Consider the following 144,179-nt stretch of genomic DNA (forward strand, 5'->3'; position numbering starts at 1 on the left):
GCTTCAAGCTGAGTGACACACTGCTCCCCTGGGAGGGAGGGAGGGAGGAGTCATGCGCACACACACCGAGGCCAGCGGCCAGAAGAAGACTAAAGAGGGGAGGTGGAAGAGGAAGTTGGAGGAGGAAGGATGAAAAGGAGGAGAGAATGAAGCTTCATTGCTCAGCTCTGAATGGAGCTCCTTGTTCACTGCTTGTTGAACATTCAGAAAAACCTGTGTGATTATTTTACTTCCCCCTCTTCCTCACCCCTCTGTAGGGCACGCTGGTGTTCGAGGTGCCGTGCCAAACCCACTTCAAGCGGCCCGACCTTCAGAAAAAGAGGTGATGAGTGTTTCTCAGTGTGTCTCCCCTCAGCACTCAATGCCAGGGCCGAACTCTGCGTTCCCGTGCCAACATCTCTTAAATTGCACCTTCATGTTTGATTTGTCTCAACCCTTTCCCCCTCTCCCTCTTACTAAACAGCCACCCAAGTGTCTGTGGAAGTGCAAGGCAGGCACTTCTGCTGCAGTAATAGCCGTGCGTGTATGTGTGTTGGGGGGGATATGGGCGAAAAGGTGGTGATCGGTGTGAGCCATAAGATCTCCTCCTCGCAGCTCTACAGGGATTTATTAGACTGGGGAGTACATTAGCATCATAAAGACCCGGGAGAATGGGCCTGTGGATGGGCTGCAGACACCACCACTACACTTAAACATGCTCTGCGGCATCAGTGAGTGTGTGTGTGTGTACATGTGCGGATGAGGAATAAGATTACCCCGATTTAACTTAAGAAAGGCTGTTAAATGCTTTATGGATCATTCTGAGGCAGCCCCGGACTAATACATCAGGAGATGATGGAGAGAGGCGCGAAAGAAAGGAGACCAAAAAAAAAATTGAGGAAGGCAGGTGAAATGTGAAGGCCGCCAGCTGTGAGAAAATTTACCAAATGGCAGCGATAGATTTAATTAGTCAAAAGCTTGATATTTTCTTGTTAAAGGTGTGTACTGGGAATGCTGTCCTGCTATGCTGGGATTTTAAGGAAAGGTTTTAATTCACCAGGGCAAAAAAAACAAAAAAGTGGCAATGAATAGTCCAACAGTTGCTGCTGTTTTCTGCACAAAAAGCAGACTGAGCATCACTCAACTCTGCTTGGCATTTGTGAACAAGCAAAAATGAGATTTGGTTCTTAAGTGGTATTTCAGAGAGGTTAATTGCACAGTGCACAGTTCTGTCTGTGACTGCTGTGACCGTGACAGAAGAGAGCTGACACAGGGGGACCCTCTTCTGCAATATGGATCTCTGGTGCTCTCTGGTGGACATATGATGTATAAACATTTTCTAACAGAAAGTAAACCTGTGCTCATATTCGCTGTCTTACGTTTGACGAGTGGACAGTATCCTGTTCTTCAACTACGCTCAAAGCTTTTAACTGTAGTTTAAAAAAGCCTATCTTCCAGAAGACACATTTCTCAATGAGGATTATTAAATGTATTTATTACCTCCACCAAGGAGGTTATGTTTTAGCTGTGTCCGTCTGTCTGCGTGTTGGTTGGTTGGTTGGTTTGTCAGCAGGATTACACAAAAACTGCAGAACAGATTTCCATGAAACTTGGATGGAGGGTGGGTCTTGGCCCAGAATAGACCCTGTTAACTTTTGGTACTGATCTGGATAAAAGGGACGTATCCAGGATTTTTTTTTCTCACCTTCTTTACCATTGCGAGTCAGGGCGTTTTTTGTTGTTGTTGTTTTGTTTGTTTGTTTGTTTTTACATTTCCATTAATATCTCAGGGAATAATGCATGGATGTTGATGAAAAAAATCTGGTGTATCTAGGTGGCTGGTACAATTTGAAGAGGTTCCTAAAACAAATCTGAATATGGCAGATTTAAACAACTATCACCAATGTGCAGCTGAGATACTGGGGATTCAGAAATGTTTACAATTGTCTCCACACAAATATGATACGATATGGTCTGGATCCAGACATGTGGCGAGCGTTTCAATGAGAACTGCATTCACAACATTTCTTGAACAAAAAATTCAAAAAGGAGCTGAACGCAGCCCTGTTGAGTTTATTATTGGATTAGGCTTGATTAAATTAAAGGGGAATGTTGGGCCTTGGCAGATATGCACCGTACTGAGTGGCACTCTAAATTATATTTGTTTTTACACGGACATAATTTATTGAGATGCATGTGCTTTTTTAAAAAAAATCAAATTTCATCATAAAACCTTTTTTACCCTTCTCTTAGGATAGCATTGCTTTGACTAAGCTTTATTGACAGGAGACTTGCTCTGAACTTAAACAAGTTGTAAACCTAACGTCGATTGGTTAAAGATGAGGCCAATGTGTTTTAACAATGTATTCGAAATTAGATTCAATGTATTAATATGCAAATATCGTTCATTTAAAAGGTTTAACTGCTGGACACAAGATGTCTCCTATTTTACGGAAAAGTCTTTTCTCAAGTCTTATACTAGTTTTAAAACTAGTAGTAATGTCACACACTCAGCTCATACGTACACGTTTAACTGATATTTAAGGTGATCGCGGAAGAACTTTCCACCTACCCTTACTTTCTGTTGAGATGATTGTGAAAACAGCCTTCCAGTGTCAAACTCTGCACATCCATCTCTCTGTTGAGCTCAAACTCCAGTTTAAAGGAACAAAAAGCAAAACACATATTTGAGTGGAGGGAGATTTTAACCTTATTATGGGACTGTATTTTTGACCCCAAACGAAAGCAGACTCCCCACAATGTGACTGTTTGAAACAATATTTTCAAAACACATACATCACACACAGACACAGACACAGACACACACACACACACACACACACACACACAGATCTCTGAAGTCATATGAATAAAGAAAACACTTAAAGCCAGTGAATGGATTCTGGTAAAACATTTTATATTCTCAGTAAAATCAGAACCACTTTTCCCTGTGTAGTTTGCTCTGCAGAGCGCCCTCTAGTGGAAGAGTAGAGGAGGCCTGAGCAGCTCTTTGGAGTGTTGGCTGGGTGACAGTACAACAACAGTGAAACTGTGGCTGATGGGGGAAAAGGCACAACACCGGCAGACAGACAGAGACAAACGCAGAGTCAGTGCTACGATGCCTTGGCAAACACAACTCCTTGGCTCAGAGTTTATGTGAGGGGAAGTCGTCTTCCAGTCTCCATTGAAACCAAAGTCAGGGAGGGAGGAGGCGTGGCGAAAAACATCGGCCTGCTTCAGTCTGACCAGAACCACTGGTAAAGCTTACATTCATAAAATGAGCAATTTGAATTCAATCAAATCAAAGTTTCACCTTTCATCTATATCTGGCTCCAAATTTTTAAACAAAGAGAAAAATAAAATCCCAATCATATAAAAATGGCATCAAAAATGTACATAATCTCTTCATCTCTCTAAAAATAGTTGGAATATGGAAACAGCTCCACACTCCAACACTGGTGGCTTAAAAGCCTTTATAGTGTGCTGACTAAAAATGGCTCTGAGGAGAAAAAGGGTCGTTTTGGAATAAAATTGAAACAAAACTAAAACAACAAATACAAATAAAATACATTTAAGTGGCTTAGTGGCATAAAACATCTGCAATAAATCTTATTCCATAATTCTTCCATGTACAAAGTCAAAACAATAATATAGTTTCCAGTGCTTTGGGAGATAAAATAAACAACAAACTATATAGTAAAGAAAACAACCACTTCTTTAAATCAAAAAAAAAAAATAAAAATCATCACGTTTTTTTTTCTACCTTTATCAGTACTGATCATAAGCTACATCAAATCACAGCCAAGCCTCCAGGTTTGCCACAGCAGAGGTGCAACTCAGGTCCACCTCGGCGTGCCCCGACCGTCACTGTGACAACTGTAGCCAGTGGGATGACAGATTCCCTTTACTGCAGACCTGAGTTCTACCTCTGCAGCTGGCAGCTTCACTCGACTCGTCTGGGGAGACGCTGAAGCACAGGAGACTTGTTAACATGCTGATTTGAAAACAGCCCCGAGGCTGCGCTGCACGTATCGTGCGCATGTGGGCACTATTACGTGTGTTCTAGGTGAGCGTCTTTAATGCATGCCTGTTTGTGAACCGAGTGAGAGCGTGAATGCATGCGAGTGTGTGCTAATGCTGTGCTTTTACAGTGAGGATTACACTACGTCTGCTGTCAGCCGAGGCAAATCTCTTTCTCTCTCCTGTATGCTAGAAATGTTTCCTTCACCTGCGCCTCTCAAACACACCGGGTCCTACAAAGTCCATCAAAAATGAAACATACATCTCCTGCAACAACAAAGGTGTAGTTGGCACAGGAGCTAAAGCATTTACAGGCACAATTGAAGCTGATACTAAGGCTAAACCCTGCTCGTGACCTCTGACCTATAAAAACATGCCTTTGAAGAGCAGCAGCTGCAAAAATCAAAAGGCACATTGATAGGGGTCACGAGCCTGACACATCTGCTTCCACTTAAAAATGATCCTGCTTGTGTATTCTGTTACAGTACCTGAGTATTTTGACACCTCGCAGATTTGGATGACACACTGATTTTTGAAGACTATGAAACGGTTTTCTCTAGTCTTTCACTGGAGCTTCACGGTGTCTTCTTCGGGGGAAAGGTCATTACAGTGTCAAGAGTTAAAAAATGGGAGGACAGCAGTGTGTGTGAACGCGTTCGTGAGGCCATCCATCCAGTGTGTTTTAAAATGTTTCCTACATTGTGGACACTTTACACACAGGCTAACACAGATCTTTGTCAAACTGCTAGTGCTAGAGGCCAAAGCAAACTGTGGAATAACAGATTGAGGGAACAATATGACCGGACTGCGTCCCCGTTTTACACAAATTATGCATGCAGGACCATCCAGCTCTTTCCATTTTATTCACTATCGTCCATTCAATCATTTATGGTTGCTAAAATAACTTGTCCTCCATCAAGTGAGACAATGCACTCGGTTGTCCTTGTATCTGATAACTTCAATCTAATTAACTGCTGGTTTTTGTCCCTTGTTCGTTTATGATTCAGAGTCGTCTCTATGGAAACAAGGCCAAGTGTGCTATATAACTCCTGGCCTGGCAGTGTTGGTTCATCCCCTTGTAAATGCTCAGTCTGTTGGGCAAAGTTTCAAGCTGCTCAGTTTATCTCACATGCACTTGTGTGTGTGTGTGTGTGTGTGTGTGTGTGTGTGTGTGTGTGTGTGTGTGTGTGTGTGTGTGTGTGTGTGTGTGTGTGTGTCAGCACTATACAGAATATTTTCAGCTGTGCGAGTGCTGTGTACCGTCTTTTGCGCATGCTGTTAAGATCAGAAAATTGTAGCACAAATGAATGTCGTCGGTGTGTGTTCAAAGTGTGTGATGTGTGGCTGATTTCCTTCTGTTGTATGTGATGTAAATGTGCCGCGTTGTGCCGATGAACCGTCACTTTTTACGCCGTTTTTTACTGAAACCTCTGCACATGCTTGCGTGAGCGAATGTGAGTGTACACATGTGTCTACAGAATGTCTCCATCCTCTATGCTGAAGCTGGATCTGCGGCTGGAGTCAACCGAGGCTTCGGGGGACATCGCAGAGAGCAGGGGGTCTCCGCCCATAGGGGACAAGGGCTCGTCCATCATCAGGAAGCCCAGCTCACCTCTTCTCCCCTGGACGTCCAGTCCGCCCAGGTCTCCGAGCCCCGACATGCTATCTGAGAAGCCGGGTATCCCATCGCACAAGTCCAGCGGCTGGGTAAAGTCAAAGGGCTGAGAGCTGCCTACAGATGGGTACTGGATGGGTGGCTGGGGCTGCAGGTGGTGGGGGAGCGGCGGCAGCTGCCTATGCTGCTGCTGCTGCTGCTGCTGAGCCTGGCCCTGGTGGTGGAGGTGGGTCTGCTGGAGGAAGTGGTGCTGCTGGGCCTGGGGATGGGCCTGGTTCTGGGGTAAGTGCTGGGGCTGGTGATGGGCTTGTGCTTGGCTGTGGGAGAGGTTCTCCTCTGGGCTGGTCTCTTGTTTTACGTACGGAGCCATCAGGTCACCCGTGTTCAGACCAGAGGGAGAGTTGCTGGGCAGGCCATGCATATGAGCCTGCATCTCCAACTCCTGCAGACAGTGGGAGGAGGGAAACATTGTCAGTCTCAATTTGGGTTGCAGCAGAATACCGTTTTGAAGGTATACTGTGGTATAAAAATTGCCGATTATCATAAAGTATACATTTACTTATCCAAGGTATTGGATTCTACCATATTATTGAATACAAATTCGAGTTTATATCAAGTTTCATGTCTGTAAGGACAGAATATTTCATAAAATTAGAGTAAAGCGTTTGTTCTCTTCTGTTTTTATTTCCTTAAGGGTGACTGTAACTAACAATAATAATAAATGTATTTGCTGTGATTGTGTTTCTCTGCATGAGAGTGTGTGTGTGTGTTACCTGGATGCGTAGCAACAGCTGTTTGTTGGCCATCTCCATCCTTTTGAAGTTGTTCTCCACCTCCCTGGTCCTCTGAACATCCTTCTGCATGCGTTTGATGTACTCCACAGACGCCCGCAGTATAGTGCCTTTGTTCCAGCGCACATCACTATACACACAGTAAATTACAGACAGGCAATTTCCAGAGGTAAGTAACAGCAGTAACTGATTTTATTCAAATACTTTACTGTCACTGAAAAACACAGTGTAGCAAAAGCAACTCACAGGTCGTTGGTTTTGGGGATCATGGTGCCGAGCTCTTTGATACGATCATTGATGTTGAATCGCCTCCTCCTTTCAACTAAGAAGAGGCAAAGGAAAAACAAGATGAAGACAATAGTACAAAGAACTCAAAAGCATGAAAGAAGGAAAATAAGAAGAACTTGTTCAAGGCAAATTGTGGTCTTTGGAACTACAGAAATCAATGAAACGCTGGTTCACAGTTAAACTTAGGCAAGTGAGATTGCAAAAGGAACTGACTGACTGCAGCTGTCCCCCCTTGGCACTACATGTTACATGAACATAAGCTCTTAGTTAGGTTAAATTAATCCATCTTTCTTTGATAACTATCTTGCAAATGTCTTCAACTTCTAATACTGCATAGTGCATTCTGTGAACTTCAGCACACTTTGCCATTCCCTGCACAAAACTGTACTGTACATCTCATAAAAAACATATTGTATGTATGCTCATTACATATTCTTTAAACATTTTTTTTTGTACATATTTTGTTGCCGATTCTTTATCTATTTATGCTTCTTACTTACAGTGCTTGCCTTTTATATATTTTCTTCTTACTGTTTTTTATGTATCAAAACGACAAGGTACATTCCTCATATGTGAAAACCTACATGGCAATAAACCTGGTTCTGATTCTGATATATACACAAATTTACTGGATATATATAGTAAAGGACAAAAAGGGACAAACGCACTTATGCACACGCAGACAGACACACACACACATACACACACACACACACACACACACACACACACACACACACACACAGTCACAGGCAATTACACTCAGGTGCCAGAACAGCAGAAATGACCAGGTTAACCATCCACCCACTAGTTGCACTATGTCAGCTAAATCAGAGCCAGGCTATATAAAACTGTTTTTGCAAGAGACAGATTAGTGTGTGTGTGTGTGTGTGTGTGTGTGTGTGTGTGTGTGTGTGTGTGTGTGTGTGTGTGTGTGTGTGTGTGTGTGTGTGTGTGTGTGTGTGTGTGTGCGCGTGCCTGTTTCCTAGGGCATGTATGGTACTGGGATGAGAGAGTAGAAAAGAGCATGAAAGGAAAAACTTACTCAGATTGTGGTTGTCTTTCTTCTGTCTCTCCTTGGCCAGCGCACGGGCTTCTGCATCTTTGCAATAACAAAAAGTGATTAACTAATGACTGAGACTTAGCCGTGTCTCAACACAGATGGTTCTTCAGCGGTGTCAACACATTACACAGCATAAATTAAAGGGACAGGTATGAAATGCTTCACATTCACTCAGTCACAAACAGATTTTCATCTTAATAGTTTGACTGAGGATAGATGAAGCGAATAGAATTGAGTTTCGCACCTGAAAGTTCTCGTTTGATGGTTAGGTTGGCTGGACAGGAGTTACTGGTCATAGCGATGGCTGGCCCCTTCATCCCAGGACCTGTGTACACATCCAGGTGACTGCTAGACAGGGGGAGCTGGGGAAGACGCACACAGACACACATGCACACAACAAATATAAACATTAGAAAACAGTCTATACATTACATTTATTTTCAACAATGTTAGCTGCGAATAACTGCAGTTCATAGATCCCTGTGATACCAATGAAGGAGTGTGAAAAAGTATTTGTTCTGGTTGTGAATGACATTTCATTCTCTAGTCCGACTCTAAAACTTAGAAAATAATCAGTGCAACGGCATCAATACCTCATCCAAAGTCCACAGTTTAAAGCTGCTACAAGGAGCATTCACTTTTTATTGATTCTGGCAGCCCCTGAGAACAGAAGCCACTGCCTCCTGTGGTAGAGATCTTGATCTAGCTAGCTCATTCACTGGTTTTAGAAGTGACAGAAAGAGCCAACACATTTTTAATATATTAAGGATACATATAATATCAGTTAAATCAGTATTAAAGAAGACCTATTATGCTTTTTCATTTTTTTATATTGATTCTTGTGCATGTAAAAGATCTTGAAAGCTTAAAAACCCAAAGTCTGCACCTATGGAAGCTCCTCTTTCCCACAGACAACACTGCTCCTGATACACCTGCTCCTGACTTCTTGACAGCATACTGTCACCATGTCACACATTTGCATATTTTTTTTGCCTATATTCACAGTAGAAGTGAAGCTAACTGGTGGCGAGTGGTGCTGACTCAGGAGTGTTCGCGCTGACCAATCAGATCAGACTGGGTATCTGGGAGGGGGACCTTAAACAGAGCGTTTCAGACAGAGGGAGAATACAGAGCTGCAGCACTGGACAGTCTGAGAACACTGATGTGTTTTTTGAGCACTAAAGCATGTAAACCTATTCTTGTAGTAACCCAAAATATAATCATGAACCTGAAAATGAGCATAATATCCTCTGGATGTAATTAAAACTCAGGTCACACTGGGGTTAAACTTTGATTATTTCTGTGTCCTACGATACTCATTTACAGCTTCATACACCTTAATAAAGTCAGTGTCCGTGTTAAGTGTGCTGTAAAAAACAGATAGCAGGAGATAATGCAATAATATCACACATAAGAGCAGCCTGCCAAACACACAGCAATGATTGACCATCATCCTATCTGTCTTATCTCTCTTTATGGCCTCTCTCTTCTGCCTCCTCCAGCTCCTGAACTCACAATTATGGAGGGGTCTCCTAACTCTTGCACTTTAGACATTACACAACAGCTGCGATATAGTTTTGTACACGCTCCTAAAAAGACGTGATTTCCTTTTAATTGTACTGTATAGTTTGAGTCCGATGGACTTTTTATTCCTCGTTACGGATCGCGTCGTACTCCCTGAAGTGAGGGCAAATGTGACACTGCTAATGAGGCCTGAAAGATAAAGAACTTGAAAGGAAGAGATACCTTATCTGCTGGCTACTGTGTGAGCTGTGAGATCAAACACATTCACACATAAATACACACACGCAGGCCTCTGCAGGCTCAGTTCTGTATGTAAATGATAAGCTCTGTTAAAAATCTGAATGTCGAGATTGAAGAAAGAGGAAATTATATTGTTGTGGTTGGCAGCTCTGCCTTTCAGAATATATCAAATATCAAAATGGAAGCAATTCTTCAAATACTTCTGCACTATATGGTACGAGCTGCATGTTAACTGTATCTTTAGCCGTTTAAATATGGAAAATCACGTCTCAAATTGTCTAGTAGATCTTCATTACATTAAACAAGGAAATACAACTGGTAATAGGAGCTGGGACTTTCAGCTGATATCTATATTTCAAAAGTTAATTGAAGAAAAAAGTGGCATATTAAATGCTTTCTACTATGATTTAAAAAACAAAACTGTGTATTATTATAGGAGACAATATCTCCCAAAAATAATGCCACCCTGCTGTGGTTGTTTCATGTTTTCTGACGACACAAATAAACTCTATTTTCCAGCCTCGACTATTTTTCTGCACTGACCTCTCACGTCCTGGCCAGGCAGCCCACTCCAGTAAGAACTCAACTGAACAAGCAAGCGTGACTGGGACTCGGTGTAACCATCCATACACACTCACACACACACTTAAAGAGAGTCGAACTGCTCGCTTGTGCCTGGTATTCAGTGGTGCTTTTACTAAACTATGAGATTCCAAGAATTCCATGGAATTTGCTGCTTTAATCCCAATCAGGATTAGCAGGTGAGTTTTACTCACTGGTCTGTCAGTCGGGAATAAGGCTCAGAGTTTTCTTGCCAGTGTGTTTTAACACAAGGCACTTCGTCTGAAAATGCAGCACTATTAACAGATTGATCTGTTTTACTCTCAGTTCATTCATTGTGCTGGCTTTACACACACTGATCATCCTCAGGGTTGATCAATCACCTAATCTAATCAATCAGTGTGATGTTACAAGTACACACACAGACACATACATGCAGACACACTCACACTGATTAAACCAATCAACCACAGAGGACATAATATGGGGTAAAGCTAAAGGATGCTTTGCTTTTCTCTCTCTCACACACACAGCAGTGAATCAGATGGATGAGTCGAGCCTGCACTAGTCGAGACCTGCTAATATTCATACTCCAGTTGCACGGTGAACCCCAACAATAAAGCTCAACTTCAACTCAAATGTGAACAAAAATTCTGATTCCATTTCCGCAGAACAACAAATCACGTGCACACAAAAAAAGAATACTTCAAAAATTGAAAACCTCACCCACCCCACTGCCCCTCCTGCGGCTGATTTTATAATCGGTGACCCGTGGCTGGGAGTTAGAGCTGTCGCTGCATCTGTCAAAACTGTGCTTCACTCAGAGAAAAGGCTAAACTTCCACAACGCTGACCAAAGTCAAGAAACAAGCACCTTAGTGTCTTACCAGCTGAATCTGGTCTCCTTCAATAACTTCCACAATTGCATACGTCTTATTCATCTCCTTCATCCTCTACTCTTTCTCTCGCTCGGCTGGTGTTCGTTCTTCCCCTCTCTCAGGAACCAGCAGCACGCGGAGATCTCTCCGACACTTCCGTCGCTGTCCTGTGAGACTGACCTCGGCAGCACCGGTCCCGTCTTTCTTCTACCTCCGCTCCTCACCAAACAAGAGTGAACTTTCCCCTAACTGGACTTTCAGCCTGTTTTCCCCTTGCACAAATTGCCCTCATCCCCCTTTCCCTCCTCCCTCCACCCTTCTTTTCCTCCCCCTCTCCTTGTCCACCTCCCTCTCTCTCTCTCCCAATGTCTTGTAAACAAGTTGAACTCTAACTGCTGGCAGTTTAATTGTTAATTTCTAAGTTTGTTCCCTCAAACACAAAGCACGGCACAGTCCTCGGCTGACATGTCCTCCCTTCAGTCTCTAACCAAGTCCAGCAAGATTTAATGATGGAATGTTGAGTGTTTAAGTCAATTATACACTTAAAAGTGTGTATGTGAGTTTGTGTATATTTGTGTATATGGCTGCATTAACACATAACCTACTGCCTCCTATGGGGACATGCAAGAACTGAGTGACGACCAAGAAAGCAGGCTTAGAACAAAATTACATGGCTGGCTTGCAACAAGAAGAAATTGATACACTCATTGTAGATTTACTGCACTGACAACCGTCACCATAGCTAATAACAGCAATGAAAAGTCACATTAGCAATAAACGAGAGAGGGAAAGACAAGAAAAGCAGAACAGCGATTACAGGAAGTACTGAAATGCCAACGTCTGAGTACTGATGACTCGGCATGTCCAAGCCTATGACTAATTTTGTGCAGACTGTGCCCAAAATATAACCTGAAGTGGATTAGAGTTTCAGGCAACTACATGAATAAGTGGATACAAGGTGAGAGAATTGTCGTGTTGTGTATTAAAAGGTGTGTGACCATCACAAAACAAATTACCATACAAACAATGCAAAGAAAAAAGTCTATGTTAAAGGTGCAATATGTAAGAACTGGCTACCTCTTGAATTCATACTCCAAATACGTGGCAGCATATCGTCAGTGTAACCACTAACTGCTGCTAAGTGTCGCTGCCATTAGCTAGTTAGCTCAGTTAGCTGTGCAGACTGGGAGCTTGTGTGTGCTTGTGTGGCATTACAAGAAAGGACAGGCCCGGGCTAGCTGGTCAGCATGCTAACATCAGTAGATATCTCTGCAACACAGTGCATAGATGTCTCTGACGTAACGTAAAACTCTTATTTATTCACGTTCTGTTAATATTGTTAGTTCATTTTTTTAAACTAAAATTCTTACATATTGCACCTTTAATTAGTCATTTTTACATTTGTGAATCTTCAAAATATAATTTCCCTTAAAACAATTAAAGTTAACTGTGTATTGGTTATTGTATTCAAATAATAAAATATAATATCAAACATTAATGATCTACAATGAGATCAATGGTCCAATAGCTAAATTGCACTGGACACTGAAACTATCTTATGCTATGTTAAGATTTTTACTTGATATAAAAATTCACGTCAAGTCTGGCCCATTTTCTTGTTAAATGACCCAGAATCACAAATCATACATTTGCCTCAAAGGGCTTTAAAATCTGTACAGCATATAATACACGTCATCCCTTCAATCCTTAGTTCAATTAAGAAAAAACTCCCCCCCCCAAAAATACCTTTAACCTTTCTGAAATTTGTAGGAAATATTTGGCAATAATCCAACCTAAAATATTAAACTGAGAGGAGGGCTCCACTTACTGTGTTTGGCATCTGGACAGGGTCAATGTATCCCTGGATGTCATCGTAGTTGGACGTCATGCTGATGATGTCATCAATGACCTCATCCATCTGGAAGAAAACGGGGAGAGTTACTTTATTATAACAAATTTAAACACTTTTCACGTCTAACTTTATGAAAAAAGCCTCCGTTTCTATGTTTAAAAAGCACCACACAGACGACTGTCACCAGCCGTATGTTAATGAAAGCACCTGAAACCCGATGACATGCAGGCCTCCTGGTGAACTCGTCTGCAAGTGCATGTCTCACTCAAGAGAAGACGTTAAAAATGACTTCTATGTCATGGAGGCTAACTGGAAAGAGTATTTTCTCTCAGACAGCGTAAAGAGGTGAGGTTGAGAATTAGAGAAAGAGGAGGAGGAGGAGGAGGAGGAGGAGGAGGAGGAGGAGGGTTGGTCAAAGTCTACATGGTTCAAAGGGCCCTACATTCTGCTGTCACTTGTTAAGCTGTAATTACTCTGGCAAGGCCATAATGGATCATTTAAATTCCAATGATAGCCACTCTCAGTTATTGCAAGTTAGTCAACGCCTTCATCCACTCACCTACTGTACGCAGGACACATTAACACCAACGTGTTTACAACAGATGCTGCCCAAGCTTACCCAAGACCAATTAAATCATTATGATGCTTTCATAAAATGTGGAGATGTCACTATGGGGGCAATATTCAATCCTCATAATTTTATATGGGAACGTCATTAAGTCATATTTTATGGTTATTTGTTCAATCTGCCTCTTGTAAACTGTACTTTATAACACATCAAGGACTAATGTAATGGGTTCATGTGCCTGTCTGAACATGCCTGCAGGCGCCTACCTCTTTCTCGTGGCTGGAGCCGATGTTGAGCATGGCCATGGGGCTGTTAGGTGCGCTGTTTCCAGACATGAGCTGCTCAGGGCGCATGTGTGGGGAGTGGAGGGGTGGGGGGGCAGATGCTGAACCCCCAGTAGGTCCCATGTTTGTGGGAGGAGAGGGCGGCACGAGCCCTGCTGCTGCATGGACCGTCTAGGAACAGAGAAAGAGAAACTGAGTAGTAAATGTACTGTCATAAAAACAGAAACACAGGCCATGTATTGATGAGAGACAGACAGCTATAACAGATATACGGTGAAGAGTAAAGCATAAAGGCATCCAGAAAGGTACCTGTTTGGTTGCATAGGTGGTGGACAGGTATTCTTTCACCTGTTGCTTCATAGACTGACGGATGTGGTAGTCTGTAGGATTCTCCAGGTGGGTCTGTACCTGGATCAGGGGTGGTAAAAGGATGTCATCAATTTGGTTCCATCATTAATTTTGCACATTGGTTACCTTTCAACAAATTTTTGGTGTAAACACATTATATACAGGCTCTACAGTTGTAATTCACTGTTGTTTAAACCACACTCTGCGATTTAAAAGTAAACAAAAGGAGTAAAAGCTGCTGTTATTCCCAAAGGGTAACTTTCTATGAAGCCAATGTCTATCATGCATTATAATCCATTATGATCATACTTGTAGTGTCTTATAATGCACCTATAGCGCTGTAGTTATAAGCACTCATGAATATTCATGATTAACAACAATAATGACAACTCATAATTACACTTATGTCTATAATGCATTATAAACACTAGTATGATGGATTACTAATACATTATACTGGATTACAATGGATTAGCTGTAATCCATTTATTGTATGTTAGTATCTGTCAAATAAAATACATTTTTCAGAGTTTTGTGTGTTCTCGTATCCACTGGATCTTGTTTTTTTTCACTTAAAGCAAACAATGACCATTTATGTTGATTTAAAACCATCTTGTAATGTATTACATCTGCCTACAACACAGGGATTTCATTACTTTACTTAAAGCACCCAAAGGGCACTTACAACTTACACACATCATATTATAACACATTATAATAGTGATTATAATGTGTTATAAAATGATTATAATGTTTTACAACTATGACAATTCTACAGTAATATGCTATGATCCTTGCAAAAATAGTGGGTGACTAGCAATAATGAAGTATTGATACTTGACATTATGAGTCATCTCAAAATGCTTTAAAGTGTGATATGATTATTATATAAGTATTCTTAAATCATAATTGCTTATAACTTTAGGTATACTATAACACTTATAAAGTGTGCTTATAAAAATGGTTACAAAGCGCATTACAAGTGTGATCATAATCCATTATAATATAATATAGAAGTGGGCTGTATAGAAAGTGTCGGCAATATTACAACTTAATGAGTCATAAAGATTAAAATTACATCAGAGCCAGAAACAAACAAGAATATGACCATAAATAATTGTGTTTTGTGTAATGTTTTTGCCAAAAAAAGAGAAAAGTTTTTCTTCTTATGTCCTCGCAATTAAAGGGGAAAGGGTGCCATGTGTGGCTCTAAAAAAAACTTTATGCTTGATATTACCTCAGGTAAAAGATGCACTTGCATTAGCTTTAAGGGGTGCAGCTGTAATTGTAAGCCGGCAAAGACACCAGAGTTTTCTGTGATCTAGTCACTGCAAATATTTCCATTGTAGTACATTCATTAAATAAAACAGAAAAAAAAAATCAGTAATAATTCAATAGCCATGCCCTAACACACAGGGTTATCATCAAAATTAAATTTTAATCAATACATAACTATGTAGTGTTATATGAGCTTTCAGCTTATTAGCTCAGCCTCCGCCATTAAAAACACAGAACATGCAGTTTGTGCTTCAGACGTACACCCCATTATCCCTGTCCCACAACACTGTGATGGCGTTAGGACACAGGAGCATTAATTCAGTAGTTATGCCTGCAGGAGTAAAGCCACACTAAATCCTCTGGTGTGGCCACATAGAGCAACGGGCTGGCCTCATTCCTTCACATCAAAGAGGAAAGCTCAGTAGAGAGCAGGCCTGCTCCCCATTACTCCAGAGAGAGACTCAACTCCTCAGCCCTCCAACCCCCCTCTCTGTTTTATATCCAACAGCAGGATTATATGAAACCAACCAGAAACTCTTCAATAAATACATGTTTTTACAACATCATGCTACTTTGTGTTCACATGTCTTTTATAGCAAATCCTGACACTCTGGATTAATACACATGGTGGTCTGTCAACTTCCAATGTGCCTGGGTCTCATGAGCAAGGGGTACAACTAACTCAGTCACAACTGTGTGAGCTATTGGGTTCTGTCAGCACAGATGAAGTCCAAACAAACACAGTGCAGGAGGTATGACAGCTCTAAACACCCACACACACACATGCATGCACCCAGAGTAAACTGATACAGCAAACTGCCTCACAGTGCATACAACCTGTACAGATTCACAGGTCGAAATACCATAAAGCAACACAAACACGCACACGACGTGTTGCACAAACCACACACAAACACACAGCATCAAAGATAAGGACACACGCAGGCATTTTAGGAATCAGGCAAAATGTCACTCAGGCATTATCTGTCCCTGTCCGACTCAGACTATCTACATCGCTCCTGTCTGTCCTATCGCAATACATGTCAAACCTCTCTTATCTGCCTGTCCTCCTCCTCCTCTTCTGTCTCCCCACCTGCTTGCTGCTCCACTGCATTTTTCTCTCTCTGAGTTTTTTAAGATCTGATCCCTGATTTCCCGCGTTGTGGCAGTGCTGCTGAGAGAGGCCTGGTGTAGAACTGACGATCCTGCTGCTCCTTCTCAGCCCCCTGTCCTCTTCAAACCACATCTCTCTTTCGCCAAGTCTATTCTTTGAGATCTGCTTAGCACTTCTGTCTTTTTGACCGGAAGTGAGTCACAGATTTATTACTTAAGGCTTTATTTTATTCCCACAGGCTGCATGATCCAAGTCTAAAAAAAGAGAACTTGCAGAAGGATGGAGAGATTCTGGTTCATTGAACAAAGGATCAAACCACATCTTCTCCAAGTTATTTTTCCTTTCATGCCAAAATACTCCTAAATAGGCCGTCTCCAATCTTCAGATTATCTGTCACTCATAATCAAAAGCTCAGATTGTTTTGGCACACTGACCTGGACATTATCTGACGTTTTACTGGATAAACGAGCAATTGATTTGATAAGAAAACGACATTAATTGATCATGAACACGGTAATCTGTTGCAGCCCTACTGACCTTGAGAACCTCCACAGGGACCTGCATGCTTTGGTAATGCTGTGGGGTGCTGATGGCCGGGGTGGGTGCAGGTGGCACAGCCATGCGCTGCTGCATGTACTGCAGGGCCGCATTCTGCTGCTGCTGTAGCTGCTGCTGCCTCTCACGCTGCTCCTCTTGCTGCAGCTGGTCTCGCATCAGCTGGACGCACAAACAAAGACACATCACTGGAATGTTCATTCAAGCATTCTGACCTATAAACTAGCTGTGATGGGCGATGCTGCTTTTGGCTTTCTGCTTTTTCGAGAGTGGAAATGAACAGCTGGCAGCTCGTTAACAGATCACAAATGGTGACGCACATCTATAAAATCACCCTGTAAGAAAAGTATGTACAGTAAACACAAGTGCCAAATAGCAAGGCCAGGTTTATCAGTGGAAAAATGGTTGCTACATGTAGATGCCATTAAATAAGAGCCACACCCAAACTGCTCTGACACTGACCTTCAGTATCCACTTCAACATCAACAACAATACAGACACGCTTTGATATCTATCACTAATGAATGTCTCGGCATGAACTGCATATTGAGTAAAGGAGGGTAGTTGTACCTGCATCCGCAGCCCGATGCGTGAGGCCATTGCTGGGGGGCGAGGGGGCAGGGGAGGGCGAGCCGACGTCAGTGCAGCGCAGTCCAGCCCGAGAGGTAGAGGAAGCTGTGGAGGAGACAGGAAGGGAGACAAACGAGGTGAGTTATCCCCTCGTTTTGAATCCTAGCGTACATAATTCTCTCTTACTTTATTTAGGAGAAAGGGAGAAGAAAATTCATTATGAGATGTCAGGGAAGCAAGTAGGTATAAACAGATATGGCAACCGTTCACACACACGACACCTCATTGACTTGAATTTACAGTTTGTATATATTTTCAACTGCATTTCTGTTTTTCAAAGCACAAAGCAACTGCATTAATGGATGACCACAGAAACCCACGAAGAAGAGTGCAGGAAATGGGCATTATTCTTGTTTACTACCCGCTTCAATGTTCTGTTTCTATTTTTCTCTGTAAAAGTCAGAAATAAAATATTTTAAAAAAAGAAAAAAGAACAACAGAGAAATTAAATGGTGGAAATTAAAAGAATTGCAAGTCAAGTTTCACAAGATCGCTGCAAAAAGTAATCCTCTCTATCACAGGTCTGCAGGGATTCCTAAACAGTAAGAGAGGCTTTCAAGAGTTGCTGCAGTGTGAACACTTCTACCTCAGCTGATGGAGCCTTTCTGTACAGAAGCCTGATTCAAGGGGTAATTGTTAATGGGTTTACTGTATAAGTGATAGGAAGAGACATGTGAGAGGAGAAGGGGAAGTGTGCTATGTTGTGATGCACTTTTTTTACATGTGAACTGAGCTGTATCGTCTTTGCGGTTAGGTGCTCTTTACGCTATACTCATGTGTTAGTTTTGTTTAGTGTTTCTTTGAAGTGACATGGTTTCTCAACTGCAGTTTGGGCATTCTCATTTCAAGATAACAATCACAAAAGAAAACCTCTGTTCGTGCTAATTATGACACTACGATGTCCATTTAAGCTTTGCTAAATACATGATGGACCTATCATGATCAGCACAGAGATGAAACAGATTCTCATCTTACGAGTAAGACGGCAAACAAGCACGTTTTCAACATCCACTTACTGTACAGGTATGCCTCAAATCTTTATCTTGATGCACTGCTGGGCCAGCTGTGTCCTTCACTGTCATGCACTCTACGTTCCTCCTGAATCAAAAGGCACACAGTCTTTTTACAACTTGTTCAAAGACAGGTTGTAAGACTCCTAATCTTGTTTACCAAGTGTATTTGCCTTTGAGCACCCGCTGCTACAGTATCTCTTTCTGTCTGGACAGTATGAGGCTACCAGAGTGAATCAGGCTGTTTGAATGGTGCAGTGGTGCTCATGTGACGTCTTTATTGTACATAAATGTATGAAAAACAGACCAGATGGCTTTTCATGTCCCTATACCCTGATGGGTAACACTATAATAACCATCAATAATAAATGGTATGTTTATAGTTAAATAAACTTTAGTTGCCAATTATTAAGCGTTTATAACATCATTTTATAAAGGTCATACAAATAATGTTTATAGATTAACTACACAGTGTTTATTAACCACTGACGTAGTGTTAATAAACATCAGTTCCATCAGTTTATGAAGCATTTAATCGTTTATTAAAAGTGAAATAACTATTAACTTAAGTTTGATTAACTATACATTTACCATTTATTAATGATGGTTACCCTTGAATGTATTGTATTACCAAGGGTAAGCAGGACTTTTCTGCCCTATGGTATTGCAACCTCCCCAAAGTGATCCGACTGGCGGGTTCCTCATCCTCTTCTAAATCCCTCTTAAAAACATATTCTTATAAGTGAATATTGACAGGGTTTGCAGTATGATTGCATTTTATCTGTTAGGTGAAGTCTTTTAAACAATTTTTATACAAAGGCATTCTCTTTACTCTTATTTTATTTGATGACTGACTGTTTTTTGTTTGACTTTATTTTGCTCTCATATTCAGCTCTGACATGTTATTTTTTCTTGAAACGGCCTTTGTACCTTTGATTGAAAAGTGCAGTATAAATGAAGGTTTTTGTTATAACTATAACAATAAACAATTAAGAACATTGCCTGTGAAAAATAAAGTGGACATTTTTTGTTATTATATCGGATAATACCTTAAAAAAGATAAACTAATAAACCATTCTGTCAATTAGTTAATCTAAATACTAACGCTATCCATGAATTGTCTCTTTGTCTTTGTGAATTGATCCAAGATCCATTCCTGAAATCACACACACATAACTCTGTTTCAACATTTGACTGATCATAACAACAAAACTCCTGCACACTGTTCACCTCACTTGAGGAACACATTTTAATGACAACATTGCGGTAGTAAGACCTTCATCAGGCTTTTTTACAGGACAATAGGAGAGACAATCTTAAATAAGTTGGTTGACCCACGTGGACCAATCAGGTCACACTACAGGCTGACGTCACTTAAAATACTATCAATCACACCTGGACCAATAAAGTCACTGTGTGCCTACAATTGTTCTGATTCTGCCGGCCTTTGGTCTTCTGCTACGCACCTTTTGATCCACTGGAGTGCAAAAGTTTTGCTCTGTTACATTTCAAGGTTAAATTCACCTTCGAGCTATAAAATATAGAAGTAACACATCCCACAACTGCATAAACCTGCAGTTTTTCAAGGATTTCACTTCTTAAGTCATGTAAGGTGAGGACTAAAAGGACATAATTAAGTTGGTCACAGAAGCTGAGATAAACAATGTAATTTAGTTCTAAATGAGAACACCAATGAGATATGATTGTGTTGCCCAAACCACAGCAAAACAAACTGCATCTCCAGGCTCCAACATCTATATACACTCTCTGTTAAGGTCTGACTTTATCCATTAAGTGGTGTTATATCTGTTCTCATGGTTGAAAGAGGACACTGAATGAAGGAAGTTAGCAGTAATGCTCTCAGCCCAACTCTGAATAATGAGGTACTTCCTTGATAATGCTGGAGAGATCTTGTGGGAGTCATGTGGTCTTGTTGTTCTTGGGTGATCATGTGAGCAGAAGAACCATGGGGAACACCCATAAACCCTTCACAACACCTCCTCCTCTTTTTTGCACGCATATACACAGTCACAAACATACATGCACGCACTCAGTGGGGAGTCCCAAGACTGGTAGTTCCCCTCCTGCAATGACTTGTGATCAAGATGACTGAGCTCGTTTGGACCCACAAAGGTGTGTTGAAACCTACCATGGCCCAGGTGTCTACTCTATTCTGATGTGTCTGCTGATGTGATACAACTAGATACAGAGAAACAGTGACCGGCTCTAAACGACCAATCAGAATCCAATTCTTCCAGTCTCTCATCAGAAACACTGTCTGTATATGGTCATAAAGAGAGAAAGACACAGAGAGAAAGACAGAGAGCGAGAGAAAAGCTCATTGTGCATGAGGTACAATAAGAAGGGCAGCTCCTATTGAGGACTGAAGCCGCCTGTTGTCCGAAGTGTACATTTCAGCACCCGAGGGGGCACACACTGCCCGCTTTGTGCCCATTGGATGGCCCACATGAAAAACACACACCCATGCAGAGAAGTGCAATGAAACAGACACATTACAATACAAACATGTAGAACTTGGACTCAAGGACCAGCTGACTCCAAGGAACCCAAAACGCACCTATATCATAAACATCAAGCACTAATCACAGCAGGGTCACAACCACAGATGCTGTCGGAGCAACTTTCAGAACTACTGTTGGTTGTCTCTTTCAAGGTGCTCATTCACAGTGACAAACAAACAAGTGTGTTCACACACACACACACACACACACACGGCACTGTTATGCTGCACAGTTTATATATAGAGTCTGACAAATGCAGTTATTACATCTCCAAACTCAATCGGCAAAGTAGAAATTCCTGCCAGAGGAGGACGTGGGCTATGTGCTTAGAGGGGTCGACAGATAGGCCCGTCTGTGTTGTGCTGGCAGCCGGTTGAACATTTATGTTAGCAGATTCCATTTCTAAATTAACCTCAGCGACTGTCACTCAGCACTGAAGAACGTGCATGAAGTCACATCCTTTGGACTGTCACGGAAAATCCAACACGAGTCATTCACAAAGAAATCCACAGTCCAGCAGCATTAAACAACTTAAACAAATCACCTGCAGGCTGGTATAGACAGGAAAGAGAGACAGAGAAAGTCTCATATTTAACGTGCCATTACAATCCGCTCACATACGGCCAAACGAAAAGTGATTAATACAATTGGCCACAAAATGCTACATAGAGCCTCTTTAATGAAGAAAATTATTTTTGTATTAAATACATAAATAAAACTACTAGTCCATAACACAACATCAGCACTGGGTATCAGTACTTGATACCTTTAGGGTATCCAGCATCAAGTAGTACTGAAAACTTTTCCAGTCAAACAACACCTGTATTCGATTTTTTTTGTACCATGATCTCGAAGAAAATTACTATTTGTATGGTATTGCTCACAGCCAAGAAAGCTAAGAATTAGCCCCCTGTCAAATTCATACTCAGAACAAAAACACCTGGGGAGTGTTGGTGCTTATACAGCTAGCATGTGAGCTTTGTACCTGGACAGAGCTAGCTGGTTAGCCAGCTAACTTCAGTCCATATCTCTGCAATATGACACATGGACTTCATAATGTCAAAACTGTTATTGCTTAAGATTCTGTTCATATTTTTTAAAATTCTTACATATAGCGCCTTTAAGGTTACTGGTATCGGTGCTGGTATTGTAACTTTTTAAACAATACCGGGTCTTAATCAGCACTGAGACATAAACAACACATAAAACCTATCTGATACAGGTTTGAATCTACTATTTATAGATATGTATAAGTATAAAGAGGTTTCAAATTCATCAGTTTTGGTTAAGAATATATGAAAGCTACGATCACAGTCCAACAGTTTTGCAAAAGTGAACTGCTTATGATGTAGCGGCTGCAATGTTTACATAACATTACCTAACTTTACAACTCATGCTAACTATGTATCATATAGCTTCCAACAGTGACTAACCCATGGTACATAATATATACATCCTGTAACACACACACTGTCAGGATATCACTTCCTGATATCATATGGTGACACACTGCTACCAGGCAGCATGATCTCCCACATGGCTCTTCCCATTGCCTGGCATCCACTGGGGTAGGCAGGCATCTGTGACGCAGTATGAGCACACAGTGGCCATTGTGTGTCCAGCGCTGTGATGTCACAGCGCCTTCACTTCAAACACTGACAGCCAGTGGGAGGATGCAGAGCGGAGGAAGCTGGGGTCAGAGGTCAACTATGGATTGTGCCACAGATTAGTCACAATCATACATGCGACCTCTAAGCACACCATACAGAGAGGTGTGCAAAAAACAGATAGCATTAAACATTCTGGGCACATTGTGATGACAGCCTTAGATATAAATGTGCAAAGTGTAACATACACATCTAACAAACACACACAAACACACACACACACACACACATGGGGGCAGTGTGGGGCAATGGCACCTGTGCTCAGAGACATGGTGTTAATTTGTGGAGCGTTTATTTTTGGAATTGACTGTGCGATGCCAAGAAAGTGTGCACACGAACACACACACACATCTCGATGCTCGCTCACAACAAAGCACGTGTGCATCCACGCGTTTGCAGCCACAGCTGCTTAACAAAACTCGAAGACAATTTACAGACACATGAGAAACAAAAATACATTTTATTCCTGTTTTAGAAGTACAACAGTTCTGCACAGTGAGTTAGAGGAGAAAGAAATCCTTCAAGGTCACACAAACGAGTTTAACCAGGAAACCAGGACACATTAGAAACAGTGTTCAAGAAACACTCACATATGAAAGGGATAACTCCGTTTAAGTCATTCTTGGTTCAGTAAAATCCTTTTGTAGTCTTTGTGCAACCACTGCTAACTTTTGGTGAAAGGTTTGAGGTCTTAACTGCTTTGTCCAACTTCCTGACAATATCATGATGAAGGTTCCAAATGTGACACTCTACTGTGCACTTCACCAGCCTTTCCATCACTGCAACAACACATGCGCACTCACACAAACACACACACACGCCCTTTCCGCATTAAGCTATCTGTCTGCCTGCTCTAATGACTAAAATAACCCCCCCTGCTCTCTGTTCTCCTTTTCAGGAACACCCTGTTCCCCTGAGCTGTGCTGTGTTTCTTTCTTTTTTTGTTTTATGTACGTGTATGTGTATTTACAGGCGAGTGAGAGGGGTCAACATGCACATAAACAATGTACATACATTATAAAGTGTGCACATGCATTACTGCATCTATGGCTTTTGAACACGCTCTTTCATAACATGTAAACAGACCTACAGTATCAATATTCCTAAACCATTGCCAACACACACTCGATGAGTAAGGCTGATGGGATTATGTGACTGTGGCTTGCATGGCAGGTATGGGGCCCAGACCCCTTCCTGTTTGCTGCAACACACACACAAACAGCTGTATCTCTTAGGGACAGAACACACTGAACTATTCTGGACAGACAGTCAGATCATTTTCAAACAGTCAGGACTGGTATTAAAAACCTTCCTGTTACCAGCTCACATCTGCACCAATCACAACAGATACTACAGTTTTTGTTACAGGATACAGGGTCACACCAGAGTAGATCTCATTTTTATTTAAGTCATTTCATTGGATGCTGTGTTAATGCAGGAAAAGCTCCACAGTCACTGAATAAGTGGATTTTTTACCAACAACACACATAGATGGACTTTTAAGAAAGAGACAGACATATATAACAGATTTTCAGTTACCTGATTTAGAGGAAAACACAAGGAGTTCACAAGGAGGAATACGCTCTGCTTATGCTGCTGACTACATGTCTGGATGCTGGAGAAAGTGGATGGCAATCTGCAAGGTGGAGGTCATGGGGCAGAGAGAAATAAAGAAAGGCGATGGAGAAACAGACAAAAACAAAGAAAGACAAAGAAAAATATGATTGGTTATAAAATGTAACACAGCACAGATGAACAAATGGAATGAATGGCAGCAACATTAAATATGTGACTGTGACTGACGTGTGGAGAGGCAACAGAGCAGGCAGTGGAGTGTTCAAGAGGGCGAAGCAGCAGGTGTGCAACACACACTGAAGAACTCAGAAAAGAGAATTTCCACGGCGGAAGTAAAGGAGGCAGCAGACCATGTTAGACCTGGGTGTAAATACGCAGTCAGTGGCGTGAAGAGACAAAATTGTCAATGGTTTCAGGCATTATTCTGTGATTCTGTTGCAGAGGGCACCTTTGATTCAGTTGTTCAGTTCAGTTGTTTTTTTTTCATACAGTAAATCACTGTAGCTGGTTCTTCGCCATCAAGTTAGCAAGTTTCTAGATGTTTTAACACAGTTTTCAAATGACAAGAGTTTGGAGTGTAAAGAAGTAAAGTTACTTTAGTTCAAGAGTACTTTTGTTGAGGGTTTTTTGTAATACAAATACCAACCAACTAATTCAATTACAGAGATCATAACACAGCGCCCTTTTCCTTTTGTTATGAATTTTAGCATGGTCGAGGTGAAGGGTAGGATGCATGAGAACTAGGACTGCACAATATGACATTGCAGCACTGACACTGCGATGTCCACATGCATGACAGTCACATCGCAGGACGTACAATGTCAAGTAAGGCAAATTAAATTAGCTCTTTCACTTTTTAGATTTGTTATTTGTTATTTTGCTGCATTCAAGCCAAACGATAAATATTAACAATGTTATCAATCGTTAGTCTTCCTGCCACTAAGTGGTTGTAACCACGGTGACTTCTGCCTACTGTGACATCACGTGCATAGCCTCTATTGAGCATTTTAAGTTATCTTGTGAAGATTTCTGTATTTTCCAATATCACACAGCCCTTACGACATCTGCTCTGAAGCTATCTGTGTTTTCAGATTATCAGTAAATTTAAGGTGAAGAGAAACTGCAGTGTCATTCTCAGGCATGAATTACAGGCACACTGTATCTATAAAAACCCTCTGACATGAATTACCATCAACATGAGAAAAGTTTCTGCTCAGCAACCAACTTTCTGAAGGTCATCTGAATGAATCACCACAACTCATCAACATTGTGTGTGAATCACAATGCCTGACACCTTCCAAACACAATCTATATATAGCTGACCAAGAGAGACCCTTGTCCAGACAGAGTGAATCTGTCAACTCAGGTCACTGTGCTGGATGTGTCCTTTAACTCTTAAAACTAATTTCAAGGACTGCCTTCTTTCACCTGTGTAACACATCCTGTCTCCAAAAGATGCAGAAAAATCAGTCCAAACTTTTGTTACTTCCAGGTTGGATTAATGCAATTCCCTTCTATCAGGCTGCCCAATAAGACTCTCCAGCTTGACCAGAATGCTGCTGCGCCTGTACTGACGAGAGTGGTAGCCGCCCACCTAAAGCCCGGGTCTGCTCCAAGATTTCTGTCTGATAAAAGGCAGTTTTCACTCGCCACTCCAGCCAAACTCTTGAATGTTGGGTTTTTGTAAATTAGACAAGAGTATGGTCTCTCAGTGAAAAGTGCAACAAGATAATTTTGTTGTAACTGATTGCTAAATAAATACAATTGAGTAAACTTCACTTGCTCCACAGATCATAGAGAAGTGAGTGATGTGAAACTAGGGACAACAATAGGCTATCAGCAACTTTCAGTGATATCTAATCAAAGTACAACACAATGAGATTCAGGAGAGACATTCAACCAGCCATCATCAATTATAACCACTATGCACCACTTCCCCTTTCCTTCCATCAGTTTTCACAACTCCTAGTTTTGTCAGCGGTGAAGCAACTTCCTCTGCAGGAAACCCAGGGAAAGAACAAAAGCTGTTTGTCATACCACCGTTTCTTGGACTGACCGAGGCGTAAATCTTTGCCTTGTAATGTTTTGATTTCGACAGCCACATCTCAGACAATACTTGAATGTTTTAAAATATAGGGCAGTCATAACAACTTATGTTAAGTTGTTGACTCGCCTAAAAGTAAGAAAACATTGAAAACTTGTCAGAATTTAATCCATAACCAGTGTTGTTAACATTAGTGAACAAAGACATGACATTTATGTAAATAGGTCATTTATTTGTGGGTATTTACAAATAGCACTTAAGTATCTGATATAAGTAATTGTCTGGCAAAAATGGAAATACTCAAGTACAAGTAACTCAAAATGTTGTAGCAAAGTGTAGTACTTGAGTAAATGAACTTAGTTACATTCTATCACTGAAAATAATAATAATAACCAACAAGTATTTCTGGTGCCGACTAGTGAGGGTGGCAACGTTTTATCGACTAGTCACCTAATCATGCACACACATCCTAAAATAAAGTAAATGTGGCCCAATCAGGAGTCAGTAGGTCCATTCCATGTCTAACCAGACTGGTTAGACACATAGAAGGCCATGTGGTGCACATACAAGTCACTTACAGGACATGTACTAACAGTAACATTTGCACGTGCAGATATGCACACTCGGATCAATACAGTAAACTTGTTGTGACAGGTGTAGTGCTAGCAGCTGATAGAAGCACTACTAAGTTACAAAAGATCTCCAAAAACAGCTCAGTTTTCCATAATTACTTCTTAAATTGATGCATTTTGGCACACAAGCAAACATTAGAGAACTGTTGTATTTCATGTAGACACTTTCATTGTCTCACACACAATAAGTACCATCAATCACCGGACATTTTGCCTCCACACGTAAAAAAACAAACATTACATTGCTAAACAATGCAGTGATGAGTCTAGACTAGATCCTGTTTCTGTTTTTGAAAAGGTCAAAAAGTAGTATTTAACAAAAAGGTCACTGTTGCCTGTATTTAACCAATGCTGCCTCTGTTGCTACAATGGCATCTACTTGAAGAGCCGCAAGTGAGCTCAGATTGACAGCGTCATATCCAACAGCCAGGCAGTGAGTAACACTGATACGATGCATGTAGTGTAGCATGTCTGAATTCAAGATTCTTACCAGTAACTCTCCAACTATCCCAGAGACAACATAGTGTATCCAAGAGAAATCTGCTTCTCCACGTGTTTACAACACGCTCACTGACAGAGACAGTTTACTGGCCAGACCCGACCAACGACTGCCTTCATGTGCCGGTTCACCGGCTGTGACGCCACTCCTCCTTCCACTGTTACAGTAAGCTGAGTGACACTCACTATTAGTCACCTACCTCCCTTGCTCTAGCCACCAGTTCAGCTTCCTATTCCTCCTCCTCCCGCCGCTCCTCCTCCCACTCTCCTCCTCTTCCCCCAAATTAGCCTGAATGCCCCAGTCTGGGGTAACAACAACGAGAGCCCTGTGTCCAGTAGACCCGTCTCCCTCTCGCTCTCTTTTGCTCTAATGTGGAACTCCTCCTTCAGTCCTAAAGCAGTGTGGAGCATTTACATACAGCAACACCTACACGTGTGCGTGCTTAAACACCGATAAGCCCTGGAAGCAATTCCTTTTTTCCCCTGCAATGTCACTGTGTTTTTAGTTATGTGGCGGTGAATCAGCACATTTACTTCTTTAAATGCACTCCCACACACTGTCACCCTGTTGCACGCAAACCTGTATGCTTAGATTTCAACACAACAGATAACTAGATTATAGTATACACTAAAGCTATAACTAACTATTATTTTCACTGTCAATTAATCTGTCAGTTATTTTCAGGATTGATCATTTAGTCCGTAACATGTCAAAACATTGCCCCAAACCCAAAGACTCTTCATTTACTGTCCTAAATGGAGAAGAAAAGCAGCAAATCCTTAGATGTGAGAAGCAGGAGCCACCAAAGATTTGACATTTTTGCTTGAAAAATGACTGAATGGTTCATTATTATTAAAATAGTTGACTGAATGAGTCATTGCAGTTCTACTATACACAATCATAAGGACAGGAAACAACATCATATTTATTGTCATAGATAACGTGTCCATTTATTACACATACATACATCATCATTCCATAACACTACAGTGGTAACATTTACTGAAAGTTATAACCTCTTAAGTCACCGCATTCTTAAGAGGTTATTTAATGGGTGTAGGAATTAGGCAAACAAAAATCCCAAACTGGATGCATTTTGAAAAACATGCACAGGTGAAGCGACCACAGAGCGCTGAATCATAGCAGACAGCTCATGACTGACTCAAATGGATCTTAACACATTTTGGAGAAGCCGCTGAGACACTACTGATTAGTTATTATAGGCGCTTTTAGAACATTTGCACACATTTTTGTAACTTAAATGAATAAAATAATACAGAATATCCCGGATGGATACATCACTGGATGAAATGTCATGAATCACTGAGATGAACAAGCTTGGGGAGTACATGTAACAGATTACGTAATCATCGTCATTTTTTTTTTCACAGAAAACAAAACAAAAACAGGAACTGTATTTCGGCAAAGTAACAGAAAAAATGATGTAATTAGATTACAGATACATTCGGTAAAAAGGGGGTAATTAACAGGGTTACACTTTTAAATAAAGAATGATTTTATTATTCGTTATTAAGATTAAGCCATCCGATTAAGCCATCCGATTGATATTTATTTTCTCTGGTCATTATTTGTTTACGTTCGGTGCTGAAGTTACCCAGAAGTAACTGAAAGTAAATCAAGTTACATTACTTTGATAGTGATACTTAGATTACATCACTAACTAATTTTTTTTAATACATAATTAGTAGCTGAATCGGAATACATTTTTAAAAGTAACATTCCCAACCTTACTCATTAACTAGGTTTGTCGCTGTATATTAGAACAAGAACAAAAGCATATTGCGATGATCCTTTTGACAACTAATGATGAGAAGTACTTTTCAAAAACTATACTTTGTATCTAAAGCCGGGCTGCAGGACTCTAGTGAGCAGACAGGCTAGTGAGTTCAATTTAAAATTAAACTTCCTATGACAGTTGTTGTTCACAAGAAACAGTAGTCACTTTGTGAATCACTCCACCCTCTCCTCTTCGTCAGCCTTATACACTCATTTTTATGTGTGCACAAGCAAAAACAGACAAACAAACACAGATTAGTGTCTCGACAATCTCTATCAAAGAGATACACACAGAGACATTTCTCCAACAGCAGACAGACAACAGACTTAAGAGACATGAAGACAACTACTTGCTGACAGACCCATTAAAGGAGCCTCCTTGTGGTGATATCATGCATAATAGAAGAATATTTTCACTCCCAAACATTTGGAAATGTTGTGCATGTACAGTATGGGTCCAAAATAAGGAGAAATAATTAAGATAAAATAATTTAAAAAGGTTGCTTGTTAGCTGTTAACCTCTTTAAGAAGTGGCTTCTACTGTTTTTGACCATGAAAAGTGGATTTATCACTGATGTAATCTGTCCTTATTTAAACGTACTGTGAGCTTAACTCATTAAACACAATACAGAGTGACCAGCTTTAAAATCAATCAGCAAATCAATCTGCATCCGCCTCAATTTGTCACACATACAGTATGTCCACGCAAACATACTGTCAAGGCCAAATGCTCATGTCCATTACGTGCAGTTGTTTGCTCGATGCATCCTCTGTGTGTGATATGAGTTGTGGTTTTGGTGAGGAGTATTGCCATGTTAATTTTACTCCGTCTCAGGCATTTCTTCCATCCCAATATGTATTATATGCCTGCCATCCTGTATCCCTGAATACAGAGACACAAACACTGGTATCAAAGTGCCACTCAGCTAGTTGTGCCTATCACAACAGAGGAGAACACAGACCACCGTGGTTCAGCAGTGCCTGGCTGACAAGCATCCCTTGTTTGTACACAAAGCAGTCAACAGTGGGCCAGCTCCAGTTCTCATAGTGAACGCAGTGTATTTACTGTGCTATTTTGGTCCTGGGGCAGGACCCCTCTGGGCCCAAAGCTCATTGGTTGGGAAAGCTGTGTTCCTGTCGCGTCAGGCAAATCATAAGGCGTATGTGTAGGAGGAGAAATCATTGACCAAGACAGCTTTGTACTCTTTTGACAATGGCCAATGGAGAAGGCAGGACCCAAAAACACACATGCGCACGAACACATAGGTCCACTTAACAAGCACACAAACAAACACCCAAGACCCTCTTCTGCTTGTCCGCCGGGCAAGCTTCCCTTCGTTTACTCCCTCGGTCACCATGGTTGCAAAGAGGTTGAAAACAAATACAACATTCAAGACCATCGTTTTAGCTCTATTCGAAGTGTTGGGATGACTGTGTTGGTATGTTTGAGTGAAGTTTGACCCAGCCGTGGGTTATCTCTCTGTTAAGTAGGACAAACAGTGCTGTCAATATATCGCACACAAGTTTTAAGCAGGATCACATGCGATGGGGTCTACAATTCAACCATTTAACCATGGGTTTGCACATAAAACTTCTTAACATTGCAACATTTTGTTAGTATGATATATATCAAATATATACTGTTGGACTGCAAATGGCGATTATTTTCACTGCTGATTAATTTGCTGATTATTTTCATGATTATCTGATTAATCTTTTGGTCTATAAAATGTCAAAAAAATAAAAAGATTTAGAAAATGCTTGTCACCTTGGGCCCAGAGCCCAAGGTGACATCCCCAAATAGGTTTTTCCATCAACTGATAGATTAAAAGATTCATATAAAAACACATCAGTTTTCTCAAACTGTCCAGCGCTGCAGCACTGTTTTCCCCCTCTGTCTGAAAAGCTCTGTTTAAGCTCCTGTCTCTTTAAGGCCCCCTTCCTGAATACCCAGTGTCCTCTGATTGGTCAGCTCACACATACCTGAGCCAGCACTGGTAACAACAAGACAACAAGAGAGCAGCTGTGCTAATTCAATTCTTACATGCCAAACTAGCCGCTAGGAATAAATTATGCAAATGTCTGACTCTGACGAGGCATTTCAGGAGCTTCTGTTGGACCTTTTTAACTTTCAAGTTCTTTTACATTCACAAGAACCTACTTTTTAATCAAACAATGAAGTAAAGTGAAAATAAATGAAAAAATATAATAGATCTCCTTTCATCAACTAATTATTGCAGCTCTAATACACTGAATCTGAAGCTATATGATGCTGCCTGAAATAATAAGATTTAACAAAGCGTCACATCAGATGGACTTATTATGGACACACTGCGCATCATTTCACAGACATGATCTTCTACCTCAGCCTTAAACATGTGGTATCTTCTTATATAAAAGATAAAAATCCTTGGCCACACAAGGGTGAGTTTGCAACTTTGTGGTGGTGGTTCAATGTCTATTTGTCAGGACCTGTTTTCTACAGCAATAATATAAATACTTCCTCATTCTGTAAGCGTTACATCATACGACCTGAGGTGACCTCATGAGAATTTAGCCTGCTGTCAGTGGTTTAATGACACACATCACCTGCCATCCCTGATGACATTAACCACATAAAGGGAACACTTATTTTCATTCCATGGATGTTTGTTTTGTACCTGGATTTCTATTTCCAGGAAATACACTAGGATCTAGAGTTGCTGTATCATATGAGCTGCTATGGCTGGATGTCCCAATCACAACGCCACCAGATGTTTATTTATAGAGTACCCTTTTTCTATTAGGAGCACATAAATTAACCGTTACTAATACTGTGTAAACAATACATGGAGTTCTGTCTGCTTGTGTGTGTTTTTGTGTGTGATAGAGAAGGAGCAGTGCAATAACCAGCCAACCAGCCGCACAGCATTTCTTTTTGCATGGATGACGAACAACGTGTACAGTTAGATGGAATGGAAAGCATTTGTGAAATGAGTTGTGAGATAAAGTTCACGCACACACACAAAATAAATTCCCAACAGGAGTCAAAGAACCAAAACCTGATCTTAACTTTCTGCTACCCGTCCCTCCAGCTCTTACTGACTCTCTAACTTCACTCGTTAAGGTGAAAAAGTTGAAGAATTTTAAAGCTAATCACCGTGAGTAAGAAGAATGGGGCTGCCATTGAGCCATCCGGAGAGGAAAGAGAGAAGGAATGACAGAGAGAGAGCGAGCGCAGCATTACTAAGGAAGAATTGAAAACACAGGAAGAGTTCAAGGAGGTCAAAAGGATAATCAATATGTTTACAGGAGAACTTCCTCCTGTGTGTATTATGTGTGTGTGTGCACCAGATCAACTTCCATTTTCACCAAATCCAGATCCAAATGCTATGTCTTACATACATACATAGATGCACACACACAACTTTATACAGTATATCACTGAATTTCCATTACTGATCATTCTGCCACGGACTACACTAACAGAGAGGAAGGAGAGATTATCCAATAACAAATGTCAATAACCTCGGGAAGAGTACAGCATGCTGCTACTAAAACTACCAAAACTGCTGCTGTGGTTGTCAGATTTAGCCATCCCAGCAAATAACAACACGAAAATGAGAGGAGAGCCTGCTATTGATTGAAGAGAGAGCATCCATTCAGATCTGCAGCTCAGATATCACGAATAATCTACAAAGCTTTCACTGCCAATATGATGTTCAACATTGATCAAGGACGGTTTCCTACTGTCATATCTGTGGGAAAAAATCATCTGTGCAAGTAAACACAGTAGTCATGCAACACAACAGAAAATGTTGAGCTGATTTTGAAAGTGCAAAAGGTTACATTTCTCTTTTTTCTTCCTCTTTCAGTTCAATAACAGTTGACAAACACGTATATGGCAAAGGTGTTTTCCAACAACAATTAAATATATTTTTCTGTTTTTTTGCATTTGTTTCGGAAGCAAGTGAAAGAGAGACCACAGGATGGATCTCGATGAGTTCATGTATTTAAATGTGATTTTATATGTGATATATGTGATCAGACCCGAGCACAGGCATTAATAATGACTATATAAAAATAGCAGTCTTTTCGCTGGTGGTCTCGTTTGCTGTTACAGGTCAGTTATTATCATCAGAGGAATGACGAGACTGTTTCATAAACACTTAAAAGTTGCTCGTAATCACTTTAACTGGAACTGCCATTTTCCATGGTAACACTTGTGTGAGCCTGACCAAAGCGAAAGAGGACAGAAAAACTGTCCACCTTAACTGAAAAAGGTAAACACAATAAGAGTTGAAAAATGAGGTTTGGCAAAACAAAAGCAGATGTTAGATTCAAGATGAGTATATTAGCACGTGTGATGTCATGAGTCATCGGTGGTTCATGAAAGCTGATTTTGTTCCGTGTGACACCTTCAAACTAGACCGAAACTGATCAAAATTGTTGCCGAGTATTAACAGCCTTTCTGTTTTTATTGCCGGTCGTCTTAAAGCCACCAGAAAGAACACTAGGAATTATATGGAGCAGAACCAGTTAGAGGAGCCCTGAGGCCAAAACATGAAGAGAGCAGGCTGCAGAGTTCATATGAGCATTCTGGGCAGGGGTTAAATATCAGCAAACACAACATCTATCTTAACATCTTCAATGCTGTTTTGAGCCCTGAAATCCTATATCCAATTTTACAATACACAGCAACAGACAATTTCTTACAAGAAGTGAAACTGCAGGGGAAACAAGTTATTGCTTCATATCATTCATATATTTCACTTGTTTCAAGGAACAAGGAACAAGCTTTTGAGACAATTGCACTGAGATTTGACAACAGTCTTGGTGAGGGAACAGTAAATCTTATCTGAGAATACAGACCAACAACTTTAAAAGGAGAAAAAATATAACTCTTTGAAATCTGTTGTGGTTTTCTGAGAGCTAAAGTCACACAGAGCTACGACTGCCGACCCCTGCAGTTCACACTAACAAGCACATTGTCCAAACACACAGGGCAGCTGCAGTGTGTGTGCTCACGGATTCAGCTGAGACGCCGCTCTTACAGAGCAAAGAGAAACTGTGCAAGACCATCACTACTGTCTTTCAGACAAAAGAGGACATGAAACAGTGGAGTGGAGATAAGATGAGGAAGTGGAGTCACACATTCAGCACATGCCCCGAAACGTCCCACCCACACTCACCTCTGATGGATCATGGGTCATGTTGTCATAGAGCACATGCCAAGCCGTCATTCCTGTGGTTTAAAAAGTCCGACCGTAAATGACAAACCGATGCGGTAATTTGTTTGGTCTTTTTCTTATTTTTAAGGGAAATCCAGCCCTGCATACAGACAGTTCCTCATTCAGCTTTTCCTGGTCTAGTCGTGAAGAAAACTGTCCAGGTCACGGGTGATCTGTCCATATGGCAAACGGACGAAGCTGTGTTTACACACACCTGATGCTCTTTCACACTAGAGTACATCCACTGAGCCTAGAGAGTGTGCATGTGTGTGTCCACCGCTGCCTCTTTTGTTTACCTGAAGAAAATTAACCCCATCCCCAACACTTACAAGCGGACATGAGTCCAATGAGGCTGAAAATATGACACACACACACACTTTTCCCAGACCCACAGCACACAGGATGCAATGCTTCTTTGCAATGCTAATTTGTGCACTTTTGTGACAAAGTGATCAGATATTCACACAAGCCAGAAAAGAGAAATGCTCCAATACCAGCAGTTTGGTAGATATTAAGATAGTATTTTGAACAGATAAAGTCAAAGTGGTCAACTCTCCTCTGACGTTTCAGTGCTTGTAACTTGAGCCTGTTTGCCTTTGCTGGCCATCTGAGTAGGTTGCCACTGTGCTATTGGAGAGAGTGTGACAGTCTGTCCAGCATCACTGTTGCTCTACATACTGGCCGCTCACCTCTGACCTTGCTGACAGTGACCTCACGGCTCAGTATGTTAACTAACCCCTGACCTTTCATACTGGGTGCACTCCATAACCCCACGGTCTCCTCTACATGTCCCATTCTTAACTTCTACGCTGCACACACACACTTGTTTTGTACGTATGTGTGCACTGATTGTGAAAATCTGGGCAGATGTTTAAATTAACAATTTGGCCTGTAGCTTATATCAATGTTTTTTTGTTGTTGTGTTTATTTGGTCTCGAACTGCAGAATTAATTCTCATGTGCCAAACTAGTTGCTAAGAATAAGAATTTATGAATGTATGACACGGTGACGTAGTGTGATGTCAAGTGACAGAATTAAAGGTGGGAAAAAGCTGAAAAAACATGATTGGTCTCCTTTAATATGACCTTCTTTCTCTTGAAAAAGGTTGTTTTTTTTTTTTTTTAAAGTAACTGCTTCAAAAGCCGTTTTAGCCTGCTATACAACTTCCTCATGAATGCGGCACACAAAATTGATGTAATACATTAAATAAACATTGTTGGTGAGTGTCATCATATTTGCTGACAGGCCGATTGCACTTCACAAGGCGAATGTCGGCAAATACCAACGTTTGACCAGTAAATCGCTGCATCCTCATTGTTGGCAAAAGCCTAAACTGCTACACTGACACCTTGCATTTATTTTCCTCCTATAGAACTACTTCTATCTAACCCTAAACATATCATACCATGCTCATTTTCAGGTTCACACAAAATGTTGACATGTTTTAATGTTGAAAAAACACATTATTTTTCTCATACTGTCCATTGTTGGAGCACCTCTATTCACTCTCTGTCTAAACGCTCCGTTTTAGCTCCAGTCTCTTTAAGGCTTCCCTCCTGAAAAGCCCAATCTGCTCTGATTGGTCAGCTCTCAAAGGCCTGCGCAGACATCGTACACCATGTTTCCATATCAGCTCTGCCAGTGTTGCTGAAGAAATGGCTGAGGGCAGTGATTGTATAGGTGTGACATCAGAACCTTACAGAAGTCCTGATAGCTCATTTGAAGGCACAAGTTCTGAACATGGGCTGTGTGCATATCTGTGGATTAGAGCCCAACTGATACTTGTTTTTTGGGGGTCAATGCCAATACCAATATTTGGAAGTCAAGGAATTCCAATATCGATATATTGGCCGATAAATACACATTTCTTGCCATTATCCCTCAAATATTTTTAGCAAACACAATGGTATGTAATGGAGGCAAGATATTTTACAGTTTAACAACAAACTTTATTGTCTGAAATAACACTGGTGCACTTAAACAGGAAACTTACTGTGAATTTAATAATCATAAATTACCCCAAGCATCTTTATTCCTGCATTATAATCTCTGTTTTGATACATTCACAGTAGTTATATAGCACCTAGGCCTGCTTTATAATCAAAAGAAGACATGAAAATCTCACTTTCGGGACCTTCAAAGCCTCTCACCCCACAGGATACTGTGTGAAATAGCAGGCAGCTGAAATGTACAACAATGCTTGATTTTGACTACTTCAGAAACATTCTGAGAGACATTATATAAACACATCACGAGGCACGTTATAAAATTACAATACAATAATTAAATAAAATTGGTTTATTGATATGTGGTAGCACTGCATTACTGCAGCTACGGCTGAACTCTGTGCCAATGTTGCTCCACAGCAGCTCTCTCCTTTTGATCTGGTTACACAACGGAAATGTTTTCTTTCATTCATGGATTCACAGAAATGAAGAGAAGGAAGATGAAGACGGTGACAGAGAGACAGACCAAACAGAAACAGTGGGAGAGCGGTCTTGTGTGTTTCCAGGAGAACAGTAATTCAGGTTCAACCTATGATGACATAACTGGTGTTAAACTAGCTCAAGTGCAACAACAACTGTTATGTGGAGGATACTCACTCCTGTAGTGCCCATATCAACAAAACATTCACAGAGTGTTTTTAATATCAAGGTCTTATTTCCTCAGACCTGGAGCTGAACATGCTTCCATGCATGTGAATGCACATCTGTGTGTCTTAGTATTAGTTAGCAAAAAAGAGGTGGAAGTTCTCGAGTCCTCAAGTATCATATGTCTGTAGTTTTCAGACAAACTACACCAAAGAAACCCAAACTGCCAGTGTGTGATCCACTGACCTCAGACATCTGTGCCACTTCCCTGCAAAACTAATTTTACTGGAAGCGACTGAAGGCAAAGCAGAATCAAAAGCAACACCTCACCTTACATTTCTACCCATCCACAGTCACTGAAAAAGATTATTAATCGCTGATTGTTTAAATGTTCTTCCCTGTGGTTTCCTGTGGTTGCTGTTCCTACTACATAGTGATCTGTGACACAACTTGGTCACCACTGGATTAGTGCTGATATCAATAACTAAAGGGACATTTCTTCGCAATGCACTAAGAATGAAAGTAGTCAAGTCATGATATAAGCAGAAGCTTGAGAAAAGTACTGGGAGCTATCAGACCTACTGACACATTTCTGCTCCGACCTTTGAACCTTATTGTGTTCTCTGGAGAATGGTTTGGATGATCACAGCGGCCAGGTGGAGAGGTCACGGAGCACCGTCTAATGTCAACCACCTGGTGTGATGTACCGCCGCTTACATACTCTAACGACACATGCAGTTCAGCCTGCAGTCTTCAGACAGGCTAGCCGCGGAGGCTATAAAGTTAGACCTTAACTGTGGCAGGAGTTTAGACGAACAGGTTTACATGCTTTAATGTAAGAAAAAAAAAACATCTTAGTTTTCTCATACTGTCCAGTGCTGCAGCACTGAATTCCTACTCTGTTTTAGCTCGTCTCTTTGGAAATGGAAATCTGTTCAGTAGATTTTGTGTAATCCTGCTGACAAACCAACAGGTATGGAAGAAAGCATAACGTCCTCCAGATAAATCCCAGATATGTCAAATGTCATTACTGGAAATAAACATAAACAATGCATCAGGCATGATAAATGGTACCCTGTGTTCACCGTGCACACACACTAATAATAAACACATGGTATGTAATCAAAGCCCAGACTGCAGAGGGGACAGAGGAGGCGAAAATAGTCGCTGTTGCCTTCATTATTTGTGTGTTTGCACCGTGCAAATCTTTGTAGCAAAGCACTTGAATACGCAGCAGAGCATTGCGGTCTGTACAGTTTACAGTCACAGCTTATACATAGCAGCATACCCCGGGGCTGAGGTGTTGTTACTGATACTGGCCTGGCTGCTGCTTATAAATGGCAAGAGGGGCAGGAGACACTCACTGATGACAGGAAAGGGGGGAAAGTGGTCCCAGAGTGGTGCCAGTCCTAATTTCACTGCTATTTTATTTCATATTATTATATTATTTTCCATATGTTTGCAAAAAAAAGTCAATTCACTCTTACATTTCTGAGAAATTAAACCTGAAAAAAGCATGTAGGGTGGTTTTGTTTGTCTGTTTTATTCTTCATGGTTTATGTGCTCATGAATGCTTCAGTTTTTCCACTCAGATTCATAACAACATTATCATGAGCTGGAGACAAAATCTTAAAGCGCAGTGTGATTTGTAGTTCTTGCAGCCTGGTGTAAACTTGTGATAAAGCGTGTCTGTAATCATGCACCTCCACAATGCAGATGTACTCATTTGTATTTTTGCAATGATTTTCCAACACTTACAGGTACCAGACAGTGTTGCCTTTAATTACCAAAATGCCACACAATAAGTTGGCCACTTCTCATTTCACAACTGAGCGAATCACAAGACTTTGAGCGAGAAACACGCACTTATAAATGCACACTCGCAGTGTTTCCAGAGGTGGTGGTGTTGTAGCAGAGGCTAAATATCACTTACCCGATCTGAAGGTCAGGCAGAACGAGGTAGTCAGGTTCAGGAAAAGTGCGTGCCCACTTCTCTCGCGCGCTCTGATAAAAGCCAAACCAGAAGAAGGAGAAAAAAAGTCGAGTTTAAAAGAACAACAACTGTCGGTGGTTTTCAGTTTCTGTGTATTTCCACAGACCGCTGCGGTGTGTACAACCCCGCACTTCGCAAGGCTAATTTGTTTTCGTTATGACCGTCGAGATGTTGTCACAACTCGGAGCGTCCGCGGTCACCTGTGCCCCCACCAATGGCACAGCGCAGAAGGGGCTTGTGGGAAATGTAGTGTTCTCACACCCTCGACAGGCTGTGCGGTATTTTGAGACGATGACGTGCTGCCTGTTGACCGCAAAGACTTTTTTTTTTAAGAGGTCCTCTAACTTGAGCCAGATCTCTTCCAAAAACAACAAGACTATCGTTTTCCATATCTATAATGAGACGCCTCTCTGTCTACTCTGTGCTGTGGCCTCAAGTTTACATATTTATGGCCATTTAGTTTAGTTTATATTATGTTTCCATGTTATTTTGTGCACAACTCATCAATTTGATCCTTAAATTTAAATTCCTAGCTCAGTCACAATGTAAAAATATATTTACGTAAATATATATTTATATATATATCAGCGGAAACTGTTTTAATGAGGTGGCCTGGTATTTTTGAGGCCATGGTTTGAGTTATGTAATAGCTAGTTTGAACAGGTGGTCCTCATATTGTGTTCAACTTTTTGAAAGCATAGGGTTCAAATACATTTATCCATGTTTCATTCAGAAACTGTGTTTAATAATACACTGATACTGCACATAAGGGTACATCTCTTATTATAAAACACCTGTCTGACAGCTGTACAGCATTTGAGGCTGTTAGATGTTCAACCTGTTTGTGTCACTGGTCAGACGCACCAAAAGCATTAGAAGCATCCATACGAACATATATAGATGTATGAAGGAGGGTCTTGTATCATCCAGTGACAGAGAAAGCTAACCTCAGTAATGTTGTGCATGAACAGAAGATTGTTCTATACCCAGTATGGCCACAAGAGGGAAGCAACGTAGAAAATAAAAATGTAAAAAAAAAAAGAAAAGAAAGAAAGAAAAAAGACTGGAAGCATTTTGAATGGGCAGTTTCAGGTTTAATTTCAGTGCAGTAAGTTTATGTATCAATGCAACTCTTGTCTGATAAAACTACACCACCAACTAAAACAATCAAATGCTGCAAACAGAACATCCAGCTGACTTCTGCTATTGAGTACAACCATCAACAAACTTTATTTTTTCTAGAAGTTTAAATTAAATCTGGTTAGTTTTTTTTCAATTTACAATACATGTATATGTGCAAATCAATTCAGGTTAAATTATTATCCAAATTATTATTTTGGATGCGTCTGATTGGTGGGTAAATGAATATCCATCATAATCAAGCATGTGATTGGTATGATTCAACTCACATTCATTACTCACCAGACTGACCACTTAAAACACTTTGAGCCATTCAAAGTTGAGAGTGAGATTCAACAGGAGGCAGTAGGGAGTACATAGTGCTCAACATGACACAATCAACACATTTTTTTTTAGCCAAGAAACACCAGGAAAGAAAAGAAACACTGCCCAAATCAGCAGGTTAGTGGATGACGTCTGAGGTAATTCATCTCTTTGGCCCCTTCAGTATAGAGCAATGTTATTAATATTCACATAATACTTAAGTGAGGCTGCTTTGAAATAAATACATCAAGAAGAAAGAATAATAATGGATTCTGTTGATGCAACACTGTCAAAATCAAACCAATGCAAAATCAAGATATTCCAGTCTACGTTTTCAAGTGAACATAAAATCAAACCAAAGGAGGACAGTACAAATGTTCCACACTGTTAATCCCAAAACTCCTCTAATAACATGTAGGTTCAACATGCATCAACGTCGTCCATGTAAAATAACAGCAGACTTTTGAGTCCATTTATGCAGCTGAAAATGCACACGATCCTCTCTGCCAAGTCTGTAGAGCTGAGACATCACATTTACCATCTATCAACTATTCTCCATATTGTGAGACACTGATTACTTTGTCTGAGATCACTACGCAAAAAATCTAGTGTAAGTTTAACAATTGTTAAAAAATAAAACAATTTCAAAAACTCTTGTCGTCTCAAACTCATTTCAGTCTTGACCTTCTATTCTGATCTGATGATAGCACTTCATGTATAAACAGCTACTGATTACTGTTATGACATTTATTTTATTTCTATATTGCCCAGCCCTACTTCTCCATGTAAAAAAAAAAAAGGAACTGCTGAAGATGCGGATCGCTGAAAGAGTAGAGTGACTGCCATTGTCACTATGTGGATATGGCAGATTTGTATACATAGATGATAAGCCCAATCTACCCAAGAATAATGTTCATACTGGACCATTCTGCAGTACGTGATCTACATACATTGCAATTGCAGGGAGAACTATGCTGTTGAGGGTGTGGAGTAGAGATGGTGGATAGGCATGCACCATGTTTGATTTTGACACCATAAGATGAGGTTCACATCGCATCCCAGTGTTGATCTTTTTTACCACCCAACATGACAATCAAAATGTCCAAAACTTTGTCATTAAACATTATCCAGGGTTCTGCAGAATCATCCACTATCATATTTGTGTTTGGTGAGTAGGATGAGATAACAGCAGGGTTCTGCTGTCGTATCAACTGAGGGGGTAGGACTCCTATGTGTCGGGTGAAGAGGGGTACTGTGGATGCCACCAGTCCATGATCCGCACACTCTGTACGGGATCCAACACCACCAGGGTGCCGCCCTGATCTCCCCTCTTCTTTCCCCGCTGGAGCGGTGAGTCATGGAAAAGCAGACGAACACGGTGGTGGCGCATGTCTGTGCTGACGTTGATTGTGAACTGCAACAAAGACAGAAAGAACATTTCGGATTAGGAGAAGACTTCACCATGTTCATTTTTGCATTAGTTCGTGGTCAAAATGGTAATTTAATCTTTGGTGCAGAAATAAGATAAAACACACTATTGGCAAAGATAATGAAATACACTAGTTGGCATATCTTTCACAAACATGTTGCTAGTAATTACTGACTCTGTCTTTATTCATTGTGAGTTTTTATGTTGTTGTGACAAACACCTATAAACTATGATAGGTTATAGCTTCATAGGTGTCGCCCCAACCCCAACCCGACTTCCTAAAAGAGCTTATCATTACAACTTTCCCCATGTTCTCATAAGTCCACCCCCTTACCAGTCTCTTGCCTTGTCCAAACCCATTTTAAGCCCTTCTCAAAAAGCTGGACATGGCCTGCCAGTTCTTATCAAACCAAAGGTTCCTTTCATTCATTAAATCTAAGAGGAAGCCTACTGTGAATAGCTAGCAGACAAGAGCTGCTTTGTTTGATCAAAATATACAACATCACTTTGAAAGTCTCTAAACCTTCTTCTGGCCACTGACACTTGGCAGCGTCCTCCAGATCTGAGCACTACCTTGACACAGCCGACACCAACTCAACATATAAAGCATTTTGTGGGAATCACTTCTCTTTGTGTAAATAGTTTTTGCCTTATCATAAAAACAGTTTTCTACTAAAATAAGAAGCTCTACATAAACTGTTCCCAGGGACTGACAACAGAGTTTAAGATCACAAAGTAGAACCACACAGGCTCTCATTCAGTAACTACAGTTATTTACACTTGTAAAAAATGTCTTAATGAAGTATTTTACATTTAAAAATGTTAATGCTTGACATCACCTGAAATTAACTTTCATCCTATAGCTGAAAAAAACTTTAGGGTGAGAGTTAAAAGAACAGTCTGTGCTCTCTATCATAAAACACAGTAGCCAAGATTCTCCAAAACACAAGAGTTACTAACCAGGGCCAGCGTCATGCCCATGACCACAGGGGTGTAGATGTAGTTGAGGGTGGTGACCTGAAGCATGTAGCAGTCAGAGTCTGGGTTTGAGTGGACATCTTCGTATTGTCTGGGCGCACACAAGGATTTGGCACAACCATTCTTACTGTGTCCCTGCTTTAGATGAAGATGATCACAGAAATACACAAAAATAAATGGCAGCAAAGACGAAAGGTTACCATTTTAGTGTGGCTGGTTTTAAACAACGGCTTTTTACCTGCTTTAACAACTTGAAGTTGAACTCCCACAATGCCTCTGGACGAGTCCCTAAACAGGGCACCTTTCGGAACCAGGCCAGTAAACACTGCAAAAGATAAACTTTTAGCACATAAAACAGACTCATTCACACAAGGCTTGCAGCAGTATACAAGTATCACAGTATACCAAAATATTAAGCCATGAGGGCATTTCTATGAAGTTGTCTCTTTGTTACAAGTCAATCACATGCGATACTAACAGATCAACAAACAAAATAAAGAAAAACTTTAGCTCCACATCCATATAGTAAGGTGATTGTCAACACATCTGCTGATTTACCTTTGAGTTGAGCAAGGTTGTGGGCGTGGATTCTGGCAGGGCAGGAATTTTTGAGACACGCAAGTCAAACGGCTCATACAAATGGAAAAGGGAGCGAATCACACGAGCCCGTAAACAACGCATCCTGACAATAGAGTCAGGTTGCAGACGAAATGGCAGGTCAGTATCAATCCTGTAGTGTCTGTGAAGGAGAGACAAATGGTGGGAGGACGAAAAAATGTTAATTATAGAAAAAGTCAGTTTACTCTATTACTTTGCTTACTGACTGGAGCACATTGAAGGCATTTTATCAGGTAACACACACAGCTAACGATGGATATGGTCCTTCATTTGAAACTGAATCATGTATGATACTTTCCATTGTTTAAGACACAGGCACAGGTTTGATTCCAAGCTGCAGTGCCTTTAGTTTTGAAACGTTCACTGGGTCAGTTAGAAAATCAGCTTTAGACAGAATACACCAATTAAGTGAAATCTCATCAAAATTGCGTTCATTCACAGTTTTAAACGGGGCCTTGAGGACTTTACAATAACATCACATCCATCCAAAAACACTGGGTGGAGAAAGTTCTACACTTTCTCTAACTGCACACCATTAATCAATAAAGCCACCTCACCTTCTGTAGAGCCTGGTCCAAAAAGCTGCAGTGCATGTGACTGTCCAGGCATTTCTACAGATCAGAGCAAATCTGCACACATCCTCAGGTCGAATGTAGGAGGCGAGCACTTCCCAAATATCCACTGGATACTCGTACCCATCACTGCTCTCACTGCTTTCTGTGGAGACAACATTCAAACGCCCTTTAAGTAAACTCGCTGGTAAGGTGGTTGTACTTCCCCATGCATAGCTTATTCCTCTATATGCATATACCCTTTCTCCTCTTGTGTTTCTTCTTGCGGGCTGCTTTAGTATCATTTTCTCCATCTTCTTCAGGGTCTAGCTCATCACTGCTTTCCAAAGCATCTTCTTGGACACTCCCTGCAGATGAGAGGACCTCCTCCACCACTCCCTGAGATGCTTCCAGGCCGCAGAGTAATTTTACTGAGACACACAATGTTAAGATAAGCACTTGGATCAACTTTCCAGACAAGGCAAGTGACACTGCAATCTCGGATCATTAGTATAACTACAAAAATGTCATCACAAGTTACCTTCTTTTTCAACTGCATTTGCAACAGCCTTTTTCACCCTCCCTGACTTCACAACGGCTGGGTCGGCGTCAGCATAATCAGCAACAGTGACTAGAAAAAAGATGCACAACTCCTGTTACATGACTTTAATGTTACATTTATCTGCCTTTTAGCTCTTGCTAATACCAGAGGACACACAATTGGGCGACCGCAACAAGGCCTCACTTTTAATATACTGTCGTATAACATGTGAATCAAAAAATGTATAAGCAAAGTTGTAAGTTCAAAGGGTAAAGTACATCATTTGAACCTGACTACACAGTGCTAACAGTGGGTGGGATAGCTTGCTAGCTGATGTAACGTAACCTACGTTATATTACCTGATTCCGAACAAACGTCCCCGGCCTTAAATTTCAGCCGTTTTCGGTTCCCTTTCTTGGGCATGTCGACACCAATGATCTGTGGAAGCTTAGCGGGCCTGTGGGTCCTGCCATGTCTCTATGGCAAGCGGCGGTAGAGAGAAAGAAGGAAAAATGAGAGAGAAATTGAAAAATGTTCCGCCAGGATCTTCAGCCATCATGGAATGACGTAACGAGGCAAGTCACGCGAGAGTATCGTTGTTGCTGTGTTCACCTCTGCTGCTGCACTGCCATCTGTCGGTGACTGCAAGCAGTTCAAGGATGTGCGACCAGATGTGTAGTGTCTGTCCCATTGTTTTATCTGCCAATTAGGACTTTCCTTAAATGAGTGATATGTTTTTCTTATTTATTTGATATTGTTGTTCATGCCAAAATTAAAAATGTCTGTCTCAAATACTGCCTGTCTGATTTGAGACTGACTATCTGTGGTGCTCATTATATATTAATTTTAACCAAATGTCTGTTGTATTAGCTGACAATGAGGGTTCAGTGATGCTGACCAACAAAGAAGTAAACGGCCATCTGGCTTTGCTGAAGGGTTCCTGTGTCACAATGTCAGAAAGTGCCTGAAAGCAGATACTTTGTCAGTTTGCCTCACATCAGGTTGCTAATGCACAACACTGAAGCTGCCCAGACATCACTGAGCCAGGTAGACTTAGATAATAACCATTGGTCAGAGAAGAAAGTCATAATGCTTAAAAGATCCTACAGTGCTGTGCTAAATGACCTACGTCTTTTTTGAGAAAGTGCTGCAGGCCTCCACAGCATCTCAGGACGACTGTTGACAACATTGTTTTCATGACCTTGAAAAGTCCACTGCAGAGAGCCGCATCTCCTGAGGCTGATTCCTATGGAACTAAAGCAAAATTAGTTTTCAGAGAAATCTCTGCTGCAGTTCAAAGAAGACCAAAAAGACAGAGGTGATGCTTCCACCTCCGGTCGTGGGAAATTACTTCCTGACAATGAAGTACTCGGCACAGTGATTGCCTCGTTGTCTCCAACTTTAGAGATTGGTCAGGAGATAAAGAGAAATCAGGATCTTCTTATTTGTGGCCAGAGCTTTGATCAAGCCCTTTATTTGCTGCAATGCTATCTATTATCTTCTTATTACCATTACCTTCTTATTATGATCTTCTTATTACCATTCTTGTAAAACAAGATATTGACTTTTATCTAACTGCCAAATATAATCCTTTGTAATTAAAGGAATAATATAATTTCAGAAAATGAGACCACATGCTGGTCCGCGGGCCTGATAGCATCAATTAAGGTGAAAGTTTGACCTGTTTATGTCACCGTTAGTGTTCTCTGGGTACCACAGTTCACAGACACACTGTCTGACAGGACACCCACAATGTCTCACAAATTTGAATGTAACTGTGGATCAGAATTTGAATAAAGCTGTTTTGACCTGGTTTAGCTGTTTCTTTTGACATTGCTGTCAAAGAGTTGTAAATACTGGACTTAATTCAAAAGTACTTATGATGGAAAGTAACTGGGTACATTTAATCAAGTACTACTTAGAGACAAATGTTGATATGATATATGAAAGATATTTGAATACTTGTACTTCTGTACCACGATTAAGTACAGAAACCATGAAGTGAGGGTCAGATTCAGCCACTAGGTGGCAATAAATGGCTTTCTGTATCCAACTCCAGAAGTGACATATAATTGAGTGAAGGCTTGTAAACTCAAAGTTATGATCCATTTGCACAGTGTGGGAATGTTAACATTTATATATATGGATTTATTGTAATCAAAATTACAAAGGAAATATACATCGACAGAAAGAGTTTAAAATCAAATCATCTAACACTGTTCACTTGTAACTTTCAAAAAGTCAACCATGAATGAGAGGAAATACAAAATCAGACTTATCTTCATAATTTGAAGAGGCAACATTGGCTCATTACATATTGTTCACAATTAATAGAAATAAGTCTAGTCTTTTTAAAGTGAGATTGATTCAAATAACCATCAAAGTTATAATTTAAAGATGGAAAGTAACTAATAATGGGGGAAGTATTCAGAATCTTTAAGTAAAAGACCAATGTTACAAGTCGTGCATTCAAAATGTGACTTTGGTATTTAAGTATAATCAGCTAAATGTACTTAACGATATTAAGGGATAACTTCACCCAAAAATGAAAATTCATTCATGATCTACACACCGTCATGGAAAAGTCAGGTGAAGTTTTGGAGTCCACAAAACATTTCTGAAATCAGCTGCATTCTCCCAAACAACTGAAGTAGATGGGGACGGAAAATGTTTTCTAAATGGTTTGGAAGCTTCCAGATCTCAAATTAATGTGAAAATACTTTATTTACACCATTTTGAGATGGATATCTTCACTGTATTTGCTAAGCTAAAAGTGTTAGCAGCCAACCCGTCTGAAGTGGGTGCACAAGCTCGACTGAGACTTGGATTACGGTGGACAAGTTGTGAGGAGCCATTTTATGTTTGTTTAGCTGTTTTTTAAATGTTTTAAAACAAGTCCCCATCGCTTTCCGTTGTTCATGAGAATACTTTAACACAGTTTGGCTGTGAAGCTCCAGAAATGTTTTGCGGACTACGACGCTTCACCTGACTTTCTGTCGGCAATGACTGAATTTTCATTTTGGGTGAACTTATCCTTTAATAGTAAAAGCACTCAGAAAATGTGCCCTGAGACTGTCATACTGTACATTAAAGTATTAGACAATAACTCCTCATGTGATGACGAGCAGTTCTTTTCATCATGGATGAATCTGCTGGTTATCTTCTCGATTAATCGACTGATTGTTGAAAAATGTACAAAAACAGTGAGAAAATGCCATCCTCCTCCTGCTTGTTTCGTCCAACCAGCAGCCAATATTCCTAATATTTCTAATCTTAATGTTGACGTCAGATCCTGCAGGGGGCGCTGCGCCAGCTGCCTCTGCGCTTTGGTTAAGCTGCTGCTGCCGCCGCCGCCTGAACGCGCATCATGTCTCAGGAGCTGTCAGATCATGAACGTGCTCAGCGGTGCTGATGTGAAAAGTTAATTACATTTTACCAGTCAAGGGTCAAGCGTGTGCTAACAGTGGGAACATGATACTGGTGTAATGTAGAGAGATTATGCAGCGACGTTAATGAGCGTCCAGCTAATTCCGCTCCTCTCTTCTGTGCCACATGCGCATGTGGTGCAAAACGCTTATAGGCTGAACGCGGGGAGTTGCTCCCTTATTTCCAGAGCTGTAGCATGGTAGTGACAACTGCAGATTCCCGTGTGTGTGTGTGTGTGAATGTGTGTGTGTGAGACTGAGCGGCTGGCTGTGTGTGTGGGAGGAGGAGTGAGCGTCGGTTCGGTGGCGGTGTGGAGAGATGGAAGCGGAGAAGGCGGATGCAGATAAGACTCGCTCTCACTGTCCCCGAGACTAAGGACGCAGATAAAGCGGATATTTCCCTGCTTTTTTTTAATTTATTTTTTTATTTCCCTGCCAGTGTGCTATGATCTCCGTCGTGCTCGCGGGCACCACCCCTCCGATCCAAACGCGCCCGTCTATCTCTGAGCTGTCAATCATCTCACGCCGGGATTTCTACATGTGAGTGCACGGCGCGCCGGGCAGGGCGGATCTGCTCACGGGGTGAACAAAACGCCGGTTAATATGGATGAAAGGTCAACGATCTTCTCAGCATTTCACTCACTCTGATTAGGTAAGGCGATGTGAACCTTGAGGGTGCACGTTTGATGCACGAGGGATTCATTGCAATGGGAATAAGGCGCGTATCTGCGATTGTATAGGCTGCGTTAATAGGCCCTCTTATCAGTTATTGTAAGTCTGTTTATCAGGCTGGTAACCCACATATCCCCTCCACCCCCCCACCCCCCTCTGAATCCCGACAGCGACACTGTCCTATAGCCAGACCACAGAGCAGCAGGAAGGATGATGTGCGAGGTGATGCCGACCATCAGCGAGGGAGACTCGGCCGGTCCTCCCAGAGGCACCGGCAGCGTCCCAAACGGCTCGGACCAGGAGGCCAACTTCGAGCAGCTGATGGTCAACATGCTGGACGAGAGGGACAAGCTGCTGGAGTCCCTCAGGGAGACGCAGGAGACCCTCATCCAGTCTCAGACTAAGCTGCAGGGGGCGCTGCACGAGAGGGACGTGCTCCAGCGGCAGATCAACGCCGCGCTGCCTCAGGTGAGGAGCAGAGGGAGGAGAGGGGGAGGAGGAGGGAGGAGGGTCGGGCTGTGGTGTGGGGTGAGGTGGAGAAGGATTTTGTCCAAGGAAGCAGCAACCACCATGTATATAGTTTGTGGTATATAAGGTACTATATGGTATTTAATGGTCTAGACTTTTTCAAGGAGATGGTTGCTCATGATGACCAGGCTGGTTTTTTGGGCCCCAGAACTCCATGGCCCCTGAAGCTCCAGGCTCACTGTGTATCATCTGGTCTGTGCAAATGTCATCGAAAATTTGATAAAGAGCGTGCGCCAAATGGCATTTTAAGAGCATTAGGATGGACCCAGCTTGTCTTGAAAGGCTCCCGATGGCAAAATCATCATTTTGTTTTTGTTCTGGTGTTTCTTCTTCGTCATCTCATCTCGGACTAGACGCTACCATTACACACTATTGGCTCTTTTGAGGTACAAAGACAAGACAAGACGTGCAGAGGCTAGCTGGCTAGCATGCCAACTACAGTAGACATGACGTCAACACTTCATTCTGTTGAATATTTTAGTTCATTTTTAAATGTCTTACACTAAAATTCTGACCTATAGCTCCTTTAATGAGGCCATGGTGGCACTGAGGCAGACCGATTTGGAGCGAATTTAATGACATCATACCATAAGTGCAGGAGAGTTGAACCGAATCTAAAGAGCCTCACCTGAAAAAGTTGAACACGATTGTTAGATTTATGAGTTGGAGATCGGAGCGTTGTGTTTGGAGCTTGGATTTTCCTGCGTGTACACACCTGTGCTGGGGAACCCCTCTAACACTCCCGCACGTCCCGGGATATCACCATGAGAATAACTGTGGAGATGATGGGGATGTTCGTGCACATACCACTTCAAAAGCTCATAAGTGGCGGCAAGCCAAAAAGGAGGATCTGAATGTCTCGTAGGTAGTATGTTGAAAGGTTGACAGGTGGTGGATGGAGGGTTTTTACTCGCAAGGAGAACTCTCAAGGTGTGGGCCAGATGTTGAGTGGGTAGGGCCTGAAACAGCCTCACCTCTGTATGCCTGTCAGTGGTAATGTGAGCGAAAGGAGCTGATGGTATACTGGTGGGAAATCTTCGAGGTTTGTAGCCTCTGTGTGTGTGTGTGTGTGTGTGTGTTAAAGTGTGAGAGAAAGAGAGCTGAATAAGGGCTGTTGCAGCCACCGAGCATGACGACAACGGAGCCTCAGCGCAGAAAGCTGTACTACCCTCTGACCCTCTGGTCTAAATGCGTGGCATGATGTCACAGAATGGTGTGTGTGTGTGTGTGTGTGTGTGTGTGTGTGTGTGTGTGAGGCTGAATGTGCGAGGGAGAGAACCATGCTGACGATGACAGCCTCACTGCAGCCTCTTGTGAAAGAAACATGGCCGCTTGCTAGTGTACATGGCCCTGGGCTGCTTGCTTCCACACATGCATACATGTCTTGCTGTGTGTGTGTCTGTTTGTGTGTGTGTGTGTGTGTGTGTGTGTGTGTGTCATAGAGAGAGAAGAGAGTGGGAAGAGGCTGTCATGCTTGTTTTCTAATCCTGCTTGGTTCAGCGTAATGTTTTATTCTAGCAATAATACAAGTATTAGTTATACAGTCATAGACCTCGGGGACATTATGCAGACATTATGACTGGCGTGCACATGCATAAGCTGTCTCCTGCTCTCTCTCTCTCTCTCTCTCTCTCTCTCTCTCTGTCTCGAAACACTACACACACTCATGCACGCGCACATGGCAAACACAGCGGTGGTCATCTTCACCACACCAGCCACAGAGAGCGCGGAGATGATGATGATGCAACAGAGAGTACGGTTACTGAAGCAATACTGAGAAATGAGAAAATCTCCAGTTGGGATTGATTTCTGCTCAGTTTTTCTTTGCTCAGCTGAAGGATGAGGATCGTCTGGCCCTGATGCGTCAGTGGAAATCGCATCTCATAATGATGAGGGGGAAGTGTGGAAAAAATAACATACTGTAGTATCTGATATCTCAAGTTTGGGTGTGATGAATACATTAGAGCGGTGTTGGCGGTGCTGCTGCTGACCCCACCATCCTATACGTGTCAGTGGTAATTAGGCGGAGTGTGGTGTGTTTATGCCCTCGACTACACTACAACATCACAGCGCCCTGTTTGCTCTCAGCCCTCGGGTCGGCACTGTCTACATGTGTGTTGTAGGGGATGTGTATTTTTCTCTGCGCGTGTGTGTTCAGTTCACTCTGCTCCTGAGGTGTGGACTGATGTATGAGTGTTGGCACAGCAGGACGGCCTTTTTTGCCCAAATGCAGCCACTCCTCCTCCTCTCTCTCCGTCTGTCTAACGTTTGTCATCTTCACCTACAAGGCGTGTGCGTGTGCATCTCTGTATTTTGTCTTCCGTAGGATTCCTGACTCCATGGGACTGGTCTGACCCAGAACTGTCAGATCTATGTCTCTCCAGCACATGTACACGCTCAAACACACACACACAAAACACAAACCGTGTGAGATTGAAAATGCAATGCTCTTTAATGTCGTCATTGTTAAAAATACATAAACCCACATCACCTTGGCATCATTGTTCGAGTTTTTAGTTTGCCTCAGCAGCGTCATAAAAGTGGGACAACGTTGCCATTTTACCACACGCGCACACACATTAAGGGACTAGGATGGATATGTTCATTAGCCACAGAGAATAGAGTTTCAGATTAACATGTCAGCCCATTACAGTGCAAAATGCCTTTAATACAGCCCTCAGAGATGGGTTGGCCCATAGACAAATTAGGTTTTAAACACACAAGAGAGCCACGCACACATGCTTACACTCGCACGCACGCTTATACACACACACACGCACACTTAATGCCTGTTCCTCTGCCGTATGAGAAAAACTGTTCTGACACTGTCAAATATAATGTGTTGCGAGGCAGCGAGTGTGTGTGCATATGTGTGTGTGACGCATAGAGAGAGAGATAGAGGAGACAGTGTGGGAACAGTGTGTGTCAAACAAAGCAGGTCACCATTCCTCTTCCATCAATAATCCCTGTGTAATATATTTCTGTATTATCACTATATTGTATTATTAAGTTTCCCACTATGACTTGGGAAGGTACCATTGTAGATGGGTTACTGCAGTCATAAAGCATTGTGCCTGTTGGGGGACTCGCAAAAGAGATTATTGAAAAATGGAGACAAAATTAAAGGTCTACTGTGTAGGATTTAGGGGTATTTATTGGCAGAAATGAAATATGATATTCATGTTGTGTTTTCATTCATGTCTAATCAGCTAAAACTAAGAATTGTTGGGTTTTTGCAGTTCAGTTGGTTTCTCACCATTAGATGCCACTAAATCCTACACACTGGACCTTTATAGAAATAGTTCTACATTTTGGGAAATAAGTTTACGTGTTTTCTTGCAGAGAGAAAGACGAGAAGATTGATACCAATCTCAGTGTGTTAAGAACCAAGCTGGAGCAAGGTGTCAGGCAGTTATCTTAGCTTGGCATAGAGATGATGAGAAATAACTAGCCTGGCTCTGTGTGGGATTTTTTGAGGGAGTTATATGAAACTATTGATTACTGTTTGTTTCACTAACTATTTTTGACGAACAGTTTAGTCTGCCAAACAAAACTACCCAGAGAGCCACAAGTTGTCATGTTTGCATGTCTGTCGGGATACAGATTTAACAGACGAGATAGAACGTGTTAATTGCTGAGCTTAAGAAACGCTGATGTAATTCTGAAGTGTGGCCAGAGGCACTTCCAGTCTTAATGCTAAGCTACGCTAACTGTGTCCCAACACTCGCTCCATACCTAAATCACCGACATGCAATAGGTTTCAATTTTCTTATCTAACTCTTAGCATCCAAAAAGAGAAAAAACCTGCCTCCTCAAATGTCAAACTATTCCTTAAAACGAAATCATGTATATTTAACTATATTTAAGGTAAAACACTAACATAATGTTGCTTTAAGCCCACCAATTTCACTCATTAAGATGACATTACTGGAAGGAGCACTACTCAACCTCCAAAAACAATAGTTTATATCTATATTGGCTTTCCAAAGTGTGTTACAAACTGAGAATGTAGGGTTTTAAAGATATGAACTCATGTTCCCCATTGAGGAAGGATCACACTGGTTTGTTGCATATTTTACAATCCAGCATCTTGAGAAGTTGATCTATACGAGGGACTAAAAAGAGAGATATCGCTTCATTTGCTCCTTTGATGTAATGCTTAAACTATAATCTTTGTTTTTATGAACGAGGAGGCACAAAGCTGTAAGTTCACCAGCAGATTCCACCACTCCTATCACAAACCTCCACTCCAAACAACAAATATTTGTTATTTAAATTTCTCCATGAGTCAAACACGTATCTAAAGCCTCCAATCCTCCGTTTTTCAAAGAGTGTGTGTACCTTCATGATGAGTTTCATGGTGTGTTTGATGGTGTGTGTGTGTGTGAGAGAGAGAGAGAGTGTGTGTGTTGTGATGTTTGGACACCTGTTCCAGTCAGACACAACACTGGCTATTTTTGCCAGCGTACAAATACATGCAGAGAAAGAGACACACACACACACACACACACACACACACACACACACACACACACACACACACACTATACACACACCTCACTGCCCTTCCCAAACAACAACTGTCCTGTTCTGAATTGTAACCCCTCTGTCCACACCAAAACACATGTACCCACAGACACACACACCCAACCTTTTGTATGTTTACTCGACCTCACAGGTGTCACCGACCTGTCCTTTGACTTCTCTTTGTTTTACCCTTGTACAGACACATAAACACAAATTCACACACACGTACCCTGTTCGAGCACATTCACTGAGTGTCTATGAAGAAGCATGTGAACCAAACGCCTCGATGTTTCTGTGTATGAGGCGCTCTCTCTGCCCTTCTTCCTCTTCCAGGTTGGTGCATCTTCTCCAAAATCTAGATGTGACACAACATTTTTCCCACTATTTGATTTCTTGCCTTTTCCCCCCAGTTTTTTGTTCTTCATTCCTCCTTCAATCTTGTTTCTGACCTCTTTCTCTCTCTCCATCTCCCCTTCTTTCTCTCACACTCGCTCTGTTTATCCAAGTCATCTATAACCCAGTAGTCCATTATCTGGTCCCTTAGACAGATCTCCCCCCTACTACTCCCGCAGCTGACCTTAGCCCACAGCACAGCACAGTCTATACGGGAGGGAAGGTGACACAAATTGCTCACCGTTTAAAGCTCTGCAAAGCACCCTGTTACTGTATGACAACATAACACTAAGGCACAGTTTATTTTCATCATTTGGTCTGGATGGAGATGGTTGAGTTAAACATAAAAAGACAGATGTGACAGTTTTAGACCGTATGTTACTGAGGCAAAGCTCTCGTACGTTCTTGTGTTTAGGCACCCTTATGGAGCAACTTAGCAGCAGCTGAAAATCTTGTTTTGTTGACTCGCCGTGGTTTAACTTCTCAGCTTGCTGCAGTGATATATAAGTGTACCCCGGGGTGTGTCAGTGCATTGTGAGTCGTGACATCCCTATTATGATTCCTGCTATGCAGAGTACAGTGTGTTTACTTTAGCCGTTCTCAACCAGCAGGACATGACACACTGGTGGGCCTCAGACCCCTAACTGGTGGCCCACGGAGGAGACAAATGGTTGTTCTCTGTTATGTTTTTTTTCTGGATATGTTTTGACAATAAGGAGTGGGCTTTAAGATACAAAGGGTTGAGAACAGAGCGATTTAGTTCATGAAAAGATCAGCCTGAAAGATTTGTAAGTACCCATGTGTCACTGTGTGCCTGATAAGGACAAAGAAACTGATCATAGAATTTACCCAGCGCAGTATTGCAGTCAATAAAAATTGCACCTTTTATAAAAATGCTTAAAAGAGCCATTATTAATATATGTTTTAGTTTAAAACATAAAAACTAACATTATTAAAGAAAGTAAAGAAACAACAGTCTTGAAATTACATCAAAGTTGTCTATGTATTGTGTTATATTTACTGGTTAGCATGCTAACCTTAAGCTTAATTGCGTTGTTAACTCATTGTAAAACACACTTCATTCAAACTTGACTTAAACTAAATTAAACTCCCCCAAACATTCTTGGTTTGTCTGAGAAATATCCCAGCTCTACACACCATTTTCACCCACTGCTTAATGACTGACTCTCTTTCACACCTTTGCGACTGCATACCTCTCCTGTCCCCACCTGCTGAGATTTCTCTTCGTGGAATCTTATCCCCGATCAGAGCCGCTGTAAATCACCTCTGTACTTTATCCCCTGTCTTCAAATTGATCTCCTTAGCTTCTTAGAGATCAATGTAACTAAAACACAGGAACTTGTCTTTCATGAAAAGGACCCTGTGCAGCCCATTATAATTAAGGGACAAATTGTAGAGGTAGTAAACAAGTTCAAATACTTAGGTACATATATTGATTGCAACCTAAATTTCAGTGAAAACACTGACTATATTTTTAAAACCTGTAATCAGCGTCTCCACCTACTACGCAAGCTCAACTCCTTTAGAGTGAGCAAGCATATTATGGAAACAGTTTATACGAACCTGATAGAGGGCATCTTAACTTTTAACATGGCAATGTGGTACGGTGATTTAAACATAAAAGGAAGAAGCAAGCTGCAGAGAATAGTAAACCTAGCCTCAAAAATTATAGGGAAGAGACAGAAACAATTAAGTTGTATGTATGAGGAAGTGCTTAGGAAAAAAGCTGTCAAAATAGCAAACGATCCCTCTCATCCACTCAATAGGGAGTTTGAACTTCTTCCCTCTGGTAGACGATACAAAGTACCAAGGGCAAATCGTAATATTTTAAAAAATTCCTTCATCCCTAATGCCATTGGGGCACCATGTCCCGTTGATGCGTTTCTAATGTAACTGCCACTGTTGTCCTGCTTTTTGCCCTGAAGATGTTTGTGTGTAAGTGTTGTTGTTGTTGTCGTCCTGCTTGTTGTTTTTTGTATGAGACCAAAGACAAATTTCCACATTGTGGACAATAAATGAAACTAACTAACTAACTAACTCCGTTGGTCTTGGAGGCTATGTTCACTCCCAGTTTGGTGTGAAGCAGTGTTCATTCTCAAACTGGGACCCCCTCTCTGATCTGAGGTCTTAGTTCAGGCAAACTTAAGGGCCACTGGCTCCATGGCTAACTGAGCTGTGCGCTAATTAGCTACAGCCAAGGATTGCTAATTAGAACAGCAGTTGTCGGTTGCTCTGGTGATAGCCTGCCCTCTACGTTTTTGGATCTACCTTCGACTTCTGGCAATATATTAAAATGACACCTTTAATACCCCCCTACCTATTATATGGTAATAGTTGGGTCGGCCAGGAGAGAGCAGGGTATTTCACACTACTTGAACCAAGGCCAACAGGAGGGAGCCTTGCGGGGTTGGTACTCGGCCATCTTCGTTACTGTACTAGAGGTGTGTTTTGCTTACAGGTACAGTGTGAGAGGGAGTGCATGTCACAGCTAATAGACCTTACACTGCAGAGGAAGGAAGAACAGCTCCAAGGTCCCTCCTGCACTGTTTCGAGGTGGCCTGAGCTTATCATGACACACACACATTCAGTAAGGCACAAACACTCTTACTCACAACTACACCCATCCACAAACAAACAGAAATACACACACACACCGCCTGTGTTTTCCCTAAATGTCAGCATGCGCCGTCTACGCGTGTGTTTCTATGTGTGCGAGCGAGCGTGCCCGGGGCTAGTGTTGCTTATGCATGGATGGCTGAGGCAGCTTTGTGCACCATGATAGGAGAATATTGAGGAGGGTGGGCGAAGTCAGTTGAAAAATTACCACATCCCATTGGTCTGCTGTTGAAGTCCAAATCTTGTGCTCCGTGTTACGTAAGAACCAAATAGTGGAATTTAGGTTGATGTGGTGGAAAGTGGAGCATGAAGTGAGCAGCTGAATGTCACCAAGAAAGCCTGTAAGAAAAGAGAGAGGGAGGGAGAGAGCGAGGACAACGTTCTTCTTTACAGAGAAGGATCTCCTGTCCACATTCTTACCCTCACCTTACCTACGCCAAACCATTGCTTATCCCCAACCATCTCCAATCTGTGTGGAAGTTTTGGGTCATTCTGAGCCTTTAGTAACGAGTCACAGGGTTTATAGCCTACCTAAAATTTAACTTTTTTTAATAGCTGTAGCCATAATTTCTTTTGGTTATGATAACATTGTACTCACCAAGTTAATTGCTGAGATGACGACCAGGACAGGTTGTAAACAAGCTGCAAGTTTTTATCTTAACCAATTTATGAGCTGCAACCAGCAGTTCTGTAGGTCGGTCTGTGAGTTGGGCGGTCCATGAAAATTTCCCCACCCTTTTGCGAACACAGTTTTCAACCTAGGAGGAAATTTTACATGGTCAACGTGTGTGTGTGTGTGTGTGTGTGTGTGTGTGTGTGTGTGTGTAGAGGTGTGTGGTTGCGTTTTTGCCAGTTGGCTAAAAGGGGATGTGGCAATGCGACTATCACGAAACGGTGCTTAACTACCAAATGGATTCATGTAATATGACAGAACTTAGCAGAAAGACTCACACACACACCATGTCGTCACGTACCCTTTCACAACTCATGAACCATTTTTCATACACTCTTTCAGGAGGCATTGAGCTCAAGAAAGTTCCTTTTTCATTGCTGTATTTCATTCTGTTGGCCCATCACTTCATTGGTCCACAAAAATCTACCATTCATTGGTCAATAAAGCTGTTCCTATAGCAACCACAACTTTCTATCTATGAGGCTGAATTTGCCACGTAGTTCAGGTCTTTGTGCGGTTGTGTGGATGTGAGTGCCTGAACTTGTTGATGCCTGTGTGACCTGGTCACAGCTGTTCCAAATTCACGCTTGTTTGCAGCTAAAACTTTCAGCCAGCACATCTGAAACGCTGCTTCGTGTCCCTCCTTTGTTTTTCAGTCTAGCGATCGCTTTGACAAAGCGTTTTGTTAACAATTGAAATGAAGGCCTAAATGTTCTGTTTTCATAGACCAGTCAGAGATCATCTGCCCATAACCGTGGTTTAATCCATGATTTTGCAAGAGAGGAAGAGACGAACCCAAATAACCCCAGAAGAATAAGGGAGAGGTGAGTCTAATTAACAACATCTAGCTCCCAGCAGCTGACTGACATCACACCTCTCTCTCTATCTGTGTCTCTCCCTCATCCTCTCCTCCCCTCCTGCTGCATCGTGACAGCTTTACATCATCTGCCATTCTAATTTCCCTTTCTCCTCAGCAGTTCACTGCACAATGCTCCCTCTTCCTCATCTAGTATGTCCTCCGGTCTGGATTCAAGCACAACTGAGCTCTGAGTGGGTCAGACTGGCCCCTGGTTGGAGCCTGTGCAGAGTTTTCGGGCCTCTGAGCACTAATAGATTATTAATGTCCAAAGCTTGCTCCCCGCGCTGCCATGCCACACCACGGCTTCAGCGCTCCATCTCTCAGTAGCATCCATCCCTCGCTCCCTCCATCCCTCTGCCAGTACCATCTGGCTCTCAGCACCAGGCACATTTAGCTCAGCCGGGCGCCAATTTGTCCCCCTGGCTGCCTGGGAGAGCGAAGGAGAGCGGGGGAAGGAAGAGGAGGAGTGGGAAAGAGAGACAGATACAGAGTAAGATTTAGCAAAGAGAGTATGTCAGGGAAAAAAAACGCCGAATCAAGCGTACCTGACGGTCCCCAGCAGCGAGGGACATGCTCTGGTAATGGGGAGAACCAACAGTCAATGTGTATGTGTGTGTGAGCTCCCTCTGCCTGGTAATAAGAGCAGAGTGATTGGAGTTGCAGGACCACCAGAGGGGAAGGCAAGAGTAATGACGGAGGGAGGCAGGGAAGGACAGAATGAGAAAGAGGAGGGGGAGGAGGAGGAGCAGGGGGATGTGAGATGAAGTTTTCCAGCCAGCAGGTAAGCCCACACAGCGGCCCTGCCATGTCTAACAACTACACTATTGGAACTCTGTCTGTTCGCTTTCCCTCCTGCAACTGCCTCAGAATAGACGATGGGGGGTGGGGAGGAGTGCGTGTGTTTAAGTATGGGGGGTGTCACAGTGCCCAAGATGAAGGTCCAGGGTATGCACTCTAAACTTGTAATCACCCACACGTGCGAAAAAAAGGAAGAAAAAACAAGGCAGTACATGCACACAGCCCCTTAATCAAAAACACAGTCACGCACACGTACAGTAATAGGGGCGACATCTCCTAGACCCCGGCTTTTTCCAGCTAGAGACTTAAGCGGCAGCAGCAGAGGCGGCCGCATCAGAAGCTAAGTCCCCGGCTGGACCCTTAAAGGGATTTAAAGAACTTCAAAATGCTTCATCTGCTCCATGAAATACAGCTTGTCAGTGTCTCACAACATAGCACTTACCCCCCCTCCCGCCCCCCTGCTGCTGACTGTCAATAACACCCACGTGCACGCCCACACACACGCGCACGGAGATTTGAGGGAGCGTGGCGCTGCAAGTGAAATGAAGGATTTGGGAGAAGGACACAGCAGTAGGACAAATATTGCTGTCTGTAGTTAATGGCTACCCCGAAGCATATACAGTATTTCTCTATGTGTATATGCACAGGCTACAAAACACGTCATAACTTGCGTGTGTGCTCATCTGTATTTGTTTAATCACTCGTGTTGAACTGGTTTCACTTCAAGAATGTGCATCTGTGAATGAGATCTACCCATAAGAGAAAAATGTTAATACTATTTTTCCATATTTATAGAAAACTGGCATGCAGCAAACATGTAAGTGACATGGGGACTTTTTTTCTAGGAGCAGTGTTTTTAATTCAAATTCATCTCAGATGACTACTATCAAAGTTAGAGATTAATTTTGCCGCCGTTTCCGTGTGGTATAAAATTATTACACACCAGCTAAGTCGTAGACACAGACATCCCAGTTACACCTGGTAATAAGAAGGGATCTGTATCTGGATAAGTTGTACAGATTAAAAAAAAAAAGATCCAATCTTGCCTTTACCTGGTATTTTTTATGCGTTCTCATTATCCTCATTGAGATGGGATTTCTATCCTCCATGAGGAACTGGAGGCGGCTGAAAATCATCCCCAGAGTGTTCTGGTTGTTGAGTTTTAAATTATTTGTCCCTTGTAAATTTGGCATATGTAATACATGAAGTTATTCCTTTCTTCTTATAAAAATATTGTGTCAGGTTGTCCCGGTTTGCTGTCGAACTGGTGTGTAGACTAGATAAAATATATGCTTTGTTAACAGCAGATCGGCTGCACAGCACACAGTTATTTCATACTGTATATCATTCATTTTCAACCCGCATCGCTCGCATTTTTCACGCATTTCTGTTAAGTAACACAACTTTTGGCACTGTCATGGCCCAGATTAGACATTTAATCTGTAACTAATGCCATGTTTGTTCTGGCTCTCTTGCTTACTCTCTCTCTGAATTTGAACAACAGTGTTTTATTTGGCTAAAAACAAATATTTTCAATTCATGGGACATAGCAACATGTAGAGCGACATGGCAAGTCATCAGAGTTGATGTGGGGTGGCTTACGTGTTCAGCAAAAAGTTGCTCACTTACAAAACTAGCAGATTTGGAGCAACATTTGCATTACTTTAGAAACATGTTTTTGTCCACCTAACTTATTTAAATCCATCATACCTTTCTCTCCAGTCTCTGCGAACTCTTGACAGAAATATCCGTCTCTTTAGCTGCTAAATGCTCCACTAGGCCCATGTTTACCGACTGGTCGCTAACTTTGTCTGCTGTTTGGTGCTGGGCAGGTGGTGTCGGCTACAGTGAGTTTTTCTCAGAGGTTTTTGTTCTAAAAAGGTGCTGTCAGATGAGGCTTAAACCAAGATTGAAGAGAAGAGTGGGACCAAGTTGTGGGTTGTAAAACCAAAACAGCGAGCTAAAAAATGCTAAAATGCTCTGCAAAGCTGAAGAGTACTGCAGCCTCATGATAATAATTTGTGGGTCTGTCATAATAATGAGAAACACCTTTTATATCACACTTACATAAAAAAAATATTGACGAGTGCAGCTTTAATCCTCTTTTCTAAAATTGGAAGTGAATACAGGGGTCAACATATTGAAGTGCTGGGTGAAGTGCTTTGAACGAGGACACACAAATGCACAAGTCCCAAGTTCATGCTTTGGTAAAATGTTCATGCATTTGACAGAAGGACCGAGGCTGCAAAAAAAGAATTTCAGTCCCTCGTACAGTCCTCAATTAGTTACCCCAGGTTAGCAGATGCTGCTGGTGTTGATTTCTCGCGTAAGAAAATGGCTCAAGTGATGAATTGCCCACACCGAGTCAGCACTTCCCCGGTATTGTAAGTGTCCAACCGGGCTGATACATCACACACACGCACAGCCACACAGGCACACGTGCACAATTCTCACACAGAACACTCAGACATGGACGTTTCTCACACAGAGAGAAATGTATGTGCTGATGAGGTGAATGAGATGTTAGCCAGCTCAGAGCACGATCATGGCCGATCAGACAGGAAAGTATGCACTGTGTTACGAGGACAGGCTTTGATAAATACACGAGGACCCACTGTACACTGCTGAACAGACGCTACCTGAGGCGGATTTAAACAGCGCGAGTTCACTAAGTACATACTGGAGAAACTAATAAGATATTTTTGGTGCATCCACAGAAAGCTCTCAGATCGTCTTGTTTCTGTATTAAATCAAGACCCGTTTATTCAGCACCACCTACAACATGCCTCAGTTCTCAGCTGCAGTCTGTTATTCATTTACTTCCAGCTCCATTCACAGACACGTGGGTTGGTGCAGACACTCAAACGTGCGCACACAGTTTTATGCACACAGACACACACACACACACCTACACACACACACACACACACACACACGCACACAAGCGCGGCCTCTCTTTTACTTTGAATGTGTGATGTTATTCTGCCGCTTCTTGTCTGTCATCTTAGGTGTAATTAGTTTTTGTGACTCCTTGTTTTCCGCGAGAACCTGTTGTTTTAAGTCGCTCTGTGCATACACTCGAGTCGAGTTGTAGATTCAATATCCATATTAAGATTACCGACACACCGATCTGCTCTCTCTGTTCAAAGTCTCGCTCCCCTCTCCTTTTTTTTCCCTCTCCCTCAGTCTCACCGACTCTGTATCTCCCGCGCTCCCTCACTCTCCGTCTTATCAGTGCTGATGGCTTTAAGCGTGTGTGCTGAGAGGTCTATTAGTTAGCTATCGTTCTGTCAGATAATGCTTCATATCTCTCCGCCAGTTCACTGTACTTACAGCTTTGCTCTGGCTGCATGAGGTGTGAGCACAGCTGCTGGGATATCAGATTTGGGCAAAAACTTTGACGTTCTTTAAAAAAAAATTCTCTTGTTTGGATTCAGCTTGTGATTCATTTTGGTCTCTTGCTGTTAGCTGGATGAATCTCGAAATGCTGTTTTATTAAGGGGCTTTATTAACATACCACATGAAGTGGAAGTAGATGTGTGTATATGTCCTTTAGCAATTGCGTATGTGCATCGAATTGACTCGTATCAGCTCATTAAACGAGGAGGTCTGGTGAGTCTTAACATCTCCATAGTAGCCGGAAAGCATTTTATTGTGTATAAATGAGGGTGTGCTCATACATGTATGTGTGTGTACTGTATGCATGCGCATCAACTGCTTCATGGTACCAAGGAAACGTTTGTTTTGTAATCGCGTTGTAAAGTCCATGTAGTACATCTAATTACAACGCTAATAGCCTGCACTGCTCCCACATATTGTAATTATATGAATAACTGACACACACACACACACACTCACTGTCATCTCGGTGGCCAGCTCTGTCTGTCGATGATGAAGGTCAGTAAGCATCGTGGTGCCCCATTAGAATAATGGGGGCTGTGACGTGGCCTGCCCCAGCGCAAGAAGAACATCATTCACACTTAGCTGCTTTCCTCTCTGTCTCCCTCTGATGCCGTATGCCCTGCACCATCTCTTCTTGCCCTCAATTCCACACTCCAATAGCCCTTTCATTTACTCATGCCAGCTCTCTCTCTCACACACACACACACACACACACACAGACACACACAGTTAGACTTAAAACACACAAACACAGCCTGTCAGTCACATCAGATGCCTCTTTGATGTTTTTGAAGACCTTGAATTTGGATTAAAACTCAAGCAAGGCACTCATTGTAAATACTTTATCAGAAGAGAATACGAACAAAGAATGGAAGTGCACTGAGAAATGCTTGTGACTATTAAAGTGGAAATGGCCTGTGGTAAATGCGATTGGAAATGGCCTAGATCTGGATAATGAGGCACCTGTAGTCAGCAGCACTTTGTTTGACTGAAGACTGATGGTAGATCTGTCTATTAGCACTTTGAGTCTGCCAGGACACCTCCAATAAAAGTTCTTTTTAATCCCTAGATGCCTTTTAACACTCTAGCGTACACCACAGTGCTCAAATACATTTCCTTCTAGAAAGCATGACCGCCCTTTAAATCAGCTTCATAATTTCAGTACAGCTAGCGGTAGAAGTAAATTTAGCATTCTTCTACCACTTCTACTGAAAAATATTGTTTTTCAAGTAGGAAATATAGTTCATGGATCTCTAGTGCATATTTTTATGCAAACTGGGAACCAATTGTGCATTTCCTTCCACGTTCTGTTGGGCAAATTCAGATCACGCACAACGCTTTGCACTTAAAGTCAAACTTTACTGTACAATTTGAAACGTGATGTGTGTGGTGGATTTTTTTTTTCTATCCAAACCTGTTTCTCAAGCTTCCATTAAAGGCGGTGAATGAATATGAATGTGGTATCATTTTGTTGCTTGTAAAAATGGGTCTGAGCTTTTTGGAAAGCTCTCAGATCCTAATGGGACTCTCAGTCAGTGCTTAATTAAATGCAGGTGCACAGGAAGGGGCGACCACTTGAGTGTATTCATGTAAAATGTTGGACTAGTATCAATCATGGGACAAATACATGCACTGTGTGGTGTCTGCTACAGGTGTTTTCAAATATTCATGAGCCAGACCATTTTCAGCAGAGCTTTCAGGCAGGAGGGAGCTTCTCTTGAATGCTGCTCAAGACAGAAACACAGGATTCTCCTGGATAATGCCACAGTACCATCAGCCTTCAGTTCTGGCCATCAGTGTAATTTTAAAACATTTTTAACCTGAGAAGAAGAAGTTTTTGTCAGTTCGGCTTGGTCTGATGGATCTTAATACTGTAATATCCATGAGGGGTGTTTAGCGTCCAGCATTATTTTAAGCCCCATGATTGGATGTCTCAAAATAGTGGACCTCTAAAATCTTTATGCTCACAGGCGTGTAGCTTTGACATTAAATGATAATAACGTAGTTATTTTCTAACATGGCTGATCATCTTTTTGAACTTTGTGTCCATCCAAGCCTTAAAGGTGCTTCCAGGACTTTGACCTCTGGATGTTTTAAATTAATTGCGTTCCTGCAACTGCAGATAAGTTGAAACTTAACGTTTCTTTTGGGTTCAGTTCTCAATTTCATGTTTTAACAACACCTTGCTTATGGTCAGGTTAGGTTTAGGCACAACATCCACTTGGTTAGGGTCAGGAAAAGATCATGTATTGGCTTAAAAAACCTGGTTTTGTCACCACAAACATGGCTAAAAAAACACACTCGTGGCTCATTTAAAGCATCCAGTGGTTTCGCGCTTACAAATGTTCAAACGTAAAATGCTGACGTTTTATTCTGTCGACTGGGCTGAAAATAACTCCACTCTGTTAAATACTGTTCAGGTCATTCCACAAACCTTTTCCAGATCTGTTACACCTTTTCCTTTCTGAATGTAACATTGTATATAAAGGTGACCCAGTGTCACAATGCTACTCACAAACAGCACTGCATGAACTACCAGCGTAAAATAATGAATTTATGCCGTTTACTCCAGCTTTCCACATGTGACAGCTGTGAGCTCACACCTTTTAAAATTTCATCGGGGAAACATAAAAATTAGATTAGAATTTTAATTGCATCCACTGTGCACAACTGTGTGGTAACGATCGGAGGGGTGGGCGTGCACTCATCCCCTCCGCTCAAGTTGAGTGAAGGCCGCTAAAAGCCCCCACGGAAAGCCGTTTTAATTTTGACACCATTAAGCGCGTGCCCTCTCATTGCAAGCGAGAGAGGGAACGAGGGTAGACAATTGTGAATGGGAGACAGACTGAGACAGAGAGGAAGTGCCTGTAGTTGAGTTACATAAAGGTCATATGAAGCTCCTCAGCCTGCATCAGACAGTGCCATCTCTCCTCCCACCATTGCCCCCACCCCCCCTTCACTTCCGCTGCCGTCCTCCAATATTCCTCTCCATCCTGTGCCTCTCCAGTTTCAGTCGAATCCTTTTGTCATTGTGATCCGTTCATTTTTTGCCATCTCCTATCTGATCCTCTGTTTCCTCTCCTCATGTCCTGCTCTCTCAGCCAGTGCTGGCATGTCAGCATCTTGTGTCAGCAACACTCTTCTCTTCTCTTCTCTTCTCTTCTCTTTGCTATCTTGCGTGAGCGAGTAATGTGGGGGGGGGAGGTTACCCTGGAGGGAGCACACACTCACACACACACACACTCGGGCACCCACAGATCTGCGCTTTAATTGGTCCAGATTGGCTGTGGACTCTCTGCCAGGATGGTGGGTGCCTTCTATTTCATATTTCATTCCCATTCTCTCTCTGTTGAACACATATTGTCGTCTGCAGTCTGTTGTAACTCTATACTGTTTCCATGGTTGCCAAATTACAGTAATAGACCTCCCTGCTCATAAACAACTCAACATATTGAAGAGCGAGGGTAAGTGATAATAGGTGAATACAGAAAGCAGGATATCTTTTCGATTGCTTCTGTGATTGATGCAATATCGATATCATCACGTGATCAAGTATGTATTCAGTGCAGGCTCTGCGCCGTTTTGATTTATCAGTAAGGCTTCATAGTCCTGCTGTTTTAACAAGCCATCCATCTTTACAACCAGTTACAGATTAGCAGTTAATGCAGCACAACTGCACTTGCTCTTGATTGGCAAACCTCCATAAACAGCTGCTTAAATCCTTCCAGTCTGGCTGATTTAGAGCATTCGAACTGACACGCCCCGGGGAAAGCCTCCACAGCTCTGCTGCACAGCGAGAGTTTATTCTTTATTTTCATTCATGAAAAATAATCTACTAACTTGGCATTAAATACTGATGTCATCGCCTCCAATGTCAAATAAATGTCAAAGGTTATTTTTATTCCTGTCGTCTCCTTCCCTCCTTGTCACAAATGACATTTCATACCTGCGGTGCATCATCATCATCAGGTTCACACTTACGCACACAAACATAAAGACGACACACAACAACCCCGGTGGGAACAGATCCAGTTGGAGCGTGTTTAATGCTGACCCAACAGAATATACGTCCGTCCCTCCAGTGTTCCCCTCTCACCCTGAGGGCATGGCGCCAACGCATCACCCACGTACATCCACTCACAACATATATATATATATATATATATGTATCCTGCAGTCCTTCTGCTAGTGCATTTACGCACTCAACATCTCTGCTTGGCAGTGTGTCGGACTCCATACATGCTTTGTGTGTGTGTGTTCACGTGCAGACTCAGGGTTTTCTCTCTCCTCCTCACCTCTCCAAGCCCTGCAAATTCAGTCTCCATGGAAACGGGGGGAGGGAGAAGGAGGGGATGATGTTGACTTCCTGACACCTTCTGTCCCGTGGGACACCAACTGTCAGCAACTCCGTATGTTCATGTGTCTGCGCCCATGTGTGCGTGCTCATGCATATTTTCTCACAAGTGATTAATATGATGTATAAATACAACCTGCACAAGCAATAAAGTCTCAGGGTGCACGTCACTATCTTGCATCTTAGTTACAAGTTATCTCTATTTGACACTTTGGTGGGTATTTGTTTCTCTGTGTGTGTGTGTGTGTGTGTGTGTGTGTGTTCGTTGGCTTGTGCAGCTTCAACCTTCATGGCTGCCTCCAATCGACTGCCAAAGCTGAGCGCTCAGTGTGTTAGTGGGTCTGGCTGAGGGACTGTGTGGAGGAATCCCCTGTTTATTGGGACAGGATGATGAAAGTAGTGATGGACCAGGAAAGAACAAACAGGAAGAAGCGAGTGTGAATGCCAGCCTACTGTTTGTACTGCTGTTCGTAATGTTTCAGTCTGTGTTTACCATGTCCCACCACCTATAAGGCTGGGCTGTTAAATCATAATGTAATCCTGTTAACCACCAAAGAGTAGGACAAGTCATATATAACCCAAACCGCCAGTCACTGTTAGGCGGCGTGTGAAGTCCTTTGTGTTGGTTCATTCTAGACGGAGGAGGTGGAGTTGACTCAACTATGTTTATAACCAATTTTTTAATTACATTTCTAGGCGTTAATGCAAAAAGTAGAGAAACACACCTGATTCAAATGATCAGTTCATCACTCAGCTCTGCTGAAGCCTGATAACAGGGAGGGAAACATCTAAAACGGACAGAGCAGTGAGGAACCAGGAACACGATTAAAAACACTGTTCTAACCAGCTGGAGCCATTGCAGCACCATCTTGCAGTAAAGATGACAACAAATCAAACTGATGTAAAATGTATACAGTACATTGCCGAAAATAGTTGTGGCTTCAAGCGGAAACAAAGAGTGATTTGATCCGCCGTCTGAAACATAATCATGTCATACAGTATGACTATGCATGGCCGAGAGGAGAAATAACAACGAGACAGAGCGTAAGTATTTCACACAGGGGGCATTTTAACCTTTATACGGAGAGAGTCATCAGTAGTTCACCACAACAGATACCAAGATCAATATATCTTTATTATTTAATGAAAAACCTGCACACAGTCCTGGTGCAGAAAAATTCACAAACACATACCAACACGTTTGTAAGAATTTTAATATCTGTGCATGTATCATGCATCATTTGCGATGTAAGGACAGTGGATTTTTGACATTTTAAGTTTAAAAATGACTTAATGATTGTCACAATATTGTGATTCATCTGGTCAATGATTATTTGACTAACATAGTTTAAGTTCTGCAAGTAATCATGGTACAGATTTTAGATTTCACCATTTTCTCATTTTCCCGCTGTCCAAATGAACTTCAGGGGAAAGAGGATGGGGTTCAAGTCGACAAAGCAAACAGAAATCCAACACAGAAAGTGAGGTTGGTTAACAGTAGAAATAAAGGCAACAATAAAAAAGGATAAATGTTAAGAAATGATGACGGAATGAGTGCAGGAGGAATGTGAAGAAGAACAGACGTATGAATCTTCTGTAGGAGATTAACACTGTGGGGGAAAGGAAGGGAACAGAAGTTTGAAGATGTTAGTGTTCGAGCTGTTGGATTCATTAAACAGCCGTGGGCTCTGCATCCCTACCTACCACACCCCAGCGTTGCCATGGATATTAGGCCTTGGCAACACAGCTGTGTGAGTGTGTGTTGGTTAGAGGTGTGCCAGGATGACATCATACAGTAGCTTGCTGAGAAGGTCTACTGCAGGCACATGGCATCTACAATATTTATAGCCCCCCAGAACAGATGAGCTCACTCAGTCACTCAGTGTGACTGGCTTCACTTCACACACACACAAAGACACACACCAAGAGCGAAGAAGTGGCAGAGAAGTTACTCACGCAATCCGCGCCACACCCACTCGCATAAATATTTCCTCTTGCCTTGTGGAGCGTTCGGCATACATGTTGACCGTTCAGACATCACAATACACGCAGCAGTAATCACACTACAGACCGAACGACCCTGACGCAGTTCGGGATTATTGTAAGTGTGAACATTTGAGAAAACACACACACAAAAACACACACAGTGACATAAAAAGCGCCTGAATTCTCCGTGAAAATGAGCCGCCACTGTATGACTCATAAGGAGAGGGAATGGTACTTTGTGAGGGATTAAACCGGTGGAAAAATAAGGGACCGCTACAGTAATCACACACACACTCACACCCACATAAACACAATATAGGCACAAACACACACACACACTAAATGACCCCATCCCCCCCCTCCCCCAAACATGTTCATATTACACACACAGGATTTAAATCCTCATATCCCAAAATAAACAAAATCATTTCTTGGAAGAGCAAATACTGTACATCAGTGTAACAGCAAAGTATGATTGAGAGTGACCTCTGTGTGTGTGCATGTGTGTGCATGTGTGTGTGTGTGTGTGTATGAGCAAGTGACAGAGTGAATGAGCGTGTGTGTTTGAGTTACAAGGCTGGAGAGCACCAGAAAGAAAAAAGAAAAATCACATTTCATAAATAAATCATCCACGGCCTTGTGATGGATGTGCACGCACACACACACACACACACACCCACACACACAAACACGGCTGCAATGCTTCATACAGAGGCCATAATGGTACGGACCAGATTAGAGGCGAATCATTTTTAAAGAGCTGTGTGCTGCTGCTGCTCCCTCTGTGTGTTTGTGTGTGTGTGTGTGTGTGTGTGTGTGTGTGTGTGTGTGTGTGTGTGTGTGTGTGTGTGTGTGTCTGTGTGTGTGTGTGTGTGTGTGTGTGTGTGTGTGTGTGTGTGTGTGTGTGTCTGTGCGCATGTGTGTGTGCTCCTAAGCTGGAGGCAGAGCCTTACTGTATGTATGTACCTGTTGTCCAGTGATCTATAGAATCACAACAAACATGTTTGTGTGTGTGTGTGTGTGTGTGTGTGTGTGTGTGTGTGTGCGTGCGTGCGTGCGTGTGTGGTTTATGAGCTATGAAAAGAAAAAGCAGAGTATTTTTGGGAACCTGCGTGAGAAAAAGTCTTTCGTGACACATTCTCCGTGCTCCTTTCTCTCACTTCCTTTCTTCTCCCTCTGCCTACATCACACCCTGGCACTCCCAAAGGTTATGATGTCGGATGAGCAGTTTTTCTTTTTTTAATAAGTTTCACTGGCTGGAAGAGGACTTGAGACGAGGAGGAGCCCACAGAAGAATTGATGAGTGATCGGGTGTAGGAAGCAGATAGAGGAACATGAATTTATGGATGTGAGAAAAGGAATAATGCAGTTAATTTTGCATTGAAAAGTCAGATCAGTTGCCGCTCACAACCACCTATCAAACCTAGAGAAGCATGTGTGGAGTCAAATATAATACGTTTTCACACAAGAAAGCAGCACTTTTTTAATATCAGATGAGACGTATGTGTAAAATGTTTGTGTGCAAGGTGTGATAACTAGCTGTGGACTCTTTATGTTTTATTTTTATTTATTCTATACCTCTTCTGGTGGCGGACACAGCTTTGAAGGTGAAATATGTAAGAACTGGCCACATGTCGAATTCATACTCAAACCAAATAGGGGCCAGTAAATTACTAGAATAACCGCTAACTACTAGCTCAGTTAGCTTTGCAGCTAGCGGTTCAGACAAGGATCTTGGGAAGAGTTGGTGTTAACATCCCAAGCACAGGATCTTTGGACCAGGACAGACAAGGGCTAGCTGGTTAGCATGCTAGCTTCAGTAGATATCTCTGCACCAAAATAGGCCTACACAGACAACACTGTTTTTTTTCTTCACATTCTGTTGATAATTTTAGTTACTTTTTAATGTTTTCAACTGAAATTATTGCGTATTGGACCTTAAACATTAGTAAACTATATCATTACAATATTCTCAATAATGTGCAAATACTCTGTACCACACTCTACCAGTACCAGTAGTAGTCATTTTATATTGAGCCCCACTCTCATGTTTCCGTTCATGTGTTTTCCGGTGTAAGAAGGACAGAGGCTGGAGGAGAAGGACAGGACAGCAGTGTGACGCCTCACCACAGGTACCATGAGAGGTGCCTGTCGTGCCTCTGTCATTACAGTTACAGTTATTGTAGACTTACTGTAGACACACACACACACACATACACCCACACACACTCTCTCAGTGGTGTAGAGTTACACCCTGCCACTGCAGTTTGCACTCTGTGAAGGGCAAGAGCAGCGTTCCCGACCTCCACAAACACACAACACCTTGGCTGCTCATTCCTCACGGCCCTTTTTTAGCCACATTAAGAACTGGGAAGAGAAGAGATTATTGAAAATTATGCTGCATGTACCCTTGGAGCAGTTTATTTACTCTGAATGTGACGATTAATATTAATACAGCTGTGTTTGATGCATCTCCTGCTTTCCTCCAGAACCACGATACACTTTCATCTGCAAAACAGAGCAGCTGGGACGGACTGACTGTGTGTGTTTGTGTGGTCTCTGGAGAATGTGTGTGTTGGCTTGTGTATTTTTCAGCGAATGAGTCGATGTGTTTGTGTATAGTAGGGAGGAATAATGAGCCAGACTTGACCAAAACTGTGCATCATAGATTGGTTTAGCATTGTTTTTATGTAGACTTATGTCGACTTTAGATTATTTTATTCCTGATAAACACATTAAAATGTCTTTTAAAGATGTGAGAACAACATGTTTGTACATGGATAGAAAGAGAGGAACATTTTCACGTTTCGGGAACAGACTAGTATACAACCAGTGTCTGTTGTTTGCGATGATTGTGTGCATTGTGGTAGTAAATGGCTTCCCTCTGGGCTGACCAGGAGCCTGAGGAGGACACGGTAGAGGAGAGATGGAGAAAGGTAGGCCATGCGCTCCGACTGAGTGATGAGGACAGCAGGAGAGAGAGTCAGAGCTGACACAGGTGCTTTAGACGGGGGCAGAAGGGAGGAGGTGACAGAGGAGGCTGAAAAAAAAACAAACAAGGAGAGCATCGGGAGGAGGAGGAGCAAGAGAATGAGGTGATGAGGAAGGTGGTGACCTAGAAGGACAGACAGATCTTCCCAGAGTGATTATTGTGAAGATGTGTCAGATGTGTGGATAGCATAGGGAAACGGTGTTGATAGAAATGCAGACATCATCATCGAGGTCATCGTTTCTCAACCTTCTTCAAGTCAGGTTGGTCTTCACGACCCAGCCCCACACCCCCGTGTTGTGTGTGTGTCACACACAACACAACACACTAAATCAAATCTTTTTTAAGGCAAATTATATGACTGGTACAGGCAACGCGATGTAAAAATATTCCCCCCCGAGTCTAAAATGTGTTATTTTATGTTTTTCTCCACAACCATCTGCCGATCCCTAGAAAAGAACTTGCGACCCCCTCAGGGGTCCCAACCCCCAGGTCGAGAACCAATGTTCTAGGTCGCTTCAGTACGAACAGTGTGCTCACAGCTTTGTGAGCAGCAGCAACAAACTTAAGGACATCTTTTCCCCTGGGTTCGCCCTCTCAGGCTACATGCTGGCCTCCTCATCATATTGGGTGCTGGACTCAGCCGGACAGGAGGATTAGAACATCAGAAGTGATATGATAAGTCGATTAATTCTGCAATCAATCTGGGATCATCGTTTAATTGTTTGAGCTATTTTTAGCCATGCTGGTGACATGGATTTAAGGATGAGAGTGTTGGTCCGTCAGTCGGTCGGTCCACTGAAACAATCCAGACTGAAACATCTCAGCTGTTGGATGAATTTGACCGGACATTCGTAGTCGACAGAATTGAGCCTGCAAACAACTGGTGATGAGGTTGACATTATTTGTTTTTAGGGAACTATCTCGACAACTAATGGATGGATTGTAATGAAATCTGTTCGCCCTCAGGATGAATAGCAATAACATTTGTGACAGGGGCTACACAATATATCATTTCAGCATTGACATCGCAATGTCACATCACAGGACAAGTTCTTGTGAGGCAAATTAACTCAGCTCTTTCACATTTTTTTTAGATTTTAGATATGTTTTTTGTGTTTTCTTGCCATTCAAGCTGAACATTAGGATTGCAGCACTTTTTTACATAGTAACACTGCTGACATTCAGTAGTCGTCTTGCCACTCGGTGAACTATGGTGACTATTACTACTGTGAAATCGCATGCCAGCATGTTAGCATGAAGACGTTAGCATTTGGTTGAAAGCATCGCCTCAAGGAGCTAGCTAGCAAGGCTGTAAAAGAAAATGTTCTGGTTCCAGCTTCTCAAATGAGAAATGTGGCTCTTTTCTTTGTCTCATATGATGGTAAACTAAATTTTAACTTTTATTATCTAATGAAAAGACTCTATAACAGACCAAAACTACATATAATATACAAGTCTATGCATGTGGTATTGATTTGATTTGATTTGATTTTTGATTAAGATAGAGCCTTATCTCAGTCTTCATTTTTAACAGTAACAACAAATGCAGTTTTCAGTTGGGTTAGCGTGTCAGCATTACCAGTTCTTATGGAAGGAAACAATGACCATGTTCATTATAATGTTTCTGATCCGGACGCAGTGTGCAGGCCCTTGGTATTTGCATTTGTGAAATTATTTGTGGTTGTGTCTGGTATGTGATGGTTGAGGTGGAGGGATGGGGGGCCTGCCCTCTGCTCCATGTTATGTTATGATGTAAAATGGCTGCTCTCCATCGAGGGAAGGTTCAGCTGAGATTAGCAACGCTTGAGAAAAATAGGGAAGAGTGGAGGAGAGAGGAAGAGCAAAGCAGGGGGAAAAAAGGATAAGAGAGCAAGCATGGAGGAGCTGGAGTGGATAGAGTGTGAAAGAAGTAATCAAGTGTAGTTAGGCGGCAGCAAGAGGAGAGAGACTAAGGTAGCAAGAAGGAGAGAAAAATGTGAGTGGCTGCAAGACAAAAAAGAATAGTCAGAGGTCTCCCTGTTCTGTCAGTTCTGCTGCAGAAGATGTTTGAGAACATCAAGTTGTTGGTGTTTTTGTCAGTGTTGCTGCTGATGTGCATGTGTGCTTTGTGGGGTGTGTTCAGCGCTTGTTTCAAGGCTTTTTTTTTATCATTCACGTCTCTGACAATAAGTCTCAGGTTCTGCCAAGTCTGGCTCCCGCTGGTGTCAAGGATGAGAAGTTATTACCATACATGAATTCTCAGCTGCTTCTATTGTCACTCTTGTTTTCCTGCCTCGCCTTTAATGGACCTGAGTGTCTGCATATGCATGCAGTCAGACTCAGAGCATCTTCTGTCTCTGGAAACCACCAGCTACTCTAAAGCTGGTGAGCCGGCCTCCTCACGTGCATATTTCCCCTGTTTCTGTGCAAGATTTAACCATGATGACTTGGATTGCCACTATTTTGTGTGAGTACCGTGTGCTGCCAGTAGGGGTCTCTGTCTCTCCACTAACCCAGATGGCAGCAGTGACCGGTGTGCTGGGCTACTCACTGGATGTAGCACTGAGGCTCGAGCCAGCAGTGATTTGCTGTCAGTTAATGGTGGAAGTCAGCACAGTCACTAAAGGATGTTTTAATGCGTGGGGACTGTCTGCCTCACTGTTTCATCCCTCTCTCTATCCTGTGTTGCCTTGACAACCAGGTGAAAGCAAGTAGACCTGCAGACAGGAACCATTTTCTTTCCTGTTTCTACATTAATGCACTGCCAGGCCCAAAGGTTATGATGTTGAATGAGCATTTTAATATGTTTTTCACTAAGTAGAGCATAGAGTCAGTGAGGCGGGGAGCCCCATGAGTGATGAAGCACATGAGAATAGAGAGATAAGAATTAATGAATGAATTAAGAGGGTAGAAATGCAGAATGAAATTAATGAACAGTCAAATCAGTTGTAACTAATTAGATGCTGCTCATAACTTAATCATAGAGACACTCGACTGTAACACACTTGTATTAGCTGAGGTGTTATTTTGCAGAACTGGAATCAGAGTCAACTTAATCGCCCGAGTGTGTTGATACTTACAAGTAATTTGACTCCAGTTTTGAGCAGAAGGCTTAAACACTGCAGAGAGCACATTTTCAGTACGATGCAGGACATACAGCTCAAGAAAATATATCAAACATAAGCTACAACTTAAACATATAACTATTATATAAAGGTAAGAGCTGGACAATAAACTACATCTCTATACAGGCCAGATTGTTATATGTTCTGTATGTACAGGGTCAGATACTGGATGAATAAAAGGTTACTTAAATGTAGAGGTGAGTTAATGTATGTGGTATATATGACCTGCTCATTGTGCACTGGTTAGAATTTTGTTCATAATTTTACGAAAATCGACATCAAGCAAAATGGCACTTCTTCGATATTGAAAGCTTTTGGACATTTGCTCCACTGTATAAACAGCTGATAGAGCCACCATGACGTCACACATTGGTTTGTTGACTTCTGTTTTGAAGCCTCGAGTTTGGCATTATGGCCGTCGCCATCTTGGCTATTTGGAGCCAGAAGTGACCATATTTGAATGTGAGGATGTCCTGATTGGATCTGACTGAGGACCCGATGATACGCCATGGTAGGGACTTGTCAATCACAGGTGGCCACGCCCCAAAGCCTTTACACTGTTTTCTACTGTATGTACACCCGTGTTTCATGTGTTAATTAGCCCCTGTGTAATTAAGTCTTTGTTTTCCTGCACTGCTTGTCAGTTTGTCTGTTTCAGTCCTCATGTCTTACCTGCGTATCCTGCTTGTGTTCCCTGCGTTTTATCCTGGTTTGTGCTTAGTTTAGTATTTGTATTTCTCTTAGTTTATGGCTCTGCCTCAGCCTGTTTTTGTCTGTTTTGTTACCTGTCCTTCTCGTCACTTCGTCATAACAGCGTGTAGGTGCTTTATGCAAAAAAAGAAAGTGTAGTACTTGACTAGTAAAATGACTTTAACATGTCAAATGAGCAGAGTGGCCCTTTTAATAATTATGCTGTCTACTTTAGGCAGCAAAAAGGCTTTGGCATCGCTGACATCATGAATACTTTATATTATTGTGATCATGAAAATGTGACCCACTAATGTAGAATCAGATAAGACTTTGTACAGTACAGGTGATGCTCAAGTGCGTCATGGCACCCGAAACAGAGGTTATGAATCACCCAAGTCCAGACAAAACAAACAGTATGATGATGGAATACACTTCACAGTCCCTACTGTAAAAGCACAGGACGGTGTTTCAGACTCCAGTCAAGTGCACGCACTGCGAGATCCTACTGAGAGAGGAGGGCCGAAACAGGCTGCCATTTATAAATAGAAAGAATCAGCACGCACAATGTCATGCTGGAGGAAAATGGGTCTCTTGAATTTGTGTTGAGTGAGCAGTGACTGGAGTTTTTATTAGGAGGAAATAGAGCGTTTAATTTCATGCTAATTCTTGGCATTAGTTCCAAATATTACTTAAAAACTCCCTCAGAGTGCCTCAACTTTCATGTGTGTGTGTGTGTGTGTGTGTGTGTGTGAGCAATAAAGAACAGGTGGCCTGAGCCCCCAGCAGTCCTCCTCTAAACCCTGCCTCTTCCTCCCTCCATCAGCTGATCACCACGCTGTCTCCTCCTCCTCCTCCTCCTCCTCCTCCCCGTGTCCTCATCATTTCTGTCTTTCTCTCTGATCAAAATCATCCATGTTTACCTCACCAGCCCCTGCTCTCCCCCCTTTTTTTCTGCCTGTCCCTGTTTATCCATCTCCCTACCCTGTCTTTTCTCTCTCTCTCTCTCTCTCTCTCCCTCTCCCTCGCTCTCTCTCTCTCTCTCCTTACACACTCGTCTCTGCTGTCTCTCGTCCCGGCTGCAGTTAGTGCAGGCTGACTATAGCGGAGTGCTCTTGTCCCCCGGCGGAGGGCAGAGGGAGCAGCACAGGAATCTCATCTAGCCCTGCTGCACTCAGTGTTGACCACGACTCAGAGGAACTAACCCTCTCTTCCACCTTCATCGCCCTCCTCCTTCCTATCACTCCTCATCCTCTCTTTGCCTGTTTGTGTCTCTCTTTTTATGGGGGGTCTGTGTGAGGGATCTGATATGTTTAGCCTTCACCATGAACCCAACAGTGAAGATCCACCTTCAGAATGGGACCCACTTTAACACCTACATGTACCAGGTAGGGACGCGTACAGTTTGTGGATGTTACCGGTAGAAGGATTGTCTCTTTCTCTGTGGTCTCCAGATGTCCTTGCCTGAGTATTGATTTCAGTGTTGATGTCTCTTTTCTAGGGCTGAGATATGGCCTCCTCTCCTCCTCCTCCCTTGTTTTCACCACCATGTCTCAATCATACTGCGAAGACTGATTAATGCTTTGCAGTGATGCAAATTGCATATCGGTTTTGAAATGTGGCCACACCTCCTCTACTTAGGCTTTTCACTGATTGATGTGGCTCATAGCATGTGTTCAACCTCCAATTGTCCAAGAAAATAAAGGAGATAAACGTCTGTCATGCGCTGACAGGGAATTCTGCTGTGCGTGCTTGTGTTTATTACAGCATGCGTGCGAGAGGCAGACTGCACTGATGCACAACAAAAACTCTTTGTGTTGCTCCTTTCATCCGAGCAGATAGTGTTCCCCTCTCTTCCTTCCTTCCCCTCTTTCTTTGTAGGTTTGTTTTGCTTTAATGAAGAAAATGGAGATGCATGAGTGGATGCTATTCTGGAGCGAAGGCCTTCAGTGGGCCGAGAGGAGGAGAGAAAGTTGGAAAACTCGCAAGGATCCGTTACCTTTTGTTTGCTGAACCGTAAGAAAAGGATATTTCGGAAAACAGAGACACATCTGATGTGCTGAAACGCCTTTGCTGCGTCAATCAACTTTATGGCCAATAATCAGGGTATTAAATGACTTTTGATATGCATGTTTTCACAGCGATGGGTTGTTGGGTTTTTGCCCGGATTCATTTAAATCCCTTCAAAAGTGGTTAAACTCTTCTAGATTCACTTATGACAGGGATTTCACATCGAAATCCCTATTTTCCAAGGTGTTCAGAGAGGGATTTACTGAGTTGTATTTACACCGGCCATGTTTGGTGTTGTGCTATCAGCGCTCCAGAAGTAAGTCCAGAGCTGGCACGGCTTCAGTCAGTCTTGGCATTATCCCCAATGTGCTTCACTTAGGCCGATTTGCTCACGACGAACAATGATGATCCAGAAGCCTAATTTTACTACATCTGTCTCAGCCATGATGAATAATAAAAACAAATTAATGTTTTTAATTTTTAAAATGTATTTTCTGTGCTCTGAATTCTTAAGGGAAGCTTTTGGGGAAGTTTTCAGTGAGTTGTTCCTCCAGTCAGGGTGGAGATCTGTCAAGTGCTGCAGTCAGCGGCTTCACCCCCGTCGTCTCGAGAGCTGTCACACCATCGCACTCTGGGAACATCTCTCAGCGGGCTCTGTGAATGTTTGTATTTCAGCGTGTAGCCTGGTGGATGTGCGTCTGCACTCGTCTGATGAAATGTTCATGCAAAGTTCATACGCTGCTCAAACACTTCACTTTCCTAATAAGACATTGCCATGGCGACGGATGCAGTGTGCAGGGTGGCGTCATGGCAACTGATTACTCACTGCCTTCTTAGGGCCGACACCCTGGCAAGGTGTTGTGGTGGTGTGTGTATGTGAGTGTGTGTGTAGACGTAAGATTTGTCAGAGGAAGGTCGAGTCCACCTCTCTCTCTGCAGTGGTGAGGAGTTACAGAGCTGTGATATCTGAGTCTCCCCGGGGACCCACTCATCCTCCAGTCACCGACTCTGCATTCATCTTCAGTGTGGCTCTGCTAAGTGAATTACCACGATTTACATCGGAGTTAATTTAGTGTCTTTTGGTGCGCACAAGTGAAAGGAGCTCAGTGATTACATACTCTTCACAGCAAATGATTATATCAGTGGGTTTACTGGTAACGACTCGTACAAAGTTCCTACAAAATCGATCAAATAAGTGCTTTCTGCTTTGGTTACTGGGTCTGTTTACAATACAGCGATGGAGTTCAATTCAGTCAGAGTTTGCTGGGATACTTGTTTGATTTGAGTGACTGCCCTTTAGATTTAAAGGGTCCCCTCCACACATGTATTAAGACATACAGTACATTTTATAATTCTGAAGCCCTATATGCAAGATATACCTTTATACCTGGCAGCCTCTTATCATTTGTAAAAGCTGCAGAGGTTGTCTGTGATCTTTGTCCCTTGCAAATCTGCCATTCTGTATTTGTAAAGTCAAGATTTGACCGCAAATTACCATTTTTGCCAATCACAGAGGTCGTATGATAATGTTAGTCCCATGAGAATCTGCTCCCCTTTGATTCGAGGTCATATATGTGTGTTTGAAGGAGGCCTGTTATGCTGTTTTGTTTTGTTTTTCCTTCAGTGCTTTATTTAGGTTGCACATGGTAAAGATCTTGAAAGTTAAAATCCACACGAACAGTAGTCCCGCCTTTAGTTCCTTGGCTTTGTGAAATCACACTACGTCACCATGTCGCATATTCGCATAATTTATGCCTATATCGGCTAGTTTGACACGTAAGAATTGATTTAGCATTTTTGGGCGGGGGGCACAGAGTGTTCAGACAGAGGGGGAATACAGTGCTGCAGCACTTTAACATCCTTTATCTTTAACAACTTTAAGGTTAAACTTTGACTTTAACAACTTTTCTGTTGTCAGACAACTGAAGTATGAGATTTGATCACGGCTGATAATATGTTGAACAGCAGTCAGCTGCTGTGCTGTGAGATCGGCTGTATTGATGTATTGATGTTTAACTTGAGTGATCACAGAGAAACACTGGAGGCTTCAAGCTCACTTGTGTTTGCTGAATATTGGACCAGGACTGGCTTCCAAACTATTGACGATGTCACAATTCATGCTCATAGGCCCTAATGTTATAATCAGATTTTCAGTAAGCACCGAGAAATTTTACACTTCAGCTGATGGATGTAAAAAATAGCTTCCAAGTGTCAAACTGTGCACAGTCAACCTCAAACATTCAACTGCAGGAACAAGAAGAAAAACATATTTTTGACTGAAATGGGACTTTGTTCACAGATTGTGTGCTGACGTGCACTTGAGCTGTAAGCGTCTCCACATTAGCATAAATGATACAGCACACCACAACTCTGCCCAGTGATTCATATTATGTGTGAATGAGTTAATAGTCATGTTTACAGTTTCCATCTCCTTCCCATCTTGCTTAGTTACATATTTTCCTCCTTCTCACTCCTCCTACCGACTGACTCTTGCAGAGACCGTGCCCATCCTCGCTGTTGTCATCGATTTATATTTGTTTTGGCTTCAGTTTCCTGTCTTGTTAATCTACCCACACATAGCAGATGTTGCCATAAAGTTAGAGGCTGTTTGTTGTTCAGTGCATTAATCCTTTTAAAGGAGCTGTGTCTTTAAGCTTCGTTACATTGGAGTTGTTTGTCAATGGAGCGTGCTATCATACACTTCTGCAACCTCCTTTTTGCCTTCGTTGAATCAACTTTTGTTGGTGTGCTCTTATTTTTCCCCAAATGACCTTGAGCAACCAGCAGAGAAGAGATTTGAACTTGGTCCATTGTGCTGCTGAGAGTTAGTGGGAGTGTAGGCAGAGAGAGCAGTTGTGGAAGCAGCAGAGTGGAAGAGACTTTTTTTGAAAGGAGAAAAGAAAATATTGCATTCAAAACACAGCAGATGCAGTGCAGTAACAGCTGGTAAACAACATTTATTCAGTTTATGAGGAAAATCACAAAAAAATGGGTCGCAAAATGAAAAACAGAATGAGAAATCCGCTACTGTTTAGTCGGCACAGCAGAATTCAAGTGTCATTATGTTGCTTTTTATGCAAAAACACCTCGTAGATTCATCTTTGACATCTTTGTTCATTCAGTTTGGCTATCCTTAGTTGTTTCCCCTCCAACTCTCTCTCGAAGGACATTATGTGTCCCTGTTTCTTCATCTGTTCTCCTTTAGAGCCTCTGTGCTGCAAGAACAAACCTTAAGTTGGACTCTGCAAGTCATGTAGATACTGTAGGTACATCTGTCACTGTAATCCAGTATTTTATTGGGTACATTCTAAAAATATAAACTAGGCACTAACACTGTCGTGGCATCTATTATTTCTCTTTTGTATTGTAAGTCCATATCTGAGAGGGTTGTCTACTAAAAGAGACGATGATCGCAGTTTTATAGCAACACTTTCTTGACAAGGATTTGGAAAGGGATTCTGTGATTGATGTATTCGTATATAAACTATTATAGTCGGGATACTTCGCCAGAAGAAGTGAGAACAGAGACAGGAAACGATGCATTGAAATGAACAAAATGCATTTACAAAGAGCATCAGATTGCTGCCGAGAAGTTGATTTTTTTGTAAATGGAAAGGCCGAAGAGCTCCACGTATTCAAAACCATACTGACGCACTGCTGAAAATAGCCAAGCTTTTTCAAATGAATCTACATGAATAAAGGCTGTCGAGATGGTCACCCTTCTTAGCTACCATGTCCTGAAGACAACAGATGGAAAAGTTATCACATAAGTGTTTAACGCACATCTATCAGCTTGCTACAGAGAAGCAGTGAGTTTATGACCTGCATAAAACCCCAATTTATTTTATTTTCCTAAATTGATTCGATTTATTTTGTGACTTGTTTTGTTCGCTCGCTTGTTTGTTTGCTGGATCTATGAAATTGCCAGACTGGCTGTTAATGTGAGATACAAACTACTGCTGTACTGTCTAATTTTCATTTTTGTTTGTCAATAATAAAATACAACTAAAAAAAACAGCATCACAAACAACTCTGACAAGTTCCAAAAGTTAAAACTAATCCAGTGAGTTGAGACTGCGTCTGACAAATGGAAGGACTAAAGTCAGTGTGCACCCCAGAGTCCTAAGATCCGCTCTGGTTACCGGCAGTTTTAACTTTGAGAAGTAAATGTGAAACACTGAGGCAGCTTCTGTAGGATGCATGTAGAGGAGATTCAGAGCGATAGTCGTCTCCACACTGCTGCGTGTTTCACTGGAGCTTTTAGAAGCGGTGTGAATACTGTCGGCAGTGAGGTGATTGAGGGTCCTCAAAATAAGGTCAGTCAGTTTCCTCAACCACACTTTGACTGCTGAAAAACAGGAAATGACTGAAAAATTATCTCGTCATTTGTGACACACACACACTCATACAGTAATTCACGCTTACTAATTTGCATCAGACAGTGCAGAAGTATTATTGAAGTTTGAGGTTGTGCTTGAGTTCATTTAATTTCTTTGTAACTGATTACTTACTGTATTTTCTGCATACAACACACAACGTATGCAGCTCTGTATGTGCTTCTACAATTTCCCACAAAGACTCACTACTCTTTACCCATAATGCAGTGCTCTGAGATGACACTGTAGGTATCCAAACATGGACTGTGCTGTTCCTATGATTTCCCATGAAGGTTACAGTGAATGAGGGGCAGATTTCAGACATAGTTCAGGTGTGTGTTAGGAGGGTTAGCTCTCCACAGTGCTGACCTCTTTGGCCACATTACACACTCACTCTCTCACACACACGCACACATGCACAAATACAGACGGATAAGCACACTCTCAATAAACCTTATATTTTTGGGGGATTGCGTGTTAGAGACTTTTTTTTATCCGACTGCACTCCAATCTCGCTCCCTCTCTCTCTCTCTCTGCACACACACACACGCACACACACACACGCACACACGTACACATGCACACAGAGAGCATTTTTTTTCATCCTTTAATCCCAAACTGCTTAAGGAAGCGAAGGGGAGAAATCCCTTTACAATGTCTGGGCTCAGCAGTGTTTGGTAACCGCTCGCTATCTCACATTGTGGTTGGAGGCAGGAGAACGGCGTTCCTCAAGACGCCCAGAACCTTCTCTCCGCTCAACATGATATACTCTCTGACAGATGTCGAGGTTGTGTCGTCAAAGAGCTGCGCCTGTATCTGACTGTTGTGTGAAGTTGAATAAACATCCTGGGATTTTTCCACATGGTTTGGGGGGGCTAGGATTGTATAGTGCACACAGTGATAATGTTGGTGTTTGGAAAAGTGGCAGAAGCTGCCAGAGGGAGGGCGTCAGACCTTCGCAAGAAATTAAATAGAAACTTTTTTTTTTGTCTAGACAGTGATGTGTTATATTTTATATATAACACCTCTCTGTTCACTTATATAATACTCCTAACAAAGGTTATGTACTCATACCTTTATCTATTCTTGGTTATTTGTCAGTGGATGTCTCTCACATTTGTTTTTATTTGTGTGTGTGTCCGTGTGTGTGTGTGTCTTTGTGGGGAGCTGCAGAGAGCTTCTAAAAGGCAGAAGGATGAAGGGATGAGGAGATGAAGTAGAGAGCGTGAGAGGTGGCCTGTTGAGCCTTTTTGCCACGATTGAAAGAGACAGTGAGCTCTAACATCTGTTTGGTGGATTTGGGCTGAGCTCCTGTCTATTGGTGCGCCCCTGTGGAATAAAGGAAAGTAAAACGAACACGCTGACCCATTTTCCCCCTTTCCTCCCAGTGCTCCTTCCCCGTCTCTCCCTCTATCTGTCTTCCCTCTCTACCGACTTGTTTTTTTCTTCAGTGGGAAACTGACTTCAACACAACAGCGGATAAAATAGGTCAGATAAGTCAAGAGTAATGTGTAAATAACTGCCTGGTTTTATTGTGAATTATTTGTGAAAGTTAATATTTTATCATAAATATTAAAGGACTAAAGGACATTTACTTGTAACAGAGTCCATAACGTTAATGGCCATTACCACCACTTTACTACTGTGAAACTTAAGGCCACGCTGTGTCTTATACAAGGCATATGTGCACAGTATCTTACCCTAAATGTAATGTTAGAGACACTCTTCCTGCGAAGGCTGTCCAGTCACACCTTCACTGCTCACACCTGTCTTCCTGATAGACAGTCGTCAGGTGTATTGACAGATGCATTGCTATTCTTGGATTTTCTACCAAGCCTGGCACATAATGCACCGCCATCTTTGTTTGCTATGTCAGCAAAGTGGAATGTTGTCGGACGTTCATCTTCAAAGAAGTATTTCTTAGTAATGGCCAGTTTTTGGGTCATGAGTGAGAAACGTGAGACGAGGACTGCAGTGTCATGGCTGCAGGGAATACCAGGACTTTAAAAGCCCTGTGTGTGTGTGTGTGTGTGTGTGTGTGTGTGTGTGTGTGAGAGAGAGAGAGAGAGAGAGAGAGACAGAGAGAGCATGAGCCTCTGGGCATTGGTTTGGACTAAAGCCAAGCTTACAAGAAATGCCAACAAAGCACCAAGAGATGTTAAAACAACATGCACACACACACAGACACACACACACACATACAGTATACACATGCACATACAATGATGTAGACACTTTGGTAAACAGCCACCCAATCTCCGCTCCAGTGATATCAAACCCCAGAAAATATTAAAAATGAACTTGCAGCAGAATCTGTGTGAGTCACTGCCCCGTTCTGGTTTGTACACTGTAACAGCAGCTTCTCATCTTGTGTAAATCTAATCAATGACAGACAGAATAACAGAAAAATCATACAGGCAAGTAGTTTAAGTGCGGGGATGGTAGTCCGGTAAATGCCCTCTGACTTACAAATTGACTGGTCAGACAGCAGCAGGACAAATCTTGAAATATCAGTTGTACAAGAAGGACGAAAGCAGTGACTGACGCTTCACCGCTCTGCTTTCACTGACCTGAAATGACTTGTGTGAGGATCGGTTTCTGCTAATTTATCTGAGGCAGACAGAGAGTAGAGACTTTATAATCCCAGACTAGAGCAGTGAAGCTTATCATTTTCAGCAAAAGACACCTGACATTGTCAGGATTTCAGAAATGTTTTAAAAGTTGTCCTGCAGAGCCGGATGGTTCAGGTGTAGAATATACATCAGGCTGAAAGACATCAGATATTCAGTCACGTACAGGACGTCGTCACAGAGAAGTCTACTACTACACTTCAAAATGCTCTGATTTTGGTTCGTATTCAACCATTTCAGGATCGCTCCTTTTCCCAACACCTACCTCATTATGTCCTCATAGGCTTTTGGTGCTGTGATTTTAAAGGACTAGTTCACCCCAAAATGAAAAATTGCATCCAGCTGAAATACCATTAAAGTTAACTCACCGTAAAAACCAAACACACAGCAGAATAGTGCTGCAGATCCATCACCTCATTCCCCCGAACTATTAAAGTTAATGGAGCCACATCTTTACAGCTCCAAAAGAGCATAAAATGTCCATCAAATCTCCAGTAGGTGGTTGTTTGTTGAGCTGTGAAAAGGTGGTGCTGGCTACTATCTTGAATAATGTGGGAGATGGCTGTGATGAAGCTATGTGAGATAACACACTCAACTGTAGCCTACAGAATTACAGTTTTGTACTGAAAAATAGTTTACATGCACCACAACAAGAGCATATATATTTTAGATTTGTTTAGCTTAAAGGAAGAGCATGATATTTTGGGGAAAATGTCACTTTCTTGCCAAGATTTAGGTGAGAAGATTGATACCAGTCACATGTGTATACACCAAACAGGAAGCTCTAGTCAGCTGCTGGTTAGCTTAGCTAAGTTTAGCTTAGCTTAGTTTAGCATAAAGATAGGTGTAAATCACTGGGGGAACACAATCCTGGTACTAATATGGTTCCAATATATCACTGTAAACACAACTGTGTAATAGCAATAATATTAGCTAGCGGTTAGCTTAGCTGTTTGCTAGCAAGCCACAGTAACATTAACTAGTGTTTGCAGTGAAAACAGCTTTATTCTGTCAAAAAATCTACCTATCAATCATCATTAATTAAACAAATTAGATCAAATGTGTTAATTAGCGGGCTTTAGAAATGCTGGTAGGAGGATTTTAGCGTTTGACAAAGCCATGCTAACTTGTTTCTGGTCTATATGCTAACGTTAGCTAATTTAGTGCACAGGTAGGAGAGTGGTGTCAATCTGCTCATCTAACTCTCAACAAGAAAAGCAAAGTGTGTTTCCCTAAATGTTACACTATTCTTTTAGGTGGCATTGTCATGTTTAGATAATGAGTTGTATGTTGTGGCATGTTGTGGATACCTTGAAATGTTAGGATGCTCTCGCTCCATAACTCCTCAGAGATGACTTATTAAGTCACCCAACTCAGTATAAGTGCTTGACCTTATCTTTTTGCAGCATCAAAATTACGCAGTTAAGATAATGGGATCATCAAAGAGGTGAATAGTATCTCAGATTTGCATCTAGACTCTTTGCTGTGCTGTACAAGATGACTGAATGCTAGACTGAAGATTGCTTTCAATAGTGCCATTTCTGACAGACTGAGTGGATCTCCACCAACCAGAAGCAATTGTGGTCCAACTTCAAGTCGCTCATTGGTTGAGTTTTTCAAATGTGGTCATAAAGGACGTCTGGAGCGCCGCAAGTGCTTAAAAGCCTCAGTGGAGTGCATAGCTATCTGTCAACATTGAGGAGTGTGAAGAATGGACATCAATAAATCAAATGGCTCCCAAGTGAAATACACTTTTCTCACACGGCTACGAATTCATTGTGAACGATCAGATCTATTCTCATTTTAATAATGAAAAGTCCTTGTATAATCACTGGCAGCTGGGTTTTATGGATGTGTTTGACTGTCACAGTAAGACGTTCTCAACAACATAATGAAATCTGTCGTAGCAGTGTTGTCACAACAGTGCTCAATGTTGAGACGTTCTTTTCCACCCACTTTCAGTCCTGCAGATGTGAACGAAACTACATTTTTTAGCAATGGAAAAAAACACAGACAGTTGATGCATACCATTTAATTCATATGATTACATCAGTCTAATGAATGTGGCATATTCTTGTCCTATTTCAGCCACACTGTTTTAATTTAATCACAGTTAATACATTATGGACGTGTCTCAAGAGTCAAAATTCTGATATTTTTCATTCTACTTCTTGATTTTGACTGTCTGGTCCGATTAGACACAACGCCATTAGGCACAAGTCCACTTCTTTGTGCAGTTGCTACTGTAATTTTACGGCTCCCAAACACCCAGAGGCAGGCACTGCGGTGGGCAGAGTGGCACAGCTGAGGTTGTGTTTATGCAGATCAGATAGCACAGTGCCACTTTGGCCATTTCCACACGCTCAGACCACCTCTTATCGCAGGTGCACAGAAAGCATTTCCCAGACAGCATCCCTGGGACAACAAGTTTTCTTTTAGGAGAAGCCAACCTGAACTGCCCCATTATTCAAGCCTGCCCTAACTCCACCTGCTGATAAAGTAGTCCTCCTACAGGTGCCAGCAACCTGCTCATCCTGTGCCGCTCTGTGCCAGGAGTGTGTTTGTGCCACCAGAATTGCAAAAAATTGAGCAGCCGCGCCCACATGTGTTTGCACCTCGAGATTGCAGCTGCATATGTCCTCAGTTTCACAGAAGTAGAGCCCATTATGTTGATCATTGATACTGTATTAACCTCTGTACGGGTGCTGTGTGTGTTGTGTAGGAGTTTGCCACCCTGACGAAGGAGCTGAACATATGCCGGGAGCAGCTGCTGGAGAAAGAGGAGGAAATATCTGAGCTGAAAGCTGAAAGGAACAACACCAGGGTACGTGTGTGGGTGTGGGTGTGTATGTGTGTCCGCGTGATGATGCTGATGAAATCAAACAACGCTTCTATGCTTGAAATTAGTATTCTCTTTGGTCGTGCATGCATTTATGTGTGTGTTTGTGTTTGTGTGTGTGCTGTAGCTGCTGCTGGAGCACCTGGAGTGTCTGGTGTCTCGTCACGAACGCAGTCTGAGGATGACAGTGGTGAAGAGACAGGCACCCCCACCATCTGGAGTCTCCAGCGAGGTGGAGGTCCTCAAAGCCCTGAAGTCGCTGTTTGAACACCACAAGGCTCTGGATGAAAAGGTGGACACACACAAACACACACACACATTTAAGGTCTGTTCTAGCAAGTAAAAGCGGGGGGAACAGTTGCCTCACAACGTGGTGTTTCAATCAGTCCTGTCATGGAACCCGCTGTCGCTTTTAACCCAATTACTTTCCTTCCTGACTAATTAATTTGGATCAGCTGGGTTTTGCTGGTCGTTTGCTCATCATTAGACTGTTAATAAAATCTCAGCACTTCAGAGTAAAAGTTTTCAGTTGAAGGGAAGGTATTGTTTCTGAGTAAATTTGCTTGAGCAGCAAATTCAGATGAAAGAAAATGGAAGTAGATGAAAGAACGGGAAAAAAATTCCTCATAAAATATGCAGTGATGGCTTGTAAATAAGTACATTCAAGGCTCCAGACTAACATTTTACACTGGTGCACCTAACTTTTTTTCATTTAGGTGCTCCAGCACATAATTCGGGTGCATCCAATAATACGTTTTGATTTAATTTCTTCTCAAATAATGTAAATGACTGTAAACAGGAATGAGGTGCAGATGAACGTTTTCTTCATTTAAATGACAGCACACACAACAAGAAATAAAGATGAGTTTGAAAGTGAAACTCAGTTAAACCTAAAACTTTATCGGTGCAACCAATGAAAATGTTTAGTCACACTCGACAGATTATTGGGCCCATGTGCAAACAATATAGATGGTAGTTGGTACTTAAGCACAGTTTCGAGGTACTTGTACTTTACTTACGTATTCCCATTTTCTGCTACATTTGACTTCTACTCCACTTAACCCTAATCCTATTTGACTTAGCAGATTACAGGCTGCATCAGAGCCAAAGTAGCACAATTTTAAAAGTAATTTATTTAATTGACTATCAGACAAAAAAGTGTAAAAAAAATCATCACAGATTCTGATAATGCTGAAATGCTGAAATATCGGAACCGTTGAACTGACCAGGGTTGACCCATAGTATATAGGTCATTGTAAATATATAGAGTTGTAGAGTACAGAATTTACTTTTTCTTGTACTTTCAGTACTCAAGTACATTTCATATCGGATATTTTAAGACTTTAACTCAAGTACTATCCATATCGGTGACTTTCACTTTTAGTATTTTACCAGATATCTGTATATTTACTCAAGCTTGACTTTTGGGTACTTTTTACAACACCGAAAATATGATATGATAATCACATAATAGCTTCTTTGTTTAATTAAGGTAAAAAGCCACCGAGACGCTATTTTAGAATTTCTTATCCAAAATACCAGCAAAGGCAGAAACAAACAAACAAATATCTCTGTATTTTCTTAATTGTATATTGTATATTTATTTTGTCCTCATGTCTCTGGACATTGTCTCAATGTGTGTGTTCTTGGTGTGTGTGTCAGGTACGTGAGAGGCTTCGGGTGGCTCTGGAGAGGGTTGCCACCCTTGAGGGACAGCTAGCAAGTACCACGCAAGAGGTAAGATGTGTGAATGTCTGTGCATGTGTCTGTGCGTGTGCACGTGTGTGTGTATCTGTGTGTGTACGTTGCTGCGTGTGCTTATTGGTAAGCGAAACATCTGTTCGGTCCCTAGCAAACATCTGCGGAAGCCTCCAGTCTGATCTGATACATGCTTCAAGTGTCACGCTGGATGAGAGGCTCTTGTCTCCTCAGCATTTGCTCGTACACACACTCGAGCACATGCACAAACACACGAACACACGCAAACTCGCCCCCTGCGCTCATCTACTTAAAAATGTCATCAAAGAAATCATTCTGAAGATAAAATGATGCAAAATATTCATAGCAGACTCAGGAAAAGCAGAGTACCCAGTGGGTTATATAAGACTTAAAGTCACAGTTTGTTAAGTTGCAATGATCACACAGTTTTCTAAGAGGGTCAGACACTCCCTCCTCTGTCCTGAGCATAATTCATATTTGTAGTTATGTAAAATATGGTAGAGCGTGTTGTCTGAAGGCAGACGCTGGCAGCCTGAGAGCCGGGCTTCCCTTCGGGAGGCTGAGTTTTGTTCTTGGATTCACTGAGGGAGGGAGACAGAGAAAGATAGTAAATGTGTGAGTTTGCTCATTGATCGTTCTTCCCTTTTTTTGTCTTTTTAAATCTACATTTCAGTTGAGCATGGTGAGACAAAGGAAGGACGCTGACTCAGTGGAGCGAACAGATGGATCCAAACCTACATGGAAGGTCTTCCTGGCTGTGTGATTGTTTTTCTGCTCTGTGCTTTATCTCGTGTCTGCCTGTACTATCTGTCTGTCTGGCTGTCAGTCGGCGTCTTAGTATCTGATTTCTGTCTTTCTCCCACACATTTACACACACGTACGCAGGATAGGTTAATGGCGCTAAATGTAGCACAAATCCTCCTTTAACTTTCTGATGCTCCTGATAACTTGAAGCTCTTGCTCTCCGTTTGAGCCCTGTCCTCCATGGTTTGAGGACATCCCTGAAACGAGCACACATTATGTAACTGTGTCTGGGTCTGTCCACGGGGAGTAACAAACCTCTCCGTAATTAAACAGCAGAGCCTGTTTGTATCTGGATGGAAATCGCCTCCCTCTGTACAGGCTGGGCTGCCGAGGAGACGCAGCATGAGGTCCTCTTTGGCTCCTCTTTCTTTGGGTTAAGGATAGAGAAAGCAGTATAGAGTAGTTTATTTAAAGGAATAAAAAAAAAATCAATAACTTAGTATTAAGAAGCAATGACAGCAAGGAGATTGTATCAGAGCATGGCAGAGTGAGAGGAGAAGGGGAAGACAGTGTAGTTTAGATGTCTGAAGTTTGAACTGTGCAAACACATTTTTATCCAACCAGCACGCTTTAGGTGATATTTCCAATTTAAAATCCATGTACTTTTTCAGCAGGAACCCTTACCAACACTATCTTAGAGCCATGTCGTACCCGATTGCTACACATTGTCAGTCAGACGGGACTGTACAATGCTATTTCTAAAGTCCCTGGGAGTAAATCTAATGAGTTTATATGGTTAAATTATGCACAATTGCACAAATCACCAGGTGTGTTCTTTATTACACGGCTTCAGACCATTTAGCTCTCTTTCCCCCCAGTGTTTCACGGTATGTTTATGTTTCTGTAAGGTATTCATGAGCAGGCAAAACTGGAACATGAGGGAGCAGAGGGGGTCCTGCTAACTTTGTTTGCCCACTGTGTTGCCTGTCTGAATATGTGTCCCCGAAGGTTTGTTTAATTAAGGCCCTGGAATTAACTGCACTTTGAGCTGAGGAGAAGAGAAACAACATCAAAACAACATGGCAGCCTAACCTCGCACAACCCACCCTCCTATGCACAACACTTTTTTATCTAGGTCATCCAACTTTATCAGTTCTACAACAACTCTCGATACCCCTCCACCCACACCTTTTTATACACGCCTCAGTCCTAGAATACATTTTATGTGAGAATGTGTGCATATATATCCATTAATGTTGTGTGTCTGCCTTACAGAGACTGCCCAACGGCTCAATAGACGCCCACGACGACGGCGGCCGGGTGTCTGAGCTTCAGGAGCTGCTGGATAGGACCAATAAGGAGCTGGCTCAGAGCCGCGAGCACTCCGTCACTCTCAACGCCCGCATGGCCGAGCTCGAGGCCGAGCTCACGAACGCACGCAGAGAACTGAGCCGCAGCGAGGAGCTGTCGATCAAACAACAGAGGGAACAGAGAGAGGTGAGGGGAGAGGATAAATGTGCTTTTGTTCTGGGAGCAAGCACCGAGAACAGCGGGCTACATAAACTTGGAACTTTTTTTGAAGTTAAAAGCGAATAAAATGTTGCTGGGAAAAAAAAACAGAACCAAATGAATACATTGCTATATCATTATTTAAAAAAAACACAGCTTTGTTTCCCATACCACAGAGAGTTCTCACTCTACAAAGTACATGATAGCAGATGGCTAAAACACAATGTTGTGTTATTGTGTTTCACACCACCAGAGTCATACGAGATTAGTTTTAAGGCACAGCATTTGAGAGGTTTGCTGAAGCTCAGTGAGTCAAAGTTTGAAAAAATCAGAGCTCAAGCAGTTGCATACGTAAATACTGTATTTGCTTGATTTGTTTGTTTATTTGTGTGCTGTTGATGGACACACAATACAAAAATTGAAAATACTTATGGTAGGTACACAAACAAAAAAAAACAATCCAGGTTAGCTGATACACATTTGAGTTATTTCCTGCCATTACAAAATGGTAAAGTACATATATTTCCTGTGTACTAACCACGGGAATACAAGATACTGTGAAGGTCTGTTCAGATAATGTATAATAAATCATACAATGGTACACTGGTTATGACTAATTATTTCCCTGTTTTTGCACTCACAGAGAGAGGATATGGAGGAGAGGATAACAACATTAGAGAAACGCTACCTGGCTGCTCAGCGGGAGACCACACACATCCACGACCTCAACGACAAACTGGAGAATGAGCTGGCCACCAAGGACTCGCTGCACCGACAGGTGACCTACACACAACAACGCTGGGCTGAAAAGATCACAGTGTGCATGATGAACATTTATACCGGCTGCAGTAAATTCTCATTCAGAGATAATTGGGAGAAAAAAATAAGTGAACCTGAAATGGATGCTAGCTGCCTCACTTAATGTCTCTGTTAAATTAAACTAAGGTAATTCCACTGATACCTGATTTAGATTTAAGCACTTGCTATTTAATTAAGTCTGACATAAGGACTAAATCAATATTTATAAATGTGCTGTGTCATTATTCTGCTGTAATCAGACTTCCTTGGATGTGTTACAATCCTAACGAGTTAATGACACCAAAAGCCGAGACAGTAATAAAATCGGTAAAAACAGTTTTGTATGTAAGGTATCGAAGAATATTATAGTCAGAGCGACTAAGTGAGCATCTTCTCCAAGGTTCATGTGCAGTTCAGGGTGAATCTGGGTTCATCCTGCGAGTGGGGAATACCAGGAACATCCTCCATTTGTGCCCGCGTGTCGTGTCCTTGATACTTGCTGGCTGCACAACACTGATTACATCTCTCATGTGATCGCACCGATGTCCCTCTCCTGTGTTTGCGTGTGTGTATGTGTGCGTTTATGTGTCAGAGCGAGGAGAAGGTGCGCCAGCTGCAGGAGATGCTAGAGATGGCAGAGCAGAGGCTGGCTCAGACCATGAGGAAGGCTGAGACGCTGCCAGAGGTGGAAGCTGAACTTGCGCAGAGAGTGGCGGCACTTTCCAAGGTAACACAAACACACGCGCACACACGCGGAAAAAGACATAGCAACTGAGAAGCAGTCATTTGAATGCACAACGCAGAAGCGGATATACATATGAACACATTTACTGAGCTCATATGTATAGAGGCAGCTTCACTTATATGCAAGTGTCTCCCCCTGCAGGCTGAGGAGCGCCATGGCAACGTGGAAGAGCGGCTCAGACAGCTGGAGTCACAACTGGAGGAGAAGAACCAAGAGCTAGGAAGGGTGTGTGTGGGTGTGTGTGTGTGTGCGTGTGTGCACCAGCCCTGCAGGGTTTCTCTGACCTCTCACTATGATGTGTCCATGTGCATGTGTGTGCGTGCGTGTATGTGCGTGTGTGTGTGGGCTGATGCTTCACATTAGCTGGACGCCTTGGCTCTGTGCTCCCTCATGCATACTCGCGCGCACACACACACACACAAACACGCACAGGACAGACGCACATATGAAGAGCTCTCCATTTTCCCGGTGCATTGTTGCATGAATTTGAACCAAATCCACATATCATGCTGCAACACCCCCCTCCCCTCCCATAAGACTGATTGGCTGCTATCTTTAGACTCTGAATAATTCACGCTAGGCTAATTTCTCCCTCTCCCTCTGCGATCTCATGACTATATTTAGTTAAAGGAGCTCTCTGAGGATGCAGATTTGTGTTTGTGTGTGTCTGTGTTAATTTACTTTAATGAAATTACTGTAGAGCGCACATTAAGCACAGCGCTCCCCGTGTAAGAGAAGGCGTTTAACCCTTTTTCATCATCACGGTAAATGACTGTAATTAAATCATTCTGGCTGCGAGATCCATTGTTGGGGGAGAAGACCTATATCTGGCAGCTGGTGATCTTGGGCTAAATACACACTTCATCCTTTAATCCATGCAGAGATGCTTGATTAGCTGCATAAATGCACCCAAATGGAGTCTGTGTGTCAAAGAGAAAATTTGATGATGTCATTCCACCCCTCGTCTGGTTCTCTCCCCTGCTCATCAGGCTCGTCAGAGAGAGAAAATGAATGAGGAGCACAACAAGCGTTTGTCAGACACTGTCGATCGTCTGCTCACTGAGTCCAATGAAAGACTGCAGCTCCATCTAAAGGAACGCATGGCCGCCCTGGAGGACAAGGCAAGGCCTGCGCACACACATCCATCGAAGCAGCAGCAGCAGCGCATATTGTTGTTGTTATTGCCTCGCAGAACAGATGAATATACAGAAGCGCTCCTTGGATCATTTGTTTTGACACGGTTTCATGATTTTCTTGTCCAGAACTCCCTCATTCAGGACCTGGAGAATTGCCAGAAACAGCTTGAAGAGTTCCATCACACCAGGGTCAGTAAGACTTGAATGAATCACCCAATCACTGAAAACTAAAATGCTCTCCTCACAAGTGATATGACTCAGACAGTACACTTCATCCAACACCAACTTAAACATCAACCTCAAGGACTTTCCAGACCCAATTCTCTTGTATTGAAGGACCAAACATGGCATATTTAGAGACACAGATCAAGATGAATTACTGTTACAACACTGAAAATCTTAATGAGAAGTAGCAGGCTGTACAGAAGCTCACAGACATCAATTAAAGAGAGAGAGGCTTGAATGTGTGACGGTTCTCAGTTGTGCTGCTGTGTCACAGGGATCGCAGAAAACTGCAGGAGACACATGCAGACAGCAGAACGTAGTTTATATTAACTAACGATAATTTCTATTTGTTGTCTTGCACAAAATATATTAATTCAAGCACTTTCAATGATCATTGTTTATGTCTATTGCCCAAAAATTCCAAGGCCTTGATATCTTTTCCCTCAAACTCACAAGCTTTCAAACATTTCAAGGACCAGCGGGAGCCCTAACAAGCGCTGTACACACGTAAACACACTTCTCTGTAACTTGTGCCTAAATATTTCAATTTTATGCTACTTTAAACTTTAATCTAAGCCGCAACATTTCATAAGAAAACACTATTTTTCACTCCATGTGATTTATTTGACAGCTGTAGCCAGTTGCTACTTTGCAGATTAAAATGTAGCATAAAAAACACTGAGTTAATAAACCTTAGGGCATAATTAAAGGTAAAGCCACCCAACTGTATACACATTCATTAGTTAAATTAGCTTAATTCAAACAGCTATAACATCAGACTGATGCTTACACCCTTAAGAAAAAGTGTGACATTTTGGAAGAGTTGTGAATTTGCCTTCTTGTCTAAAGTTGCATGAGAAGATTGATTACACTGTCATGTCTGTGCACTAAACATGAAGACACAGTCAGTCTTTAGCTTAGCATAAAGACTGAAAACAGGGGGAACAGCTATCCTGGCTCTATCTAAAGGTAACAAAATCAGCCTATGACCACTTCTAAAGCTCCAACTAACATGTTACATGACTACTTCTTGCCTGGCTTAGTGATAAGCGAATTTGGTTAACTTTGGACAGAGACAGATTTGCTGTTGCTTGCTAAGCTTAGCTACCTTGCTGCTGACTGTATTTTCATTTTTACTGAGCAGACATGAGAATGATATCAATCTTCTGTATTTCCTAAAAAAATGTCTAATATAATAGACCATATAGCAATAACACTGGGGACCTTCTCTTGTATAATGACTACTTTTACCTTTGATACTCTAAGTGCATTTTACTAATAATACTGGACTTTTTACTTTTCCTTTAACTTGTAATGAAGTAGTATTATAGGCCAGGTATTGTTACTTTAACTTAAGTGAACAGTCTGAATCCACTGCTCATAGTGCCCCTCTCTCCCTCAGGAACGTCTGATCGGAGAGATCGAGAAGCTGAGAAATGAGATCGACCATTTGAAACGTCGCAGTGGGGCGTTTGGAGATGGAACTCACCCTCGGTACACACACACACACACACACACCTCCCCCACACACACGATGTCTCATATCCACACCCTCTAACAAAGCGTTGTGTTCAGTGTTGATGGTGAGCTGTTTTGTGTGCGTAATCTCAGGTCTCACCTGGGTAGCTCCAGCGACCTTCGCTTCTCGGTGGTGGAGGGCCAGGACGGCCACTACAGCACAACTGTGATCAGGCGGGCACAGAAGGGCAGGCTGTCAGCGCTACGAGACGACCCGAACAAGGTGCTGATAATGTCGTGATCGGGCTGGAACAAGCCCACAGTTCCCCACGTACACATACAGACACTAACCAGGACGGCCATATGTCAACTACTAGTCCTCTAACCACATACGGCTCCTTTCAAGTGCTTTATCCAAGTTCATGTCTGCTTTGCTAATACGTGTCAGTGCTTGGCTGATGTATTATGATCTTCATGCCTAACTTACCATTCTCTACTAACCTCTCTGTCTCTCTGTCTCTCTTTCACCTGCTGCCATGGACATGCTGTCTGATGTAAGTTCCCTGTTCATCCATTTCTTCCTCATACTTCCACAAGTATTTTTACATGTACTGTATGTATCAAAAAACTGATCAATGCATGTTGTTTTTAAAGGGACAGTTCACCCCAAATTAACAACACATATTTTTCATCCTACCTGTAGTGCTGGTTATCCATGTAGATTATTTTTGTGTGAGTTGCCTAGTTTCAGAGATATTACCGTAGAGTTGTCTCCTTCTCTTGAATATAATGGAACTAGATGGAACTTGACTTGGTGCTCAACAGCAATGTCTCTGTCAAGGAATGAGAACCAGGATATTTAAGATAATCCACAGACCTTGTTGTGAGCAGTTTCATGCAGGAACTATTTTCTGTCCACCGAACTACACCGTATCAAGGCACAGAACGCTAGCTAGCTTAGTTAGCTTCGTTAGCTAGCCTCTCGTCCATGAGTAATTGCATGCTTCCTTGTGTGCGGTGATACAGACAGATCTGCTCACAACAGGGTCTGTGAATTATCTTGAAAAAACCGGGTCATGATTTCTGGAAAGAGACATTGCTGTTGAGTTTTTTTAAGAGTTTTTTAAGCCAAATGTGTTGGCACTGTGAGCACCAAAGGCTGAGTGCCATCTAGTTCCATTATACTCGAGAGAAAGCAGACATTTCAATGGCCAATAACTCCAAAACAACTTAACAATCTACATTGACAAATAGCCCCACAGAAAAAAGAAAAATATGCATTTTTTATTTTAGGGTGACATGTCTCTTTAAATGTATATGTCAAAGCTCATGTGTGTGTTTGTTGTGTCCAGGTGTGTGCGGTTTTCGAACAGGACTACCCATCTCTGCGTGGCAGCGTCAGCCACCTCCTCGGCAGCGACATCGAGGCAGAGTCGGACCTGGATGACGACGTTAGCTCGGCCCTGCTCTCCCCCAGCGGCCAATCAGACGCTCAGACTCTCGCTCTCATGCTGCAGGAGCAGCTTGACGCTATCAACGAGGAGATAAGGTGCCAAATCACATGCACGTTAGACTACAGCTCATGACGGTTTCATGATCCCCACGGGGAAACTGGGTCAGTACGGCAGCAAGAAACAGGTTATGGATAAGAGGAGAACAAACTATTAAAGATAATGCAATGAATAATTACAAGAAAAGGGACATTTTGAGGATAATACAGCAAATGAAGGTGCTGCCTCTGCTCAGTTAATGCAATGCATGAAGGCCTGTGGCCAGACAGGGTACACTAGAGCTGATAGTGGCATTAGATACGGAGATGATAACATGCAGATAAGACTCCTCACTCTTCAGTTTTGTTTCCAGCTGGAAGAGGACGCTGTTTATTGCAGTTTACAGTAAACAAGGTCCTCCTGTGACACCTCAGAATATGCTCCTGGTGAGGAGATGCAAAATAGATGCTGATTATGCTGCAGAGGAGGCAGACTCTCTCGAAGTAATAGAAATAATGTCTGTACGATAGAAATCAAACTAAGTGATTTTATTATGAGCTTTCTCCTTATAAAGACTTCTTTTATGGACTGAAATGGATGATATGTTCGGTGTTCAAAGATAATTATGTATGTGTGCGTGTCTGTGCAGGATGATCCAGGTGGAGAGAGAGTCAGCAGACCTCCGCTCGGACGAGATCGAGTCCCGCGTGAACAGCGGCAGCATGGATGGACTCAATGTGACGCTTCGACCCCGCGCCCTGCCCACTTCCGCCACCGCCCAGTCCCTGGCATCCTCCTCCTCCCCGCCCACCAGTGGCCACTCCACACCAAAACACCACTCACGCAACGCCAGCCACCATCTAGGCATCATGACGCTGGTCAGAGACCACACACTGTCACAAAAACAGCAGAATGTTTGTTGCAAAAAGCTGCATGTGTAACTGTGTGTTGTTTCATTCCGTAGCCGAGCGACTTGAGGAAACACCGCAGGAAAGTAGCAGTAAGTTTGCAAGGGCGGCTAAAATTGCCCAGTTTTTTTGTGGCTTTCGTGTCTGAGCTGAGATGCTTTTGTGTCTCTTCCAGTCTCCAGTGGAAGTGGACAAAGCTACTATCAAGTGTGAGACATCTCCCCCCTCGTCTCCCCGCAGTTTACGGCTGGAAACCAATTTCGCCCAGTTCACAGGCAGTCTAGAGGATGGACGAGGGTAAACACACACACACACACGCATGCACGCACGCACAGACACACACACACAGGGGTAGCACAGTAAGATAAATCAACAACAGTACAGACTCCACTTCAACTTTCCAGGATCAGCTTTTGAGAGATCCTTAATATGTTGAAGACTGTTGTTGCTGGAATAGGATTAGGATCCACACAAAGGCAATTGCTTTCATTGCTTATTAATAGTAGAGAATCATATATCATATTTCAGTGTAACACAATTTGCTCTGTTTGCAGCAAGCAGAAGAAAGGCATCAAGTCGTCTATTGGCCGATTGTTTGGGAAGAAGGAGAAGGGGGGTCGAATGGAGCCGACTGTAGGCAGAGATGGACAGCCTCTACCGGCCCTCACAGGTCTTCTGCCTAAACTAAACACCCTACACCCACACTGAGGCAGACAGTGAGATGCACAGAGGTATAAATCAACACTATTTTGCTGTATTTCAGACTTTGAGATGGGCATCGGTGACAGTATGACTCTGGGAAAACTGGGCACGCAGGCGGAGAGAGACCGCAGGATGAAGAAAAAGTAAAACGCTTCCTTTTCTTTCTCTGACTTTGTGTGTCTTTTCTCCTGTCCTTGTTATTTTAATATATTCACAAAGACATTTCTCGGGTAATTCTCACTTCCTTCTGTCTTTCTTTGATAATTTTTAAATCCCTTGTTAGGCACGAGCTTCTTGAAGACGCCAGGAAAAGAGGTCTGGCATTTGCCCAGTGGGACGGCCCTACTGTTGTCTCCTGGCTAGAGGTACTCCCCTAATCTGCTTTTATGTCTGCCAACCATAAATTCTCACAAAACCTCTCTTTGTCCGTCTTTACGTCAGGCTGCTACTAGATCAAATGCAAAATGTAATACAGTGATATCAAACACTAGACAGATTATTACTGTACTCCCTGCACCCTTCTCTCCGGTAACACTGGAGCTAATGTTGAACATCTTGATGACTCTCACCAGCTGTGGGTGGGTATGCCGGCGTGGTATGTGGCGGCCTGCCGTGCCAATGTGAAGAGTGGAGCCATCATGTCGGCTCTGTCGGACACAGAGATCCAGCGGGAGATTGGCATCAGCAACCCTCTGCACCGACTCAAACTCCGCCTTGCCATCCAGGAGATGGTCTCCCTCACCAGCCCGTCCGCGCCGCTCACCTCCAGAACGGTACAACGAATACACCACCATGATCACACATACACCCGTTTCTTCATGCATGTAAACATACACACACACATAAATAATTGAGCACATGATCGTACAGAACATTGATTCAGTATTGTGGATATGAACACACTACGCTGCACAAAACACGCAGAAACCTCCTCCACTTTTGGGCTTAACCCTCACTCTGCACCCTGGAGTGATGACTCCTCACTTTTTTTTTATTTTGCTATTCTTTTCGGATCACAGTAGAGGCTTGGTTTATGACTTTCGACTGACTTGTCTTTCTCTGCTGCCATAAATTGCATGAGGTTCTGAGGGAAAACGAATAGTGCCAGATATAGCGACAAGCTACCTGCCTGAAATACACTTCCCCCCTAGGCATCACTCAACACAATGTTTGTCTGTGTGTGTGCGCGTGTTTGTCTGCGTCCGTCCGTGTGTGTGTGTGTGTGTGTGTGTGTGTGTGTGTGTGTGTCTGCGTGGCGGGGTATGTATGTGTGAAAATTTACGCATGCATTCTTGGATGTGTGTGTGTGTGTGTGTGTGTGTGTGTGTGTGTGTTTGGGTGTGTTTTTGTCCTCTGAGCAGTCCTCCGGAAATGTGTGGGTGACTCATGAAGAGATGGAGAACCTGGCTTCCTCCACCAAAGCGGTCAGTACCATCTGGGTGCTCCCCTCCCATCCTAACCCCCCCACCAAACACTCTCTCACACTCACACTGTCCCCACCGCGACACACATATGTCCTCTCCCGGAAGACCCCTTTAAATACCCACAACATCACACACGCATTTACGCATTTCTGTACTCGTGCTGGTATTTGTGTGTGGGTGGTGTAACTGTGATAACCTGTGGTCATGTGGTCTGTGTGACAGTTGGCTGATGTGATTGAAGGTTAACTGCAGAGTAAAAGCTAAGTGTGTGTTTCTGAATGTGGAAGGTGTGTGTCTTTTGTTTATCCTCTGGCTCTCTAACCTTGGATATTTTCTGTACCATGCTGCCACTCAGGACAATGAGGAGGGCAGCTGGGCACAGGTGAGGTCACTGATCTGCTAACATCTGTCTGCACACACTCTGAAACTGTGCCAACCCTGTTCACTGACACATGCACACATACTTGTATTTGAATAAAAGAGGGCAGCCAATTCACAGTCTGCATAGTAATTAGGATAGTAGAAACAGACAGACACAACATTTGCTAATGCTTATGAATGTCAACAGTAAACTCAGATGTTACTTTTTTTCCTCGGGATCCATACATTATTACTTAAGAAACAAAACAAAACAAAAAATCCTTCATCCAAGTTTCATGGAAATCCGTTCAGTCATTTCTGTGTAATCTTGATCACAAACCAACATACCAACAGACCGGTACAGGTGGAAACATAATCTCCTCGGTGACAGCTACTACATCTATCTGTTAAGCTAGGTAGCATCAAGGGCGGCTAGAAAAATATGTCTTCTTGTAGTTTTTGTGAACTGACCCTTAACATATGCAATCATGAAATATCTTAGCAATTTGCACGTTTATCTGTATTACGCTGCTACAACACCATGGTCCACCTACACAGGTGTTCTTCTACCTGTTTGGAGCTCTTCTTCAGGACTGTGTGAGTGTGTTCAGACTGGGCTTGACCAACATGTCTCTCACTGTCCTGCTACCTCTGTTGCATCTGTTAGGGCGGGACAACTGATGTCTTTGTCGTTCTTGATAGTCCTTTGACACAGCAGACATTTTGACCTCGACCCTGAAACCGAAGCAGCGAAATTGAATTCAGCCGACATTGATGTTATTATTACAGCAGTCTTCCTATTGTGGCATGGCTGAGGGTGCGTTCCTAAATCCAATCTGATGCTCTGCTCTAAAATAAATATACATGGTTCTGTTAATATTTACTATAATACAAAATGTTGCACCACCTGTGCACGAGCTTGTAGACAGTGAGGAGGATGACAGTGTAAGAGATGAGACATACTACTGTAACAATATACCATGACAAATACTTTTTAGAAATGCAGGCTGCTTGCTAGCTCATAGCTAATGTCACACACACACAAACAGCTCATTCTTCTCTGCTCATGCGTGCTGAATTATTCTGGTTAATTTACCCATCAGTCCACAGTTTTTACATTTAGCTTGTACTGCCATTTTAGCAGCGAGTGTGGTGCTCTGAATAATAAAACAGTATATCCCAACAGAGCTCTGAATTTACGAACAGTCCAGTTTGTGCCAGAGTGTGCTTTGGTGCTCGCTATTTACGAGCACACCCTAAATGTCATTATTGAAAAAAGGCCTTTTTTTTTTTTTTTACATGGCACTTGGTGACCTTCCCAACATCAATCTGAGAAGAGGTCCAATCTGAGAGAATTACTAGAAACACCTGCATGTTTGAGCAAAGCCTGTAAAGTAATGAGGTGTTCAAAATTCACCATCCTGTGCAGTTGTACTGACTCATGTTAAAATACTGACAGAAAACCCAAGGAACGTTTTTTTAATGTTTCAAGCACATATTTCGACTTGTCTTAGTGTGGAAAGCACTGGTGTAACTTATAACATTAATCATGGCTCAGTTCCATTTAAGTTTCCCAGCAAGTCATGACAGTGAGCCGGCCTGCAGAACACCAGGGCTCTGGACCTGGCACATCTAAATGGAATGCAGCCATTTTAAATGTTATTAGTAACACACGTGCATACATTTTGAGATAATTCTATTAATATAGTTACACAAAATGACAGAATTTCTTTTACGACTTCAGCAGCTTTTGAGACCAAAGCAAATTGTTTTAATCACCTACAACAGTCCAACATCCACACATGTATGTACAGAGTATAATCCTGAAACAGAGAGCAATGTCTCTCTTTGCCTCTTGCAACAGATTAGTAACATGATGTCCTCCTCTCCCTGTAGACTCTGGCGTATGGCGACATGAATCATGAGTGGATAGGGAACGAGTGGCTGCCCAGCCTCGGTCTGCCTCAGTACCGCTCCTACTTCATGGAGTGTCTAGTGGACGCACGCATGCTGGATCACCTGACCAAGAAGGACCTGAGGAGCCACCTCAAGATGGTGGACAGCTTCCATAGGTCTGTAGCAGGGGTGATTAGCTTAGCTGCTGTTTGATCACTGGAAACATCAGCAATGGAGATGAGGACGCTAATGATGCATATGTGCTTCTCTATGTGTGTGTGTGAGTTTGTTTGTTTCGTCATGTTTGTGTGTGTGTGTTTGAATCTGTGTGTGTGTACCAGGGCTAGTCTGCAGTATGGGATTATGTGCTTGAAGAGACTCAATTATGACAGGAAAGACCTGGAGCGCCGGAGAGAGGACAGCCAACACGACATGAAAGGTACACTTTACACACACACAGTGACACACACACACACGAACGCGTTCCAATTCTTGTTCACGGGAATACACACGTCCACAGTCTCATCAGGTCAGAGTACCACCTAGTGGTTACGCCTGATATTGTCAGTTTGGCCTGAGCATCGAAAACAGCTGCACCCAGGACCGTCAAAAAGCCAACTGAAGCAGGCCTGCAGTCTTATGATCCAAAGCCTCACATACCAAGAGTAGACACACACACACACACACACACACACTGACTTGGATCCAGCCAGCCCTCTCGCCCTTTTGACCTTGAGTTCTGCACATGAACTTGACTCAGCTGTCATGTCAAATCACAATCGTGCCCTGTTTACACACACACACACACACACACACACACACACACACGCCGCCTGTTCCAACTTGGAAAGCTGTGTGACAGCTGTGCTTTAAATGAACAAAGGGAGTGTGCCAGTGAGTTGACACTATGTGGACATGCACATTATCTCTTTATCTCTCTCTCTTTCCTTCTCTTTCTAGCTCCCTTACTCGAAATCAAGTCGCTCTGGTTTGCCGGTAATGACGTGCTGACACTCTGTATGACATTGTTGTGACTCTGAGCCCCTCTCCTCTTACTTTAAAGACGTGCTGGTGTGGACCAACGAGCAGGTGATCCACTGGGTCCTGTCCATTGGTTTGAGGGAGTACAGTGGCAACTTGTTGGAGAGCGGCGTCCACGGAGCGCTCATCTCTCTGGACGAGACCTTCGACTACAGCAGTCTAGCGCTCATCCTGCAGATCCCTATGCAGAACACACAGGTGGTTAAAGATGAAAACACAACTGTTCACACTCAGGATGCTTTGATTGAGCTGATTTGAATGGGAGAAAGATATCAAGTTGTGTGATCTGACTTTTGAGTGCAGTTCGGTCTATGTTCTGTTCTAAGTTCTGTAAGCTTGTGGCCTTTCCGCAACCAGTCTATCTTCCAACAGTCACAGTTGTTGAGGTTTTTATGAGATTGGGTGATTTACTTTTAGTTGACGCAGTGGTTTGTGTGCAGTCAGCATTTACTCCTCCTGTCGGCTACATGGTGCCAACATTTAGTCCTGCTTCAGATTCGGTATCAGTTGTTCTCAAATCAAAAGGCCTCTGTTGTGCTCACTCAGAATTCACTTGAAAGAAGTTCCTGGCCACGTTGCTTGCCCACAGTTTCACATTAACAGGTGAACAAAAAACATGAAGGTTACTCCAATCTATTAGAGGATTTCTCTATTTTTATTTTACAAGTATTTCCAGAGCTTTCTCTGACATTTTGCCATCAGCCCCTGATCATTTCTGCTTGGTCAAACCACAGCTTTTTTACTCCGTGTCCTGCTGACAGAGGTTGTGTGTGCTGTTTTTCAGGCACGGCAGGTTCTGGAGAGGGAATTCAACAACATGTTAGCCTTGGGGACCGACCGTCGACTAGAGGAGGTGACCTCTCAAGCTGCTGCTATGATCAAATACAGTGCTGTCGCAAAAAAGGGAAGAAAAATGGTCTGACCTCACTTCTCTCCCTGTCTCTTTAGAGTGGGGATGACAAGTCTTTTCGACGCTCTCCATCGTGGCGTAAGAGGTTTCGGGCACGCGAGGGAGGGGCGGGGCTGGGCATGATGGCGGGCTCCATGGAAACGCTGCCTGCTGGCTTCCGCATGCCCTCCATGTCCATGCCCCCCTCTGTGAACTTGATGCCCAAGAAACAGCTCCAGCCTGAAGGTGCGTTACAATACTAACCAAACTGCTCTACCACACCTTATTTATTCTTCTCTGTGTTTCTATTTGGCTTCTTTCTGCTTGTCCTGACTGACTAACTGCATGCTGTGTCCTCTCTGTCCCGCTGTGCTCAAACCCATCTCAAGCTGCTCCCCCGGCGCCCCCGAGACTCGACCCCTCGGCCGTGCGGACCTATTCATGCTAACTTCTCTCTGCTTACTAACAGGAGCGCTATTGCTAACAGGTAAGCTAACAAAACACTACTTGAAACTGCTGAACTTACAGGTCAGTGCGCTTTTAACCAGCATTGTCCAGCTGTGTGGCATGAGGTAGGAATGTGGCACTAACGTTATGGTAGCAGGCTAATGTGCGGATATGTGTGTCTGGCTGAATTGAGCCTTTTAGCTTGAAAACCATTTTTTAAATGTTGTATCCAAAGCTTGATGTAGCTAATTTCTCTACACCATAGAGCTTCATTGGTGTCTGAAAACTACTTAAAACACGGGACACATCATTGTATTGGATCTCGTGTTCCTTCATTATGATCAGCCTGGGCATTTTATTTTATTTTATTGTCGATCCCATATACCCTGCCCACTAGAGCGCATGATGTGTGTAAATCCACAACAGAAAAAAGTGGTTAGATTTGCAAAAGAGGACCCAAATGCAAGATACTGAGATGGATGGGTAAAAACAAAAGGCAAGCTTTAGTAACATCAAGCTGAAGTCCAAAATCACAGGCAGGCAACAAAACAGACAAAAACAGGCTGGGACAAATCCAGAAATGAAAGAGAAATATAAAAACTAAGTACAAACAAGGGGGGAGCACAGGGAACACAGGCAGCATAGCAGAAAACACAAGGACCAAAACAGCTGACGACAAGCAAAGGAACACACTATTATACAAGGCCGAAGATGTACTTGCTTTTAACAGCGTTTCCTGGTATGCATGAGGGCTTGCTCACCTATAGTGTGTCCACTTTGAGCATCGGTTGTGCACGTTCTCAAAAATATACGTGACGCATACGAAAGATCAAATAAGCACATGAACAGTAGGAGCAGTGTCGGGCCAGTATGGGGGTGTCACAGGGTCAGGAGTCAGTAAGCACGTCAGCAGCGGCAGCTACAACAATGGGACAACAAACTCACATGTACCATCTAGTGATATCCTCTGGCAACTTGCGTAGTATATAGGTAAGAATGTGAACAACTGCATCATGACGTGGTCGGTTGTCTATGTCAACGTGTGGTTCAAATTCAGGTACATCTCCGGCCTAATTAACTAATGAAACACAGGTGAACAGGAAAAAGACAAAGACAGGAAGTGTAAATCAAATATAATAATAACTCATAGTTAACAGTTGTAGTGTAAGATTGTAATATATCATGATTTATAAAGTTGTTTTAGAGTCTTCCACCCTTAAAGATATTGTTGTTCTGCAATGAGAATGGTTTCATTTGAAGATACTGATGTGTGGCTTTTATGGGCTCTCACCAATTTCATGTCATCTCATTTAGACATCTGCTTGTATTGAAAATGTCAAAGTAAAACCGAGCAGCAGACACAAACTCAGTCTTTCTCGTCCTCCCTCTCTGACTTTTCTCTCTTCCAGTGCATTCTCATTACCTATACGGACACATGCTTGCGGCCTTTTGAGAGTGATATGCCAAATCTGGAGAGGGAGTCCTGGGTGCCACCGCGGGGGGGTGTCTCCACCCCTTTCGTCGCCCAGCCTCACCTCCCACCCTTCACCTCTCACCTCTCCTTCGGACACGTGCAATACAGAGGCCATTTCTGACCTTTGAACTCTGAGAGTGCTCATTGGCTGCGCTCGCTGCTGTAAAGGAGACTCATCCCTGTCTCTCCCGGTTTACCCCAGTGCTCCCAGTAGCCTTGTTGTTGTGGTGTTGTGCTCCTGCTCCCCTGGTCTCAGCTGTGGGTTCTTGTCCTGGTTCTAATCTCTCAACGTGGCCAAGTCCAAACCAATCTTCCTGTGTCATCACATCGTAGGCAACTCCAGAAGTTGGTTAGTGTAAAAACGTTTTGAGGGCATGGTGACAGGTGGTTGATTTGGATTTTGGAATGATGAATACTTGTATAAATGGCAGATCCCACTGCACATTGCCCCTCTACCGGTTATGCAAGGTATTACTCATTTATCGTCTCTGTACATAAAATGGATGACTTATGTTTTTTATAGAAATATATTATATAAATATATATATATTGGAAATATATATGGAAAATAATATGATATCATTGCTGTATGAAACCCAATGCCCTGTATTCGATAGTGACTGTTCTCTCTCTCTCTCTTTCTTTCTCTTTCTCTCTGTGTCGGACCTTTGTGTGTCTTTTGCCGTATGCTGTAAGTGTGTGAATTGTTAGTGGGAGGGTCTCACTAAAGAGGGGGTGTGTTTCTACAAGGACTCTTCACAGGTTCATGGGTCCAATTTCAAACTTCTCTCTTTGCCTCTTCTCCTGTTCTTTTCCTTTTCCCTCCTCTTCCTCCTCCTCCTCCTCCTCCTCCTCTTTTGACACTATGTAGCTGTTACCTCTCCTCTTTTTGCCTCTCTCGCCTTCAGTATGACACTATGTAGCCTAGACTAGAGAATTATCCTTTAATATGAAGAGTGTGTATGTGTGTGTGCGCGTGCGTGAGCAAGCGAGCGAATGAGTCTGTCCGCTGAGAGGTTGTGTGTGAAAGGCCGACCCCAGCCATGTGACCATGACGTTTCTCTGTGGATGGGTAGTGTGAACACCGTAGCTCCTCTCTGTTGATTCCTTACTTTTTTTCTCAAATCAAACTGTAAACTGCTGCTCAACATCAGCCAATGATAAACCAGAAAACTGCTCAAAGTGACGGCGGAACTCGTCCGATCCCGCTCCGTCACCTCCCGTTTAAGTTGCCATGTAGACGTGCCAGTGAGCAGTCAGTACTCTTGGCTGACCAACTCCTCATCCAATGAGAACACAGCAAATGAACCAGTGAAGTGCTGGATGGGTGTACAATCTTTTATTTTTTATTATTTAACAGTTTTTCCAAGGTGTCTAAAGGTGTAATGTGCTATGTGGCAGCTATGAGTACTGTGTCTTTATTCCAGGTGTGAAACAATGCTGACAAATCAAGATTTTATTATTTGGCTATTTAAAAAAAGTGAACTGTATTTATGACACTATATAGACATAAGTAAAGCTGTTTTTTAAAGATTTGGATGTTGTGTTCCTTTTCAAGTATCTCACTGACGACACACAATGTATTGAAAATGGTCTTTATTGCAAGAATTGGACGGAAAATATCACTTTTCGGAAACATCTACAAATACACAACAATCTTAGTTATAAAAGTCAAAAATAAGTTAGCAAAAAAATAAAAAATAAAATGGCAAATCCACTCTGTAGAAAAAGGGAACGTATTTACATCACTAGCATTCATAACCAGTTTAAATTAAGCAGATCTTGGTCAAAACTGCCATGGTACATATTGGCCCCACAAATAAACTCATGTTTTTTTTAAGCATTAAAAACACACACAAAAAGAATGAAAAGAAGGTCAGGGAAAGGTTTCGAAAAGAGGAAAACTTAAATTAAGTAAAGAGAAAACCAGAGACAGAGATCCACTTTAGAAACTAGGTGTTGGGGTCATGCAGCAAAGTCCTTGACTCTCTGGGTAGACTAAGCTCCTGTAGCTCTGACGGACAAATCTGGACCTCGGGATAAGGCGGGAATAAAGGGAATACGGCCTCATTGGGAACAGGAGGAATTCAGTTTCACTAGTAGACCCATTGATCAGCAGAGTTATAATTCAAATAAATCACTGCTTTTAAATTTTAGCATAAGACACTCAGATCAGTAGAGCTGAAAAATATATTAGAATTTAGGATGCCCTGTTGGCCAGCTTTGCCAATTTTCATGTTGCTTTTCGTCTGTGGTTCTACGTTTGGAGGCTCTACTTGGGAATGTCCATAGGAAAGGCCACAGCTCCATCTGCTGCGGAGATGCTTTCCACGATGGAGGTCAGGGCACGCATGTTCCCCTGCTCTGGAGAGTCGGCAGCACTCAGGAGATCTGCAAAGAAACCCAGACCGACACATTCAGCATCTGAGCGAGCGTGCGCTGATCTGTCTGTGCCGTCTAATGAGACTGTGTGTGTGAACTGCACTCACCCTCGCTGCTGTAGCTCTGTGTGCACTGCTCGGGAGTGCTGCTCCACTCGGGGCTGCTGCAGCAGGTGCTGCCCGAACTGGGCTCGCTGGACGACGACACCTGTGACCACGGAGATGCACACACAGAAGTTGCTGTCAGTCAATGTGTGTTATGGCACGGCACACCCTGCCCCACACAGAAACACAGCACACGCACTCACAACACTACCACTGCATCCTGTGACAAATACATGTGCCTGGTGAATACTATCTATACGAGAGAAACAAGACTTTCCATCAGAAAAGTTCAGTTTAGGTCAGTTTGTCATTGTCGTCTCTTTGAACATTCAAATAGCCAAAAACTTTCTGTATTCCAGCACATTACATCTGAAAACTATAAAACTTGTAATCTTAAAACCTTTTTTGAATGACTGGAAGACAATGACAGCATGGTAGATAAACGGATACACCATCCTCCCCAACTGAAACCTTGAAACTTTGCGAATTCTGATCAATTCTGAAGTGGGCTTTGGGGTGTTTAAGTCTCTCAAAACCACAAATTGTCCAGACCAGTTTTACTTTGACCATTTTTCCATTTTTTTGGCTATCAAGTGTCTTTCTCTACTTCACATTTCACCGTTGTCCTTACATATTCATCCTCTATCCAACATGACATCCTTTTCCCTGGTTGTTCTTTCTGTTTGCCTTTTGGCTCTGTGCTCAGTTTCAGTATGTGATCTTCTACTTCTAATCATCCCTCCTCTGTCCTACTCACTCTGGGTTGGGTCGCGCTTGGTCGGTAGTGCAGTCCCTGCTGTCCCGTCTCAGTGTCCTGCTGGTTGAGGGAAGACACCAGGGCCTGCAGCCTCTCGATGTACTGGATGGCACTCCGCAAGATCTCCACCTTGGGCAGCCTCTGGTTTGGGTTCATCAGGGTGCTCCTCTTCAGAGCATCGAAGGCCTCGTTCACCTTCTTCAGACGCCTCTTCTCCCTCATCGTGGCTGCCCTCCGACGGTCCATGGTAACCGTCTTCCTTTTGCACAGCTTACAGGCCCAGGGCAGGCACTGGCCCGGGCAGTGGGGCTCGGAGTGAGGCGACAGGCTGGATGGAGAGGCTTTTTCCTCTGTTCCTGTCACCCCGACTCCAACACCCCCAGACAGACTCCCACACAAGCCCATCATGGCGTTCCTATCCTGGTAGGCGCCTTGGTCGTACGCCCCAGGCAGCCGAGAGGGGAAGTAGCTGTCCCCTCCCTCGTAGAAGCGCTGGTCAGGGAAGAAGTAAGGGTTGGTCTCAAAAAGCTCCATAATGGACAACGCTGTGGTCTGAAAGGGGACGAAGATTCCTGCTTCCCCTGGAACTGCTCTACTGTATGTTGACTTCTTCGGTCCTGCGCCTGGAGCGTGTGTGTCGGAGTGTAGGTGTGTGTGGCTGCCTTGCCTGGGTTTGTGATGAGGGGAAGACGTGTGTGGAACAACTGGTGTGGAGCAACTGTAGGCTGGCATTTAAACCCCTCTGCCTGCTGCAGGATCACAGGGTTAAATTTAGCACGAGCCCCCAGAAACCTGACACGACGTTTAGCTGTTGCTGCACATCTACACTTCACATCTCTGTTGGGCTCTGCTCTCTAGGGCTTTAAGGCCCGTTTATGTGTGTGTGTTTATGTGCCCTTGTGTGGGTCTGCGCGCTCGTGCGTGTCTTAAGAGGCCAGGATATGATCAAGTTGCCGTGGAAATGGGAGAGATAACCTGGGATCAAAGATGCCCGTCTTAATGAGCTAATCCCAGACTCGCGTCTCCCTCCATGACACCATACATGAAGTCCCCTGCCATGGGGGTGGAGGAGGGGGACGACGGGCAGCGGGGACAGTCTGGAAACAGCTGTCACTTCTACTAGAAGCCAATGATATACAATGACAAGATGTTGTTTGACTCTAAGTTCGCGATGGGAAGGAAATGAGGCCAGGGATTGTTGTTTACTCAATACTAGGTCACAGATAAACACTTGTTGTTGTGACTGAAGGTTCGGAGTGATCGACTTGATCGATACTAAATGAGTAACAGCTGAGGTGACACAAAAGCTCATGCCATTGTTGGGTCTTGGTTTTATGTAACCACATAAATATCCACTGACTCTCCTTCTAAGATGATTGCGCAGTGTGATGCAAGTGACCTTCTGAGCTAAACTGAACTCAGTCAGACAGGCCTGTGCAGGAATGGACAGAGTATAGTACAGTAAGTCGAGAACCGGGTTGACACTTGCTCGCGTTACTCACAGAAATCATGGGACAATAATCAGACGACCACGCAGAGGCATGGCCTTCGTTGTCCTGACCTCTTCCAGTCAGTCGTAGTGTTAGCCTAGCCACCAGGTGTTAATCCTTCCAGGACATGATTCACCTCATAGCTCACCGGCTAATTCGGACCGGCTTCCGCTAGCGTGGACAAACCGCCAAAACACACACTTCTGTCAGCAGAGAAGTGGCCTTGAATGACAAGCATAGTGTGAGATGTGTTATCCCTGCGTATCCTTTATCAGGTTTATCACAGTACACATACCTGGCAGGAAATGTTTGCTGGAAACAGGGCTATTGCTCTTATTTGAAGAGACAGAGCAGTTGACAGTCTGCTTAGCGAGCTCACCTGAAACGTCTGACACTCAACACACCAAACCTTTTCCAGCCAGCCAGGGGCGCCGAAAAGGGGGGGTAAAGGAGACGGATTCTAGGGGCCCATAATTGAGGGGGGCCCAGAGAGGCCCCTAATGATGATGAAATTATATGCTAAAATAGCATCAAAAAATTTCGCCGCTGTGTTGGGGGGCCCTGTAAAGATTACTTTCATGGGGCCCAAAATCCCTAGCGGCGCCCCTGCAGCCAGCTATCTAGCTACACCTTTTGTCAAAGAATTATCAGTGTGGATAGGTCATAGTCGCAAGCTAATGCTTACACAGTTTTTGGTTAAAGCAATGTAATTTTACATTTAGCAGTGATAAACATAGCAACATGTAATAATGTTATGTTAGTTTTTGATTAGTCTGAGCAGACATCTGAGGCAGCTTGTAAACCAGTAGGCTACTTCCCCCTGACTAGTTGCAATCTGATGGTGTAAATTACAGCACAGTGCTTAGTTTTATAGCCGCTCTTTTCTAAAACACTGAGCCTCTTCAGCCAGTTACCTAGCTACAGCTTTTGTCTTAAACTATGGGTGTGGATCAATCATAGTGTGGGTAAAGTTAATATACAGCCGTAGCATCACTAAACTCTTGTTACACGAGCCTAGGCCTTGCTAAAACGTTTTATTTGTCAACCTAATGCGTAGACAGTTTTTGATTAAAGCAATGTAATTTAAAATTTAACAGAGAAAAACATACATTTAGTAATAAATGTTGGAAATGTATTTTTTGATTAGTCTGAGTACACACCTCGTTAACCACAGCACTACTTCCTAGTAGCAATTTCATGGTGTATGTTTTAGCACAGTGCTTAGTTGTTTTTTTATCACTTCTTTGTAATGAAGACACTTTCATTCCTCCGAGTAATAATGCCTTTTCACAGTTGTGGACTGATATTTGCCTGACACGACAACACGATGAGCATGTTGTTGTGTATGTAATTGTGTCAGTTCCCGGGTCATTGTATTGTTTATCCCGGGGACAGTTTACCGGCACTAAATGGAACAGAGCTGTAATTATTATAACTAATTACACTTGTGATTTTCCTTCTAGTACAGTTTTTAAGAGAAATTGCTTTCAGAGAGCAATCTTAATGGGATTCTTAATTAGTGCTTTATTAAAGGCAGATATGAGGAAGCCTAAATAGATGTAAAGCACACACAAAGTGCTGGCAAGCAAGACAAATGTATAGCATGCTGTCTGCTCCAGGTGCCTAGTAAGAGTGATTAATGCTGTGGGCTGTTTGACAGAAAGTCATATTTCTCAATTAACTATCCTGTACCTATATTTACTATTTTCTACCTATTCTTATATTCCTATCTTATTTTTCCTCATTTTAAGGTGTTAACAAGTCAACAATCACATTTAGACTAGAAATATGGACAACTTTAAATCATTTGTCTGTCAGAGGTGAGTGAATCTATCCCCCTCAATGTAAAATGAAATGACTTCTTGATACAGTTGGAGGGTCAGCTCTGGGACGCAGTGGTCTGGCAGCACTGCGGGCAGTGCATTGTGGTCCACCTCTTGGCTTTGGGCTCCCGTTTGGGGTCGAGGCAGAGTGCAGAGAGTCTCGGCTTGGCGCAGGGCTGCGGTGGGCTGTCAGGTTAGTCTGTGATGGATAGTCACTGATGGTGGAGCGAGTACAAAGACGCCTGTGTTGCTCTCAGGGGTACAGCAGGGAGGGGGTCTGCAGTGTGTCAGAGTCACTCATAACCCTCTGTCATCTTAACCCATTGTCAGCAGAACCAGAGAACTCTGTGCATATGTGTGTGTGTGGTAGTAAGTTTCAGGCACACACTTGTGTCTTCTCAGCATTTTGAAGTGAACGCTTGAGATGCAGCAAAGCAGAGGATCGGCTGTTTGTTTACTTTTTGACCAAATTGTACATGCTGAATCCTGATTTCACCATAAATTCAGTCAGATTAAGCTCAGAGAAGCAGTTTAAGAAAATACAGATCAGAGAAAATATTCACTCAAGTGATAGATTGATCTTTATCTTTACCTGATCCCCCACATGTAAGACCATGATAGGATATATTTTAATGTCTATAATCACATTTGATTTTAGCCTAAAGAGCACATCTATTGATGGAACAAGTAGAGATCTCAGCGGTTACAAAAATCAGCAATAAACCTTTAATTTGTTGTAAAGCAAAAAAAGAAAACTGTGATTTAAAACAGTCAAAGCCAAATTATTCACTGAAAAAAAGTTATATTGATCACTCAAAATACACTTGAGTGTGTATGTGTTTATGTATGTGTGCTGTGTAGCAGGGATTGCCCTGTCACTGGCAACACTGTTCCACTTCTCCTCAGTGACAAGCAGCAGCACATTGTGAGACAGCTGAGCAGAGGGGGAGGAGGGGGGAGAAAATCAGTCCTCCTCACCCCAGGTTAGCCTCAAGATCATCACTGACCTGGAGAGCTGTCATCTGAGCACAGTCGGGAAATCTCGGATATGTAAGAGGAGAGTAACATAACAGCAGTAGAGGAGTGTTGATTAAAGATGGATAAACAAGGACCTCTCTCCAGTTAGATACAATATAATATACAACAACAACAACAAAAGTGGACTACATTCATGATATACATGTGATGATGCCTCGTCCTAGTTTTTCTTTCACGTTTAAAAGAACTATATAATTTGGTACAAATTAAATTATATGATTATTTGAGTTGGTTTAGCTGTGATGAGTTTATAACCCACTGATTTCCAGAGAAATGTCTTGAAGCTGAAATCTGAGCCTAATTGCTGGAAAAGCTGACAGAGACTTATTAAAACCCAAGTAATTTATCATTAGGAACCTGCTGTGCTCGCCTGTGGACAATTTTTTTTTTTTTTACATTTTTCTATGTTAAGCAGCGCTTCCCTGCTGTGCACTAATGAAAGGACTCTCTAGGTTACCTTGCAAGTATTACATCCGCCAGGGAGGTTACGTTTCCACCCATGTCAGTTAATTAGTTTGTTGGTTGGTTTGTCGGCAGGATTAATCAAAAACTACAGAATGGATTTCCACCAAACTTGGACGGAGGATGAGTCTCCACCCAAAATCGACCCCATTAATTTTTTTGTGCAGATCTGGATAAAGAGACGGATCCAGGAATTTCTACTCTTTTCTCTCTAACTTTCCAAGATAGGGCGCTTTTCAACATTTTCGTTAATTTCTCAACGAATAATGCTTGGATTTGATGAAAGAAATCAGGTGTTTTTTGTCTGGTATCTATGAGTGCGTCAGGCCTTGGCGGAGGTATGCGCCATACTGAGTGCCATTCTAGTTTGAAATTGATTAATTTCAAGTGTACCAATTGAACACATTTTAACTCAAATTAGAACCAAAATTCAATGTCCTCCCCAGGTTCCTTTACACGTTCATTTTAAATATATATATACTGTATATTTATCAATAATTTCTCGAAAACCATTGAAACAGCTTGTTTGTTTCAGAGTTTGGGAGCTTCAACTGTAGTTTCTGTCAACAGAAAAACCTGGTCAACCTTAATACTTTTGTCAAACAGTGGGTATAGGTCTAGATCCTTGCATATATGATGAACATGGCTTTGGTCGGAGTAACATTAACATGGGATATAACAAGTTTCAGAGATACAGCTGAATAAAATGAAAGGAAAATATGTTTAATTTCTAGGTTTAAACTTGAGTGTTTCTGTATGAACCCTGACGTTGCTCTGTTTGAATTCTGGACTCGTGCAACAATGTTATGGACTGGTTAACTGCCTTTTGGAAAGGACATGGTCACCATAGTGACAGCAACAGATGCCCAAGTGTGTCGCCATGATAACGCCACGTCCATGACTGAAGCCTTTGATATCAGATTTCCATCCAGCACAATGCAGAGCTCTCTTCTTTCCGATGATGGTTCATTTATACTGACTACACAACATGATGACAAGCAGTGTACTCTCCCCAGATGATCATAGACACATCACAATGAAAGCAAATCAATCCACTCTGAAACGAATGAATGGGAGCAGTCAGAGCTGATTACTACTCCACCACGCGCCACTATTTCTGTTGAGTAATAAACCTTACATAAGCTTACAGTGCTGTACCATTTGACTGATGTCTAAAGGTGATGTGACACTACTACGGGCCAGCTAATCATCGGGAGAATACTCCCATTCATTCCTGCTCAGAATGAAGTGCCCCCACCTGTGTTTTCACAGGGCTCTGGAGGCCTGGAGAAAGCTGTCTAAGTCAGGGGGGAAACAGTAGTTCTGTAGCCCGACCATGCTGCTGCTCACTGGGGCTTTTATCGCAGAGTAATCCCCTACAACAAACAGAATGGCCGGCATGTGCATACGCAGCTGTCGCAGTCTTAGTGCAAGTGGTGTCATGTTAAATCACAGGAATGGACTGAGCCCCTGAGCCATCCGCTGCCCTTCCCTCCGCTGGCATCCCACTCACTGCGAGGCTCCAGCACACATGGACAAACAACCATACATACTCATACCTACATACATAACCCACTTCCCACTTACATACTTTGCAGCACATGGTAGCCCTAAAGTTATTTACTGTAAATAACCTGTGCTCCTCTGCTACAAACATCCACATTAATGACATGACATGTATTCCAATAATGCCACAGGTTGTATGACAAACAGGGTTGGGAAGGTTACTTTGAAAATGTATTCCCATACAATTACTAATTACCTAATAATAATAATAATAATATAATATAATCAGTAACGTAATCCAAGTATCACAATATTAAAGTAATATTAAAGTAACTTTCCATTACTTTGGATTACCTCAATACCAAACATATGTGTACAACACATAATGAGCGTGTCTTCTGTAAGAATCCCTGTTTTACTGAATGTATCTGTAATCTAATTACAACTTTTTTCTGTAACTTTACTTGAATTCCATTGCCTTTTTTTGGTACCATGATTATGTAATCCCATTACATGTATTCCATTACTCCCCAAGCCCGATGACGACTCAAAATAAGCACAACAGGCTAGAAAACATAAAGCATCCATATTTGTGAGACTGCCACTTTCACTTAAGTTATTGATGGAATGTAACTTAGTATATTTATTCAAGCACTGTACAATTTTGTCACTAGTTAAGTACAATTCTTAAGTACTTGTATTTTGCTTGAGTATTTCCATTTTCTGTTACTTCATACTTCCATCCCCCCCCCCTCCCATGGAGTTTGCATGTTCTCCCGTGCTTGCGTGGGTTTCCTCCAGGTTCTCCGGTTTACCCCACCATCAAAAACATATTCAATAGGTTGATTCTCCAGTCGGTATCCTTGACCAAGGCATTGGCTAAGATCTGGAGTTGGTCCCTGGGCACGTATACAGTCTGCCCACTGCTCCCTCGGGATCATCAAACAAAGATTCTTCTTTGGGAGGCAAATATTGTACTTTTTCCTCCACTACATTTATTTGTTAACTTAAGTAACAAGTTACTTTGGAGACTGCATCTTGCATCAGAGCCGAAGTGGCACTTTTTAAATGTATTTATTTTATCAGCATTCAGATTTTTTAAATTCTGATAATCAAAATTGAATTTAGGATTCCAATAATTGACAAGGCTGATAATCGGTCGACCCATAGCATACAGTATATACACAAATGTATGTATATCTATAATTTCCTTTAATGTGTATTTTTGATACTTATTTTTGATTGCCAGAAACCTACTATCAGGCTTGGGGAGTAAAAGTATGCATGTAACGGGATTATGTAATCAGGATACAAAAAAGTTTCCTGTATTCTGGTAAAGTTACAGAAAGAAATATGTAATTAGATTACAGATGCATTCAGTGGAAAAGGGGGATTACTACTAGATTACAACTTTTAAAAAGAATGATCTACGAGTCTGTAATCGTGCACATGTGCACACATGACAACACTTGTTAGTAAGATTAAATGTCATCCTATTTATATTTCTTAGTTACACTACTTTAATATTTACTACTTGGATTACGTCACTGACTACATTTTTTAAACAAATAATTAGTAACTGTATTGGAATACATTATGTTACTTGTAAGTATGACTTTTGGGTAGGAGGGTATTGACGGGGAAAGTGCGGCCCTCATAAATCTATCCTGTTTAATCAGAAGGCAATTTACACCTTGACGTTGCCCAAGTGTAAACCACAATGACCATAGCTCCTCCAGGAGACACAGCTGAATGCCGTCTGAGGCCAGCGATGTGTGTGTGACTGCAGAGTGTTGTGGGCTCTGTGTGGACGGCTATGCGGAAACTATGCCCTGATCCCAGTCAGCCCAGCCTTTCAGTGTCATCTTCCATATCTGGCCTCCTGCTGTGGGTACAAGGGAAGAGAAGCTCTACTATGTTCCCCCACTAGTCTCATATTAAAGTGTCACATTTCTGACATAATTTATATCTACTCTTATTTTGAAATTCTCAGTCTTTATGCCTGTTTCTCTATTCATATCTTTGTTTTTTTCTGGCTCCACTGACCTTCTCCCATGTCACCAGTGGGACAAATTTAGCGGCCTGGTTTCTGGAGCGACCAAATAGTCGGACACAACAGAGGGAAAGTGTGTGTGTGTGTGTGTGTGTGTGTGTGTGTGTGTGTGTGGAGGTGAGAAAGAGAGGTCCTGGCTACAGATACAGTTACAAACATCCAGACACACAACCAGAAGAAAGCAAAGAAGGGTAAACAAGCTGAGGCTCGCCGCCCTGGAGGCATGCAGCAGACGAAGGACACAGGAAGAGAGTGACATAGAAATATTACGTATATTTATAAAGGTGCTTCAAAGGTATGAGCCCATTAAAAGGATTAAAGTCAGTAAGAGCAATAAAATCACAAGTATGAACAAAAATATGAGAGCAATGTTCAACGGAGGGCTTCAGTCCTAACTATTTTCCCTCTAGGAAGTATTGCATACGCCATAGGGGATAAAGAGAGAATGTGTTAAGTTATTCTGGGATGTTGGGAATGGAGGTAGTGTCGCCATGGAAACATGCAGATCCCCTACCACTCCCTAGACTGAGCCATTCTAGAGCTGCCAAGCTGCGGGTGCCATGTCACCAGGGGTGTTATGCCATTCTTCGTCTCTACGCTGTGTGACGTGCCAGACGCCGCGGTCAAAGCGGTGTGTGCCACTCTTGAATTAGACGCAGGGCCAGGGAAAGATTTTAGTGTGACTGTCACAAGCATTTAGTACTGTAGTGAAAATCACAGGGAGGACAGCAACACCCATCTACCTCTGCAGTATGTAATGTTTGCCAGAGGTGGACTGTATTAAAGTACTTTGTTTACATGTGAGCACAAATGAAAGAAAATTGTTCTTTACTTGATTTATTACATTTTTGGATACTTTATATTTGTAATCCATTACATACTAGAGGGAAATACTTTTTACTCACTACAATTATTTGACGGTTATACACTTCACATTCAAAAAAAACATTATGAAGAGCTTTACAAATATGATGTATTGCTGTAGATTAAACCACCTGGCAGTATATCAAATTAGAGCAGGAAGGATTTGTTGATGTATTGATTAGTTGATAGACAAAAGCTATGCAAATATTTATGATAACTGATTTGTTTAGGTAGTTTTACTTGAAAAAATGCAGTAAGTAAAAGCTTCTGAAAAGTGAAAAGTCCTGCTTTCTTGTCTTAAATTATAGTAAACTAAGGCTTGGACTATTGGTTGGACAAAAGAACCAATTTGAAGTTGATGTCACTTTAAAAGGTGACGTCACTCATTTTTACAGCTTCATAAAGGACTATAAATGATTATGCCTGCACTTCTATGAAAGCACTCATATTCAACAAAAATTTCTGTATGGGCAACATATCCATATCATATATTATTAGACATATATCGATATCTATAGATTTAGTATATTGTTAGTCGTAAGTTTTGTCTTTTCCTGGTTTTAAAGGCTGCATTAAAGTGATGTAAATTTCTGAATTTACTAGACTTCTCTACTTGTTCTAATACTTGTCTTTACCCACTTACTCATTATATCCACATTACTGATGATTATTTATCAAAAATCTCATTGTATTCAGTTATATTATATATTAATAGTACCAATAGTTATCCCTACAATATTGTAACAATGTCTATATTAACTTAAAAACAGTAATATTTGCTTTTGTCACCTCATCGATGCATTTATGAAGTGCTTTAAGGGGATTTCAAAACATGGAGATACATATTGTGTATCGTGACATAGCTTGGAAATATTGCAGTCTCATTGTAAGGCCATATTGCCGAGCGTACATGATATCCTGTGGGCTTTGGTGGTGTCTTTCAGATGGACAGCGTCACACGGGACTTTCCACTCAGGAAAAATTCCCTATTGAGTAATTGTTATCTAAATAACACCCCGGGGTAACAAGGCAGCAGAGCTACAGCAATATATAGTGTAGAGGGCAGTGTGTCTGTCCCATTTCTGGACAAGAGGACAAAAATAAGGCAGACACATAAGCAAGCAGAACCGTGAGTAAGCAGAGGAGAGTTGCAGGTGCTGGAGTCCAGCCAAGAAGGAGAGGACACATGACAGCTGGACTGTCATACAATGACTTATTCTTCAGCCAACACACACACACACACACACAGAGAGAGCTCTCTTCACCAGTGGGTACTGTACATTAACTGTCCTTGTGGTGACCAAGTGAACTAAATAAAATAATCAACTCCAAACTTTATTGCTTTACAAAACAACTTATTTTATTCTGTAACAAGTACAAAAAGAAAGCCCAACTATTAGCTGTACCATGTCCGAGTACATTAGTCTTTGTCAATAACTGCAACAATTAAGTCCGTCATTCTCAACCTGGATTAATTGTTAAATATGTACTAAGCCATTTTATGAGGTCTGTATTTAGAGGAAGTTTTTGTCTGTTCTTATTTCACAACAGTGGTGATAAATACAACAGGCTACATTAATCTTTTATAGATTTTAATAGAGCTAATATATCTCTTACACCAGCTCAGTGCTGGATCTACTTACAGCAGGAGGCATGCTCTATATATGCATCACATGTCATTACTGGCACTGTACAGCTTCTGTGGGCACCAGGTACAATATTGAGACTTCTCCCCACCTACTGGCAGAAAGAGTAAGCGCAAGTAAAGAGCAGATTAAAGAACTATGATATTTCCCTCTATGCTAAGCAAAGCCAAGAGTTATATGCTTTCTGTCACTGGACATCTTACTTGTGAGCACACTGTATTTATAGACAGCTCAGCAACAGTATCTACGTGCTCCAAGTAATACAATCTTCAAATAATGCAGAGCCATCAAAATAAAATCTATTATATACAAATTAAGTTCAACGTCATTACATGGCAGTGTAACGCTTAAATCAATCCCCCAACTCCAAATAAGTACTTTTTCACAGATTTGGTAAATTAGCCGGTTTCCTTTATGACTTTCTTTATAACTTTCAGACAACTTTTATCTCAAAATCGCATCTTAGAACTCTGCAACAACCGAGCTGTTTTTCTGCTTCATCAGAGGTGGTCGTCTCAACAATTAAAACAGATTCATAAATAAATTAAATACAAGATACACGGAAATTGTTCATTCATCATAAGTTCAGGAAAAGGCTAGAAAGTAAGTACCCTTTTCTGAATGATAACATTTTAAACTTTAACCAACAAATATGAGACATAAGTTACTGCAGGCATTACTGTCAGAGGCTTGGCAATTGTACATATTGAATACATATTAATATCGAATTACTACCCCGAAAGGAAATTACAGTAAATACTTCAGCTGTGCATTCTCAAGCAGGTTAAATTCTACTTTTTAAAATACTATGTTGAGAGAAACAGGACTTAAGCCACCACATTTGTATTTTACAGTACATTCACTTACGCTGAGAGATTTATTTTTTAAAAAGAAAAAGCTTCCGAGGATACTTTCATGGAGCTGCAGCGGTTGAAAATGAAATTCATGGTTTTAAGACTCTTTCCTGTTTTTCCTTCAATCTTGTCTTCATAACTCAAATCTCAGAGCCAAGAAAACCTAAGAGGATAAAAAAAGGGTAAAAAGAGAACAAATATGTCCAGAAGATGCTTGAAGAAATTTGATTGCAGCAACGTACCTGCGCTGACTTTTCCTGTTTTGCCGAGATGACTGAAGTGAATCTAAGGAGGAAAGAAAATCAAACAAAACTAACAGAACTAAGGCAAGCACTAGTTTCTAAATGGCACCATTCAACAATGCAATGTAAAATTCAATGAGAAAACCGCATAGCCTGAAAAAACAAACAAAACAAGCCTTCATGAAATCAAACAATACCTCCCACAAAGTCTTATGTGATCTTCTAATAAATAAATAAATACTTCTGCCTTTGTGTGTGTCCCTTATTTAAATGTGGCACCAAAACAAACATTTGGTATGACAAACTCTTGTGTTTCATCTGGCAATACTTCAGTGGCAGTGTGATGCAAAATAAACCATGCAACCAAGAGCAAGCTTTACCAAGTGCTATACTTTGTGTATATCTGTCTAAAGGTAAGGTGCACGTTTTCCTGTGTTTGTGTCTTAAAGCAGAGTGTGTACCAGAGTGCATGCAGCTGTATGGTTGAATGTGTGTTGCATTATATGTTATTTAGTTCCCCAGAGACTGACAGGTGTGTGTGTGTGTGTGTGTGTGTGTGTGTGTGTGTCTGTGCTTCTATAGAATGAATATCTTAATAACTTTTTGAATTATCTTCCCACACCCCGGACAAGGAGCCTGGAACTTGTGTAGCCTCCTTGCACATGGGAAACAGGTTAGCAGGTGAGCCGTACGTCCGTGTATTATATTTCCATTGCGTGGTCGCACTCGACAGAGCTTGCAAGGCTCCAACAGTGCCTCAGGCCTAACTTCTTCAACCTCCATGCCCAGATTTTCCTGGCTGTCCCCATCTGAGAGCTGCTCATCCTTGAGGAAGCTGGAGGGCCACTGCGCCTTGCCTTTCCCTGTAATCATAGTGGGCAGGGGTCGGTCAGCTGTGGAGTGGGAGGGCAGGATGACAGGGTCAGACACCGTCCTGCTGCAGTCTGGGACATCAATGCCAGTGTCGCTGTCATCTTCTTCATCATGGGTGGTGAGCGAGCTGCATGCTGGGATGTCAGGAACAGAGAGGGAATGGGCGAGTCGAGGAACATCTTTGTACCAGTTCTTACGTAGAGCCCAGCAGCGAACACAGTACCTCTGGTTAGGTGTGTTATACTTCCTGCACTCTGTGCACTGCCACGCATCCTGAGGAATAAGGGAGATATAAAGTCACATATCTGTGCTTTTTAAGTTACAAGCTACAACTACAACCAGCTAAAGCTACAACATACAGTGAGAGGAAAAAAACAGATGATACAAACCAGCGTTATCAAAAATATCAAAATATTGATACCTTCTGATACTGCATTTATGAAACCTTTTCCGTACTTATTTCTGGCTGCGCTTTCTGGCTCTCTCTTCTCTCTAATAGTGGGCTGACACACCGCTGCAGTGCCCACATAGGCCCACCTCCTCTCACTCTTTTGATTATGCTCAGAAGTAAATTAACTAAGATGTTGTGCTTAACACACAGTACACAAGCCTCGTTATATTTTTATTTTAATGAAAATCTAACATTTCATGTTCTCAATGTTGTGTTGATTGTCCCCCGTAGTATTATTTTTCACAGTATGGTATCACAGTTAAGAATTTTTAGTATCATCACAACACTTATACACACCTGTGTAGAGATCTCTGTATCAGTGTCATCACTGAGACACTGCGAATCCTCATCTGGCTCCTCCTGCATCTGGATAAATACACAAAACATTTGATCAAACATCAAATAACATTATCCTCTTAACAGCAAATGCAAAAGAAATAATTCATCAATAACTTTATTAGTTAGCATGAGCCTGACTGTAACCAAAGAAGACAACGTCTAAAACAAACTCCTACCTCTCGATCTGCTTTGTCCTCCTTCCCTGCACCTCCTCCATCATCATCCTCAGGTGGGGGCTCCCCTTCTCCTCCGCTCCCTTCCTCCAGCGCAGCCTCTTTCATCTCCACACTCACCTGTTCACTCTCGCCCTCGTTCAGGAACCAGAGGTCATCTGTAGTGTCCGACACAATGGCCGTGTCCTCTTCCTGTGCAGGAGACAGCTGACACATGAGTCAGACCACCACTGTTACACTCCAATTTATGCCATTTGACATCAAGTAATTGTGTGAACAGCTGTGCTGTTATTAAGAGTAACTTTCTTACTCATACACATAAGGTTTCTTACTTGGTTTGTGTGGATGTCAGTGGAGCCATTGCTCCTACGGCTGTAGTTACTTCGGAGATTACCCAGAAACCACCAAGGTAGGCCAGAGAGGTCCCACTCGTCCAGAGTAACATCCAGTTTGGGCCGTTTGCAGGCTGACCGCGGCAGGCCTTCCAGGGAGTCTGGAGATATTTTGAACAGTTAAATCTAGAATTTTGAGCAGGTCTTGTCTTGAGCATATTGCCGAGCATATAACAGTTTGCTCACCATCATCTGGCTCCCGAGGTCGTCTCTGGGAGGGGGTCTGCAGGAGAGGCACGTCACTGACAGCCTCCAGCCCTGCTTTGACCAAACCTCCACACATCTACAGAGGGAGGAAGGACAAAAATTAGAACGTGGAGCCATAACTGGGCACTTGGAGGACTCGCAGTTCCTTTTCAAGAAGGCCTCTGGGGATTGGAGTGGTGGTACAGGGAACAGGGGGCTGGGCAATTAGGGTATGGGCCAGTGGGGAGGGAGGTCAAAGCAAATTTAGGAGATAATAGAGTTACCGAATCTGTGTGGTTTGTAAAACAGCAGAGACAGAGAGAGAGAAGGAAGGAAAGTCAGTGTTCTAATTAGCACAGTAATGAAATCAGAGAGTCAAAGATTTAAGCCCAGTTTTAATATGTCGTATGTGCAAACTAGGATAAGTGAGGACTTATTCTACGATATGACCCATGGACATACACTACAAGATACATTTATGTAAAAGTTATAACAAGTGTTTTCATATCAGAAAGGAAACAGAAGCAGAAAGAAATTAAAAAGAGGCAATCTAATGTCTCCCATTGCTTACTATAAATCACAGCTGATAGACTGAAGAAAAAACTTATTGCAAGTGTGATTAGATCTTAAATTTAAATCTGATTGTAGCTCAACAATGTGGTCACTCAGTAGGTGCTTCAAGGTGGATTGGAGGGGGGGTTGGAGAGAAGGGTGTAGGAACAGGGGGGTGGGTGAAACGGTTTCAGGTTATTGTTAGGCCTGTAGCTGGAACAGGAGCTGTGAGCCTCCAGTTCGGAGCAGAGAAGAGAACTCTGACACAGACAGAGAGAGTGACTCTGCCCCCCATCCACTGGGTGGTGCTGGTGGTTTACAAGCGAGTGCTGAAAACACCACCAGACCAAACCAAGGATGGGGTCGTACAGAGACGGTGCCACTCTGTACAAATGCACACCAATGGAGACAGCAGACCTTACCTCCCCTCCTCATTACACACAAGCAGACAGCAGCTCACTTTAGTCTTTTCAATCCACACAAATCATGGTGATATGAGGTGTGTGTCACTTGCATTTTGCTGTAATTAATTCTTGATTGTTGATGTTGTGGAGCACTTTGTAACTAACCGATCAGTGGATGTCACATCTTATGACAAAAAGTCAGTTTAGCACTTAAGACTGTCAGTCCTGTCCCTTTGTATTCACACGTGTTGTGTGTAGTGAGGTGGGAAAGGTTGAGGGGTCTTTGTTTCTCCTTAGCACCATGCTTCAGCTTTACCTGACCACGATCCTCCACTCCGCCATCTACACATTCACGGCCCACAGAAAGATTCTCTGCAGCGTCTGCATTACAGATGAGACACAGTAACAGAAAGGACACCCCCACCCTTTAATTATAGCATAATACACTCTCTCACTATGGCCTTCTGCTGTGGCTTTGTAGGACAAGCTGGAAAATAGCCTTCTCTTGGTTCCTGCATCCCCAGAAATGCACTATCACAAGCACTCACAATGTATGCAACAAAGACTGAATTTAGAATATACAGAAGGAATAGGGTGGTGAAATAATCACCATTGCCAGGGATCTTCACTGCAAATCATACCAGGTAAAAGATGCAAGTGAAACAATGATTTCATCAAATACAAAAGGGAAGAGAAAAAAAGACAATTGAATTTCATGTCATCACAAATGTACAATGTACTAACTGAACATAATTTATTTATGTATATTGCGTGTACTACTAATAATGCCCCCAGACAGAAATATTATTTCACATAGAGTATGAATAAGGCATTAAATGACCGTGACACTTACCAGAACAACCAAGCACAACTAAGTACTTCTTGAGCATTTCATACACCGGGCTGTAAAATGAGAATATAAGAGTTTAGAATGGATTTTCTTATTTCAGATGTGTGAATTTAGACGTATAGTCCACCATTACCGAGTGATGACCATTTCCGCTGTGGGTGCATACCTCGGGTTTTTGACGGAGAAGCTCTCCACCTCCAGCAGCTCTCCCAGAGGGTCATCCTGGCAGTGGACAATGTGCTGCCTCTGTTTGTCATACAGTTGCTTCCCCATGATGTACTGACCCAAGTAGTGCATCACCTATGCAATAGACAGGTTATTAGGTATCGCAAGGCACCTATGTGGCATATTTTTACTTATATGAAGACTGTGTAAAGGACTACTAAACCCAGTCATGATCATATCTCTGGTAACACCGTCTTATGAGCCAGTGTAACAGGCTGCATACCTACTTGACATTTCATCTGACAGCTCACCTCTTTAAGTGTGAAGACTTCTTCCTGGGCTCCAGCAACACGCAGAATCTGCAGGAGAGGGGCCTTTGGTTGTACCTGGGGGGAAAAAACAGTAGCAACACTTAGTATAACATACATATATGCATTTTTTATATTGGATAATTGTACATGCAAAGTAGCTGCTGCACATTTTGTACCTGATTTCCCTCTCCAGGTAGAGTCCTGCATGATGAGCTTGATGCCAGAGGCTGGGCTGATAGAGAGCTCATAGTAAACGAGCAAAGTCTGAAATCCAAAATTACAACATGTAAGACGAACCAGCCGATCAATATCATCACATAACGCAGGTGCGGCTTACACCAACGCACCAAAACTGTGTCATGGTATTGTAAGCTTGAGATGTGTGATTAAAGCTTACATTTAATGGGAACACCTACGAGGTTAATACAATTTAGTACCGTCAAATACCAAATACAGACTGCGCCACGATGAGCTACCAGACAGCTGCCTGGATGGAGTCGTTACAAAACTCCCCCATTACTTTTGCCTTCAAATAACAAGGCCAACATTCCTGGCCAGCCGAGCTAGCTTAACGTTGGCTGGGTGGATATAGCGTTAGTACAAATAAAGCACAATTGCCACCAAAACTAGCCAGTTGCATGTGAAGTTGAACATCTGGGCAACACTAGCAGGTGACAAATCTGCTACAGTTACTAGCAAACGTGTTAGCTAACGTAACGCCAGCGCTAACGTTAGCTAACTTAGCTGGCTAGCTGTTTCCTGGACAATACGTTCGTTGACAAAGAGCTCACCGTGATGAGTTGACATTACTTCACTGCCGCTACATTGTTCCACACGCACTGCTGCCTTAACACACAGCCGACATCTTATAAGTATTCATATTATAACTAATAAACGTGGGGCTTTCGAAAGTGGCTCACTCTAACTTACAGATATGCAGTTATGCTAACTGAACTACAGATTCAAATCGACGAATATGGCTACAGCACTTCCGGATGCACGGCTACATAAGTCACGACTGTGGCGCCCCCTACTGTTGGAGAACCAGCACTGAGGGTAGCATCATGGCCCCCACTGACACAATACTGCCTGTTCACAGTGAGAGCATTAATTCAACTTATCAGCTAGTTCACAGAGCATTAACAGTAGCAGGTAATCTACACATGTCAAGTTGTGAATGTCACTATTGGCTTTATTGTTGGTTAAAGGGGCACTATGTAGTTTTTTTCCATAACTGAATAAACAAGCTTGTTCTCAGAGGAAAATAAGGTCCCCAGAACACTGTTTGAAGCTAGAAAGGTGGCAGGGTCCACCACATATAAACAAAGTAAAACAGTAAGAAATTGTGTTGTCCTTTAAGGTCAGTTTGTTTATTGTTTATAGTAAGCAGCTAATGCATGTATTTCTAACCTGCCTGTTCTGAATAGTTACCACACTATCATGTTTACTGCCTTAGTGTAGCTCCATCGTGTGTTGTGACAGCAGGAAGCATATGTCCTTGTGCATTATCATTATCCCTCCTTCAAGGTTATAACAACACCAGCAGTATACTGAACTTTAAGCCAGTTGAAATTCTTCTCACACATTAATGCAGTAATAATGAAACACTGTTTAAGAAGCCCACGTCTTCGTAATGACTACTTGTGCTTTTATGATTTAGTAGGCTGTATTATGGACATACTTTTGAATCGTTTTTATTGCAGGACCCTCAATTAAGTATTATACTATTTGTAGACATAGTGCATTAACAAAACCGTAACACATGTGAACTGATGTAAACGACAAAGTGTTATTTCATTCAATAAATGCAAACATTGTTATGAAACATTTGTGCTACAGAATACTTTAATTCAGAGATACACATCTCTGATATCCTAGCAAACAGTAAAGAAAACAAGATGGAATGAAGATCAAAACTCATGGCCCTAAAACTTTACAAACATTAGATGTACAAGGAGGCACGAATGCAACTTTTTTCACAGATCTGTAGATACAGTGCAAAAATAAATCATTGAATCCAGTAAATATCAGGCTTTGTTCTTACTGACAGTTGTGTAAATAAGGAAGCATCAAGCATATGAAGTCGCTCCAGTTGTCCACCCAACAGTCCTTGAGAATATGCCTCTATATTAGGCCAGCTTATTACAATAGCTTATTGGCTGGGATATTATTGACTCTGCTGGAGAAAACAAGCATTGGCCATAAGGCAAGCACGTGTCAAAAGAAACAGCTCTTACATGGCAGATAATGGAAATGGTAGCCAGCCAACATATCGTCTAAACAATTCATATAACACAGCAGTGTCTACTGAGGAAAAGGTGTAACTCAATTTAATACAGTTTGCGATCTTCATGGCCACCAGACACATTGATCTGATAAATTAGTTCAGTTATTGTGGATATTCTGCAACATCTGTGAAATGATTAAGTTGGGAGGCAGCAATATCTCAGAAACTGTCAACACTGAGTAGTTGTAGCTTTAAGAAAACAAAAAAAAAAAAAGTGTCAGTTGTGCCTGCTTTCCTGTTGTCACATTTTTAGTAACAGACACAAGTGAGCATGGTCTCTAAAAAACACTTGATTATCTTGATTGTGTTCAGATCATTAGAGAAATGCATACTGGTATTGGCTGATAATGTGAAACTATCAGCCATAACCCCCCCAAAAACAAACAAACACATTATCAGCAACACATTGGTGCATCCTGTTAAGCAAAAATACCAGAAAGTTCAAGTAAAGAGTTTGGGTTAGCATTACCTTCATACTAATATAACGCTGGGCTAACGGTAGGCTTCACCTCGACAACCTCATCTCTAAAATTAGACAACTAAACAATAAAAGTGCTTTGGCAATAATTCAAGTCTTTCATTCTCACCACACATACAGGGGAGCAGAAGAGATCAGTTGATTGAAGCTGCACTGTATAAAAAAACAAAACATTTTCCATCTTCACAACAACAGCAGGCCCTTTGAACATTGATTCCAAAAGTTTCCCCCGACACTAAAGAAGAACGACTAGTATTTATTTCTCGATGACCTCTTTTATTCTTCTTCTTGTTACTCAAAATTATTTATCAGATAGTTGATATCTGGTTGTTAGAAATTTGTTTTAAGGAGACGAATTATGCTCATTTTCAGGATCATAATTTTATTTTGGGTTGCTACTAGAACAGGTTTGCATGCTTTAATGCTAAAAAAACATGTCTCATACTATCCAGAGTGGCAGCACTACATCCCCCTCTGTCGGAAACACTGTTTTAGCTCCCGTCTCTTTAAGGCCCCCCCTTACGTGCTCTGATTGGTCAGCTCACACATGCCTGAGCCAACACTGCTAGCACCTACAGAGCAGCTGTGCCATATCGATTCTTACGGGCCAAACTAGCTGCTAGGCACAAATTATGCAAATGTGTGACATGGTGACATAGTGTGATGTCATAAAGTCACAGAATTAAAGGCGGGACTACTGACGAGGCAATTCAGGATCAGTGTTTTCTGTAGGAGAGAGGAGCTTCTGTTGGTGCAGACTTTTACCTTTCAAACTTTCAACATCTTTTACAAGAACAAGAACCTTTATAACACACTGAAGAAGTTAAAAAACAAAAAAGCATAATAGGTCTCCTTTAAAATAAGCACTAGTGGTCACTTAGTGGGCTTTTACTAATAACTTTTTGTATTTTCAACAGCAAAAAAGTGTTTGTATTAGTATTTTGTTGTCCCGGTTACTCTTAAACTTTAGTCTGATGCTATCAACTAAACCATTCAATAATAATTAAAATGCTAAAACCAAAAATGTTGAGAGATTACATTATAATATTGGACTATTAAAATATTTGTAATTATGATATATTCACTCATTTTAAAAGTGAAAATGGTCTAAAATAAAAAAATAATTGTCTCTACTAAGTACTAAATAGTTATTGCTGTTACATAACTAAGCTATTATAGTGTACTGTAAGGTTTGTAACTAAAGTGCATCACCTGATAGAATTCTATTAAAATCGTGGCCATTTTTTACCTGTAAAACCACCAGTGTGTTTGGTGAAAACAAACACTGATGGAGGCAGCGCTGCTCTCACTCTCTCTCACTAATAAAACGAAGAACTAGTGACTCACTGTGAGTAGTCTTTAAAAACCTGGAAGTTCCTGTTTATAGTGACTAGTGAAACTGTCAAAATGAATGTTACAATGGCCCCCATGCACAACAGCACTATATCTTGCAAGTTTTAAATTTACCGAGTACAAAAACTACTTAACTGACAGCAGACATAAAATACTCATTATTACTTCCTCTGTTCTGTTGCTTGGCTCTTCTTTAACTTTTTCTACAGATCCCAAGTCATAGCCTCTGTGTGCTGCCTGTGCAGTGCATCACGATAGGAAAGACCGTCTTTTCTCAGGCCAGCATGGAAGGAAACATACAGAGCACATATTCAGACTCGATGGCCTTTACAGAACTCTTTGTGACAGAAACAACAAAGGCTCTCCAGGGACCCCAGAGGCTTTCTTCTGTTCTGCGCTGGGTTTGTCCCCCTCCCCAAACCGCCAGTTTGCCTTCTTGCGGGAGATTCAACTGGCACGAGGAAGCAATGTGAGCTGCTGCTGAGTCCTCCAGCCACCAGGGAATAGGGAGAAGTGAGAGGAAGATGTTAATCAGCATGTGGGTGCAACAAGAGTGCCCAGGCATCATGAAAGACTGCGTTAAATTTAGTCTTGAGGAGCCTTTAAGTGGGGAGAAACGTCCACCTTATTCTAGGAGGTCCTGTGGGGAGACGTAAACAACACAGATTAGTTAAAAGGCAATCAAAGTGAAAGTAAAAATACGATTTAAAACGTGATCAGATACCTGATCGGAGTCTTCGTTGTACTGTGCTTTTCCTGTCTCCATGTAGTGCGTGTCAATATCATCGACTCCTTCTATTTTATTAGCCTCAACATGTTCTCGCATAACAGAGTATCGGTGCACAAGGAACCTGATGAGGACATAGATGCACATTAGAAACAGTGAGAGCTGAAATTCAGTATGTGCACTATAAATACATTATGTTTGTGTGGGTGTAAAGATGAAACAGTTAACTGACCGTCCTCCACAGATGTATTTCTTAACCAGCCAAACGCCCGCAACAGCACTCATCAGGAGGATCGCGATGACAAATATCACTATGACAGCAGTGCTCGGTGAACTGTGTTCAATCTGTTAGTTACAAAAACAGAAAGGGACGAAAATAAGCTGTCAATATGCTCACACTGGAAGATGAACCCTGACACACTGTATCACTGTCATCAGTAACACCGCAAGTTTTCACAAAATCCTGCGTGCACCAAAGGAGGAACAGGCATTGCTGACTCACTATGCCTGATCTCAGTGTAAATTCTTCTTCATTGGTCATTCACCATCTGTGTTTTTGAATAAATCACTGGGTGCTACTGCATGCGCCCTTTGCTCAGGAGCTGAGCTAAGGATGTCAGGTTGTAAACAAACAATACAGATACAGCTCTTCTTAATATGTTCTTGAGTGTGTTTGAGATTGAACATGTAACAATAATCGGTTTCCTTCAGCTTGTTATTTACGTGTTTTCAACTTTAGTGAAAGTTGGTGCATTGATAGAATCAAAAATGGGACAAAGTGAAATGGAAATGCATATTAAAAGGTTTATAAATCTTATAAATAACAACAGACATGAACTTAAAATTGCACTAAAGAAACAAACACATCAGATCTACTGTATGTGTGACCTCTCTCAAATTAACACATAACAAAATTAAATGCCATATTTCCATCTTTTAAATCGCGTCATCCTGCACCATCTTCTACTGAAATGTTTAATGGCATCCGACAGGAGAATTAGTGTCCATTAATTGCTTATCTGGATGCATCAAACACCTAACCGTAACATTTCAGTTAAATTCGCACATTGGGTTGTAAACTTGGCTCATGTCACATTGCTTCCAGACATCCCATCCACACCTTCAATGTGGATCATGCTGCAGAGCAGATGTTACCCGATGTTGCTCTACCTCCACCGAATCTTTTTCCTGGAATGAGCTGAACTTACCAGAGAATTTGGAGAAAGGGCGTTGCTGGTGCACATCCTCCTCAGGTCTGTCTCCTTCCTGTCTGGCTGGAAACCTCCCTCACACTGGTCTCCAGGAATCTTCCGGTAGCTTAAAAGTACGAAGGGACAGATAAAATAAAACTCAATGAGGACAAGACAGCTGGTAAATCAAAGATAAGTCGCAAACCACCAATGGAGGGACAAAAGCTGCAAAAAGGGAAACTTAACTGTTAAATGAATTATGCTATAACACTCAATTTTTTCTTATTTGCTTTGACCTTTGACTAAAGTAAGAAAGCCAGTACTGAGGTTGCGTAATGTGCCTTGTATTTCCGTAGTTATTTTTGAAACTACATCCTCACAGAACAATGGCTCCATCAGCAGTCTTTGATAACATTCAAAAATGATCGTTAAATTAATAATCTGTAACAGACCTCGGGAAGTCCGGTGTTCTTACAGTGCTTGTACTTGAATTACTGTTGGCCTGTTAGCTGATCATATAACCCACAGTCTAAGACTTGAAACCTACATTACCATAATCATACATGTGAACAATTTCTGTCCATCTTTGAGTTTCTTATCTCCTACTGTATACTGCAGCTGAGAAAAGAGCCAAAAAGATCCAAGGTGAAAACAGCCATCCTCACCCACTGGTCTGTAGCTGTTCAGTGGTCCCATTTAAACAAAACTCCAGAGGACGGCCCTTCAGCTCCTCCTGCTGCACACACTCTGAGCTGTTCTGTGGACGGTAGTATCCAAAGTCACTGTAAGATAGAGCAGAGGAACACATGGCATTCTTTAAAACACTGCACTTTAATTCGGTTTATACCATGGTGACACTAACTGCAGGATAAAATAGACTTGATCTGTTTTGATATTACACAAAAACATACCAGTGATAATCATCCAGTGTACATTGACAGGGGGACAGCTTCTTAGTGACAGCGTAGTCCCTCCCATTACAGCAGACAGAGTCTTTCCTTAGGCGTAGGAAGGTCTCTTTGTAGCCCAGCACACAGCCATCATTAGATCCACTGGGGTCTGCAGAGTGAGCCAGCCACTCTACATAGTCTCCTTCAGTACCTACACATACATATACACATACACACACACTTACTGAGTACTTCCTGTTACACCAACCATTCACCCCCCGTCTCTCATATACTCACAGTCTCTGCTGAGGAGCTTCCTGAAGTCTATGGTGATCACCACCCATTTACTGAAGTTGTTCCTGTAGCCCCACAGGCTGACGTTCATGGAGCGAGAGCCGGGCTCACTGTCCATACCGCTGAAGCGAAGCGGGTCGCTGGTGAAGTTGTACGTATGCCAGCACTGCCCTTCGTCTGTGGAAAATCTGAAGGTGTTTTGGGGAAAAGGATTGAGGACAAAAGCCCATTAGTAAAAAAAAATATATATATATATATTTAAAACTGACAAATGATAAAAAAAATTGAAATAAAAATATAATATACTTATAATAAGTTATATTCACTTGATTTGATTGACAGGTGAGTTGGTGTGCTCTACAGCCACCAGTAGCCCTCCAGAGTCCAGTATAGCATAGTGATGGGGACCCTTGAGAGCCAACAGCCATGAGTAGCCGCCGTCATCAGACACATACACGTCAGGGGAGAGAGTTGACTCTGCATCGCCAACGCTGCCTGGAGAAATAGAAGGCAAATGGCAATATGAGTCATCTAACAATGCAGGGAACTGATTTCTGAGTGAAGAGATTTTTTACCATGGGCCAGAATGAGGCCCACAGCGTTGGCCTGTGAGACAGGAAGAATGGGGACGTTCATCTTCATGGTGGTGCTGTAGGAGGCGTGGATGTGAAGTCTGCACTGTGAAGACACAATAATTAGACTAATGTTGGTACCGAGTCATACGCTCACAGCAAATAGTCATATTGTCTAATATTAGATATTAGATGACACAAAACAGATTTTAGCGAAATTACTAATACATCCCCATCACATACACAAATCCCTCCAGGCATAATGAAAAGACAAGAAAAATATGTGTTTTATTATCATGTACAAGAATTTATTTGTGTATGTATGTCTCACTCTGTTGGGCCTGTTCGTAGAGGTCTCAGTGTCACAGTTGCTGTTCTCTGGTCTGCGCAGTGTCTGCCAATTTGCTCCTTGGTCAAAGGTGATCACTGTCTCTACTGAACCATCTGCAAAATGAACACAATTAAAAGTCAATCATATTTAATTCAATTACTATCAGGATCCTTAAAGACTTAAATAGACTGCAGACAATAAAATACAAACTCAATCTGAACAATTTTCCAAAAGATTTCAGGCAGAATCTGGTACTAGTTTGTGTCGCTATAGTAAGAAAAACTGATTTTACTTGAGATTATCAATCGTCGTGCACATTAAGTCCGCTTTATTTTTATCAAGAATTACAGGGATTACCAGGGAGTGGGGAACAAAGTTTCAGCCAGACTGTAAATACAAAGTGAATTTGGAAGTTTGCTGAATCAAAACATTTGCAGATTGCTGACTGATGCTTAGACCACTGTGTGCACTTTACATTAATGCTGCAAGACAGAAAACTTTTCCATTCAGCTCCACTCTTGTAACTGCATCATTATGAAACAATAACACTTGTGATGAGATGTTCAGTGTGATAACTCGACCCTTCCCAAGTTTTTCTCTCCATTTGGATACATGTTTCACTAATTGAAAACCAAGAAATTACGAAATCAATCCATTAATGTATGGATGTCTGGTATACTCTGAAAAGTAATAGGTAGTACTGCAGACTACAGTAAACCTTTTTTTCCTAAATACAGTTTAGAAGAACAATTGTAAGTCACATCAAGTTTTAAAGCAATTTTTGTAATTAAATGAAAACAAAATAAAATGATATTCAAAAACTTTGACAAAGATGACATGTTAGTGCATGTTGTGCAGCGTGTTGACCCACCCTCTGTGAGTATGCTCGTCAAATAGACGCCCCTGAGCGAGCTAATGGGGGTGAAGTCAGTGTCACTCCCTGTGGTCGTGTAAAGATGGCGCTCCAGAGACTTGGAGAACACGGCTCCTCTGTCGTCCGACACGTAGATGGTTCCAACACCAGAATCTGGTTAACACACACAAACACACACACACACAGAAACTTGTTACAGCTTCAGGATCTTATTCAAGGACGCTGTGTGCTTGAAGGTTATTCTGTATTACCATTTAATTATTAGCATCTTCTGTAATCATCAACACTGTCAACATCATCATCGTCCACATCAATCATCACTATCGGCATCCTCATTGGTTCTCACCTCCGGGGTCGTCCACGTGCATGAATATCATGTCCTGATTGGCTGACAGGATGGAGTAAAACTGCTCGTGGTTGACTGTAGGAAGCTGAGCCATGTTCCACACCTCGCCTCCGTCCACTGACACGTGGATCATACGCTCTGTGCCCTAACAAACATAAGACAAAAATGTTGTGATCAGTGGAGGTATGTATTTGCTGTACATTCATTCATAAACAACTGTATCCATTATATATTGGGGTAAAGATGAAAGAACACACAAAAATGTTTTAACTTTGATAATACTTGTGGGAGAAAAATATGATTCACCCAGGTCATTCTGTCCTCATACAATAGGACGTCATACGTATCCTGCACAGACATTAAAGTCTGGATAAGGATAGTGAAGACTGCTCTGAGGAGTATATCTCATGGTCTCTGCAACCTGGTCATTCAAAGCTACTGTAGATATGTCCACAGAACAGATGTCTGACTAACCAAGCCAAGGCAAAGCTGACTGTTAGCGTAAAACTCGTTAAGGAGGCCTTCGACCTATCTATGTTAGTTGACTTACTATCTGGGACCTAATTACATCGTACTCCTCTGGCTAGAGGTGGGAAGAACTCTGCACTCACCCCCCGTGATATGTTGTTAAACAGATAACCATCTATGGGAGGAATGCTTCCTGAAGCTGTAGATATAATCTGAGCATTTGGGAAGACTTGTTAGGATTAACATGACATTGCTCTGTGCAGACAGATGTACTGTTGAGCCGAAATTCCACAACAATACCGTATATCCAAAATGTGCATGTTAAAAGGGTCAGTACACCTTAATTGCAAAAGAAAAAAGAAAAATCTTTTCTCCTGCATGATAATGGCTTGGATGCAAGAGTCTAATATGCACAAACTATACCAGCATATAAGTCTAGACAATGGCATCTAATCCACAGTCCTTTTTGCTTTTACACCAATTTTAATATCCATTCTTGTTAACTCAATTTTGCCACCATAGTGATGCACACAGTATGCAATGCAGTTAGGTGGTTCTGGCAGGCTTGTCATTACCATGTCTTGTAGCAGGTCCAGAGAAGCAATGCCGTGGACAGTACTCATTCATTTTTAAATGATTTTTTTAGCGAGGGAACACTTGCTAGCGTCAGCTACGAAATGAAGCTCTAGCTTTGCATCTTAAGCCAGCAGCTTTCTTCAGAGTGCGGTCACGCTGTACGGATTGCTTTCATACCTGGCTCGGATCACCTCCAGATGTGGCCTGGCTGATCTGATCACATTCCGATTACGATGCATACTGCACACATTTACAGCTGACGTGTGGGGTTTTTTTTCATATCCAGGCACAGATTTCATGCTCATGCCGGGTTTAAATGGGGTCAAAATCATCTGAATGGCTGGATACCACTTGGAGTGAGTGATGAAGTACGTTTTTTGTTATTTGGGTGAACTCATCCTTTGAGTCTTTACCTCATAAAATACACAGAGGGAGGCAACATTTAGACAGAAATGTTCATGAGTGTCTTAATATGTATGGTTACCACTTTTGTCTATTAAGAAACATTCAACACAAGCAGGGGTGGATGAAAAAACATGTACTGCATGCATCAGAAAAACAGAGCAAGAACACATTTTGCTCTTTGAAGCAATAAAGACAAGAAGCAAACACAGACACACAAACACAAACACACACACATACTGTGCCAGTCATGATGGAAGCAAAAACAAAGCGCCCCCCGAGCACAAAAGAGTAAACTCTTGTTGCGATGGTCTGGAAACTTCGACCATAGTCTGATGTCTTCCTCAACTCCAACATTCCTCTGTCATCTAACAGAAAGAAAGGGGAGTTATTAAATGTTTTTCTACATTTCATACGTATGTGGGACTTTATGGTCTTCACTTACTGCATGATCCGTTGTAGTTTGTTGTGAAGTAGATGCTGTTTTTTGGACCCCTGGGTGTGAGAATAAAAAAGAGTGAAGGAAGGAATCAGAAAAGGAAAAGTTTTCTAATTGTGCTCACATTTTTTAACATCTCAAAGTTGTCTGAGTTCAAATGAAATCCACTTTTGGAATTTGTAAAGATCACAGATTATGGTTGTGGTTCGTTCTAAGTGCTGTGTGAGCGAGGCCCACATCGACCCCCCGGGCTTCACTCCAGGCCCTCTCTGGTTTTGTTCGCTGCCAGAGGGGACGAAGGTTTTCACACTGCAAAGATTCTGCTGGTTCAAGGACTGTGGGCTGCATAAGAATGTCGCTGCTGACTCATGATTCAGTCTGACAGCAGCCTCAGCTCCCTCGCTCTGCAGTCAATTTAGGTCGGGGCCTAAATGACAGCTGTGGTCACGCAGAGCTATCACAGTGTTCCCTCAATGCAGCGCTAACAACCGCAGGCTGACACCACAACCTCATGTGAACTCGGGTGCCCAGAGGAAAACCAGAGTCAGGAGAGCGATCCAAAGTGTGGTGAGAAAGACAGCTGGGACAACAACAATGGACAAAGATACACACACTCCTGTTGCACCAACAACAAAGATGCAAATGTAGGATGTGTGGAAACAAACATGGACAAAGCTGTGTCACATCCTGTCAGGGGGGACAGTGTTTTATATCCTCTCACTCTAAAACAGTCACACACAGATGACTGACATATGAAAGTGCGACTATGCTCGCTTGTAGATTAATGTAAATAAAAAGTAATGTAACATATATGAAGGAATTATATGAAAATTATTAAGGGAGGACATGGACTCAGAGAAGGGGGGTGTTATGTATTTCTTTGTTGAAGGGAGGGTCTACGGTAGTTAAAACCCTGAGCAGGGGGAATAGTTGAGAGAAAAAAATAAAAAATTCTAGTAATCCATTTTCTTCCTTTTTTTAAACAAAATCTGTAAAAAACGTTTTGCCACACAGATGGAAGATACCACGAAAGCTAAAGAAATAAAAAATACTAATAATACTAATACTTCTAAGTCTGACGCCTCTCAGAGCTTCCACAGAAGTCTTATGGTAGAACAGGAGCAGGTCTCTAATTATTTCATGTCATCTATTTATAGTGACATTAAATGATGATTGACTGCTGTGTGTGCGCCATTGATCATAAAGAGGCTAAAGAGTTTTTACACGAGCCAACGGACAGTTTTACTTAATCTGCATTATATCAGAACTACAGTTAAGTTAAATGCATCGTACACAGTTTGCCCAATAACTGTTCATTTAGTAGTTCATTCTTTAAAAATAGAAAGCAGGAATGCTGGGTAAATGAAACTCACCACAGTACGTTAACAATCATTTTGGCTTTTGCTTATTCCACATCGGGGTAATCATGGAAAAAGACCAAACCAAACATTAATGACCTTGCTTTTTTAAAAACAAAAGCTTCAGGCCTCTTTCTCCACCTCAGCAATTTTCTTACAATCTCTGATGTTTGTCTCGGTTTTTAACTGCGCCATCTGTTACATATTCAAGATCCCACATGCCTTGTGTGTATTTATAACTTATTACAAAACTGACAGATTCTCACCATCTGACCAAACAAACACTGTCATGGATCTTCCTCCAGGTGGCACCAAAGTCCTCAGACAGCCACAGGTCCAGCTGCAGGGAAAAGGCTTAGTCAGTAAAGAATGGTTCATTAACTTAAGTAAGTCCAGTTTAGTTTATTAAAACTCTAAAACTCTTGGTTTTCGTCGAAAGCATGAATGCTGGTACCGTGATACTGAGTGTCAGGAGTGTGTTGCAGTCTGCAGGGTTGTACAGCATCTGAATGAGCGGCTCAAATGGCAGGTCAGTCGGAACAAAGGTCATGCCAAAGTCCCGTGAGCGAAACAGTCGAAACCCACCGATGTCTGATACATCGCCAGTGAGCATCACCTGAAATCAGACACAGAGAAGAGAAGCAGGGTGGAGCTTTGTGATTTGCTTTATAATGGGGCAAAGATATGTACGTTTTTGGTGACCAACCACAAAACACACAAGGTAGAAGCAGGATCTGCATGTCTGCCTTCTTTATAAACACTACGAATATCTCGCTTTTGGTCTCCCCAAACGCCTCACCTTTCCAGAATGGTCAGGGCTGATGGCGATGCCAAACTCAGTCTGGATGAAGGTGTGGTTGATCAGGTGAGTCACATCTTTAAACGTCTTCCCGTAGTCTTCACTGACACAGTGACAGAGACTTGCAGTTAGACCAGTATGACAAATATTTTACTTCTCCGTTTCTTTTTAGTGTCCCATCATCAATCACCAGGCATTTCTCACCTCCTGTAGAGGTTCGACTGGCCGAAACGCATCATGAACAACGGCACCTGAAATGTTGTCAAGACCAGCAGCACCTGGGAGAAGACAGCAGGGATGAATTATTTTAACAACATCCTGACTCTTCCTCTTTTCTTCACTTACAGTCATATTTTCACTCATGTAAACCGACTCACCCCTGATCCGTCTCCGACCCAGGCCAGTGACAGTGATCCCATGGTCCTCACTTTGAAGGTAAACTGAAAAAAGCACAGAAAAGAAATCAAGTCTAGCAAAATGTTCTTTGACTACAATCATGTTATCTACTCGATATATGTACGTGAGCTTTATCAAGCGATGTTCACGTTAGCTAGCTAGCGTCAGCAACACTAGGAAGTGCAAAAAACTGGCAACCACCTGAGGGGGGCAGATGATTTGAATAACAGCGGTGTTGTGATGTGAATGCAATGTTGGGGGAGATGGAATGTCACATTTAGTGGCTGAATGTTATTAATAACTCCTTGAAGAAATTAAATTAAAAAGGGATTATTGGGGGCTAAAGTTGTGCTGGTGCGCATAAATGACAAAGTTAGGCACACCCGTCCGATTCCAATGTCAGAATATTAACAATTTAAAGTTCATTGCTCTTTCAAAGGCTGTACTTGCATTATTATGCCATTCTCTTATAATTATACATCAGTGGCACGAAATGGTCTTTAAACGAGAGTACACAGACACAAGAGTCTATAGTGTGTGTGTGTTTGTGTGTTTCCATCACCCGCTGAACACTACACACGGCAGCCGGAAGGACAGCATGAATTGTCCTTACTGTCCAAAGTAACTCGGCCATTTGGATGCACTCTGCGTGTGTGACCTACATTCCTGCCCAAATGACAAAGCTGAGGTCGGCGAACAAGACAATTACTGATGGTCCAGGCACAGCAAGAACACACACACACACACACAGAGACACACACAGTAAATGTAGATTGAAATTTTCTGACAATAAACAAAATACAAAAATGTTTACTTTTGTACTTTTCACATATTTATTCATATAATTCTCAGGCTGAAGTTCAAAATACAATCTAAAAAAACAAACAAAACCAAGTGTTACGTAACGAGCAGAGGGTTTAGACCTGAACTTTTCTTTCACAAGAGCACTGACTGCAAACAACATTCCAGTCTATTTATCCAGAGTGACGCTCAAGAGTTTAGTCATTTCGGAAGCGTATTCGGCCACAGCTCACGTTGTTTTGGAGTCTGACGAAAGTTTCACCCCTCCTCTCTTTTGCTGGCGAGGCAGAGATGTTTACAAGGTGAGCCCGGCCCAGGAGAGTCTGCATACAGCTCCATAAAGCCACAGGAGAGGGCCAGGTCTGCCCGCTGGAAACTCCTTGTAAATAGGTCCAGTGGAAACTGGCCTGCCCCCGCCGGCCGTCCAAGTGAGTGAATACAACTTTCCATCCCTTCTCTACATTCATCACTTCATCACACCCTCCCTGCATCCATCTTTTCTTTCATCTATTGATCGCTTGACAAACTCTTCTTCCTTCCTTTGCCGTCATCTGATCTGAAACATAAAGCATGACGTGTCCGGTCCTCCCAACACTTTCAGACCTTTAAACCAGTTTTCACCTTTAAATCTGAACAATGTTACACATCAGTTATTTCTTTCTGCCCATTTTTCCTGTTGTTAATCTTTTAAATCACTCCTCAAAACGCATCTTTGCAAAAAAAACCTTTACTAATTCTGGCACACTGCTTAACGCCGTGTCGCACCACCATGTTCCACAATAGCTCAGAAAAGACAAACAAACATTGGCTTTTATGGAGGTCTTTTTGCATTTCAAGACTCAAGATCAATTTAAATATTATTATACAACCAGGACTGCGCAACAAAATGATTTAATACAGTTATGTAAACAGATGATCAAATGATAAATCATATTTTTATGTTTTAGTGGCCACTGTAGGGAGACGAGGGGTGTTTATTTGGTTGTAATTTGCAACTTCACCACTAGATGCCACAAAAACCTACACACTGAGCCTGTAAGCAAAGCAGCACTTTGTGCTAAATAACAATGTCAACATGCAGAAAATAGTGAAAAATGTCAATTAGTGTTTCAAAAGCCAAAGATGACATCCTCCAATGTCTTGTTTGGTCCAAAATCCAAAGATATTCAGTTTACTGTCAAATATTTCGACTGAAGTAGCTGGAATCAGAGAATTTTGCCTTTTTTTTTTTTTTTAGACGATGAGCATGGTAAACTTTATACCGGTCTTGACAAAGGTCAACCTTGTAAGAAATGTTTCAATGCAGAGGTGAAAACAACAGGTTTCTAGTTGTGTATTGTCTTGGATCAGCCATTTGATAATGATTCTGTCCGCTGCTTGTACACCTGTGTTAAATTTAACCACATCTGTGATGGTGAAAACAGAAGGGTAGAAGGAGACAGTGCAGAGAAGAAAAGACATGATTACTCAGCAAAAAAATCAGGAGATAAATGTCTGACCCAGTTGGACGTTGCCTCACAAACCAGACATGACCTCATGCTGTATCACATGAATCTGCTCTGAAAAGGCTCCTCTAAGCTCCTTCTGCACCCCAGCTCATTAAAAATCTGGCATTCGAGGTGTGTGAGAACATCCACTTTTTAAAAGTGAACAACAATGCTGCACAAGTAAGTATCACACACACATATATTCATGCAGACGCAGTTACACACAGTGTGGGTGGGTGGGAGCACAGTGAAGTCCTCTCTCAGAGGTCAGACACCAACACAATGAGCTCCTTATTCCCCCTGCTCAGGGTTTTAACCTTTCTGCTGCAGTCGTGTTTACACACATAAAACTTCAGAGGAGGAGGTCAAACTCTCTGGCCTCTGATCTAACACATGAGACTGTGTAGACCAAGTTTTGCGGGCAGAGCAGTAAGCTGGGTTGTATTAATGCCCATTCGATTTGTTCAAGACAACCAGAGCAGTACTGGAGGACTGTGACTAAACATGCTGATTGTCTACTGGTGTGTCGATTAACACTTCAGTCTGCACAATGTTTACACGTCAAATTCAGTCTTGCACTGAACGGATAGGTCGCTAAATCAATTAGCATTTGAGATTTAGCATGGCTAAAAACAAGGTAACCATCCCTAGCCATCCCTAGCCCTAACCTGAATTGTCCATTTAGAGTGCCTGCATGTTTTCATAAAAATATCACGAGGAAGCGATACGGTTTATTGCCAAATCGATTTTATTTGTCCCACCCCTAGTCCTGACACTATTAATTATATAATTTCAGTGATTCCATAACATTTCATCTAGCGCCATCATCAAGTCAAAACTGATCGCTGGTCCAGTTCTTTAGTTCGGTGACCAAATCCCCAAATAAAATTCCCACCAGCCTCAGCTATCCGTGCTAACACGCTAAACTAAAATGGTGAAAATGTCAGCATGTTAACAGGGTCATGGTGCGTTTCATTGCAAGTCGGAATTTCAGACCTCCAACCTAAAAGCTTTACGGTGCATTTGCTTGGAAAATCCTGGATGCTACAGCGGCTGATTTAACAGTGAAGGGCACTTAAAAAAAGTCAGGATAAGTCGGCTCCTAACACAAACTCTCAGAGACTCCTATCGAGCACAGATCACCTGAATGAAAGTGAAAAGTACAACTAGAAATTGTATTTACTGCACGTTTCACAAACACCATATGAAGTCAAAATTGATGGAGCGGTAAAAAGTAATTGTTCACTATGTGCACCGCCAATCTGCTGTGATGTCATCCGTGTTAATGTTGGTGAACTCGGGTTACGCAGCTCTTGCCCAAGTTTCCAACTCAGGATTCCTTGGACTTGACTTGAATGGCCGTACCAATGCACATTTCCGTGTCAGAGGTTGTTTTTCTTCCAGTCCCGAGTGCAATGTAACGCACCAGCCTCACAGAGTCACCTGCACGGCTGAAGACTTTGAGTCTTGTTCACTGCTCTCTGATATTTCACAGACCAAACAATTAAATGATTAATCAGGAGAGTAATTGGCTATTCATTAGTTTCGACCCTAAATCAGCAAATCCTCACATTTGAGAAGCTGGAATTTTCGTTCTGACATTTTTGCTACACTTAAATGTTTGACTAAGTGAAGATTGTTGCTAACTGT

General features: G+C 42.2%; 6 protein-coding genes across 18 annotated transcripts in view; 1 reads left to right on the plus strand and 5 right to left on the minus strand.

Annotated features, from left to right (window-relative positions):
• Positions 1–2,875: 2,875 nt before the first annotated feature.
• tfeb (transcription factor EB) lies at positions 2,876–39,306 on the minus strand. Of its 9 annotated transcripts, XM_084347801.1 has the most exons (14): positions 39,068–39,306; positions 24,590–24,721; positions 24,326–24,422; positions 18,604–18,685; positions 17,528–17,632; positions 16,940–17,119; positions 13,972–14,070; positions 13,645–13,833; positions 12,787–12,876; positions 8,001–8,118; positions 7,739–7,789; positions 6,652–6,727; positions 6,388–6,535; positions 2,876–6,056 (listed from the first exon to the last, which is right to left on the minus strand). In XM_084347801.1, exons 4-14 carry the CDS (start codon positions 18,667–18,669, stop codon positions 5,472–5,474), a joined length of 1,707 nt encoding a protein of 568 aa, XP_084203927.1. In that variant the 5' UTR covers positions 18,670–18,685; positions 24,326–24,422; positions 24,590–24,721; positions 39,068–39,306; the 3' UTR covers positions 2,876–5,471. The 9 variants fall into 9 exon arrangements, with proteins under 9 accessions (XP_084203927.1, XP_084203925.1, XP_084203926.1 ...); XM_084347799.1 differs by lacking the exon at positions 24,590–24,721; XM_084347800.1 differs by lacking the exons at positions 24,590–24,721; positions 39,068–39,306 and adding an exon at positions 27,528–27,714.
• Positions 39,307–40,340: 1,034 nt separating this feature from the next.
• tmem183a (transmembrane protein 183A) lies at positions 40,341–45,232 on the minus strand. 2 transcript variants are annotated; one of them, XM_084350011.1, is made up of 8 exons: positions 45,047–45,232; positions 44,688–44,777; positions 44,407–44,577; positions 44,153–44,312; positions 43,536–43,716; positions 43,216–43,302; positions 42,960–43,112; positions 40,341–41,984 (listed from the first exon to the last, which is right to left on the minus strand). In XM_084350011.1, the coding sequence occupies exons 1-8, from the start codon at positions 45,108–45,110 to the stop codon at positions 41,799–41,801; spliced, it is 1,092 nt and encodes a 363-aa protein (XP_084206137.1). In that variant the 5' UTR covers positions 45,111–45,232; the 3' UTR covers positions 40,341–41,798. The 2 variants fall into 2 exon arrangements, with proteins under 2 accessions (XP_084206137.1, XP_084206136.1); XM_084350010.1 differs by having other exon boundaries at positions 42,960–43,115.
• A 3,034-nt stretch (positions 45,233–48,266) lies between these two features.
• On the plus strand, positions 48,267–106,639 carry ppfia4 (PTPRF interacting protein alpha 4). 3 transcript variants are annotated; one of them, XM_084349652.1, is made up of 31 exons: positions 48,268–48,764; positions 48,955–49,252; positions 87,463–87,564; positions 87,707–87,871; positions 89,242–89,316; positions 89,972–90,043; positions 91,318–91,539; positions 92,195–92,329; positions 92,942–93,076; positions 93,236–93,319; positions 94,084–94,215; positions 94,357–94,419; positions 95,858–95,949; positions 96,067–96,196; positions 97,266–97,462; positions 98,053–98,281; positions 98,368–98,403; positions 98,487–98,608; positions 98,866–98,981; positions 99,075–99,156; positions 99,297–99,378; positions 99,586–99,786; positions 100,375–100,437; positions 100,793–100,819; positions 102,694–102,869; positions 103,035–103,132; positions 103,757–103,932; positions 104,519–104,587; positions 104,683–104,869; positions 105,013–105,110; positions 106,480–106,568. In XM_084349652.1, exons 2-30 carry the CDS (start codon positions 48,995–48,997, stop codon positions 105,069–105,071), a joined length of 3,585 nt encoding a protein of 1,194 aa, XP_084205778.1. In that variant the 5' UTR covers positions 48,268–48,764; positions 48,955–48,994; the 3' UTR covers positions 105,072–105,110; positions 106,480–106,568. The 3 variants fall into 3 exon arrangements, with proteins under 3 accessions (XP_084205780.1, XP_084205778.1, XP_084205779.1); XM_084349653.1 differs by having other exon boundaries at positions 97,287–97,462; XM_084349654.1 differs by lacking the exon at positions 105,013–105,110 and having other exon boundaries at positions 48,267–48,764; positions 106,480–106,639.
• A 1,492-nt stretch (positions 106,640–108,131) lies between these two features.
• myog (myogenin) lies at positions 108,132–110,501 on the minus strand. The gene is made up of 3 exons (XM_084349660.1): positions 109,788–110,501; positions 109,034–109,133; positions 108,132–108,935 (listed from the first exon to the last, which is right to left on the minus strand). The coding sequence occupies exons 1-3, from the start codon at positions 110,319–110,321 to the stop codon at positions 108,817–108,819; spliced, it is 753 nt and encodes a 250-aa protein (XP_084205786.1). The 5' UTR covers positions 110,322–110,501; the 3' UTR covers positions 108,132–108,816.
• Positions 110,502–120,357: 9,856 nt separating this feature from the next.
• On the minus strand, positions 120,358–127,451 carry mdm4 (MDM4 regulator of p53). 2 transcript variants are annotated; one of them, XM_084349657.1, is made up of 12 exons: positions 127,253–127,451; positions 126,638–126,725; positions 126,462–126,536; positions 126,152–126,285; positions 125,989–126,038; positions 125,452–125,516; positions 124,180–124,276; positions 123,934–124,094; positions 123,605–123,793; positions 123,387–123,455; positions 121,766–122,911; positions 120,358–121,686 (listed from the first exon to the last, which is right to left on the minus strand). In XM_084349657.1, the coding sequence occupies exons 2-11, from the start codon at positions 126,707–126,709 to the stop codon at positions 122,342–122,344; spliced, it is 1,482 nt and encodes a 493-aa protein (XP_084205783.1). In that variant the 5' UTR covers positions 126,710–126,725; positions 127,253–127,451; the 3' UTR covers positions 120,358–121,686; positions 121,766–122,341. The 2 variants fall into 2 exon arrangements, with proteins under 2 accessions (XP_084205783.1, XP_084205782.1); XM_084349656.1 differs by having other exon boundaries at positions 123,605–123,808; positions 127,253–127,450.
• A 688-nt stretch (positions 127,452–128,139) lies between these two features.
• The window catches only part of LOC311255302 (sortilin-like), an 18,729-nt gene continuing 2,689 nt past the window's right edge, over positions 128,140–144,179 (minus strand). Inside the window, exons 2-20 of the mRNA XM_084349655.1 lie at positions 140,223–140,285; positions 140,050–140,123; positions 139,846–139,948; positions 139,501–139,662; positions 139,313–139,386; positions 137,695–137,744; positions 137,490–137,617; positions 135,804–135,948; positions 135,455–135,610; positions 134,584–134,696; positions 134,256–134,358; positions 134,007–134,175; positions 133,684–133,868; positions 133,408–133,597; positions 133,162–133,278; positions 132,515–132,623; positions 131,539–131,651; positions 131,304–131,430; positions 128,140–131,219 (exon numbers count right to left, since the gene is read on the minus strand). Coding sequence (XP_084205781.1) covers positions 131,205–131,219; positions 131,304–131,430; positions 131,539–131,651; positions 132,515–132,623; positions 133,162–133,278; positions 133,408–133,597; positions 133,684–133,868; positions 134,007–134,175; positions 134,256–134,358; positions 134,584–134,696; positions 135,455–135,610; positions 135,804–135,948; positions 137,490–137,617; positions 137,695–137,744; positions 139,313–139,386; positions 139,501–139,662; positions 139,846–139,948; positions 140,050–140,123; positions 140,223–140,285 — 2,196 coding nt within the window. The 3' untranslated portion in view covers positions 128,140–131,204. The remainder of the gene's footprint in view (positions 131,220–131,303; positions 131,431–131,538; positions 131,652–132,514; positions 132,624–133,161; positions 133,279–133,407; positions 133,598–133,683; positions 133,869–134,006; positions 134,176–134,255; positions 134,359–134,583; positions 134,697–135,454; positions 135,611–135,803; positions 135,949–137,489; positions 137,618–137,694; positions 137,745–139,312; positions 139,387–139,500; positions 139,663–139,845; positions 139,949–140,049; positions 140,124–140,222; positions 140,286–144,179) is intronic.

The sequence above is a fragment of the Pagrus pagrus genome (assembly GCF_965226575.1).
Source record: "Pagrus pagrus genome assembly, chromosome: 3".
Taxonomy (NCBI): Eukaryota; Metazoa; Chordata; class Actinopteri; order Spariformes; family Sparidae; genus Pagrus; species Pagrus pagrus.

What these genes read in the sequence shown, in the direction of transcription:
- myog (XM_084349660.1), bottom strand. Translation starts at nt 110,321, where the DNA reads ATGGAGCTTTTTGAGACCAACCCTTACTTCTTCCCTGACCAGCGCTTC. An exon ending in CAAGCGCGACCCAACCCAGA is followed by an intron (nt 109,134 to 109,787) that starts GTGAGTAGGACA and finishes CCGTGGTCACAG; the next exon opens with GTGTCGTCGTCCAGCGAGCC. An exon ending in ACAGAGCTACAGCAGCGAGG is followed by an intron (nt 108,936 to 109,033) that starts GTGAGTGCAGTT and finishes GTTTCTTTGCAG; the next exon opens with ATCTCCTGAGTGCTGCCGAC.
- mdm4 (XM_084349656.1), bottom strand. Translation starts at nt 126,709, where the DNA reads ATGAGCTCTCTATCAGCCCAGCCTCTGGCATCAAGCTCATCATGCAGG. An exon ending in TTCTCCGTCAAAAACCCGAG is followed by an intron (nt 126,039 to 126,151) that starts GTATGCACCCAC and finishes CTCATTTTACAG; the next exon opens with CCCGGTGTATGAAATGCTCA. An exon ending in ACCTCGGGAGCCAGATGATG is followed by an intron (nt 124,095 to 124,179) that starts GTGAGCAAACTG and finishes AAATATCTCCAG; the next exon opens with ACTCCCTGGAAGGCCTGCCG.
- tfeb (XM_084347799.1), bottom strand. Translation starts at nt 18,669, where the DNA reads ATGACAGTGAAGGACACAGCTGGCCCAGCAGTGCATCAAGATAAAGAT. An exon ending in ATTTGAGGCATACCTGTACA is followed by an intron (nt 17,633 to 18,603) that starts GTAAGTGGATGT and finishes TCTCCTCCACAG; the next exon opens with CTTCCTCTACCTCTCGGGCT. An exon ending in GCTCCAGCCACGAGAAAGAG is followed by an intron (nt 12,877 to 13,644) that starts GTAGGCGCCTGC and finishes GTTTTCTTCCAG; the next exon opens with ATGGATGAGGTCATTGATGA.
- tmem183a (XM_084350010.1), bottom strand. Translation starts at nt 45,110, where the DNA reads ATGCCCAAGAAAGGGAACCGAAAACGGCTGAAATTTAAGGCCGGGGAC. An exon ending in AAATGCAGTTGAAAAAGAAG is followed by an intron (nt 44,578 to 44,687) that starts GTAACTTGTGAT and finishes TGTGTGTCTCAG; the next exon opens with TAAAATTACTCTGCGGCCTG. An exon ending in CAACCTTGCTCAACTCAAAG is followed by an intron (nt 43,303 to 43,535) that starts GTAAATCAGCAG and finishes TATCTTTTGCAG; the next exon opens with TGTTTACTGGCCTGGTTCCG.
- ppfia4 (XM_084349652.1), top strand. Translation starts at nt 48,995, where the DNA reads ATGATGTGCGAGGTGATGCCGACCATCAGCGAGGGAGACTCGGCCGGT. An exon ending in TGGCCGCCCTGGAGGACAAG is followed by an intron (nt 94,216 to 94,356) that starts GCAAGGCCTGCG and finishes TTTCTTGTCCAG; the next exon opens with AACTCCCTCATTCAGGACCT. An exon ending in AACACCGCAGGAAAGTAGCA is followed by an intron (nt 98,404 to 98,486) that starts GTAAGTTTGCAA and finishes TGTCTCTTCCAG; the next exon opens with TCTCCAGTGGAAGTGGACAA.